This window comes from Lygodium microphyllum, chromosome 19, assembly GCF_053477565.2.
Source record: "Lygodium microphyllum isolate KBCC chromosome 19, Lygodium_microphyllum_v1.1.10, whole genome shotgun sequence".
Lineage (NCBI taxonomy): Eukaryota > Viridiplantae > Streptophyta > Polypodiopsida > Schizaeales > Lygodiaceae > Lygodium > Lygodium microphyllum.
The window spans coordinates 27733829-27860058 of NC_141153.1; the positions used below are offsets into that span (position 1 = coordinate 27733829).

At 40.8% G+C, this 126230-nt stretch overlaps 1 protein-coding gene, 1 long non-coding RNA gene and 1 pseudogene across 6 annotated transcripts; 2 read left to right on the plus strand and 1 right to left on the minus strand.

Annotated features, from left to right (window-relative positions):
- Nucleotides 1-13894: 13894 nt before the first annotated feature.
- LOC148019680 (kinetochore protein) lies at nt 13895-86138 on the plus strand. Of its 5 annotated transcripts, XM_087699811.1 has the most exons (16): nt 13895-14041; nt 14138-14177; nt 14259-14341; nt 29607-29649; nt 39990-40069; nt 40157-40294; nt 40375-40525; nt 40904-41160; nt 41250-41363; nt 46167-46309; nt 46401-46498; nt 46724-46815; nt 77697-77777; nt 79146-79273; nt 85824-85906; nt 85996-86138. In XM_087699811.1, the coding sequence occupies exons 1-15, from the start codon at nt 14015-14017 to the stop codon at nt 85888-85890; spliced, it is 1542 nt and encodes a 513-aa protein (XP_087555937.1). In that variant the 5' UTR covers nt 13895-14014; the 3' UTR covers nt 85891-85906; nt 85996-86138. The 5 variants fall into 5 exon arrangements, 4 of the variants coding, with proteins under 4 accessions (XP_087555937.1, XP_087555934.1, XP_087555935.1 ...); XM_087699808.1 differs by having other exon boundaries at nt 13898-14177; XM_087699809.1 differs by lacking the exon at nt 77697-77777 and having other exon boundaries at nt 13904-14177.
- On the plus strand, nt 29666-31464 carry LOC148019681 (uncharacterized). Its single transcript, XR_015694861.1, has 3 exons — nt 29666-30019; nt 30096-30218; nt 30667-31464. It is a non-coding gene; the product is annotated as an uncharacterized LOC148019681 (long non-coding RNA).
- Nucleotides 51628-56139, minus strand: LOC148019682 (uncharacterized; annotated as a pseudogene).
- Nucleotides 86139-126230: the final 40092 nt, after the last annotated feature.

Genomic DNA, 126230 nt, shown 5'->3' on the forward strand with positions numbered 1-126230 from the left:
TAGTTGGTGAGCCTAGAACTCTTCATACAAGTCTGTACGATGGATAGAAGCCAAACGACCCACCCTCGTCACGCTCCATGTCCTGAACAACAAACAAGAGCTCCACGAGATCTTAGAGCACCTGATAGACAAATTAGCTGCCCGGTAACCCAATTGCAAATCAAACCACTCAAGGATCTCCTGGATGAATCCAAGTGGCAAAAAATATAAGATCTTAGTGAACATCCTAACCAAAGTAGTCTCTGCCTCGCATAACAACTAGGACAACAATCTTATGGCAACCTTATGGGCCTATTGAACAGCCTATAAAATAGTCATAGGACAGACTCCCTTCAAGTTAACCTACGAGACTGAGGGCATTCTACCTATAGAGTTCTTTGCCCCGAGCTTAGCCATCCAAGAGAGATGCAATGGAAAGGAGGCATGGATTGAGTACCTAATCAAGCTAGAATGCTTTATCAGAGACTCACCTTCTAGCCACCCATGCACTAATTTGTGAAAAGGCATGATGCAAGAGCTGGTTTGAAAAGCATGTCAAGTAGTGAGAATTTGAGCAGGGTGACTTAGTGTCGTTGTACTCATTAAAAGGTCATAAATAAATGATGAAGTTTAGGGGATTAGGGCATTTTCGAGTCCGCACTATCAATCGAACCAACAATGTAGAGCTCGAGATCCTAGATAGAGAGGGCATAGGCTTCTTCAATGGTAATTGTATAAAGAAGTACCACCCCCCCCCCCCCCCCCCACACATCCAATGCACGAGCCTCCCATGCTAGAGTCCCCTGTGAAGGTTCGAGTTGCCACAATAATGGAATTGGTGAGGAGGATGAAGAGCCAATAGCACCTCCCATGCTAGAGTCCCCTGTGAAGGTTTGAGTTGCCACAATAATGGAATTGGTGAGGAGGATGAAGAGCCAATAGCACCTGCTGACCTAAGCATAACGGTCAAGCATACTCATACTTTTCTAGGTGTTGCGGAATACAAAAGATGCTGGTAAGGAATCAATGTTAGGATGCTCATTTAAAAAGGAAGCACATTGTAATGTCGACTATGAGTCTCAGCATATTCACCTTGCTATTGGCAATGTATGAATAGTCACGGCTTTCACCAAGGGCAGCGCGGCTCCATCAAAGCCAGTAAAGCCACTAATAGAGAAACCCACCACAAGCCTAAGGAGAGGGGTCGTGACTTGTCACAACCCACCAAGCCACACTACCAGCATACCCTAAACCACAATTCAATTGGGTGCCTAAACATCAAGGACTACCACCTACAAGCATGCAAACATGACCTTGCAAGCCTAAGAACTCATGCTCAAAACCTAAAAGGCAAAGAAGAAACTATAGGCACCAACAAACGGACAAGCCACGATGGGTCCCCAAGACCTTATTGCAAGTGCAAGGCTATTACAAGGGCAATGCCTGGATATGGGTGCCTAAAGCCAAGATGGCTGACAGCTCTATTCAAATACCACCCTCAAACTTGACCACACAAAGCCCCATAGCATATATGGCACTAAAGCCGCAAAAGACTTAAGCGGCGAAGCCCATAAAGCCCAACATCGTTAAGCCTGCAGAGCCTCAATGAGTCTATCAACAGAAACTATAGCTTGTTGACTCTAAACCAACTCAACCTAGAACTGCTAGTGCCCCTAAAGCCTCACAAACATCTAGCAACACAACGTTAGAATCAGAAACCACATTAGCACACAAGAGGCTAAATCGCACACTTAGGAGTAGCAGCAACTATAGACGCCAATTGTTGAGCTGTCGAGTCCAGTACCCCAGCCTCCTGTGGGACTTAAACCCTCCTATGAATGAAAATCAATTCTTACCTTGGCCTCAGACTTAGCTGAAAATATGAGGAATGACTTGGTTGTTTGCCTTCAGTGCCTTGGATGCCATATTTACCACACTTGCTAAAAGCTATGACCGATTAGACATAGGTCTTTTAGATGAGCCTTTAGCAATGGAGGTACGCATGCTGCCTTGCTCATGGGAAGAATTAGAATTTGTGTTTCTTAAGGCTCCCCAAGTAGCTAAGGAACTCATTGCCACCAAGATTTCCTACGCAAACAAGCACACAAGAAATGACTCATTATGTCTTCCAAGAAGGGCATGGTCCTTGCTAGCCAGGAAATTGAGGAGTTGAAATAGCTTGCTGACAACGATTCCTCTTTCTTGCAAAAATGGTATGCTATTCAACTTCAATGGGAGCAAGAGGGCTATCAAATCATGACCAACACTGAGCAAAGACGTGTAATCAAGACCTTGGAATACGACTCAACTTACATAGCCCCAACCTCCTATAGAGTGTTGACCACCATTCGCAACCGACCCCTAGAAGAGTACATCACAACTCACCCCTACTTAGACCACATTTTGACACAAGAGGAGTTACACATTGCCGGCAAAATAGAATCGGTGATTTCCTAAAGGATGTCCTCACCTACATCACTCATGTAGGCATCCAGTCTTTTGAAATGGACCACTATGCTAATATGGAGTACAACTCGAACTTCTACGCTTGGCTCATGTGAAAGTGAAGCACCATAAATAAGCCCTTCAAATCCTAGGAAAGATTCTTCTCATCTCCTAGGGGAAAGGGGGTAAGTTATGGAACATAAAAACAAACCCTAAACCTCAATCAACCTTCAAAAGCAGAAAAGAATGGATAAAAATCAACTTATGAGTGAGGAAAAGTGTCATAATTTTTTTGTGGAATGCATGAACTGTTTAAAGGAAATTTGTCCTTCTCTACTTAAGTATTTCAGTTTCCATAAGCACATGTCTTTCCCAAAAAGTATCTGAAGAATATTGATGGTGAGCTATGGCTTCATGATAGGCACCTAGAATGGCAGGACAAGAGAAAACCAGCAAGTTGCCATTCTTGGAGGGGCAGAGCAGGCAAAGTATGGCCTCTTAGTGGAGACGAGAGCCTACAACCAATTCAAGTTCAAGCACGTCCTAGATTTGGAAGACATAGTCATGGAGGAGTAGGCCATAAGACAAATTGTGAAGCAGTGCAAGCTATAGAAGTATGTGGTGGAGAAGGTTGGCTAGGCCATGGACTACGAAAAGTGCATGGAGTTTCTCCGTACCTTCAACAAGAATCGGGACACAGTGATTCTGTAACAAGGAGAGGCCACCCGCCAAAAGTAGAAGTCGAGTTGGAGCTGGTGGAGAGTGTTGGGCCTAGCCAACAAGGTTGAAAGATAGCCGAAAAGGGACGTGTATAGCATGCTCTACGAATGGACAAGGTAGTGATCCACACCAACGATGGCATTAGCTTAATTGATATCCCCAACCCCAAAGTCTAACTACAAGCCAAAATGGTGTATGCCTTGTTCTCTAGCCAAAGGTACAATGCATTGATGAGTAGAATCAATGTGCCAATGTTGGAAAGCATCGTAGTCAAGTCCTTCAATGAGGTGAACTTGAACGGCTTCGTGTGGAAGACCTTCAAAACTTCCAACCAAGGCACTAGCTATGTGTAGAAGACCTGTGGGTGGAGAATCCTTGGTTTCCAAGGCAAGGAAGAAGTTGTCTTCAAAGGCCTCGACCGTTGGGTTTGGAGGGGTACTGACGGTCATCATCAAAGAGGCATTGGGGGAAGCACAAGAAGACAAGGGAGTTGGCGAAACATTAGACAAGTCCGCTCTCCTCCAAGAATAAGAACAATCTGGTGGACTGACAAAAAAGAAGAGCAAGAAGCACAATCTAGCCATGGAGGGGCCAAGAAGTCAAAGAAAAAGACTCCATAGGAGAAGGTTGAAGAAGAGAGCAAGAAGAAAGAGAGAGCAAACCTATAAAGAGCTCAAAGAGAGTCCAAAAATGCCAAAGAAAAAAGAAAGAGAAAATAAAATGAGGATTCAAAAAAGATAAAAGAGGAATCGAAGAGGGCTAAAGAGGAGAGAAAGAGGAAAGGAAATGAAGAAGCCGAGGAGCTCAAGAGGAGAGAAGAAGAAGACATAGCCTTGGCCATCCACCTATCAATGGAGTAGCCCTCTAGAGAGAAGCTAGCTGCCATGAACCCTCATGGAGAAGAATGCCAGGGACAAGCTCCCAGGCACCCAAAAGCATGTCACCCCCAGTAACAAAGGGAAAAGGAAAGGGTCTAATTAACCCCATCCCACCTGTCCTAATGCCCACCACCCCAGTCTCTGTGCCCACCCAAGGCACTTCTACCATAGTAGATGCCGGAAACCTTATAGCCTAGGTGCAGTTTTTTAGTCAATAAAGAGATAATTCAGGGTGGAAGTGGAGGGACCCCAGTGATTGGAATAAAAAGACCGGTAACTGCGGATGCGCAATCTAGACAAGATCCCAAAAGATAGAAGATAGAAGCATCCACAACGACTACTCCTATAGCACTACCATCCTCTACAAACTATGATGACTACGTCATCAAGGAACTCCTTTCACAGCTAGAAAGAGCAAAAGAGGAAAAGAAGGGGGCCTAGAGTTGAACTAGAAGGCGAAAAGGATACGTTAGCAGCTTTCTAGCTTGAGAAAACCCGCCAAGTAGCTAGGTATCAATGCAAAATAAGTGAGCTAAAGGCAAAGCTTAGGGCTAAGGAGGAGCAAGAGGACAACTGGTGAAGAAATTTTAAAGATGAAAATCAAGAGATGATGGGGCTTCAAAGGGAGTAGAAGCTTCTAATCCTACAACAAGAAGAGCTGCAAGGACAGATGAAGAGGGTCCAAGATGCCACGGAGGAGCTCGCAGCCAAATAAGAAGAGAGAGCCAAAAGGTACTAGGAAAACATGGACAAGAAGAGCATAACAACATCCTTATTACGTGATTTACTGCATTCCTTGCTATTAGATTTGCCTTTCTACTATGATATGCCTCTAGTATGCAAAGCACTGGAAGACTTACTAGATGCATTGTTTTGTCGATTCATTTCTTCTATGACTAGAGCACTCTCTACATCAGCATACAAAAGCATAGCATTAGAATTGCACATATAGCAGTCTTGAAGGTATCCCAGCTCTCTCGAAGAGTGGAAAGCAAGAACGTAGCTTTGAACTCATCATCAATATTGAACTTCAAAGTGGCAAGCTGGCTGAAAATGGAATTAAACTCACTAAGGTGAGTAGACATTGCAATACCCTCTTTCATATGCAAATGCATGAATTTCTTTAACCAGTAGACTTTACTTGCAGCATTCTTCTAGGCATACAATTCTTCATGTCGCTTCCAAATGTCATAAGTAGAATCCAACCCTTCAATGTTAAACAGTGCGGCATCAGAAATCGATAGGTCAATGGTCAAGTGTGCAAGCTCATTTAGCTCATCCCAGTCATCCTGCTCTACATCAGCTAGTTTTGTTCCCTTTACTTTAATTGGCTTTGCTTGCCTCTTCTGCAACAAAATATTATAGCACTGCTTTTTCTTAACTGCAAAGTTTTGTGCTCCTTCAAGCTTCTTGATATGCATAAGATTATTATCACTATTGCTAGCCATGATTCATAGCCAAACAACTGTATTACAGTAAATGGCAATGGAAGCTCCAAAATCCACTTAGTAGTATGCTAGGAATATCCCCAAGTATGTAGCAGCAGTAACATACATGAGTCCATTGCCCAAAATTCCTCAAAAGCATTCAATGATAGTAAACATACCAATTTCTTGACAAAAAACAAAGTGCAGTCTTGAAATTCCTGACAATACAAGTGGTTGTCCTGCAATTTAGCAGTGCAATCCCTGACATTCATGAAAAAGCTGTCTTGAAAATTTAGAACTGAAATAACCTCTCAGACTAACTGAGATTGAGCTCTAAAGATCATGCAAAGCTGCTCAAAACATCACCATAATGTTCTTGCATAAAAACATATCAAATTTCCTGACAGTGAGGTATGTTGTCCTGAATATGCAGGAAACTATCCTAAATGTACAGTAATAGACCTATAGGTAAAGTTGATCCAAAAATGAGCTTTAATCACTACTCAAAAGCATTTGAGAATCAAATCCAAGCATGTAACATCAACCATAAGCATGAATACATGGTTTAGAATGCTCGAGACCAAGTCTAGAAGCAAGACATAATGCATACACAGTCAAAATGTCATTTAGTCCGTTATTCTAGGAGCCAAATATGTCCACAAAATGAGCCAAATCCTTGCCAAGATTAGCTCAAAATGGCCTCAAGAAAATGCCACATGGTTCCCAAAGCATCCAGCATCAAGATATATCCAAATAGCCATCATATGAGCATCAATCTCAAGAGAGTAGGTGCTACCCTATTTATTACAGATTTTAATGCTGTGTATTTTAGACCTGAAGCTGAATGTATATCAATCCCAAGTGTAATACTACACTTCAATGCTCAATGCTAAGCATTAGATACAAATTCTGGAGCACAACCATGATGCCAAATGAAGAGGAGTAGCTATTATAGGTCCTAAACATGCTGAAAACCAGATATGCATACCCACGATGATGGCGCCTTCAACCCTGAAGAGATTGGAATGCTCATCCAAGTGTTGAAGATGATGGGGAGGGTCCCCAAGTGGCCAACTATGCCTGCCAACAAGCTCAAATGAAGAGGGAAGCTTCAAGCTTCAAGAAGAATCTTCAAACCTTGTTGCCCTACCTGTAGACTCTTCATAGTGAACTGTTCTTCAACTTCAAGCTCCATGCCAAGCTCCTGATTGCCTAAACCAAGCTTTGATACCACTTTGTTGAGTTAGTTGCAATGGAGCTTGTGTGTAGAGATGCATGTTGAGAGACAAAAGAGACAAAGACACGTGATTTGTGGTACTGAAGAGTGTACCTCAATAATGATTTTAGATAAGTACATGTACTATGTACAACCTAGCCCTTACGTGTGGACACAGGCACTGCCCTTTGTCCCAACAAGAAGATTGTTTCCCAGTGGATTGGAATGTAGAACTTATAGTATGGAAGCAGAAGGAGACCAGCCGAAAGCACTTCAACTTTATTTTTTGATTCCCCACTGCATTAAGGTGAGTCCTATCAACAAAGGTGGTGGAAGAGGTGATTAAAGTTGGAAGAAGGCTAAGGGACAAGTGGGTTGCTCTGAAAGAGAGAAGAACCCTACCTTATGGGGAACGGAGGCTCATGATGACTAGTGGGAGAATAAGGTCATGGAAGTGCCCAGAACAGTGAAGGGCTATGAGTGCCAGCCAAGATGGAGTAGACGCATCTAGGACATCAACATGGATGCCTAGATGTCGTTCTGCAACACCTTACCCTTCGAGTGGAATAACCCCACTTAGATGCCATATCCTAGAAGGGTAGGGGTGGACTTCAATCCAGGTATCCATGGCTGATATGGCTTCCCAAATATTTATAATGTTAATGCCACCAAGCCTGAAGAAGTGCTCACCTTTTCTAAGCAAGACATGTATGCCTCCATTGACCACTTCCTCACTAAGTTCAGCTCTTGCTTGGACCTCACCTTCTTGAGACCACTTGTAATTACCTTAGGCTCCTTAGAATATTATTAAGGCAAGACCCTACTCCATAAGAATATCGCCTCCAACTACTCTTTTTTTATCTCAATGCTAGCATAGATAGTTATGCAATGGCTAAGCTAACATTGCGTGCTACCCTCCTGCCATCATTTTACATAGCCCTCTTAGAGGATATGAACGACAATCGTTTCACTAGTTACAACCATCCCTTCCTATCCACCACTCCTCTTAACGTTCAAATGAGCCTAAAAGGATACATCCAAGGTAAACAACTTCTTAGAAAATCCATTAAGCCTCCAATTTCTCCCTCACATGACAACGATGACGAAGACTAGCTTCTTGTCACCATTTATTTATATCATTTTTAAAGAAGAAAAAGAAAGATGGCAAAAGAAAGAGTAGAGAGAAAAGGAAAGGACAAGAACAAGAAAACAGAGAAGAAAATCCCAAGAAAAAGTAGTAAACTCATGAGTGTCACAGTCACAGCACCTAAGGGTCCTCAAGTTAGGCGTGTCCAGTGGCCTCCATTGACCGGCTCCACCCCTAATCCCCTAGCTCCGCTCTATCCTAATCCCCTGGCCCTTTTTTTATTCTCCACTTCACGTTTAGGACACATCAAGAGTAGGACATACCTAGGGAGGTCTCCCTCGCCTATGGTTAGACCTGTCTTCCTAAGCTACACCCATCACACCTCCCTTATGCACAAACTAGGTCCTCAAGTGTGAGACAATACCCAAGCTTGACCCAACTCCCAATTCCACTAGCTCAAGCACAATGCAGCACATGGTAAGGTAGCCACACCCCCCAGGTAGTGCACCTTCTTCTCTTTTCAGGTAAATACAAATGCTGCAAACCACCAACTTTGGAGGCCCCGGCATCCACTCAATTCACTCTCAGCCTCCATTACCTCAACCATTTAATCAGCTTTCCCCTAGACTAATCCCCACAAGGCCTCATCACCATCAACTCACAAGACCACCCTTTCAGATCACCGAACCCTCATCAACACAATCGTGCAAGTGCCATGGGATTGTGGCACTCATCTAGGAGGGGGATAATGTTAACCTCAATGCAAGACAGGAGAAAGAATATTCAAAAATATGGAATAGTGCAAAAATGGCAGCCATGCAAAGAAATAAAAGAGAAAATGCCAAAAGCACAAGGGCAACCGCAAAGGTCAAGTTGAAGACAAAGGTGCATTTTATAATTCAAAGGCACTACTAAAACTTTGTAAAAGAGCGCTAGGCTCCCTCCTACGCGAATTGCAAAACATAGATGGGCATAGGTGAAGGGATAAGGTAACTAGAAGGGAATAATACAAGAGGACCTTGGCAAGATACCCGATCATGTAAAAAAGGGGATGGGTGCCCAAGGGATTTAGGGCTTGTATATAAACTCAAAAAGTGAATGAGAAGCTCATTCTTTGGTGTGTGGCTAAAGTGGTCTCTTCTTCTCTTCTTCTCTTCTTCTCTCCTTCTTGCTCTCCTTCTTGCTTGCTTGTGTGTGCTTGAAAGAGGGAGTGTGAGAGGTGAGGGACCATGGTGGAGAAGCTCTCCATCTTCTCCTCTCTTCCTCTTCTCTTCTCTTCTCTTCTCTTCTCTTCTCTTCTCTTCTCTCACATGTGGCTATGGAGGATGGAGCTTGAAGGAGGCTTGAGCTTGCATCTCGAATCGTGGAGCTGCTGGCTTGCTTGAGGGAGGAGGCTACTCATTCAGGCATCAAGCTAAGCTCACTATACCCACATGGGATTAAAGGCACATCGGCTAGGTGAGAGATAGCCATAAGTGGTCCGTGAGTCTTGGCGGATGCGTCTGAGCCCACACTCCAATTTGGAACTCGTATATGCTTCCTAAGATGCCCATATACCTATGTTTTGTTGCCGAATACTTGGGGCATCATATATCATTGGTTTGAGATACTATTGGAATTATTTGAGCACTCCTTTAGCTTAGTTTTCTACAAAATTAGTAACAATCCTATGAGCACTCATGACATTTTTTAAACTGTCTACAAGAAACCATAAGGGAATCATTGATGTACATTACAAAGACCCTAAAGGTTGAGATTAGACAAATACAAGAGAATAAGAAAGGACTGATCTAGAAGGTAGTCTCAGATCTAAATTAGGTGATTCTAGAGAGAGACCGATTGAGGAATATGAGATAGTAACAAGCCACCTCATGTCTGCTCAATAGGGTAGTACTTCAAAGCCCTAAGAACTATTGTGGAGTCATAATAAGAATACGACTTAGAGATCTTGAGAAAGAAACTAGCTACAATTGAAGGAACTATCTTCAATACAATTTTGGCACCATAGTATCCAAGTTTGAAATAGAACATACCAAAGAAGATCCCAATAAAACTTACAAAAATGTAGGGTGCACTAAATAGGAAATTAAAGAAGCTTCACTATAGCAACAACATCATAAGGACCAACTAGTTCTAGTGACAAACCATAAGAGCTATGATATGAAGAGGTAGGAGAGGCACTAGAACCACCAAGAACGGCTTCTCCATCACCAATCTCTTTGATGATCAGTGGGATATAGATCGGAGGATAGGTCCCAAGAGTAGAGTGAAGAACACATTGGAAGGAAGCCCACAATAGAATTACTACAACTAGACCCATTAGTAGTCAATTGCAAAACATGTAGATCTTCAACCTAACAATTGCAAAACATCCACCCCTTCATAGATTACATCCTCAAGTGTGGAACACATCTATGAGATTTCGCTCTATTTAGTGTAAGACACTCTTTCAATCCTATTGCACAAGCATGCACCACTAGCGCCTGTAGGATCTACTTTTTGCAAATTGAAGGTTGGAGCACAAGAGGATCCACATTAGAATTGAAGGTTGGAGCACAAGAGGATCTACTTTTTGCAAATTGAAGGTTGGAGCACAAGAGGATCCACATTCGAATTGCAAGGCCATCAGGGTCTCTTTTGCTAGAGGACTATAATAAGAAAGGCAAGTTTGATGAGTATACTACAACCTCTTGAACTTTTTCTGCTTTCATGGTTTCATGGGATTGGGAGAAGAGGGCATAGACATTTTGGAGCTATAGTACAATCTGGCAATATGGGAGATAAGATTAAACCATAACAATAGGAAAGCTCTTGAAACAATAAGAGTCTGACCATCATGTGAAAGGTCAATATCATTTTAGACATGTATGCTATTTTAGATCCAAACCTCTAGGGAGACTAAAACCAAAACTAATAAACAAGCATATAGAGATGGCATAAAAAATGTCAAAATGGACTAATCAGAGTATGGCATCATGCTTTCTATAACTTGATGATATAATGCCCCCACTAATAGGAGTTTTTTTGACTAAGCTAACATGGGAGCACTACCTAACAACTAATAAATCTTTATAAAATGTAGGTGACAGGAAGAAAAAGATCACATGTTTAGCCATTGCTCGATAATAATCACTGAGCTTATGTAGCTCATATCACAATCGTCGATTGAACTTGCTATGCTGATCTTCTCATATCACACTACCATTTGCCAAAAGAGCTTAGAGGATGTATGGGACCTTGAGAAGAAAGTGGAAGGTAAAAGCCCATTTGAAAGAAAATGATACATAATTAGAGCTTTAATCACACACTTCAAAAAATACAAAATTGTACATGCTACAAATTGAAGAAAAAGGAGCTAGTCAAATATAGTCAAAGTCAAAGGACAAGGGAGTCAATGGAGGCCAACTAGTCAAAGTGAAGTGGACTTAAAGTACAAGATTGTGAGACCATCAAAGCTACTTTTGATGGATTAAACTATGACATGGAAAGTAAGTTTGGTGAGTCTACTACACCTTTGAGACCTCTTTGTTCTTTTGTATTCATGGGTTTGAAGGGAGAGAACATGGTTGGTTCAAAGTAGAGTATGAGCTAGCTATATGATAGGCACCTTGAGTTGCATGAGAGTGGAAGCATTTGGAAGAATAAGAGTTCCACTAATATCTCGTTGTTGAGTTTGTAGAGCCCAACAAACCCATTGAGTAATTTGCATAAGTTCATTGCATGCTCATCACAAAGGCATTATGATATTTGGATCTATATGCCATCTAGTCCTTGGGACTTAACAACCTTGTGCTCCCCATGCACATTTTAACCCCTCTTTCATACATGGCCTTTCCAAAAGCAACATCTCTTCCCTGCCTTCCTTTCCTACTATCTCCAACTCTTCCTAACCTTCCCTTTCTTGTATCAACATATTCCCTCCACCATGTGATATGCCCCCTTCATGTAAAGTCACATTTCTACCTCCTATTAGGACTTTGTCTTGTCCTCTCCCAAAAGCTTTCCTAATCTCTTCCACAACTTAGCCCTATTAACTGATACATTAGGGACATAGATTGAAACTACTATTCAAACTTCACCCTCTAACCCGATTCTTGTTGCCATACAACTCCCATTGTCATCTTTCCAAATCTTGCTACTCCCTAATCACCAATAACATTGCTCTTGTATCCCTCCCACAATAATATGCATAGATTTTGTAACCTAAAAACCTTAATGCTTAAGCCTCCTCACTTCTAATCTTGACCTCCTATAGTGCCACAATGTTTGGCCTCCTCTTCCCAATTAGAGTGCAACATATACATTTTATACTATTCAACCCTAGTCCTTTCATATTCTATGCAATGATTGTTAAGTTGTTCATACTCCTCATGTTTCTAATATCCAAAGTTAGCGTCTTCAAACACTTCATCCTCTCCATTAAGAGCTACAAAAAAATTGTGATATGCCAATGGAAGTCTAGGGAGTGTTTTGAGCAAGGTCTTTTACTTTCCCTTTCTATTCTTTTGCTATGCCACCTTCTTCTTAGGATTTTGATTTCCTTTATGATGAGGACTAATATCCTCTTTTGAGTCCTTAAAAAGATTACTATTGTTCTTCTCATGCTTGTTATCCTTGGCAAGGCATCCCACTTCTTTCCTTTTTTTCCTAATCTTTTTAAGCCTCCTTCTCTTTTGACCTTTGCTTGAGTGCATCATCTTGCATCACAATCTTCTCCTCCTCCTCCTTTTGCAAATCATAATGTTACACCTTTGGTTATTGCTTGTCTTGCGCTTTAGTCCTCTTTTGATGGTCTATCGTGAAGTGCCCCCCCTCCTTACACAAAGAATATGTGTTTGGAAAATGTGAGAATGTGACTTCAATGACTAGCTCGATGCCATTCACATCAAAGACTTCCAACACCTCATTACATCATTCTTGTGGTGCTAGAGTATACAAGCCTACCTTTCTAACTTGAGAACACCAAAGGTTGAGGTGACCATTGACACATAGAGAACATTCCCCATAGTCTTTGCCAAACTAGTAACTTCCCTGCGAAGCCACATAGTAAGCTTAGGGAAAGACATCCACAGCTGACATTCATGCTAAAGAGCTCCTTTAGGTAAAAAGCTTGAGGTCCATGGTACAATGCATACCAAGTTACCCTTATAATTGATAGCTAGGCTAAGAATCCACTCCCTTTTAGATTGAGAGACAACCAAAACAAAAAAATGAAGATTTCTCCAAAAGTTTGTAGTGCAACAAATATGTTTTTGATCTAAAGGTATGCTAAAAGCACATAGAGAACTGCTCCTCTATTGGAGGCCTACCCATTAAAGTACATATAAAAAGCAAACTCCACATACCTTTTCTTGATCCTTGGTAAGGAGAAAGTCATCAATGCTTACATGACTCTTTTGTATCCATGGATTGTTGCCTTTTTCCTCTCATTGAACTTGCTTTGGTCCTCACAAAACAACTTGTCCACTCCATCGAGATCCACATTTGTGCAACACATTGACATAGTATATATCCATTGTTTCTCCCCACTTTTATGCCTTATCTTCATTGCCCCCCTCACCTCTCTAGCCATTAGGAGGTTGCTTGTCATGGGCACTAGGTTCCCTCTTACACATATGCAAACAAGGGAATTTGCCAGTTCCCATTGCACTAATGAGGAAATGAATGCTACTTCAGTTGGGTTTAGACTAGGCACCTAGACATCTTCCTTATTGGTGTATCCACACAATCTTTTATGAATATATGAGTGGACAAGTTGGCTCAACATTGACCACTAGTGGGTTTACATGGTTCACAAAGAATGGTTACAAGTGGGAGCTCGTTCAAATCCTACCAAGGTTATTTTAGATATCAGTGTTGAGGCCTTTTGTGTAGCATCCTATGGTTGGAGATATGAAGCACATGTTGGACATGATTCCAATCAATAGGCTTTTGCAATAGCAATGAAATACCCTTACACCAAAAATTTTGCAAGTGGCTATCCATGTAGGTGGATAGATGGGTATTTCATTGCTATTGCAAAGGTATGTCCACATAGTCTTGTGTGAATACATAAACCGATAGGTCCGCTCGATACCACATTCTTGATAACTAGTTGGTTTACATAGTGCATAAAAAATGGTTATGAGGGTGGATGCTCGTTCAAATCATACATGGCTCATTGGATTTCGAAGGCCCATAAAGCACCATAAAGCATGCAAGTTTACATGATGTGTCCTTGTTTTGGAAGTCATTCGTGAGCCATCACCTTGTTGTGACATCCATGAATGCTTGGGCTAACCCGTTCGCTGTGAGTTTCGACTTCCACCGGCCTGTTTTGTGGATCGAGCTCAAGTTAATGTCGCCTGATGTTGTTTCCCCCCATCTGTCGTATTATGCTGGACAGGATAAACGCTCAGAGGTTTGCGGCGATGAAGTGTCAGACGGTACTTCCATATAGTCGTCTTAATACGTTTCTATGCCATTTGATGGCTACTCATTTCTCTGCTATCCTCATGTATCAATAGGAGAAGATAGCTGCGCAGATCAAGTTGTCTATCAAGAAGAGTACCTGAAGAACTTGCTTGGACTATACAACAGACCTGATAAGGTACAAGAAGAGGCCTCTATGGCAATGCAAATTTTGTTGAATCGGAAGCAGATTGTCCATATAGAATTCCTCTGGCGCTTGGATACATTGGTCAATCCAAGTGAAAAGCAATTGTGTTTCCTTTCCAGAAATTGTATTACAAGTGAGATCTAAGGCAGATAGGCATGGGACACGTTGCCTTGTCATGCGATGACAGGCTATAATGACTTTTAGAGGGCGACATTCACCAACTTCACATGCGGTGCCTCCTTTGAGGATTTGAGCTCTAGCACCATAAGTGAGAACACTATGGCTAACAGAGAGTGCAAAAGATATAGGAACAACACAATTAACAAACTTATGCTCAAAGACAGCAGTAAAATAATGCACTTAATGTACAAGTGAGGTAATGAATACAATCAATGCTGAAGGAGTCGAAGGGGCCAATTGCAATTCTGCTGGGTGAAGGTGGAGGCTTGAAGTAGAGGCCAATGAAACCACTCGAGCTTCTATGGCTCAGGGTCCATGGCTGTGGGGTACTGAAGGAGTTGATCATTTGACGGATCAGCAGGAGTGTATCGAACTCAAAATGGGAAACCAGCTGACACTTGGGCGTTGCAATGCCTTATAAGGCTGCAGTTAGGGTTCTGACCAGCTGTCCAGCAGTAGGAAATTGCAAAATGCAGCAATCTAGAGCTAAAGAATGACATGGCAGGAGGCAAACCCTCCGCAGATAGCAGCACCAGCACCAGTAGCATGGCTGAGAGAAATAATAATATATGCCAAAATCAAATCTAGAAAGGAAGATGCTCCATCTTGCTTGTTGTGGATTCAACACATGAAAACCCATGAAGTACTCTAGATTTTTATGGTTGTGATTTAAGGGGTGCTCCTTCCAGAAGATGCCTCCATGTTTCAAAGAGTCAATAATAGTTAGAAGTTACTTATAATGAATTTTATAATTTATTTTAGTTATTGAGAATTTTGTAGAATGAAAGGCTACTAGATGTACTTGACCATTATCACCAATATGAGAAAGAATATCACTAAGAGTAAATTTGATGTATTAGTCTCCAAAAAGAAAGGCATAGATAGATTTGGATGTATCAATATGGGGGTTGTAGTGAAGGCTTGCTTAAGTGTTTGGAAAGTCCTTTTTATATCAAAGTTTTACATCAATTTATCATTTCTAGTTAATTGTGTGAGGGACATTGTGATCTTAGATTAATCTTTAATCAAGGTTTGATAAGAGTTTACAAATCCCAAGAAACATTGTACATCTCAAATTGATTTTAGTATTTTCTATTCACGGATAGTCTTCACCTTTTTTAATTTATAGAGTTTCTATTTGGATATATTATGTATTCAAGAAATTTTACCTCTGGTTGGTGAAAAGGAAACTTTTCCAATTTAGTATACAAGCCCTTTTCTTATAGCTTATCCAAACTATCCTTTGGTTGGTGGAAAGAACACTTTTTCATTTTAGCATACAAGTCCTTTTCTTATAGCATATAAGTCATTTTCTTATAGCTTATTAATAACTATCTGTACATGATGCTTGTGTTTCTCTTGATTCTTGGAAAATATTAGAATATCATCTAAATATATTACCATAGATGTTATCTAGGTACTTGCAAAATAGTTCATTTATTAAATGTTAGAAGATTGTTGGAGCATTTGTGAGACCAAATGGCATGACAACATACTCAAAGTGGCTAAACCTTGTGCGAAAAGCAGTCTTTCACTCATTGCCTTCCCTTATCTTGACGAGGTTATAAGCTCTACGAAGATCAATATTTGTGAATAGCTTTGCTCTTTCAAGTCACTCCAAGAGTTTTAGGATTAAGGAAAGTGGATAATAATTTTTGATGGTTATCTTGTTGAATCTTTGTAGCCGACACATACAGAGAGAGCCATTATTCTTCTTAACAAATAATATTGGAGCACTTGCCACCCAGTTACTTTGAGAGTTGTATGAAATGCTTGGTTAGATTTTCATCAATATATTTTCGTAACTTTGTCAATTCATCTTGGGATAGCTTATGAATTGAGCCAAAGGGTGGTTATGCTTTTTCTGGTAGCTTGATGCCACAATCATAAGGCTGGTGCTTGGAAAGTATAAATGCAATTTTTTTTTTGAACATATGTTAATAATCACCATATTGGAGTGGGAGACCTTGCATACTTTTGTTGATCCATGGCTCGTTTGGCAATGCATATATTAGAAAACTAGGATTTTTCTTTGGTGCTCTCATAAATACTTTGGCCCCAATGTAAATTGGTCTTGCATACTCTTTCTTAATAAATTGTGTTTATCTTGGCTCAACTTTTTGAGTTCTCTTATCATTATTGGTATTGTGCAGCTTGAGCTAGGTGTAAAGAAATACTCGAGCATAGAAGATAAACACAAAGTGCACAATGATAGAACAATAGAACTTGAAGTTGAAGAGAAATGAGAGTAAACGAAGAATGAATGAATGAATGATAGCTGTAAACACATTATGCAAGAGTGAATACAAAACCTTGAACCTTCGTGTCTTAGAATCAACTAGAGCAAAGATGAACTAGAGAGTGTGTCGTACTTTGAGCAGATTCTGAATTGCAGCACACATCCTGTAAATGACTGGAAACGACAATGCAGCCTGCTCTGTCCCCAAAACACAGGGCTGAACCTGATGTGGACTTATCTAATGAAGTGTGCAGCAGTTCTCAGACAGGCAGCAGCTCTTGGAGGTAGTGTAGAAGCAGGGTGGCAGGTATAGGTAACAAACACAGAGTGCTGTGATTCAGCAAATCTGATGTTGTCAGCATTGTACCACAGGGGCTGAACAGTATACGCAGCCTTTGCGGCAGTCCCCAGGCTCAAGGCTGCTTTGAACAGGCTAAAACAGGCTGAGATCATCAAACACAGCAGTGTGGTGAGGTTGGACAGGGTGCCTGGCCGATAGACAGCACCGTAAACTGATGTATCCACTGGATGAGGGGTGTAGTAGATAGTAGTGAGCAAGGAGCCAATAATCTATAAAACAGGGGTAGAGCAAGTGGCTGGGCAGCCTCCTATTTATAGATGTGGATCCTCACAAAAGTTTGGGTGTTTGCTTATGGGACACAAAAACTTTTGCAATTTTGAGCTTTGGGGCTGTTTTAAAGAGCTAATTAAGGTCTTATTGGTAATTTATCTTGTTCGGCGAGTAATTGACCTTTTTTAGCTTAATACTAGGGAAGGCCAATAATGATTGGATTGCTTGGGAAATATATGACATTGAATGCTATATTTGTAACAAAGTTTCTTGATGTTACTTTTGTAGGATGAGTTTTGTATTTGACATCTCTTGAAGCAAGGAAAGGGCCACTTATAACTTCTTCAGGAACTTGGTTAGATTTCTCTATGATTGTGATACCATGTTGTCTTGCAAACTTCTCATCCATAAAACCTGTAGAGGCTTTAGAGTCCAAAAGTGCTTTAACATCTAGTTGCCAATGTGGTGTATAGATTCTCACAGATAATATAATATTTAAGAGTTAGTACATAAAGAGGGGCCTTCAAAGAACTCTTGATTTTCATCTAGCTGTATAGCCTCATTTTGGCTAGACATTCATGTTTTTCGAAGATGAGCGCACTATAGAGCTTCGTACTTGTAGCATCTTGTTAGAATAATATTGAGTAATATTTGGAGGGTATATTCTCCGCAATACAAACGTAATCCATGAGAGTGTTGTCATTGCTTCTCTCGAACTAAAAATGGCTTGAATTAGGTTGAATAAATTCACATAGGTTCGATACTAGTTTCTTAGTTCCCTTGGGTGGTTTGATTTATTGTTATTATTATAGCCTCTAAACTTAATGAAGCTTCATGATACTTTTCTTCGCGTCTCTCAAATAGTTGATTGTCACATTCTATTGTCTAAGAAATGAAGTCACTTAATGTGTGAACCTTTAGTATAGTTAATATGAGATCCTTCATATCATCATTCAGTCCCTAATAAAATTGGTTGATAAACTCATGCCAAGTCAAATCCTAAGTGAGTTGCTGGAATTTAGATGTATAAACTAATGCAACTTGAGATTTTTGATGTAGATTTTTAAATTTGGTCTCAACAACTCTAGCTCTATCAGTATCTCGAAAGATAGCAGAGAACTCTTGAACAAAGGCTTTAAAATCATGAAGTAATGGAGATTTCTTCTCAAGCAAGGGTGCAAACCAAGAGAGAGTTGTGCTTAAGAGGAGTATGCCGATAAGTATCACTTGAGAAGTACCGTTAGGATAATACTTAGGTTGCAGAAGAATGAACAATCACACTTGTTATAGAAAATCTTTAAACTTTGATTTGGTCTCATGAAATTTTTTGGGTCCGCTAAACTTTAGCTCATCTTATAGCTTGGAGAGTGGCTACAAGATATCAAATAGCTTTTGTGATGTAGACTTGCCTCCTGGAGTCCTTAATGTTGATTTTGAAGGTATTGAATGGCTAACCCTAAAACCTAGGGTTTCTTTTCTTGTAATTGTGAATTACTCTAATGGAGTTTTTGGATTTGTTTTTTAATATTTTGCAAGGTGGTGATGATATCTCCCATCATTGTATCCATCATGACTAGGTAAGATCAAAGTGTGAAATCTTGCCAAATTACTTGAAGGTAATAAAAGCTTGGCAATAGCAAGGATTATTACTTCACAACTTACAAGAGAATAACTTGAAGAAGAAGAAGAAGAAAAACTTGACTCTTTATTGCAAGAGGATAAAGTACATTAGTATATTTTTTGTATGATGTTTACAACAAGGCTAGATTCATGATAGAAGACAAGATCTTGATACTGGAGAGGACTTGATCTTGTAGGAGCCTCACAATTGGGGTTGGTAGGATTGAAGGGCTTGTAGCCGAGGATTCTATTCTCTTGCCTATTTATAGGTTGCCTCTGTCACTCCTTCTTTACGGCTAATTCATTCAGTTCGTCACCTCTTCTCTCCAGTCTCTCTACTACCCTCACATCCCTTCAGGAGGACATTGCGGTTCGTGGTTCGTGGTTGTCTTCATCATCTTCCTTGTGCTATGGCACCCTTGTTCCCTTGTATCACATTCACTCCATGATTCAGATCTTTATCATGCCATTCATCAGAGTTTTTTCTCTCTTCTCTTCTCTTCTCAGTGTTTGCCAAGTTCACTCCGTCGTCCTCCTCGCAAACCCTGCTATCTCACTGGTATGTCGCCTTTTGACATGGTATTAGAGCTGGATTTGCTTAAATAGTGGCAAAGATCCCCCACTCCAGTGAAGGCAAAGACTGGTGGCGGGTTCGGTATCCACTTTTCTTCTTCTTTTGCTGCATCAATACCCTAATTGGCGGCTGCTCCCTCCTGCGTTTGCTATTTTTCAACTTGCGTTTAGGGCTATTGCTGCCGCCTCCACTTTCCCTTTGCTGTGTTTACTGCAGGCAGCTCGTCTGCTGCACCTGGCGGATTAGCACTTGTTCTCTGCTTCTGGTGGCTTAGCCAGATTGCTCGCGGCTCCTCCCTGCTGTGCTGGTGGCTCAGCCATACTGTTGGTGGCTCCTCCTTGCTGTTGGCGGTCAGCCAGACTGCTGGCGGCTCAGCAGATTACTGGCGGCTAAGCCAGACTGCTAGTAGCTGTTCTCTGTTGCTGACGGCTCAGCCATATTGCTGGTGGTGATATTCTGTAGCTGGCGGCTCCTTCTTGACAGCTAGCAGCTCCTCCCTGCAGCTGGCAACTCACTTCCAGCCCTTCCACTGCTCTCCCAACCCTTGAGGCGGACATTGCAATTCATGGTTCGTGGCTGATCTCTTTCTTCTTTAGCAAGGCACACTGATACCCATGGCTTCTTTACCAACAGATGACCAATCTACTGGGTGTTTCTATTGTGGCATCACCGGACACACCACCGATGCTTGTTGACTTCGACCTTTGCTTCCCACCCCTCCGGAGTATATGCATCTCCCACCTGGCACTTCCTGTGCCACCTCTCCTTTCTGGGCCACAGAGATCGTTTTGCATTGGCTATTAGAGTACTATGCTCAAGGCAATAAGACGCATCCGATGCCCACTAAGTCCTTTCGAGCACATGGAGGATCGATTGGTGCTACAACCTCGTGGAGATCGTTGCAATGCCAGTGGCAGTCTTCTCCCACCTATTTTTGGATACAGTGGCTACCATGGCCTGTGGTTCTGCAATCTACTCCATCGAGAGACAGTGATTATTTGATCCCGTCTCCTCGTCTGTTTGCTCCTTCAAGAGACAATGGTTGCTCGACTCCTTCCTCTTCTTCGGCTTCCTGGTCCGCTCCATTGAGAAACAACGACTGTTGCCCTGCTCAGTCTGAGCCCCACCCTTAACCCTCGTCTACTGAGGTTCAAGAGGCCACCCCTGTTTCACCACCCCAGATACCTTCTTTGGCACGACCGCTCCTTCAAGAGACAATGGTTGCTCGACTCCTTTCTCTTCTTCGGCTTCCCGGCCCGCTCCATTGAGAAGCAGCGAGACTGTTGCTCACTCATTGCTCAGTCTGAGCCCCACCCTTAACCCTTGTCTACTGAGGTTCAAGAGGCCACCTCTGTTTCACCACCCAGATACCTTCTTTGGCACGACCGGCAGCACTTTCTTCATTTTCAGATACTTTGGAGTCCGTGATCCATGAGTTTTTGGATTCCCTATCTACCTCAGAGGGGGATTTGGAGGGGGATGATCTTTCTTATGCCCTCCGAGGGGACATCTACGTCTTCTGCAACTTTAGAGGGGGCTCATATTCCTCCAGTTTCAAAGGGGGTCCCTACCCACGGCTCAATCCTTTGCACACCCTAGTGGAGGCCTTTTATCTTCTTCTTCTACCCTTGGATGGGGTGGCTTCCTTCCAACGGTTATCTCATCTATTAAGACCTAGGATCTCGAGAATCTACCCAGATCGAGGCCTTGGAGGTTCAGCCTTGACTTGATGACGAGGCCTTCGTATTCCTTCGTGCATGGATGCACGGAGCTAGTGGCTTCTCTCCTGAGGTTGAGTTTCGGGTTCTCCAGTTCTCTCTGTTGGAAATCTTGGATGTTAGGGATCCTCTATATCTTCTTTCTCCTCTTCTTCTTGCCTTGGTCACTTGGTCAACATGGAGCCAACTCTCGAGATCGAGTACAGGCATATCCTTATGGTTCTCGGTACCACACAAAGTCCGACATTCCTCTTAGCATTGCATGTTTTCATCATCTTTGTACTAGGGCGCTTGGGCAAGTGAACAATTTTTCCACGAGGGACACTGTCCAAGTGGCACCTGTTGCATGACCATTCTTCAGTATGTAGCATTCCATCTCTACCTCTCTTTTTTTCTTCCCCTTTTTGGGCCTGAGAGGGGGTGTTGAGAAACATGTAGTTCGCGTTCTACGTTTTGCATTTATGGTTTCGCATATTGCGTTTTGCGTTTAGGGTTTTGCGTTTTGTGTTTAGGGTTTCACAGTAGATAGTCCCAAAAACGGGCTGGAAGCCCACAGTGGGGCGCCACCCTAGACAGCTGATGCCCTCCCTTTGGGCGCCACCCTAGACAGTCTCGTGCCTATTTATAGGCTCTCTGTCACTCATTCTTTACGGTTGATTCATTCAGTCCGTCAACTTTTCTCTCTAACCTCTTCACTACCCTCATACCCCTTCAGGAGGACATTGCGGTTCGTGGTTCCTGGCTGTCTTCATCATCTTCCTTGTGCTACGGCACCCTTGTTCCCTTGTATCACATTCACTCCATGATTCAGATCTTCATCATTCCATTCATCAGAGTTTCTTCTCTTTTCTCTTCTCTTCTTAGTGTTTGCCAAGTTCATTCCGTGTTCCTCCATGCAAACCCTACTGTCTCACTAGTATATCATCTTTTCGCGTTCTGCATTTTGCGTTTAGGGTTTCACGTTTTGCGTTTAGGGTTTCACAATAGACAACCCCAACAAGGGGCTGGGCGCCCACAGTGGGGTGCCACCCTAGATAGTTGATGCCCTCCCTCTGGGTGCCACCCTAGACAATCTCTTGTCTATTTATAGGTTGCCTCTGTCACTCATTCTTTACGGCTGATTCATTCAGTCTCTGTCACCTCTTCTCTCCAGCCTCTCCACTATCCTCACACCTCTTCAGGAGGACATTGCGGTTCGTGGTTCATGGCTGTCTTCATCATCTTCCTTGTGCTACGGCACCCTTGTTCCCTTGTATCACATTCACTCCATGATTCAGATCTTCATCATTCCATTCATTAGAGTTTCTTCTCTCTTCTCTTCTCTTCTTAGTGTTTGCCGAGTTCACTCTGCGTTCCTCCCCGCAAACCCTACTGTCTCGCTGGTACATTGTCTTTTGACAATAAGCATATGATAACTAAGCATGATGACATCATTGACGACATAAGCATTATTATTATACACAATGGGCTTCTTTGTAGTTACAAGGGAGGTTACTATCTCAATTTGATAGCAAGCAAGAGGCTTTTGCCACTTTAAAGAGAGGTGACATTGTGGCAAGAAGGGGCATTTTGGGATGGGATGCCTTGGGGAAAATAAAAAGTTGGGCTTGGGCTAGTATAGTCCCTTTTATTTCCAGTTTTAGACTTGAGAGGGGGTGTTGAGCTAAAAATGCATTACATGTTGATTACCACTTAAAATAGCCTCAAAATAAGCTTAATGAATAAAATTACTAAAACTTTTGTAAAAAGGAATGTGTTCCTAGAGAATGTTTGTGTCCCATAAGCCAAATCCTAATTTGGGAGAAGCTAGCCATCTATAAATACACAAGTTGCCTACCATTGAGTTTTAATATTGATATTTGCAGTTGTAGGTGCTATATCTCTACTGTCCACTCCCCCTTTGCGGGGGACATCTCAGTCGGAGCTGTCCATCACTATTGTCTACCATTTGGTGCATGCTGTCCAGTCTTCTATTGCTGTTTGGGATTGTTTTCCAGTCTTCCAGCTTGCTATCCAGCTAGGCGACTGCAGTCTGCAACTTTCCCAATTGCCGCTTATTTCCACGTAGATAGTTCTGCAGTGTTTGCTGCACTATATGGTCAACCTGATCTATGTTTTGGAGTTTTGGGGGGAGCCACCTAACTTGACATATCATCATCCACATTTGTGTTTGCTGCTTTTGGAGTAGCGTGAAAAAAGTCGCACTTGGATAATTTTGCTGATAGTTGCTCTCATCTTAAGAGATGTAAGATAATATACAAGTGGTTTGTATGCTCCTCCAACGACTCACCACTTTCTAAGATACAGACGAAACAAATCATTCATTATTTGCTGAAAAGTTGTGAGCGCATTAGTTAATCCAAAAGACATGACCAAAAATTGATAGTGTCCATATTGCATTCGAAGCATAGTTTTGGGGATATCCTCCGAAAGTATTTGTATTTGATGGTATCGGACCTAAGATCAACCTTGGTGAAATATTGCACACCACAAAGTTGATCTATAAGATCATCCGTTTGAGGAAATAGATATTTGTTCTTGACAATCACCTTATCAAGGCTTTTGTAATTAACACAAAAGCACATCGTACCATCCATCTTTTTTACGAGAAGGATAGATACGTCCCATGGAGATTTACTAGGTTCAATATGATCCTTAGCTAGGTAGTCGTGAAGTTGCTTAGCTATCTCGTTCTCCTCTTTTGAGCTAAATCTATAAGGTTGCCGAGAGATGTGATGGCTATTGTGCAACATCTTCATTCTATGGTCTAATGTATTGCGAGATAGCGGAACTTTGTCCGGTAATTCGGATGGAAAACATTGGTGTACTTATGTAGAATCAGATCCAAATATTTACTTACATGTTAATTACATCAATATTATTATTGAAAGAGATCGAATTATATTGTAACATAGCCGATTGTAAATTTTTAATAAAATAAACATAAGTAATACTATCTAGATTATAAAAACATTTACTAAATTTCAAAGTTGATATTATATATATATTAGTTTCGGTGATCTTGAAGTGTGAGCAACCCTTTATCACATGATAGCAATCATCAAGTTCAAAAGATAGTACATGAGTTTATAGTTATTGTATAAAGATGAACATCTATCAAAGAATCATGGCATACCAAGAATGATATTGACATGGTCAAATCTCATTAATCGAAAGTCCAAGACCTTATACTAGTATTGGATGGAAAGATCTAGACTCGGGACGATGCAATCCCAACAACGATCCATAGTGGCTTCCTGCGTTTAATGGACATGATATGCTCGGTCAGCAAGTACCATGCGGAGCTGAAGTTTTTGCATCATTCGAGAAGGGAAACAAACCATTATTGAATAAAAGTATAACTTTTTGGTCATTAACACAACTAGTGAACTTTAAGAGGTCATGTGGGCCAAACATAGTTTTATTTATGGAATAACCATTACAACTACTCACATTAACAAAGCAATCTTTTGGTAAAATTTTGAAAAAATACTTGGAGCTTCTATAGTATATATCGAAGCCTTTGAAGTAGACTTTGCCTTTTTGTTCTGATGTCATCTCTATTACTATCTTCACATCACTCTTTGCGACGTTTGACTGATGGGGCTGCTTGTCGGAAGAATGGAGTGACCCCTCATCTCATGTGAGTTATTAAAAGCTTTGAATCGGTAATTCATAGCTCCTTAAATAGACGTGCAAATACACAAAAAATTTGCTGCATTTTGATGTCAAGTTGCCCAAATGGAGGAGAAATGTAAATGCACTGAACAACGTAGTATGCTCAATAATTATAATCTTTTTTAATTTTCGAGACTTAATATTTTAAGAAATGGAGAAAAACAAATACTTTTCATTTATCCAAAAAAATATAGCCATTGAAACGTAAAAATAATGGTGACAAAATTGAGGGTTGAAGATGGGCAATCTTTCCAAAGGAATGTATTTTTGCCCAAGCCAAGTTCTTTAGGGAGGAGCTAAATTACAATCAACTAGAGAGTGAGGAGAAGTAGTTCTTACTCTCATAAGATCATGTAAAGATATATATGCACACATGCATCACTTAGCATACAATAAAAACAATTGTTTTTTTTACAAGATGAGAATAGAAAGAGGTAAAATCAGCCTTTTTTTTATTGATGAATAGTAATTTATCAATATGGCTTGCTTCTTGTTTTTGAAATGGAAGAAGAGCTTGAGAATGAGGGATTGCAATGAATTTATAGGTTTGCTGTCCTATTTAAGAGCAGTGAAAGAAGAGAAAATATGGAGGTATTCGATGATGGAGGAGTGGAGGATTATGATGTAGATGGATGGGGCTAACTTTAGACTATCTTCAGCTATTTACAAGAGTTTTCAACCAAGAAAATTGGTGTAGAATGATGAAAACTAAGCTCTCTTTATAGGAGAAGGAAAGAGCTACTGTAAAAAGGGAATGTGAAGTGGCACAAGATAAGTGTCTAGTCACATGTCATGAGGTGTGACAAGTGATAGGACTCTTGGAAGCTTGTGTGACAAGTGTTCTGATACTTATCTATTCTCTATGGCTTATCTTTTTTGGATTGAGTACTCTCAAGAATAGAAACAATCAAATTTAGCAAACACTACTAGAACATAAAACTTTCTACTTTTAGAATGTTATCCCTATTTTTTAGGACTACATTTTGGGGCCAATCCGAGGCTCCTAAAATTTAGGAAACTCCTAAAATTTAGGGATCACTTGAGCATGGATTTCATGTGAAGACTCTTTACGAGTATACTATGAAAACAATGTTGAAATCTTTATATGAGTTTTCTATTTAAAGATATGTACATTTTAAGCTTTGAGTCTACACATGCATATTGTACAAACATTTCATGATTATGCCATCTCATTGATTGTAATGCCTTGTTTTGTTGGATCTAGTCTACATGTCCAAGCATTAATCCTTCCTGCGTGCAAGTCTCACTCTAATATCCTTGAATTCTAGTCGCAGGTGTCCGATTGGGTAAAATAGGTGAAAGTGTGCACTATCTTTTCTTTAACCCACTGCATGGGTCCACTATGACTACTCATTAGTGGCTAGCTCTAATATCTAGTAAGTGCAAAGGAAACAAATTTAATAAATAATCAAATTTATAAAATCATAAGATGCATAGTCATCTCCTACTGCTCAACTCATTCCTAGTTTTCAAGATATTGAGGTTTGAGATTCCTTGTATCATTCTTCATTCTTTTGTATACTCTTTCCTTCATTTTCGTTCATTATTGTATTTTGGCATATTGTACCCTTTGTGTCTACTTTGTTTCCCTTAATATTTTCTTACTCCATGCGAGTTGCTATGCTTACTTAACAGTCACTTTCTTTACTTTGTTCCTAGGATGTCTCTAAGAATGAAAATCATTCATAAGGGATGAAGTGTTACATCCTTGGACATCTTGGATGGACGCTTGCAACATTTACATTGACCATTGACCATTTAGTCACTCGAGTCACTAGAGTTTACATGTCCTAAAAGATAGATAGTGTTGTGCTATATGAGCTTAATGTGGGACCATTGGATACACCCTTATTGTTTTCAAGGGACTTCACTCACTAAGTCAATGACTAACTCTCACCTAGTCTAGTCACATACACAAGACACAATGAACTAACCTACCATTGTATCATTCTTCATTCTTTTGTATACTCTTTCCTTCATTTTCGTTCATTATTGTATTTTGGCATATTGTACCCTTTGTGTCTACTTTGTTTCCCTTAATATTTTCTTACTACATGCGAGTTGCTATGCTTACTTAAGAGTCACTTTCTTTACTTTGTTCCTAGGATGTCTCTAAGAATGAAAATCATTCATAAGGGATGAAGTGTTACATCCTTGGACATCTTGGATGGACGCTTGCAACATTTACATTGACCGTTGACCATTTAGTCACTCGAGTCACTAGAGTTTACATGTCCTAAAAGATAGATAGTGTTGTGCTATATGAGCTTAATGTGGGACCATTGGATACACCCTTATTGTTTTCAAGGGACTTCACTCACTAAGTCAATGACTAACTCTCACCTAGTCTAGTCACATACACAAGACACAATGAACTAACCTACCACTTGTTGAATGATAGATTGATTCAAGGAAGCTGTAGTGAGAACGCTTACCAAACTTACCATGTTGTAGTCATATATCTCATTAAGCGTTGCTCCATGATCCACGTGCATTACTCCTTGCTCATGTACTTGCTGCCATTGTTGCCCATGCAAAGAGAGGAGTCATTGTAGGTAAGCTTGAGGAGAAGAAGAGAAGTAGAAAGCTACTCGCCATACATCCCTCACTCCCTCACACCTCAACTACGCATACTCTCGCACATACAAAACTCACGAAGATGGGATGGAGAAGAAGATAGAAAGAGAGGAGAGCTTCACTCCTTGTCCCTCACTCCGTCACTCTCTCACATACTCCCTTTCCTTCACTCTCTCTCAATAGGCAACAAAGTAGTAAGATAATGCAAGCTTGAGTTTGCATACACATGAATAGCTTGCACTATTCTTTTTCATCCTTTTTATACATGATTTTAGGGTTTCTACCCCTCTTGGACATCCATTGCACTTTTGTGGCCACATGACTGGTCTATCCTCATTTGCATGCCTTCCCTAAGGTCTAAGAGTCTTCTTAGGTTGAAATTAGATAGAGCACCTTTCTCTTTTCTTGGGAGTCTACCAATTATAATACAGGTTGCACGGGAGCAAGCTTGGCTCTTGGATTTATATTGCAAAAAAGTAATGCAACTAATGGAACTGCTTCATGATTTACAAAACAATAGTGCAACTGCTTTGTTGCACATTGTAGAACACAAAAATATAATCCATTCCAATTGATGCCAACCTATTGCTCTTTTGCATGATTGGTATCCTGTTACTTTTTATGGGCAATAAATGGCTAGAGGGTCTTAGGGTAAATGCACTTAGGCACGGTGCACTTTAGGGTAATGGCACTCAACCTCTATAAATGGAAATGAGGCCTCATTTGTGCACTTCTATTGTCTGAGCATCAGGTTTTGAGACCCTAGGTTTAGGTGGCTCTTCCCGCACACTAGTATTGTTGTGGTTGGTTGTATGGGAGAGTCGAGACCAACTCTTGTACTAGAGGTTTGGTTCATTTGTTGCTGGTTCCTAGGCTCGAGGGTGAGTCCAGTTAGCTCCATGGTTGTGAGCTGAACTTAATGTGCATTCTCTATGTCCTCTCTTTATGTTTTCAGGGCTTGTGTTGTGTCATGTCTGCAGGCTGGAGATCTACTTGGGAGTTACACTTGCCACTAGTCAATAACACCCAGGCTGCTGCTCATCAATGCAAACCTCAAGTGCTGAATGCTATCTCAATCAGATGGCATATGGCAGGTACCAGTGAGAGGCATGAGCAGGATCATGACAATGGGTGAGGTGTCAAGCTCGCAACAATGCCAAGCTTGCCACATATGTCAATAACACACACCTCACCTTAGAGCAACATGTGCTGCTTACTAACTTGCCAGTTTGAACATTTGTAAGTCATGCAAAATACAGAAATAGGGAACTTGGAAGACATGCGAGCACTTGCATGCCTACCATTTTCTAGATGCACAAGTTGCATAACATGTGTGTAGTGGCCGTCCTGAGCATAATTCTGATCTTGAGAATACAAATTCAACAAGGCTCAAAAACCATGCAAATAGCAAAGGGCCGAAGCCCAAAATACAATTGGAAACCCATGTTTACAAGTCAAACATAAATGCTGTTAAGATAAAAAATGCACTTTCTCAAGCTATAGATTATGCACAATGAGAGAGGGCCAATATAGAAATAAAACATGTGGACGCATGAATGCATGCTTTTCTCTTCAATCATTTTGAACCCGGTTATAAAAACTGAGAGGTTAATATTTTGATAACATGTTTGAAGTGTGTGGGCTCAAAACAGGTTGGGAGAGAGCGCGTGTGTTTACAACATCACATCACAAGGGCATGCACTTAGTGAGAAGCCACCAATTTATACTTGTAGGCACCAAAGAATGTAGCACTAGCCAAGAATGAGAGTCAATGATTGAATCAATATATGGGCCAATTAGGGTGGCTACAGGCTACTAGTTTAGTAGACTCGAGAGGAAGCACCTCCCTGAAGAAACCCCAAAAACACTTCATAAGTAGTGTATGCACCCCAAATTCACATTGTAGAGTAGCATATGTGTTTCATACAGTTCTTGCACCTTAGATGGTGTGCTATTCACTCAATTTTGTTAAGTGATTTAAGTACATTTCAGGATAGTATATGGTTATTAGAAACTGTAGGTAATCTCTTGATGTATGTTTTAGGGACACTCATATTCTGATTTATGTACTTTCACAGATCAAACAGCGAGCTCCTTTACAAGTTGAGCAGTTAGAATCAGGCAATACCTCTCACCGGCTCCTTGATACAAGCCTGCATTAATATCGCTTTTGTTTGATTGCTTGAAATGTGTTGGAAAAAGTTATTGCTACTGAAAAAACCGTGTGTGTTCATGACTTTTATGAGAAACTTGAGAGGAGTGATGCATTCATGTCACTAGCTTAATTGTTGTTCCCTGAAGGTGGTAAGTATTGTGGCACTTGTTGACTCTACTAATTGGAATTATAAACTACAGATGGAAGCCAGAATATTTCTGGTACCAGTACAAATGTTTTACTTTTCACATTACAGAAAATTGTGAAGAGTCTATACTGGAAAGAGAATGTCATGGGATCCAGCTATTAATGCTTGTTACTTGTAGAGCTGTCATGGTATGCTCCGTGCAAACTGGTTAACTTTAAAAGATTCCAGACAGAATTTTTATCTCTTCTCCTGTTGATTGTGCAGGGACTCTGATATTTATCAGCAGATTTATGGATGATCTCTACTTTTTTCAACTAGGAATCAGAAAATTCTGAAGATATGCATGAGGGTTTGAACTTGAAGATGTACTTAGCACTCTTGGGGCTTGTATCCATCTGTGATCTTACTAGTATTATGTTCAGTGTTTGACAGGTTTAATCATTATCCATCATTAGGTTAGATTCTTAGAAATTTGCAGATTATCCTTAGGATCCCTAGGCTAATGAAGCTACAATATTTTAGGTTAAGTTAGGCTTGCCTTTTTAGGTAGTCTAGCTAGATATCTAGGCTACCATAGCTAAGCCTTACCTTAGCATTATTTTCTTTGTCTTCTGTTGTATGCTTCATCACTTGCTTTTTATTTACTTCCACTGCACATACACTCACTTAGATATATTTTTAGTGTTATCAAAGTACCAAAAGCATCTCAATATGAAACAACTAGTGTAGGATAAGTGTGGGTGGTGTGGATGGGTTCCTCAAAGCAGTATGCTCGCTCTACACTTGCCATAGTGTCTTTGAAATACCTTAAAAATTGCCTCTGGAAATGCTCTAGAATTGCTGCGGACAATGATTCATGCACTCAAGAAAGGTCTAGGATATTGCAACAAAGTCTCGAAAGTGCTACGGAAGAGTTCGAGAACTATTGCAGAAAAGTCAGAGAAGTGCTGCAGAAAGGGAAGCGGGCCTCAAGAAAGTCTGAAGAGAAGCTTGAACAAAATGTGGAAGTTTGGAGAAAAGGTCTAGAGAGAATTTTGGAGCAGTTTGCAGCAAAATTTCAACAGAGGTCTGAGTAAATCAAGTCCCAAGGAAATGGAAAGGTATAAGATGATGAGCTGGTGAAGGGCAAACAAGAGGAGAAAGAATGCTAAGAAGAGGTGGCAGAGGTCCAAAGAGAAGCCATAGGTCCAGAGAGGAGCCAAGTGAGAACAGAGAGGAGAGAATGCTAGAGAAAGGTGAAGAGAGAATCAAGAGGAGAGAGATTGCCAGAGAGAGGTGATAGGAGAGAAAGTTGGAGAGGAGATAGAGAAGAGAGAGATCGCGAGAGGTGAGGTGGAGTGGAGAATAAAGTGCAATGGAGTAGAAGGAGGTGGAGTAGAGAAGAGAAGAGAAATGAGGAGTACACAGTAGAAAGCAAAATATAAAACACTTCTATTATTCAAAGATGATCCTTTCTACAATAGAGTTGCCCTTTTTATTGAAGAGGAGGGCCGTGCAAAAAATCTTCTTACATATTTCTGTGGAATCTTCTGTCAGATTGACTCTAGAAAGTTTTTGGAAAGTTCTATGGAAAAAAATATTCATAAAAAACAGTAGACTGAAAAAAGTTCCTGGAAACCCCGCAGAGAGATATCACCCGGTTCTAGAGTCCAAAAAAGGACCAAATTGGAGTCAAGTCCAAAGGTGCTTGAGTCTATAATTGGAGTCTGGTCCAAAAAAAGACCCAATCCAGAAAAAGGACCTAGAGAAGTCTCTGGAAAAGTCAAAGTCACCTAAAGTGCCTTAGTCTACAAAGTAAAGTAAACATAACTTGACAAAAGCCTATCCTTATGCTGTATACATAAGTGGTGTACAAGTCAATCAAAAGCCTATTTCTATTAACAAGCCTGTCTCCCTATGCTGTATATATAAGTGGTGTACAAATCAACCAAAAGCCTGTTTCTATCAACAAAAGCTTGTCCCTATGCTGTATATGTAAGTGGTGTATAAATCAGTCAAAAGCTTGTCTCTGTTGCATACGTAAGTGATGTACATGTTGCCAGCTCATTGTCATCAGTGAGCATCACTGAGGTTTATCTCGGAGGGCATAGAAGAAGTCATGGGCATGTTGGAACAAGGCCTGATTTCTAGCATGGTTGGTCTCGAGGGTGCAGGTTGTCAAGTTGTGGATGGATAGGTTGCTGCAGCTGCACAAGCCTTGGAGCAAGGCATGTCATCCTCTAGTGGTTCCCTCAGATCTTCTATCCCTTTCATCGGTGATGCAGCTATGGGTTCCTTGTCCCTTCTTCTAGTTTCAGAGGGGGACTTCTAGGATTGTGAGGAGCTCTTTTAAGGTTTTCCATTTTTTCAGGGCCTACATCTTGCAGTGATTTCTTTCCCTCTTCTCTGAGCCACCCTTCCATGCTACTAAGATGAGGATCCCATACCCTTTTGAAACGTCCCCCTATTTTTTATTTCCTTCTCGCAAATTCTCTCTCTCAGCACTCCCTCTCAATACTAAATTGGAGTGTGACCTTGTGGCTAGTCATCTCTAGACTGCTTATATGCATGTTGCATGTGCATGCGTCATGTTTGTTTGAGCACCACTTGGTTGGGAAAGTCCGCCGTGTTTTTTTTGAATTATCATGGTATTTGAGAAAGGCATGAACCCACTTGTGCATCCGATATGCGAACATTCTCTTACACAATTCGTTCAGTAAGACTATAGCCTCAAGTAGAGAACCCCATAATAAGCCACTTGCTTGTGCTCCATGTCCGCGCACTGTCCCAATATGTGGACATGTCAAACAATGTGCCTCAAGTCCAAGAATGGTGAGAACACAATGATGTGACTAAATGGGCCTTGAATCCTATAGATAGGTGGGATTAGCCTTTCTTCCGTGGATGGGTGGTAATTCCTTGATTACAACTTAGATACAATAGTAACATTTATTACAAAACTGAGATATACAAAATAACTTACAATCTTGGACAATGGACACCTTGTTGGCCCCAAAAGTGATGCTCCTTTCGGTATTTCTTTAACTTAATTGAAGAAAAATTTGATGACAATGGGATTCTCCCAATACCTTTCGGTATTCCAACTCCCCTTGCTGTCCAAAATGACTAGCAAGTCTTCAATCTGATTTGCCTCTTAATTTAGGCAGTTAATTGGCCTTCATCTGCTTTGATGGAGATGGAAAATGCCCCAAATTCACTGATTTTCTGGTCCCTCCACTTGAATTTGAGTAAAAACAAATTTAGCCTCGTTGAATCTAAGTCTTGGAGCTTTCAATTTCTAGCATGCTTCTCGAGGCTACTGCTGAACTCTAATTTCTGTTGTATATTAGGGTTTACAACTGAGAAATCTGAAATTTCTCAGCCTCTGGTAATCTCAATGTTGTAATCTTTGGAGCAAGGCTGTAGAAAGAAAGGCTGGGAGATGAGAGAGAATGCTAAGAAGAGAGACAATTTAGACTTTCTTCACGAAGAACTGAAGAAAATTTGTCATTTACTGCTGCTATCGTGTCTCAACAGCTTGTAGATGCAAAGAATTGAAGAAAATCAGTCATTTACTGTTGCTGCCCTATCTCAACAGGCTGTAGATGCTATCATCTGCTGTTGATTGGCCTTCTCCTGGTCTCGGGCTCGTTAATTTACTCTAACCCCAGTTACACCTCACATGTGTAACATTTACTTAATCATGTGATTAAAAATTAATCAATATGTTAAGTGAGGTTTCAAAAATACATATCCTCATGACAATAGGACAACGACCCCAACCCTGAAGTATTCCTAGTGCATTTGTTCTAGCCTATAGGTCACTTTATGACCCCAATGATCAATGCTATTGGCGTCCTTTTGAATGTCCAATGATATAACGCTTCTCTTCTTATAAGTGATTGTTGTCCTCAGGAAGGGTGGACGGTTTAAAGTCAAATTCTTGTTCTTGATTCATTATGAAGATGATCTTGTATTTATTCTTCATATCTTTAAAGGGGTAACCACTCCATGTCTTGCCATCTACACAAAACAAAAGATATATGATTTAGTACACTCAAACTCATAGAAGATTGGCAAGAGGGGACAATAACCACTCCATGTCTTGCCATCTACACAAAACAAAAGATATATGATTTAGTACACTCAAACTCATAGAAGATTGGCAAGAGGGGACAATGAGGTGACTTGTTGCATGAAATTCAAGTGGATGGGGGAGAACTTGTTGAGGAATAAGATGCCTTGATGGTGGGTGAGCCAGTGATGGTGGACTCTGCGAGGAGATGTATGTATTAAGCCAATATAATTTTTAGATCATCCCCTTCCTTGATGGAGAACTCTTAAAGATCACGATGAAGAGTGATGTGTTAGGTATGGATGTTAGTTGCATAGTGGTCGGTGAGATGACTTCAGTGGTCTAGTGCAAAGGGAAACTATTGTAATTGAGAGTGAAATTTAGGTGAAAGCCCTTGGATCAACTCGAGATTAGCTGTAGCATGACAAGCCTCTCGATTAGGCCAGGCAAGTCGAGAATTAGGTATAGAATCTAGACCAATAGCTGGTTCCTAGAGGCCATGGAACTCTAGCACTTGCTATATGTGGTTTGACCAAGTCATGAAGTTTGACCCATCGATTGTGTCCAAAAGTATCCAGCATGCAAAGGGGAAACATGCATAGTGGATCCAACTGTGGCGTAAAGTGGTTGACTATACAATTGTGCGAGTAGCTTGAGGGTAAGAGATGTGAAGAAAATTGTGGAGTAGCTACTTGGGTTTGCACTGAGGAAACACAAAGTGTATGACCACGATAGAAACATAACGATACAAACACAGATGTGCAAAACTCAAATCCTAAAAGCAAAACTCAAAATTGAAACATAGAAACAAACACAAGCAGAAGGAGAGAGAAAGAGAACAACTTTGAAGTGAATGAAACATAAATGAATAAGAGTGTACAGTGAGCCTAAGGGCAGAGCAGTAGTGTCGAAGAGTGACGTCCACCCGAAGAAGGATCCCAAGTACTATGATCACTAGTTAGAGTATTGGAGTGAGGAAAACTATCAAACACAGATCCCAATGGAGGTTGGAGAAGTTGGTGATAGCAGAGATGATGATGGAGAAGGTAGGTGGCAACTAGAAGCGGTAGCCAAAAATTGCATATGCAAGTGTGGAGCAGCCATTTGAGGAAGTACACTTGTCACCTAAGCAGGTTGAGGGCAAACACAAGTAGAAACAAAGTGTCTAGGGGGGTTGGCGATGGCAATGGGGGTCCAAACGCAGCAAATGGATGGTCACCACGCAACAGGTGGCAGCATGGAAGAAGTTGCTAGCTAGCTGGAGGGGTAGATGGAGTGATGGTTGCAGTTGCAAAGGTTGGACCACCATGTGGTGGGAGACTAATGGCCGAAATTTGCACACAAGGGTGAGAAACCTGCACCGAAGATTAAATGGGGATAGTCTATCTATTTATAGACATGGATGGACTCTTCCAAATTAGGGTTTCACAATTACTCTCTCGAATCATGTCCCTTTTAGGGTTTTTTGTTAAATAAGCATGTTTTGGGCTGTTTAAGAGACTAATCAGCATGTAATGCATTTTTTAAGCTCAACACCCCCTCTCAAGCCCAAAATAGGGTTAGAAAGGAAGGTCAATCCAGTTTTGTCCAAGGTGTCCCATCCCAAGGCAGCTAGAGCATCAAATAAAGGGGGCACAACGGCTATCCAATGATCTACCAAGACTACAGATGCGATGGTTATTTTACGAAGGGAGTCCAAGTAGTCACCCTAGAGAGGACAGGGCATCGGATAGGGCACGATGGCTACCCAATGACCTATCAAGATTACAGAGGCGATGGTTATCTTACCAAGGGAGTTCAAGGAGTCACCCTAGAGAGGACAGGGCATCGGACAAAGAATGCTCGTCGACTATCTAGTGGCCTACCAAGTCTTGCAAAGGCAGACGTAACCACAACAAATGTTTTTTTTTTTTTGGGTTGTTTTTTGAGAGATGGCTTGTGGTCAATTAAGGAACTGTACCATACGGGGGAATGAGAAGGGATGGTTAGGTTCAACCCATCACAAATAGACAAGCTATCCATCCACTTGAGGGTGTCGATGATGAAGGAAGGGTGATGAAGTAATGGTGGTGTGGTGTACAAACCATCGGTGGAAACAACTTAGGATCCATCTAGTGGTGCTTTGCACAAGGAGTATGCTACATGTTGCAGTTGCCACTTGGACAGTGCCACTCTTGGAAAAATTGTTCACTTGCCCAAGCGCCCTTTGCAAAGATGATGAAATTATGCAATGCAAAAGGAGGAGGTACAACAAGGGGGGAAAAGCCGATACCGAAGACAACTGTTGAGACCCGTATAATACCAAGAAGGGTCGCAATCCCCTCTCAACCTTGGATGATGATGCCGAAGGAGGAAGAGAAGCTGGATGTTGGTCTTTGTATGGTGCTGAGAACCATGAAGTTAGGAAGCATCCCAACTGGAAGAACAAGATAGAAGTCATTGCCATGATAACATCAAGAGAGATGCTGCACGATCCGCGTCTCAAGAGAGGAAGCCTTCATATTGGTAGAAGAGCAAAACTCTTAGGATGATGAAACCATGAATGGAACAACGCATATCCCAAGTCTCCAACCCAGGTAGGACTAGTACAAACCTACATGTTAGCCCTGCACTAAAAACAAAACCCTGCAAAAGAGAGGAGGATCTACAAGCATAGAGGTCAATAGTAAGATGCTCCGGAAACAAAACAAAACTAAAAGAAAAAGCTATTAAAATGAACAATGCAATGATGTGAATGTGTGTGTGTGTGTGTGTGTGTATGTGAGTAAATGCAGTGGAAGTCTTAAGAATGAAAATCTAAGGACAAAATCCTATGGGCCTGACTCAATAGCCTAAAGATCAAAGAGTGCGAAGATGGAGCTAATCTAAGGGTGTGTCCATCATCGCGTATGCCCACTAGCAGGTCTTTGCCAATGAAATGCCCGACGAGGTAGTGAGGTAGTCCTAGATAGAGGTGGATGTGAAGTGGATGCGTAAAGTGCAATGGGATCGGTACTCGCAAGCCAATTAGACAACTCCTTAGGAGTAGAGAAGAATGGCTTCTGAGGTTGTCTGTGTGCCATATGTCCAGCAGCAACAAAGGAACAAATGGGGTAGTAGCGGGAGGCGTAGCCCCATTGGGTTGTCTAGTAGGAGTGGAGGTAGTTGCAGTGGTTTGTTGAGGTTTCTTAGGAGAAAGATCCTGGGAACCTTGGTACAACACTCCTCGTCCATAGGGCTCGATCTTTGGCAGTGTGTGCAAAGCCTATTTTTCTTAGGGAGTTGTTGCTAAATGGATTTTGTTTCTTTGGTTCTGTTTGAAGAAGAGGAGTCACCCTTGGGTTAACTTGCCTTCGCATCTTGTGAGTTCTTGCTACTACTGGTTTTACCTTGCGAAGAAGATGTAACCAGTCTCCTCTTGGAATAAGTATGTATGGAGATTTCTTGTGGACTTGGTCATGCAACCTTGTGTAATGCAAGAAGTATCACTCAAACTCGTTGAAGTTCGGCAATCTAGGTAGTGGGATAATGTGTTGGATAAAATGGAAGTATTTTTCGGGCATCTTGTTCAAGAAGAACATGAGCTGATGACTTCGGGGAGCTAGTAGTGGCAAACTCTGTGAGTAACTTCCGATATTCAGCCAACTTGACTTTTAGATCTTTCCCTTTCTCAGTGGAAAACTCCTGAAGCTCAAAATTGAGATTGATACGTTGAGTGGGATCTCCTGTGTAGAGCGGTCAATGAGATGACTCCAATGCTTAGATGAGAGGAGGAAATGCTCTAACTGAGAGTGGGACTTAGGAAGCAACTTGTGCATTAACTTAGCATTGGTTGTAGCATTGTGGGCTTTCCATTGATGGATGTGATTAGGGTGAGCCAATTGAGGGTCACTCGGCATAGGTTCTAGACCAACGACAAGGTCCTAAAGTCCCTAAGATTCAAGTACTTGCTGCATGAAGTTTGACCAAGTGGTAAAATTCAACCTATTAAAACGAATCTTATCCGTGAAGGCATTTTTGGTTGTTGCAACAGGAGTGGTAGTGCTAGGAGATGGATAAGGTATGTAATGAGGGTAGGATGGATAGGGTGGGGGTGTGGAGTACACTTGGGAGTTAATCCTAGAGTGCCCACCATGCATGCGGGAAGTGTGTGCAGTGGATCCGAATGTGGGCATGGACTGACTAGGCATGGTCATGGTACCTGCATGAGGAGCCCATGGTGGAGGGATAGGGACACATGGAGTAGAGGATGGGAATTCTTGCATAGGGGTGATCCATGGAAAGTGTGATGATGCACCATAAGCAGAGTATGTAAAATCCCTACGTTTGAGAGGTCAAAGGATGTGTATGATCGAGGGTAGTGAGGGGGATGCCCATCACAGCCATCCTAGTGGGAAATGATGCGCTCTTTTGTAGAAAGGTGGAGGGAACTATGTTAAAAGGTGGCATGCCTTGTAATGAAGCCCCATGGTGCAAAGTGGCTTGAGGGTAAGTGGATGGTATAGCGTTAAAGGGTGCCATTCCTTGTAAAATGCATTGTGATGTGAAGTGGTAGGAAAGTATGAGTATGGAATGGAGAAGGAGAATGTGCTAGGAGCGGAAATGGAGATTCCAACTCCTAGTGTGGGGGATGTGGATGTGGAGTGTAATCCAAGGTTTTGGAATGAAGAAGAGAGGAAATCGAGGTGTGGGCTATAAGAGGGTGGGATGGAAGGGATTTGAGAAGAGTGGCTTACATGCTCAAATGAAACAGAAGATGTAGACATACCTGATGAAGGATGTTTGCTTGGAGAGCCCCCTCTATTGAAGTTTAGGATAGAGTTGTAGTGTTGAAGAGTGATGTCAATCGGAGAAGGATGCCAAGTATTGTGATTGCTAGTCGGAGTGAGGACCACTGTCAATGCAGATACCAGTAGATGTTGGAGAAGTTAGCGACAGTAGACATGATGGTGGAGAAGACAAGCGGCAGCCAGAAGTTGCAAACACCATAGTGGAGGGGGTGCAAGTGGCAGCCGGAAACTGCAAATGCAAGTGTGGAGTAGTTGCCTGATGAAGTAGACTTGTTGCCTGGGCAGTTGGAGGGCAAACGCAAGCAAAAATAGTGTCTGAGAGCTGGCAATGGCAGTGGAGGTCCAAACACAGCAAATGGATGGTCATCAGGCAGCATGGAAGAAGTTGCCAACCAACTAGAGGGGCAGATGGAGTGATGGCAGTAGTCATGAAGGCTGCATTGCCACATGGTGGGAATTTGATGGCCCACATTTGCACACAAGGGGTGAGAAACCTACACTGAAGAGATGAAGACTGAATGGGGGCAGTGTGTCTATTTATAGATGTGGATGGACCCTCCCAAATTAGGGTTTCACAGAAACTCCCTTGGACAATGCCCCGTTTCAGGGCTTTTCTTTAAATGAGCATGTTTTGGGGCTGTTTAAGAGGCTAATCAGCATGTAATGCATTTTTTTAGCTTAACAAGAGGATGACACAACATAGGCACTAGATGGATATCCCTATGTTTGAGTGGCGAGGGATTGATTGGTAGAGTAAATGAGTGGTATTCTCAACATAGTAGCACTAGGGTTCAAAATGGCACATGCATGTGGGTAAATGGTTGGTGCATAGCGCACGGGTGGCATTCTTGGCAACGAAGCACAAGGCTTTGAGATGTACATAGGAATATGGGGTTTGGATCTCCGCAGTAATTTACAGTTGGTTCCTGCATAATAGGAGCAACAGAGAGGTTTTGGCTGCAAGAAATTTAAATGATTATACAAACCTCCCACTGAGCATGGGCTGAGATAAGGCATTGGATTGTTAGTCATCCCAAAAGTGCTTTGTACCCCCACAGTTAAGTGGTGGCCATCCTAAGCATCTGGTTGCCACAACTGAAATACACCTCCCTTCAGCGTGACTTTAGGTGAGTTGATGGTAGCTTGTGCTGAAGTGAATGGAGGACTATGTTGAGGAGCTGGGCCTCAAGGAATGATACTTTCTTTGAATATATTCGGGAAACCATGGGCTTTTGGAGATCCCATCAAAACAAAACTTGTTATAATTTTACAACGTGAAGACATAATAGGCTGCACATTTCTTTTTCAGTTCTTATTATGTCTTGCATTTCACAGATGAACAGCTCCAAATAGATGATGTCCTTCCAGTGCTGCCAGCAACCAGGCAAGAGGAAGTGATTTGGAATGCTCTCGAGGTGATTTTTATAATTGCAAATGTCAGTTAACCTTACCACAACAAAGATATGTGTGTTTTAACAAGTGTGATGTATACTTTCAATCAGGCATCTGAACCATATGTGCGAGGAAAAGCTCAGCTCTCTGGTTTTGCATTTGACTCTGATGTGGAAGATGATTCCTTTAAACAAGGTGTAGAAGTTTCTAAGACAGCCTCCTCAATAGCACAGGCAGAACCTTTAGATGTATGCAGTCTCTTTTAATCAATATTTATATTTCATCTCTTATGTATAGTAGTTGTGCTCCTAATACTAACTTTTGACAGTATAGCAAGGAAGAAGCTGGGCAACTCCAGACAAAATTGGGCAGGCCTACAGACACTTGGAATCACATAATTCTAGAAAAAAATGATTTTGATGTTGAAAATCATGTGGATATTCCTGCAACCAGAACAAGGAACGATAAATCCCAGAAAGGTAAAAGAAGTAGCTGGGTTTTGAGCCTGTATGGGCTAAGAAACAATTTGCAAAGCTTGTCATTGTCTAGTCTTTCCCTGGATGGGCTAGCTGCTAAGAGACTACATGTAAATCCCGGCCATCGTCCAGTCCTTTTCATTGTCTAGTCTTTCCCTGGATGGGCTAGCTGCTAAGAGACTACATGTAAATCCTGGCCATCGTCCAGTCCTTTTCATTCCATAACTGGTACATTGGATACTGACCAGTAAAGTTTATGTTTATTGGTACATTGGATACTGACCAGTAAAGTTAATGTTTATCGTTACCCTCTTAAAGTGCAATGGATATGTCATGTCTGTATTAGATATTCCTCAATGCTTGTTACTTGTTATGGTTCAGGTTTTTCTAAGAAGAAGTTTCGCTTCAATTTCAAGGCAGCCCAGCCTTCCAGAGCTCATTTCAAGTTGCAACAGGCAACAGATGAAAAACAAAAGGAGACATTGGCAGAGCAGCTTCAGAAGCTTGCCGAGTCAGATGCCGCAACATTGAACTTGCAAAATACAGTAAATCCTAGGAATGACAGCACCAAAATGTCACTAGGAGAGCAGCTTCTTGAACTTGCCCAGCAAAATTCACGTGGTCTCTCTAAAAGAAAGGTACTGCTTTTGGATGTTTGTCTGCAGTTATATATGGAAACTTAAGTTATGTAAGCTGCTTATGGAAAAAAATCATGCCAACGTGATAGCAAGCAAAAACAGTTTCCGCCTACAGAAGGAACGTGGTTAAGTTACAGAATGGGATGGTTGATGAGGAGGACATTCTGGATAAACAACAAGACCTAAATACTACAGATGGGAGGGTATGATTTATGAGACCATGTATACCTATACTATTGTGCCAGTTGCTAAATATATTTGAGATTGAGATGTAGTTTTTTAAAGAATTCAAGGCCATCCAATTGTGTAGAAGCTATTTATGGAGATTGATGGCAAAGAGGCTTTCTCCTTTACTGTTCATAGAGATTATGTCAGAATCAATATGGTTTAGTTCATACATCTAATCTATGGTAATGTGCAATATCTGTATGGCAATGGAGTGTGCTCAAACTTTAAGTGCTTCATCGCAAATTCAGGAAAGGCATATGATATAGTGCACCGGGATTATTTTGTAAAGGTTATTGAGGTCTAGGATTTGACCTAGGTGTGTTAACATATTATAGTGACATGAGACAGGCTTTGGAGAAGGGGATAGGACAGGAATTGCCATCCTTATCACCATAAGAGGGGGTCTACCATGGGGTGTGGGAGCTAGGTAAGGTCTATGGTACATGGGTTGTACAATGGCAGCAGTGCTAAAAGGAATTGTTGGAAAAGGTCATTTTGAATGTTGGGTTTGTGTCAGATTGTCTCCCTACACTTTTGTTTTAGGAGGGAACTTTGATTTGCTGTATAGACATGCCTATCTCATCTAACACAATAAAGCTCGTGCAATGAGTACTCTTGAGCTCTCAACAGCACTTTTTTGACATGCTATAGTTGCATACTATTATGATGTATGTTCCAAGCCTAGACACAAATAGAGTGCCCTAGTAGTACAAAGTTGGTTACAATGTTTGCTCTAAACTATCTCAGCTGTATGCATGCTCATCAGCAATGCAGTTTGGCCATGTTGCTGTTAGTAGTCTAATCAGCTCATGAGTGAGTTTGGGATGTGCCATGTATTATTGAGTTATTTAGGTGTTTTTTAGTGGTCATGGTGTTGATTATTTTAGCATTTTATGTGGTCGACCAGCATTAAATGCTGGCCAACCTGATGACTTTCTTGACACTATTTTGTCCTATTTATTCAGGCTCCTCCTCCACATTCATTCATTCATTACTTGCAAATCTAGTGCATGTCCTGTGGAGAGAGGGAGCCGATGCGAGTGCACACGCAGCCAATGACTCACTATTGTATGTGACTGTCTTGTGTTTGGTATATGGATTCCATCTCCCAAGCACATCTTTGAGTTCTTTGTAGTGTTCTTGCGTTTTTCTCTTTCCTCTCTCTTCTGTCTCCTGTTCAACAGTTTATTTCAGCATTCTTTCATGCTTCCATTGCCGCATCCACTTTTGACATAGTATCAGATTGTAGGATCTATGATCTTGCTGCTGTTTTCTGCTGATTTCAAGTCTTCCTTTGCTGATTGCTGATCTTCTCCTGCCCTTTGCTGACTAGGTAACCTGTATTTGCTGCAAATCGTCCTGTTCGTAACCTTTACAGTCTGCATTTACTGCATTAAATGCTTCTACAGCCTGCGTTTTGACTGTTAGCATATGCATTTTCAGTTTGATCAGCTTTTGCGACCTTGGGCAGCTCCTGATTGGCATGCGACTGCTCGTTACTCCTTAGAAAACCTGCGTTTTCAGGATTTGCTGTTGGTACAGTACTAGATGACCATTTATTGGCTGTTTTCTTACAGATTTTTTTGATTTCAACTTCGTTTTTGTGATTAGCTTGTCCACACTACGTGTGAACTCCGTTTAGTGTAGTCTGTGCTATTGGTTTGGTTGTACTCTCTCTCTATCGCTCCTCTTCTTTCCTTTATTTTCTCTTCTTATCCTCTCTAGATGGTGATTACCTAACATGGAGTGCTTTTATGAAAGCATGTTTTATGCAGAAGCGGTTATGGTATGTTGTTTTTGGAGCTTTTGAGCGTCTTGAGCGCCCCCCACTCCTTTTCCAGTTGATTTTGACGAGGACAACTATGAAGAAGTCGTGCTCACATGGGATACCAATGATGAACGTGAACATTCTGCTCTTCTTTGTTGTCTCTCTAAAGAAGTTCTTCAAGTGGTCACCTCTTGTAGGACTGCTTCAACAATATGGGTGAAGCCTCAGATGTTATATGAGGCTCCCTCGACTATGCGTGTAGGTGCCATTTATGGATAGCTCTAGTAGATGAAGTTTGAGCCAAAAGGATACTATCCAGTCATTCTTGCTTCATGTTATATAGATACAGGATCAACTTCCTCATATGCAGCCTGCCCTTTCAAACGCTCATCTTGTGGGGATTGTTCTCTACAAGCTCCCTCTAGAGTTTGATGGAGTGGCCAATGCTCTGTTGGCCTACACGTCATCGACACCAGTGAGCTTTACCCATATGTCCTCAATGTTGCTTGAGCGTGAGGCATCTTTGCGGTTATAGGGGAGGCTTCCATCCTAGTATGCTAGCTCCAGCGAGGCCTTTGCAGCTTCAGAGAGGGGTGATAGGTGTCAGGAAGAAGAAGTCGAAGGCCCAGGGCTTCACTGTGCTAAGAAGAGACATTTGTGCAAGGATTGCAAGTAGTTAGTAGCTTTGAGGAGGAAGAAGAAGAAGAAAAGAAGAAGAAGAAGAAGCATGATACAGACTCATTTGCCAAGCTATCCGCCTTTTCCGACTCTAGCTCAAATCCTCCAACCCAAGCCAAGGCCAAGGCATGGAAAGGGTCATCTTCTTCAGATCGTGGGAAGGGCTTGGCAGCCCCTCTTGCTTTCTAGTGCAAGTGATGTGGTCATCTCTGCCGAATCTCCAATGCCGTAGAGGGAATGTGAGAGGGTGGTGAGGTGGGGCTAGTGAGCCTCATCTATACATCTATATAAGTGTACAGGTTCCAAAGAGGGACTTCCTTGATCCATTGACCAAAAGTTTGGCAGGTTTTGAAATCTTGGAGCTAATATTGACTTCTAGGTTCATGATGCGCTGATACTTCACAGAGAGCGAGATTGGCTCCTAGTTTGAGCTCACATGACGAAACACTTTGGCGGTCTTAGCCAAAGGTGGGGAATCCATGTTCAGATATGATCAAAGGCATTTTTGACAGGATGCTTATGTATGCTATTGTGAGGCATTGTTGTGACAGACACTAAGAGGTGCTATGACTCTTCTCTATTTTCAAGTTTTGGTACAATTGACCTAAAAAATCAGGTTCTCTCTGAGGCACCTTGGAGGTGGCTTGATCATCCCTTGCTTGGGTATCCATGGTCCTATTTTGGTGGTCTTTGTTGTATGAACTATGATGAGTCATTATCACTGTATCCTTGTATTGTATCAGATCACCCATGATCTAAGAGAGGGTGTTAGCAGTCTAGTTAGCTCATGAGTAAGCTTGGGATATGTGCCAGGCATTATTGAGTGATTTGGGTATTTTTTAGTGGTCATGATGGTGATTATTTTAGCATTTTACGCTGGTCAACTAGCATTAAATGTTGGCTGACCTAATGAATTTCTTGGCACTATTCTATCCTATTTATTCATGCTCCTCCTTCACATCCATTCATTCATCACTTGTAGATCTGGTGCATGCCCTGTGGAGAGAGAGAGCTAGTGTGAGTGCCCATGTAGCTAGTGACTCATTGTTGTATGCGACTATCTTGTGTTTGGTATATGGATTGCATTTCCCGAGCATATCTTTGAGTTCTTCTTTGTTAATATTCATGAGGATGAGGCCATGGATGTCTTACTAAATCTATCCAAGGATAAAAGCCATGGATGGGATGGTCTCATGAATGAATTCTTTCAGACTTATGCTACTTGCTTGGCAAAGCCTTTGACAACCATGTGCCAAGAGGTTTGGGCCACTGGAATTATGTCTACATGTTGGAGGGAGGGCTTTTATAAAATTGATCCACAATGTCCCCTTGCCTTCAATGCTCAAATAAAGGCTGAGCAGCAGTGTGTGGGTGGCGGAGTGGTGCTATGGTGGTGGCGGCAGGTAGTGGTAGTGGCGGCGCTGAGAGAGCTACATTGGTGGCAAAGATGGGCAGAATGCGGATTGGGGGCAGCTGTGCTCTGGGCAGGATTGGGGTGCAGGGACTAGAGCGTGTAGGCAGTGTTGCAGAGACAGTGTTGACAACTGGGGTGGTAGTGTTCTGGGCAGGGTGGCATTGACAGCACACAGTTGAAGTTGTACAGCAGGTGGGTTGCATAGGGAGCTGTGCGGTCAGGTGGCGTGCATAGTGGAGCAGCAGCTGGCTGAGCTCCTCCTCCAGCAGTTGGAGAGTCTCAGCTCCTCCTCGACGTATGAAGCCAAGATGGCAAGGGAACCTTGCTATGATACTAAATGTGAGAGCAAGCTGGAAGCTGTGGAGGAGAGAGAGAAACAAGAGTAGATAGTGAACAGTACAAAGTGTGAGCTAAACGAGAGTGCACTTGCTTGCTAATTTGATAAACATTGATGAAAGTACAACTAAGGTTTAGGTCTAAGCTTGACCTGACCAACTAACTAGAGTTATGTTTATTTAATCCAGAGCCTAGTGTCACTACTTTAATATCCTAAGACACTAGGTGTACACAATTTCTTAGGATGTAAGGGTTCTCTTTACCATCCTGCAAATTATGTAGCTCTATTTGTCAATATATCCATGTCTATTTGCAGATGGTGAAGGGGAAAGTATCAATTATAGAACTTACACAATCTTGTTTTCACAGTTACCTTATTTGCCCTACTGTTATCATTACTGTTATCTTTATGGTCACATTCCCAGCGATAATGTAGGGGGCCGAATTCCTCTTTTATCTAAGAATGTGAGACACACACCATTATTTTGTCTTTCTTAACATTTGGAACAATTTGTCTTGGTATCCTTCAACTTTGGCTATCTAGGTGACAGAAGTTGTTGACAAAGATGTCTTGTGTTTCAGGATCACATGTTATTCAAGGAGAGTCCAATCAGTGCTGGAGCACGTAGTGCAAGTATAAATGATCAATTGCAAATAGCACTGCTGGCTGCTGGTGATGAGAGAAATCAGGAGATATACAGATCTGATAAAATTAAGAGCTCCATGTGAGGCTGTTTGAGCTAAGTTTGTGTCACAAACTTTGATCTGCCTGCTATTGAACAGTTTCATATGTAGTGTATTTGCTGGTCTCTGTAGAGCTGGATTTGCAGCACGACTACAGAAAATTCTAGAGCGTGAGAAGGATGATCGAAATCACTTTCTCAAGATGCTGCAGATGAATCATGAATTACAAGGTTATTGAGATGATCATTTTGGAAAAGTTTTAGATTGCAAACATTAGATATTTCCACATACATACTGCAAACTTTTAAATACATTAATTCAAAGCTCAAGTACATGTTTTGAGATGTTTCGCTTCTCTCTGATGATGAAGCAATTGATTTATGGTGTGCGTGTTTCATAACTTCTTATTCTTGAGTCTTCCTTGCATCATTCTTACTAGTATTCTTATGTTGCAGATAACAGTAGTTGCTTGGAAGTTCAGATTCTTACCAAATCTTTAGAAGCTCGCCTTGCTGCTTGCTTATGCCAAGTTGTGAAATTGCCCAAGGTACGAGGTAGTACAACTTTCTTAGTTGAATGCCTTCTACTTTGCTATAACTATTGGTTTTGCGACTTGTGTTCATGCTTGTGTTCATGGTATTGTCTGATGGTGTCCCAGGGAGAGTCAAAGAGAATGAGAGAGAGATGGGTAGCCTTTGTGCAAGTTTGGGAGTTAGTCCCTTTCTCTGTAATAGAGGAGTGATCAAGTGGTTGTACAAATTCTCAATATGCTACTTTTTAGCATGTCATTGAGCTGGTAGTGAACTGTCTAATGTCATATTAATAGAAATGAGAGAGTGATGCACTGAGAGAGACTCGAGACACAGGATCTAAACTTATCTAACAACCACAAGAGACTGTGTTCACGTGCTTAGTGCCAAAGAGCTTAGGTAACCTTTACACTGAACAAAGGTATAAAACAAATTGTCAAGATCTAAAACCATATGTCATCTCTTGTGTGAGAGTTTTCTATTGGTTGACTTTTAGTTTACTTGGTTTAGGAATCTCGCTATAACCTTCTAGTTTGAGAGATGCAAACATTTTAAATTCTTGGAACCCTTTAGGGTCACAAAACACCCATGGATATACTTCTTTGATTTGTAAGAGAGGATAAAAAAACTCTCACACGTCTTATAATTACAATTATCTCATTTGGGCTAGTGTAGCCTTTTGGACTCCCCTAAAAGGTCTACATTCTTATGCAATATGCAAGATAAGGATTCTCATAGGCATGCCCATGTGGGATCCACAAAGTGGACATGAGAGTATGAAACCCGTCTTTTAGGCTCATTCAATACCTAGTGTTGAGATATTGAGCTTCACATGAGTTGGCATTTGCTACATGTCTTGGTAATGTGGCGGCTCTTCCATCTTGTTTGATTTGCCTTGGAATATAGCCTTAGAAGGCTCTTGAGACTAGTAGAGTTGCAGTCTCTGATTGCAGTGAAACTTGGTGAGCATGAAGAGCAGTGTATATAGTGCATTTAGGCCCTTTAGGGCTTTCTTGCAATGATTTTTGTCATCTGAGGTCGTTTAGGCTTTCATTTTGGCCTTGCAAGTTGGTTGAAAGCAATTTTTGAGTATATGTAAATTTGGTTGTGGCTGCCATTTACACAAACAGAGGTTACAAATTTTGAATCTGTAAGGTTTCAGGTGTTTGCTAGGTTGCAAACACAAAGCGATCTATATACAGATTGAAGATTGCAATTATCATTATGTAGTCAGTGAAGAAGGCTATACATTTTGGTTATATTGCACTTAATATTGACTTGGTTGTAGATTGCAATTTTTGCAAGGTTGCTTGTCTTGTCAAAATGTTTGACGATTTTGATCAAATTGTTAGTGAGAAGCTTAATAAGAATAACTATCCTACATGAAAGTTCAAGATGATAAATTTCTTGAAGAGTAGAGGTGTTTGGAATTATGTTGAGGAGACATGGCAGTGGCCCTTGAAGTTCCTCGACGAAATGCTATTGTAGAACAGACATAGAGTAAAGTGATGTATTGGCTATTTTTGAGTGCTATAGATAGTATGATGGACTATTTACAGGAATTTGGAACCTCCGCTATTGCTTGGAAGGATCTAGCAAGGTTGTTTGAGGTAAACACAAAGGCCAGAAAGCTGCAGCTCAAGTCAAAGATAAATCAAGTTAACAGAGATAATCTGTCCATCAATGACTATGCATTAAAGATCAAGAGTATTGTGAAAGCTCTTGGATCTATCAATGTAGCAGTTGATGATGATGATATTGTGCAAGCATGTCTAGATGGACTTGGAGATGAGTACAAGAGCTTTAGGTGATTTTTGAATGCCAAGGATGATATCCCCGACTTTATAGGTTTGATTTCTATGTGTTGATACTTAAGGAGAGAACCTTGGCTTCGATTCTGCTTCTTATACTAAGTGCAAATTTAAATAGGTGTTTTACTCTACTAGCAAAGGTATAGGTCATGGCCAAGGCCAAGGTGGTGGTAATGGTTAAAGTTTTGCTGCACAACAAAATAGGGGAGAATAATCTCAAGGAAGGGGGAGCCAAAGAGGGTGGGTTGTAGGTTTTAACCGATAGTAGAATTTTGGTGATAGTAGGGAATGTTGTCATTGTGGTGAGAAAGACCACTAATAGTTGTTTCAAACATAAATATGAAATATGAAATTAGAAATGGAAAAAAACAAGGTAATTATGCTTTGAATTGCAAAAACAATGACGACAAAAGTGAGTAGCTCTTTGCCACATAGCATTTTGTGAATATACTATGATTGTGCATTTTGTGAATATACTGTGATTGTTGATGGTTCGTCTAAGAATGATATATGGTATGTAGATTCAAGTGCCGCTAACTACATGATTTCTCATATAAAGTGGTTTAGAGAGATGCATAATCCAGAGACTGAAACCGGCCTGTTCACTGGAAAGGGCGGTAGTGTACAACCAAAATATATAAATGCTTTCACCCAATTCACAGTCGCCCACTTTACCTGAACTTAAAGACACAGAATCAAGAAGAAATACAGGAAGCTAGAATGCTCCTGTTGTGACATAGACACCTTGTTGGCCCCTAAGTTAGGCGCCCCGTGCGGTATTTCTTTATTTTTAAAAAGAGGGAAAATACAATGGGCTGTCTTTCACCAATTCTGGGTGAAATTTGGCAGCATAACAGTACAATTACTGACCCAAAACAAGCTGACCAGGAGGGAAAACTCTGCCCAAGTCTGAATCTTCTGGTTGGAGTGCAGAATTGACCATTTCAGCCTGCTGTATTTACTGGTTCAGACCTGTTCTGAAACCTGTTTACAACTCATACTGTTAATTGACCATTTCAGCCTGCTGTATTTACTGGTTCAGACCTGTTCTGACACCTGTTTTCAGCTCATATTGTTCCCTGCACTGTCCTGCATCATCTGGGCCAAGTGCCCCTTGATTCTGACATCAATTGGGCTCTGAAATAACCTTTGAACAGTCCAGAATCAGAACTGATTTAATGCTGTTTCAGACACTTGCTTGGTGAGGTTACCACCCTCACTTGTTCCTGCTTGTGGGCAGCAAACAACTGCTCCTGTTCCTGGAGAAAAGAGGCTCTTGCCTCATGCAAAAACAGCATATTCCACACAGCTGTACCTGAATCAGAAGAAAGGCCCTTGATTTTGCAGCATAACCATACTGTCAGGGAGAGAGAAAGAGAGAGTAGAGAGCAGGCTCAGCCCTTTGTGCATCATAGTCAAGGTAGATAGGCAAGCTCTCCATCCTTCTTCATCAGCCACTGTTTCAGTTCTTCAAATGAGCCCTTCGAGACCCAAAAAACTGCACGCCAGCCCTCTTTAAAGAAGTAAGTGCACACATTTGTGCCAAGTGGCAGCACTGTAAGATATTTTCTGTTCTAGCCTTCCGGTCTAAAATTCTCTATCCTCTGTTCAAAATTTGACCTCGGCACAGACCAGAGGATTTATCCTTGTGCAAAAACGAAGATAATGACGCGAACAGATTCTGAGGTCTAAAAATAGTAACTCCCTAAATTTTAGGAGTTGCTTCCATTGCATCCCCACTAGTCTTCTGACCATCTTTGCAGACTATGGCTACATCCAAATCTGTAATGTAGCTCAACTGAAAGTGAATTTCCACTGATGACCCCACATGGACTAATCTCTTGTAGATTTGTCCATCTTCACTTTGAACTAGTCTCTTCCAGGCTAGTTCTTCAGCACACTTGTCCATATACACTTTCACAAGTCTCTTCCAGGCTTGTCAATCTACAGTGCCATCAGTCTCTTCCAGACTTGTACTGGACCTTAACTGTCCCAGTCTTGACTCACTAGACATTCCTATCCGTTTCACATACTGGCCATGCAACTCAGGCGTTTAGATTTCAAGAGGGATCCTTCCAAAAAGAAAAACCAAATAAAATATGTAATAAAGAAATCAACAAAAAGGTAATAGTTGTCACAATCTGGTGACATACCTCCCTCTCGAAATTGCAAACGTCCTTGTTTGCATGAATGTCATACATGCTTCCAGCTAACCGAGTGAACTTACACTTGGCAGTACATGTACAACACATACATGCCATCAGTTAACATTGTGTACTGAACACACTGTTAACACATGTATGTTCTAATTGTGAAACATGGCAGACTATCATTATGTGACTCCACATCACTGTTTCCAGATATAGTGGCCGGTACACCACAATGATATCCCCATACCATAGTGGCAGATTCTCATTTGATGACTCCACATCACCCTGACTAGAGATCTAGTGGCTGGTACATCAAAATGATATCCCCACTGAGTCAATTCACAGAATACATGCCCGATCGAGTAACCATTGTTACAACATGTATTCAATTCAATAGAAGTAAACTAAGCAATTGTCACTTCGACAATCTATTTCAGCTTAGAGATACAAGGGGTCAAGGTAGGTTGCAAGCGAAATGCTTCAAGGTAAAGTTCCAACACATTAGGTGACTCTGCAAGTTCACCTTCGTCCATCTACTTAGCATCTATAGCTGGATAGTTCTTGAACTTAACCAAATACCTTCTAGCAACTTTGCCTTTCACTTTCCTTTCCTTGTGTGCCAATACCTGTTTTGGAACAAGAATTTCATCAAGTTCCTCAACTTCGGGCTGTTCCTCAGCTGGCATATCTTCTGGCACATCACCCACATACGGTCTAAGAAGACTTACATGGAAAGCATTATGAATCTTTCAATTGTCAGGCAATTTCAGCCTATAGCTGACATCACTAATCTTCTCTGTTACTTGAAAAGGCCCATAGTATCGCATACTAAGCTTAGTGAAAAGACTTTCCTTGCCTTTCCGCTTCTTTAACGTGCCTTTTCAAACTGCAACAGTATCCAATCACCAAGTGAAAATATCAATTCACGACGGTGATGATCAACAGCTTTCTTTTGCTTTGCCTGAGTCCTTTCAAGAGCATGCTTAACTTTCCGATACATTTCATTCATACTCTGCACATACTGATCTGCCTGAAAGATCTTATCCTTTGTATGCAAAATGGGAGGAATCTTTTTACCACCTTCAACAATTTCAAAAGGGGCTTTGCCTGTTGACGAATGCACAGTATTATTGTATGCATACTCGACCAAAGGCAAATATTGCTCCCACTTTGACTTGTGCTGTGACACATAGCACTTAAGTAGATCCAAGACAGTAGAATTTGCCTCTTCTGACTGTCCATCAGTCTGTGGATGAAATGACGATGAGAACTTAAGCGTTGTGCCCATGTTCTTAAATATGCCTCTCCAGAATAGACTTGTCATCCGTGGATCATGGTCACTGACAATAGACTGTGGCATATCATGATACTTGAAGACATTGCACATAAACAAACGTGCCATCTGATCTGGTTTTATCTTCTTCCTGATAGGAATGAAATGAGCCTGTTTGCTAAACCTGCAAATAATAGTCCATATCCCATCATTTCCTGTTTGTGTCCTTGGAAGATCAAAGATAAAATCCATAGCTATGCTTTCCCATGGTTTATCTGGAATAGGCAATGGCTGTAAAAGCCCTGGTGCTTTTTGCCTGTCAAACTTGACCTTCTGGCAAATCAAACACTGCCGCACAAAAGCATCCACGTCTCTTCTCAAAGTAGGCCAATAAAAGAATGTCTCTACTGCTTTGACTGTTGCATCAATACCACGATGCCCTGCATACGGTGGAGAATGACTCTCTGTCATAACTTTCCGTCTCAATGGCATAGTCACACATAGTCTACCATGCATCAACATGAAACCATCCTTGAGAAGATAATGCTCATGATGTTGTCCATTGACAAGCTGATCAAAGATTCTTGCAAAATCTTCATCATCAGCATAGTGTTCCTTCATATCATCAAGCTCATGATGATAAGGAATTGACACAGCTGAAATTTGTGGCTTCCTTGACAAAGCATCAGCCACAACATTCTTTTTGCCTTCCACATGCACAATCTGAAAATGGAACATTGACAAAAAGTTTGCCCAACGCATATGCTTTTTTGACAGCTTAGTCTGAGTTAAGAAATAACGCAATGTCTGATGATCTGTCTGGACAACAAAATCTGCCCCAAGTAGGTAGTGTTTCCAACAAGAAAGCGCATGAATCACAGCCAGCAATTCTTTCTCATAGACCTGCATAGTCTTCTCTGGCCCTCGCAAGATTCTGCTTTCATAAGCCACTACCCGGCCATCTTGCATTAGCACTGCACCAATGCTATTGCCACAGGCATCACACTGGACAATAAATGACTTTCTAAGATCTGGCAGAATGATCACTGGACTAGAAGTCATATTTTCTTTAAGAAGATTAAAAGCTGAAATCTCTTTCTGTGTCCACTGGAAAGAGACTCCTTTCCTCTGTAAAGCATGTAAAGGTGAAGCAATCTTTGCAAAATTGCGAATGAACCTCCTGTAGTAAGAACACAAACCCAAGAAGCTTCTAACATCATGGACAGTCTTCAAATCTGGCCATGTTCTAATTGCTTCAACCTTAGCAGGATCCATTCGGACACCATCCTTTGACACTATGTGCCCCAGGAACTGGATTTCTTCCAGGAAGAACTCACTCTTCTTGCCATTGATAAGCAACCTATTACTGCAAAGCTCATCAAAGACTGCTTTCAAGTGTTCTCTATGCTCCTGTTCATTCTTTGAAAAGACAATCATATCATCAAAGAATGTACCAACAAACTGTCTGTATGGACGAAAAATTCTGTCCATCATTCGATTAAATGTAGCAGGAGCATTAGTAAGTCCAAATGGCATTACCAGGAACTCGTAGAGACCAAACGTGGTTCTAAATGCAGTCTTATGCACATCCTCTTGCTTAATCCTGATCTGATGGTATCCACTCTTCAAATCTATCCTGCTGAAAATTGATGCTCCTTCCAAATGGTCAAGGATGTCGTCAATCCTTGGAATGGGGAACATGTTCTTGATGGTACTCTTGTTCAACGCTCGATAATCTATACACATGCGCCAAGAGCCATCCTTCTTTTGCACTAAAAGCACTGGTGAGCAAAAAGGAGATGAACTTGGCTGAATCAGCCCTTTTTCTAAGAGCTCATTCACTTGGCTCAATATCTCTTTCTGTTGGGCTGCACTAACCCTATACGGAGGTCTATTTGGTGGGCTATTGCCTGGCACCAAATCTATCGCATGATCCTCAGACCTCTCTGGTGGCAACTGTGATGGTAATGAGTCAAAAAAACAATCACTGAACTGAGACAAGAAAGCAGACCTGTCTCTATCTAACATAGAAAAATTTGACTCACCATTATCCTTGACATCATGTGCAAAAATCAAGTACGCAGAAAGATGATTCTTTATTACAGATGTAATGGCAGAAGCCGATATAACAGGTACAGACTCTCCTTTAAGCTTAACATCAAGCACATGAGTCTTTTCCCTATGTTCCAAAGTCAGTGTCTTGTTAAAGGCATCCATCACACCATGCTTTCTGAACATCCATGGCATTCCTAACAAGACATCACAGCCTTCAAGTGGCATGATATAAAATTCTTTTGCATCAACATAAGATTGTATATGAAGACGCAGCTTCCTAAGAATGGGTGTCACAGACTCTGAGTGGCCAGGACATGCCAACCCTGCCTTTGCTGTGTAGCCCATCTCATCTGCTTTGATGCCCAAAGTAGAAGCCAACTCTGGTGAGATAAAGTTTGCCTTAGCTCCAGGATCAAAGAAAATAAGTACATGCTGATCCCTAACTTTACCCCAAGCTCTGCAAAGCTCATTAGCATCCGAGTGTGGCTTGTCTCCCAGCATATCTGGCACTAAACCTGCTGAAGGTTTGGGCTTCTTTCCTTTCCTGTCCTCTTTATCATCATCAGCTGATCTCTTATTCTTGTCCGGACAGTTAGACGCAATATGACCAGTCTGCTCACAGATAAAGCACTTCCTCTCAGCCATTAAAACCTTTCTCTCTTCAAGAGACTTGCGCACAAAAGGTTTCTTTTGGTCCTTTGACTGCTGTCTAAAGGACTTGGCTGGCTTCTTCTTGAACTGCCAAGATTTACCTGTGCTCTGAGAAATCTGAGAAACCTGTTTACCAAATGGCCTCTTTGCTGAAAATTTTTCAGATTTGTCCTGTTTAATGCTGCCCCAAAAACCACTTGACTGTCCCAACAATAATGCATTTCCTATGGTGGCATTCTCAATTAACTGAGTCAAAGTGGTGACCTTTGTCTTTGTACAATAATTCCGAAGTTCCTTGGGCAGCCCGCAGCAATATTTCTCTATCTGCTCGGTCAATGGCACAACCCTGTAAGAAGTGATTGGAAGCAAAGCCTCCCAAAACTTCTTGTTATAATCTTCCAGATCCCTGCATTTAGATGCATCCAAATTGTGCCAAGCTGACATAACATCAATCTCAAATTCATTGGTCAACCAAGCAGAAGCAAATACTTGCTTAAAATAAGTCCAAGTGGTAGCAGCCTGTCCTTGCATCAACAGTGTACTCCACCACTGACTAGCATTGTCCTTAAGAAAAGTGGCAGCTTTCCGAACCTTAGAAGGCTCTGTAAAGTTCCCTCCTGCAAATGCGGCATCAAACTACTGTAAGAAAGAGAGAGCCTTAGTCCTATCTTCAAATCCTCGGAAGATATCAAACTGTACGGCTGCACCACCTTCCTTGTATGGCTTTGGCTTCTCATGAGCCATCAAAGGGTCCGTAGGATATGCCTGTAACATAGGAACACTAACAGGTGGCATAGGAGTTGCCGTACCACTGACTACAGGGCTTGTAGACGCAATACTTGCTTGCTGATTTTGATAACCAGCCATACCAAAAGTGCCCTGTGGCATGCCAAAACTGCCCTGAACACCCTGAAATCCAAGTTGCATGCCTATATTACCATACATGGGGTTTGGCATAAAACCATGTGTACCCCCAAACACTGTTCCTGGTACATACATTTGGTTTCCAGGCACATAACCAACCATACTCTGAAATACAGATCCACCTCCAAAGTACCCAGGATGTACAGAGGTCGGTGGGAAAACCTGTGGTAAAGCCTGAAAACTGTTTCCCTGTCCATTTAAACCAACATTTGGCTGCTGTAAAGTGGCGAGCTGAACTGGCAATGCCTGTGTAACTAGTGTTTCCGCCACCTGTTCCTGGACAGTCGGAACCAAACTTGGAGTCTCCATTGACTCCGCAAGCTGCCTTGGTGTTTCCACTAAATCTGCAGCATGCTTACCCTTATCCTGGACCTCTACTGGATCCGAAAACTTTGCAGATTGCCCAACTTGCTGTAAAGGAAGGGAAGGCTGCAAAAATGCCACAAACCTTGGATTTTGCATCACTTGAGTAAACATACTCACGGCAGCAACTAACTGAGTCTTGAAAATGTCTTCATCCATAGAAGAAGCCGTAAGAACTTGTGGCTCAACCATAACAGGAGGAGTAACAAACTGTGGAGGTCTAGAAGACTCTCCCACCTCATGAACAACAGGGATCTCCTATGATGAAGACGCTTCCTCTGTGGTGTCTTCCATTCTATCAGCCATAATGCACAATTTCTGTGTCTTACACCCAAACAAACCCTGGCTCACTCTTTAGGGAAAAAGTGATTCGATCCCGGCAATGGAACTATGCAACCGGCCTGTTCACTGGAAAGGGCGGTAGTGTACAACCAAGATATATAAATGCTCTCACCCAATTCACAGTCGCCCACTTTACCTGAACTTAAAGACACAGAATCAAGAAGAAATACAGGAAGCTAGAATGCTCCTGTTGTGACATAGACACCCTGTTGGCCCCTAAGTTAGGCGCCCCTTGCGGTATTTCTTTATTTTTAAAAAGAGGGAAAATACAATGGGCTGTCTTTCACCAATTCTGGGTGAAATTTGGCAGCATAACAGTACAATTACTGACCCAAAACAAGCTGACCGGGAGGGAAAACTCTGCCCAAGTCTGAATCTTCTGGTTGGAGTGCAGAATTGACCATTTCAGCCTGCTGTATTTACTGGTTCAGACCTGTTCTGAAACCTGTTTACAACTCATACTGTTAATTGACCATTTCAGCCTGCTGTATTTACTGGTTCAGTCAGACCTGTTCTGACACCTGTTTTCAGCTCATATTGTTCCCTGCACTGTCCTGCATCATCTGGGCCAAGTGCCCCTTGATTCTGACATCAATTGGGCTCTGAAATAACCTCTGAACAGTCCAGAATCAGAACTGATTTAATGCTGTTTCAGACACTTGCTTGGTGAGATTACCACCCTCACCTGTTCTTGCTTGTGGGCAGCAAACAACTGCTCCTGTTCCTGGAGAAAAGAGGCTCTTGCCTCATGCAAAAACAGCATATTCCACACAGCTGTACCTGAATCAGAAGAAAGGCCCTTGATTTTGCAGCATAACCATACTGTCAGGGAGAGAGAAAGAGAGAGTAGAGAGCAGGCTCAGCCCTTAGTGCATCATAGTCAAGGTAGATAGGCAAGCTCTCCATCCTTCTTCATCAGCCACTGTTCCACTTCTTCAAATGAGCCCCTTGAGACCCAAAAAACTGCACGCCAGCCCTCTTTAAAGAAGTAAGTGCACACATTTGTGCCAAGTGGCAGCACTGTAAGATATTTTCCGTTCTAGCCTTCCGGTCTAAAATTCTCCATCCTCTGTTCAAAATTTGACCTCGGCACAGACCAGAGGATTAATCCTCGTGCAAAAACGAAGATAATGACGCGAACATATTCTGAGGTCTAAAAATAGTAACTCCCTAAATTTTAGGAGTTGCTTCCATTGCATCCCCACTAGTCTTCTGACCATCTTTGCAGACTATGGCTACATCCAAATCTGTAATGTAGCTCAACTGAAAGTGAATTTCCACTGATGACTCCACATGGACTAATCTCTTGTAGATTTGTCCATCTTCACTTTGAACTAGTCTCTTCCAGGCTAGTTCTTCAGCACACTTGTCCATATATACTTTCACAAGTCTCTTCCAGGCTTGTCAATCTACAGTGCCATCAGTCTCTTCCAGACTTGTACTGGACCTTAACTGTCCCAGTCTTGACTCACTAGACATTTCTATCCGTTTCACATACTGGCCATGCAACTCAGGCGTTTAGATTTCAAGAGGGATCCTTCCAAAAAGAAAAACCAAATAAAATATGTAATAAAGAAATCAACAAAAAGGTAATAGTTGTCACAATCTGGTGATAGAGTCTCCAGGTTATGTGGAAACAGGGATGATACAGTCCATCCAATTACTCACATTGGAAATGTTCCCTTGAGTATGTAAAATGGTAAAACAAAGTTCTTAGCTGATGTGCTGCATGTATCAAACATTACTAAGAATCTGGTTTTTATTGGTCAAATGGTGAAACAGGGACTACATGTTTCGTCCACATGTGATGGTTCTTATGTAGAGAACCTTGAAAATGGTTATATGATTGCAAAAGGTAAGCGTGCTAACATATTGTTTATTCTTGTTGTACATGTGTTTGAAATGGGTGTTGCTATGTTTGCACGAGGTTCAAGTATTGTACTGACATTGAAATTTGGCATAAGCGGATTGGTCATGTAAATGTGCAACGTTCGAAAAATATGTAGTCAAAACAGATTGTGAATAGCTTACCAAAGGCTAGAGTTGATAGGATGCGTAAAGTATGTGTAGCATGTTAATTTGGAAAGTAGACAAGGTATGCATCTCTACATGAAAAGTATGTATGTAAGAAGCCACTTGAGTTATATTCTAATGTGTGGGGTCCTCTAAAGACCTCAACTATGAGTAGTTGTAAGTATTATGTCTTCTTTATTGATGATTATACTTGAAAAGTATGGATCTATTTTATGTGTGAGAAAAGTGAGGTGTTCACTCACTTTAAAAGCTTTAAAGCTTTCGTTGAGAAGGAGATAGGGTCGCATATTAATGGCTAAGGTCCGATGGAGGGAGAGAGTAATTCTCCAATTGGAGGGTACAAAAAATTAGAAATCTCATTGGAGGGTCGCATATTAATGCCTAAGGTCCGATGGAGGGAGAGAGTAATTCTCCAATGAGATTTATAAATTTTTGTAAAAAAATTGTATTTAGAGGCAATTTACGTGTAGGTACACTTTGCAGCAAAATGGAGTATTGAGGGGAAAGATAGGCATATTGTAAAGATGGCTCGAGCATTGATGTCTGAAAGTTTGTGGCTACTGTATAGGGTATGACACTTGGGGAAAAAAATATAGGTAAAAAGCCAAATTTGTCTCATTTGAAAGTATTTGGATATGTATTGTCTATGTGCACATTCTTGATAAGTTTCGCAATAAATTGGATTCCAAAGCAGAAAAATGTGTGTTTGTGGGATATTCTCTTGAACTGAAGGGATACAGATACTATAACCTTGTTACACATGAGTTGAGAGTTAGCAGGATATTATCTTTGCAAATACAGCAAATGCACCCGTTTTCCAGCAGAGCCAATGTATGATAACTTGACTCCCAAAGGGGTAGCAAAAGACTAGGATGAGGGTGGAAAAGGAGTGAAGTTTGAGTTATTCAATGGTGCACAAGATAGGCTAAAAGCCTTGACTTCTATTTTGCAGTTTAGTGCAGCCTATTTGGGGGGAAACTTCACCGAATCCTCTAAGATTCACAAGGCAACCACTTTTTCGAAGGGGAATGCATTGTCGTGGTGGTTTACGCTCTTAATGCAAGGTAGATCACCATCAACATGGGTACAATTCAAGCAAATGATTGCATCGAATTGGTTGACAAGTACATTTGAGGTGGACATCATGACAACTTGGAATAAATTGATGCAACGTAATGTAAGCCCTTGGAATAGTATAATAAGAAGTTTAAAAATGCCTTGTTGCTAGTAACTTTTTATTCTCTAATTCCTCTTCATGAGCAAGTGGAAAAGTATGTATGTGGGTTGCCTAAGGGAATTAGAGATTTTTGCATTAAATCCATGGTATATTAGCATGTCTCAACTCATAGTAGAAATTGCTGCTACAACTGATGCGTTGCTGTGTGGGAAAGATTCGGGCTTCCAAGAAAGTGGAGAGAAGCCGAATAAGAAGTTGTTAAAGATTGAGAAAAGGGAAAGATTTGAAAATTAGCTTGAAAAGAGGTTAAAACAGCAAGGGAAGGGCTGGAAATCAATGGCACAATGTAGGGAATTAAGGGGTGCAAATAAATGCATTGTTTGTGAATAGGAGAGGCACATGGCTAAGGATTGTCCCGATAGGCAACAAGCTGGAAAATAAAAAAATCAAGGAGATCCCAAGGGTAAGAAGCTCAAAACATTAGATCGATTGATGTCAGACGTTGTTAGTGATCAGCCCAATGATGATGCTACTAAGTTAAACAGAGTATGGAGTAAAATTAGAGATTAGCATGTTTTGATTTTCTTTGATAATGAAGCATGAGCCAGTTTTATCTCTATAGGTATGCCAACTTGTTTAGGCATTAGAGAGGATGAGATGGGACCCATGGGAGAAGTTGGTATGGAATGCAAGGGCCATGTAAAGCCTGTCACAATGCTCATTGGAAAGCTTCATTTACACATTCAACGATATGTGGATAGTGAAGAGTTTTTTATTGCTCCACTTGAGGATTGTGATATCTTGCTTGGTATGCCTTGGTGCCATCGTGTGCATACAATGATTGATTCACATGGTAAAGTGGTCACTATTCAGCACAAGGGTAAAACCCATACTTTGGATAGTTCAAAGGGAAATTTGTTTCTGTTGTATCGGTTATTGCTATTTCCAAAGTAACAAAAAATCACCTTTCAGCGTACTTGGCTTTTACTAAGGATAAGATTAATAATGAAAATGTTGGAAACATGTTAAAGTTAGAGAAGAATCACATTTCATTTCCGAAAATATATGTTGATTGCTTCTCTTAGTCACTTCTAGGGCAGTTACTGCCTAAAAGCCCAGAAGATCATGACATAGATCTTATCCTTGGGAGTAGCCCACCTAATAAGCCACCTTATAAAGTAGTGTAGTCTAGCAAGAAGAGATAACGAGTCAAGTAAATGAGCTATTGGAAAAAGGGTGATTTAGTCCAACTCATCTCTCTTTTGTTCTCTAGTGCTTTGGGTGTAGAAAAAGGGCAGCTTATGACTTATGTGCATTGACTATTATGCTTTGAATAAAATCACGATAAAGAATTGGTTTCCGATCCCTCGGATCGATGAGGTTATGGATAGATTGCAAGGGGCAACCATATTCAACTGTATAGATTTGAAAGTGGATATCATCAAACACCGGAGGATGTGTCTAAGATAACTTTCATGACATCTTTTGGATTGTATGATTTTCTTGTCATGCCTTTTGGACTTACGAATGCTTCTGCCACTTTTAATTAGATGATGGATTGCATCTTCAAGCCATATAGGGGATTCATGGCGTATGTGCATTGACTATTGTACTTTGAATAAAATCACGATAAAGAATTGGTTTCCGATCCCTCAGATCGATGATGTTATGGATTGCAAGGGGCAGCCATATTCAGTTGTATAGATTTGAAAAGTGGATATCATCGGATATGCATCAGACCGGAGGATGTGCCTAAGACAGCTTTCAGGGCATCTTTTGGTTTGTATGAGTTTCTTATTATGCCTTTTGGACTTATGAATGCTTTTACTACTTTTAATTGGATAATGGATCGCATTTTCAAGCCATATAGAGAATTTGTGGACACCTTGGATAACATGATTGTCTACTCAAAGAATAAGGTAGAACATAGAAAGCATTTGGACATTGTGTTCAATGAGTTGCATAAGCATAGACTGGTTATTAATGATAGGAAAAATGAAGTTTTCTTGCACAAGATTCACTTTTTGGGACACAATGTGTCGGCTGATGGTATTCATATGGACCATGCAAAGATTGAGGCAATACATTCAAGGCCACCTTTGAGGAATGTACATGAGATCCGTAGCTTTTAAAATCTATGCTCCTATTCTAGGAAGTACGTATCCAATTTTACTGAAATTGTATCTTCACTACATGCTTGGCAGAAGAAGGGTATGCCTTTTAAGTGGATAACAACAGAAATTTCAGCGTTTGAAAAGTTAAAGGAAAAGATGCCTTCAAATCATGCGTTTGTGTTGCTAAATCTAAGGAAGTCACTTGTTGTTCAGTGTGATGCATGTGGGAACAACATAGGGGCTGTTTTAATGCAAGATGGCTGAGTTGTGGCATATGAGAGTTGTGTTCTCCATGGTGCAGAGAGGAATTTGCAGGTCTATGAGAAAGAATTGCTTGTTGTAATTCATGCACTTTTGATATGGAAATACTATCTTTTAGGGGCTGATTTCATAGTGCAAACAGACCATCAGACATAGTACTATTTCTTGACTCAGACTAAGTTTTCTAAGAAGCACATGAGATGGGCCAACTTCTTATCTATGTTTCACTTGCATAGATGGGAAAAAGTATGTAGTGGCTGATGCATTGCTACATTAAGCCTCAGATTTTGGTTGTCACTATGGCATATTACACTAAGTTGGATGCCATGAAAGATTAGTATGCTGCTGATTTAGATTTTCTGAATGTATATGATTAGCTATACAATGACGATAGGTATGAGCACTTTGTGCTTAGGGATGGTTTTCTAATGATGCATGGATGATTGTGTTACAAAGTAGTTGAGGCCTAAAGTGATCATTGAGAGTCATGCTCCTTATGTAGGACATAAGAGGGGTTGATGCTACAGTTAGAGTAGTGGAGCGTTTTTTTTTATTGGCTTTCTTTGAGACATGATATTGAGCAGTTTGTTAGAACATGCATCCTATGTCAGAAAGTGAGGTATAATAGGCAAAAGATGGGGGGTTTATTGCAGCTCTTGCCTATTTCATATAAGCCTTAGTTGAGCATTGCTGTAGACTTTATCTTTGAGCTTCTTAGAACACGGCAAATGATGGGATATGGATAATTATTTGCTCAGTAAGCAAGCCCATTTCATTTTAGTGAGGAAGAAGATAAAGACTAATCATATGGCACGCTTATTTTTGCAGCATGTATTTAAGTATCATGGTATGCCAGAGTAAATTATTAATGATTGAGACCCTCCGATGATCAGTTTGTTTTGGAAGGGGCTGTTTGAAAATATAGGTACCATGCTGAAATTTTCTTTGCAAACGGATGGTCAATCAAAAGAGGCAATACGGCTTGATCTCTTGGGATGCTATGTATCTGAGCATAAGTCACAATGGGAGTAGTATTTGCCTTTGGTAGAGTTTGCATACAATAATACAGTGCATAGTTCCAATGGCAAAGCTCCATTTGAAGGTGTGGAAGGTGGCAAGAAAGTGCTCTCTATTTTGCACACAAAGGATAAGATCTTTGAGGCCGATTGATATGTAGAAAACATGGAGGTTAAGCATGCTCTTCAGAGATCTCAAGATAAGCAAAAGAAGCCAGTTGGTTGCCATAGGTGTGTTTTGCAATTTGCAAAGGGTGATTATGTGTTGTTTCTATATTTTGAAAAGGCAAGACTGAAAAAGATGAAAGATAAGAGAGAGGTTGTATCCAAAACTGAGTATGAGATACTATGGGCCCTTTCAAGTGTTAGAGAGGATCAACAATGTTGCATATAGGCTGAAATTGCCTCCATAGCAGTGGATACACAATGCCTTTCATGTGAGCTTATTGAGGCCTTTTCATGGTGATGTGCCTAAGGATGTATTTGCTGAAATTCAGCGAGAGGTTGAGGAGCTAGATGAGATTTTGGTACCCGAGTAGACTTTGGTATATAAAGAGAGAAAGATTAGAGGTAAAGTTTTCAAAAGGTATTTGGTGAAGTTTTAGAACTATTCACCAATGGATGCTAAGTGGATGGAAGAGGATGGCTTGGCAAACCATCCTCGATTGTTGCAGCTTTACCTCGAGGCTTTTCAATTACAGCCGAGGCTCAATTAGGTTCAATAGAGTAGGGGTCCAGATCATTCTTAATGCTTAAGGGAAAGGTAGCACGTCCACCCTTCAATGATGGACAACACTAGTGTATAGTTGATCTTGGATGTATTTAGCATGCATCCAAGATACTGTGTTGATAGTATGTTTGCCATGAGCTCACTATTCAATATGCTAGTCACTGTAGTTGGTATACAGATTGGTATGGTTTTCATTGTAGCTTTGAAACTATACATTTGCATCAGTCTAAGATCATCAAAGATTAACTATCGATTGTTGGTTTTCAGTGAGACGATTATCAGTTTTTAGAGGTATTCAGTTGGTTTTGTGAACACAACATGTTTTATGAATGCCATGGATAGCTTAGCCATGGTTTGTGATCAGTTTATGCTTTGCTATGGTTTTTTGGCAAGAATAGTCAAGATATGCTAATGGAAAATGCATTCTATGGGTTTCTATTAGTAGTATTTGAATCTTTACGAGTCTTATGTTTTATGTTTATTGGCTGGAATTTTTTAGCAAGTCTTTGGTATTAGCATGGTTAGGCAAGAGTAGCGAATGCTGTTTTTACTATGATGCCTTTTGAGAAATTCTAGTGTAGTATGTTTTGCTTTGGCACATTACAATGCAATTGAGGATGATTGCAAGGATTTCAAGGGGTGGTTTGGGCACATATGAGGTGCAAGTTAATTATTTTACAATGTGGGACCTAGGACCTTGAGATATCAATGGGTACCAAAGGCAAAAGTTGTTATAGGTTATGCTTGGCAGGTACTAGGTGGTACCCGACACTAGATTTTGGCCTAGACCAATTTATTGGCTACTAATGCTAGTGGTGACATTAGAGACTAGGCATTAATTAATTAATTAATTAATTAATGCTGGCCTAAGGGCTAATAATTGCTCAAGGATACTTGGAAGACAAAGTAGTCCAGCAATTTAATTATTGACTGGTGAAATTAATTTTTTTGAGCACTAGAATAATTATTAAATTAGTTTTTAAAATTAATATTTTGAAAATTAATTTAATAAGTTGGATAATGCTAGAAAATGGGATCAAAACTTAGAAGGTTGCCACTTGGCAAAACTTACTCATGCAAGTGGAAAAAACGTTTTGAGGGCCGGTGGAAGCTTATTCCAGCCATTGTGAGAGAGGAGGAGGTTGTTAGGGAGCAAGGAGATGCTACTGATATGATTTGCAGCGACGAGGGACCAATTCTACAATAAATGACAGCTGTTTGGAGCCCTCTAGGTGCAGGTGATAGCAGCCCAAGGTCCTTTTGGTGTAGGTGACAACATATAGGAGGGGGCAATAACCTTTCTGATGGTCCTAAGTTTTAGGAGATAGTTTCCAAGGCTGTTTAAGCAAGGCAATAACAGTTTTTCAGCCTTTCTTACGATGAAACTCTGAAATTTCTCTTTCTACAACATTTTCTCTCATCTTGCAGCTCTCTCTCAAGTTATCACAACAAAATTGAGCCATTTGAGTCATTAGAGGTGGAGATATTGGAAAATATCTGCTATAAACCCTAATTTACAATAGAAATTAGGGTTCAATAGCCACCTTAGGATGTGTGCTTAGAATTGAGGGCCTAAGACTTGAATTTCAGTAGCTAAAATTAAAAAATTTTAGGGAGATTCAAGAGGTCAGCTAGCCAATGTCAATTTGGGGCTAAATTTGTCTCTCAAGGAGCAGAGTGACGGCTAATTTGCCAAGCAAACTAAGGGACAAATTGATTTAAAGGCTTGATGGTCAGTTTTGACAGCAAGAGGCACTTGGATTAGCGGAGGGAATCTATCCATTTGTAGTAAAAGTTAAAAGAAACACCTCAAGGGGCTCTAGTTTTTGGACCAACAGGTTGTTCATTGTCCAAGACCAAAGTGGTAAATGTGCATTTCAATTTATATGAATTAATTACTTGTTATAATTAGTGTTAAATGAGCTTAGTACCACCCAATGCAAGGAGGAAGGTTGGTTTCAGAACTCTAGTGGTGACTATTCGAGATCAATGGATGTTGTTTGTGATCTCCACTAGAAGGGGCTCATGAATATAAATGTTCCACTTCCAAGTGCACAATACATAAACAGAATGCATGTGCAAAGGGAGTATGCAAGTACACATATGATCATACAACAAGGTCTACTCGAGCAAGGCCCTTCCAAGGGTATCATACAACGAGTGCCCTTTTACAAAAAGTATGAATCATGCGTGCACAAACAGGAGTGAAAGTCAATGAAAAATATACACAAATGATAAATCAAACCTTGAAAGTGCAATGGAGACGAGGTAATACTCCTCCTACCAAGCCAATGCCCATGTTGATACTGATGGTGAAAGAAGAGGTGATACTTACCCCCCCTCCCCTCCCCCCCCCTCCCCCGCCCCCAACTTGATACCAAGGCGGGAGGACCTATACCAATGCTATTGTGTAAGCATTGGAGTGCTGCTTTGTTGACCATCTTCGTGAGGAGATTAGCATGATTTTGTGTAGATGGAACAAATTGAAGCCAAATAGTCTCCAACTCAATTTACTACTTGGAGATGTGGAAGTGCACCCCCACATGCCTTGCCTTGGGCAATATAACTAGATCTCGTGCAATGGTGATGGCACTTTAGTTGTCGATGAAGATGGGGTTTAGGAAGTTAAGAATGAAAGTGCATCTCAGTGCGGAGGGACCAAAGCTAGATGGCCTCATGGCTAACATCATAGAGAGCTCTATACTTTGCTTTCTTGGAGCAAGCCATAACAACGGACTACCTACAATTGTATTAAGAAACAAGAGCTGATAGGAGAGAGAACATGTAGCCACCATGGTACTTTGGGTATCTTGGTCTCGAGCCCAACCGAATCTGTGAAGCTGGCTAGGGTTAGGGTTTCCCCTTCCCCTCAGGACCATTCACACTCAGCTACCCTTATCCCCTTTAGCATAAGGAGAGTTCGCATGCTTACACTCAGCTACCCTTATCCCCCCTCAATGCCAAGTGGCATTGGATAAAGCATGATAGGATGCGCCCCCTTAATCCCACTGAGATGCCTTCATAAGTCAGGCTACAAAAGATGGTTATAGGTAGAGAGTTTACAAGACTCAAAAGAGTCGATCTTCCGTTGATTAGGAGGCAAAGTTAGCCTCCAATTCCTTAGGTGGTTCTAGACCGCTGGGACACTTACTGGTAATATGCCTAGTCTTTTTGCATTTGTTGCATTTCTTTTTTTTTGGGTACTTCTTCTAGCAATTACTTACAATATGCCATTTTTTATGACAGAAAGAGCACTTTGTAGAAATTGTATGAACTAAGACTTGCTCATGAAAAGTAGATGCTGAAGTGCCCTCCTTATGGTTCCTCTTCTCTTCATCTAGGCATGACTGGATGGCACCTTCCAAGCTGGGATTCGGGATGTTTGTTAATGTTGTTACAAGAGTAGGAAAAACCTTTTTGACAGCCTTCAAAAGGATAGCAATAGCATCAGGTTCTACTACTGGTGCTTGTATGGAAGCTAGTTGGGCCATAGGCCCCTTCATATGAAAGATAATTTTTCCAAGATCCTCCCCTTCATTATATTCTAGGCTGAAAAATTCAATTTTAAGAAAAGTTGTGATTTTTTTCCACGAGCACCATAGAGTTTTTCCAACTCATTCCATTTGGCCTTGGTAGTAGAGTGCTGAATTACATGGTGTATTAAAGATTCATCAAGGTGGAGCATGATGATAGCCTGAGCTCATTGATCATCCTCGACATCATTTGGGTTGGAAGGCTTAACAGGTTTGGTCCCCATGATGAGAGGCTAGTAACCCCTTTCCATCATCTTAGATTTGATAAGCACTTGCCAGGGATGGAAATCTTTTCCATTAAACTTGCGGATTTGAGGCCTAACATCGGCATAAGCCATGGCCTTAATAGGAAGGTCTTACCGATTGTTCTAGGCAATGACAGTGTCTAGTCCTTTACAAATGGCCAAGTACGAACCAACTGCAAAAAATGATAGCCTCCCAAGTGAGTAAACTTTTAAAATTGTAAGGATGAAAAGGGTTGGAAATCATACATATGTAGTATCTCAAGATAAGATTTTGGCTGTCATTTCCTTCGGACAACCCTTGATTTAAGTTTTACTGTCTTCTTGGGTTTCAATGAGGTGAACTTTGGACCTTTGGCTCCTCCCCACCTTGTGGTTTAGTGAATGAATATTTGGTTTAGCAAGGTCGATTAATAACTTCGACACTTGGTGAAGAGTCCAAGGAGATTTCAATTACATCCATGTTCATGTTTCATCATAAGGCAGTAGCACTATTATCACTAAATGCCTTTTCAGTGCTTAGAAGCACTCATCTCAAGATTAAGGCCACTTGAGATGTTTAGGTATTTACCTTGTCAAGCTTAGTGAGATACTTGATTGATTACTGGTGTTGAGAATCAGCTTCTCAGTGAGCTTATGATGTCTCCCGAGTGTTGGAGCTGTTCAGAGATCAGGAACACACTTTATAGCATATGCTTCAGTGATTAAAATCACTGTTATGATTTCCAAATTGAAAATAGTGAGAATAGGAAAGCTTGAAGCTTCCTGGCTATGGCTTCCAGGAAACCCACAGTTAGGGCTTTGGTCACAGCAGCCATTAGGAGTGGAATGAGGTCAAACCCTCTTATGAGGGAGATGGCCCACTAGGGGGGATTAGAAAGCCCTATGGTAGCCGGAGTGATTGCGCCGCCTGATGATCACGCCAGGCTCTGAAACGTCATGTTGCCCAGACTGCGTCGCTTTTTGAGAACTTAGCAATGTTGCCCTCTTCATCGCCCAATGTTCGCTTTTGATGCGCCATGCTGGAGCGCCCTGAGCTAGGGGTGAAGTCTCTGGAAGAAATCAAGAGCTAATATTGCCTCCTTTGCCCACACTAGCTCCTCCAAGGTCAGGGGGTCAAGTTGTGGCTATGGAGATCAAGAGATAAGATGAAGAAGATGAAGGCTCATGTGCTCTTAGTGATGGGTGATGCTAAAGGAAGTCGAAGAGATCACAGATGGCTTTGATACCATGTGGAAAATCAGAGTGAAGGAGCATTGAGATGTGCATAAGAGGGAGAGAAGAGCTCAAAAGTACAAGAACAAGTCTTGCTTATTAAGTTGCTCATGAAAGTACAACTTGGGTCACTCTCACTCATTAGTTGATGTAGACCCATGGGTTGTTTATATAGCCCCAGTTGGCTAGGGTTAGGGTTTCCCCTTCCCTTGAGGTACATTCACACTTAGCCACCCTTATCCCCTCCAACATAAGGAGAGTTCACATGCTTACACTCTCAACATGTTATTGCAGCTCCTCTTGGCAAATCTGTGTAATGTGCCAAGAATGCATCTTACCCTATTAGAGGTGTTGTGGAGATCCTCTTGAAAGCCATTGATGGCTCTACTCTCCGTTTACAGGATGCATTATATGTGCTAGGGATAAAGAAGAATTTGTTGTCCATTTCTTCTTTAGCAAAGTGTGGTAGGCAGGTCACATTTGATGATGGCAAATGCATGGTCAGGGAGAAGGAATTCTTGACTTTGGTATTGGCTGGCACATTATGTCATGGACTCTATGAGTTAGATGCTTATTCGATTGATTAGTCACTCTATTTAGCATCTACTCTTACTCTTGCTATATCATAGGTAGAGCTAGGTGCTTGGGCCATGTAGACCTCCTCTTCTAGAACACCATTCAAAAAAGTGCATTTTACATCCATTTGATATAGTTGCCACTTATAATGGGTGGCCAACCTTAGGAGGAGGCAGATGGACATCAAGTGGGTTGTAGGGGTAAAAGTCTCTTCGAAATCAATATCTTCTTTTTGATGGAAACTTTACACCACTAAGCAAGTCTTGTACTTGTTCAAAGTACCATTTGCCTTGTACTTAAACATGGAAAATCAACTTCTTGCCAATCACCTTCTTGTGATGAGGAGGGTCAACAAGAGTTCAAGTCCCATTTCAGTTGATACTCTCTAGTTCGTGCTCCCTGGCTAAATGCTAGTTAGGATCATTGAGAGCCTCCTCCCACATCTTAGATTCACTATGCGTGAGGTAATTAGCTGCCGTGAAAATTGATTGCAAGCCTTGCAGACGGTCTGGGATTGGGGGAGCATTAGAAGGAAGTATGCTAGGTCTGTTGGTACCAGCGAGGCAACGGGTCTCTTGGAGATTGTTTAGAAGTAGATAACTCTCCAATGGGATCAAGAGTAGGAAGGATTTGGGCTCACTAGGCACTGGAGAGAGGGTGTCTCATCATTAGCAGATGTAAGAGAATTTAGGACATCCCTCTCATCAAGGGTGATATCTCGGCTAGTGTAGATCTTGTTTGTGCAGGGATCAAATGCTTGGTAAGCCTTTGCCTCTGTAGAGTAACCCACAAAAATGAGCATCTTTGATCTAAGTGAGAGCTTTGACTGGTTGTCATCTGGAGAGTGTGTGTAAGCACAAACTCAAAAACAAGTAGGTGGGCAAGAGAAGGCTTTTTGTGGTAAAAAGCCGCGAATGGGGGTTTGGTGAGGTACAGTTGTAATAGTCTGAGGAGGTACATCAAAGTGTTAATTGCCTCAAACCACACTTGTTTTGGAAGCTCTGCAGTAGAATGAGCCATGTTCATGACTTTCCTAGCATATCGTTCCATCACTCCGTTCAATGAGGGAAAGTTGGTAGACAACAACTCTAGTCTGTCATTGAATTCCGTGTTGCTGTAGAAACTGAGTGAATTCATTGGAAATGAACGCATGCCCGCAAATAGATTGGACTGTTCCTGTTTGGATGCCCATTTGATTAGTGATAGGCTGCATCCACATAGCAAATAATCAAAAGCCTTTGATTTCTGCTATATAAAATAGACCCACTAGCATGAATAATCATCCACAAACTGCATATAGTACTGCACACTAGTCAAAGATGGTGTGGGTGATTCGCCACTAAGGTCAAAATGAACCAACCAAAGTATGCCTTCAATGAGGTGCTGAGCTTGCTGTAGGAACTGGGTTTGATTTTGCTTGCCCAACTGACACAATCTATAGATATCCTTAGCTAATTTCATGTGATGAATGCTGTCAATAAGCTTATCTCGTAATAACTCATAACCAGTATCATATGAGATGTGTCCAAGAGGATAGTGCCATACACACTTCGAATTTAAGGGGCTCCAAGTCATGATTGTGTAGTTGATGGAACTCAGAGTTCTCAAAAGTGTGCGTGGACAAGAACTCAATCATATAATAGAGGTGATCTGTACGAGCAGTGCCACGAGCCACAAACCAACCCATAGACTTATCAATGAGCTTAATGCTGTCCTTAGTGAAAAAGATGGCTTGTCCTAGCTGGCAAAGCTGAATAAGCGAGAGGAGACTGACCCCAAGCTACTTGACAAAGTAAACCTTGTCAACCATGGATTGATTAGGGCCTTCATTGATTAGTGTCAAAAAGAATAGAATCAATGCTGTGAATTTTGGTCTTAAAAGTTATTAGCACATCTGAAAGATCCACCCCAAGGTTTTTGTGAGATGTAGCACCACTATCGACAATCTACCAAACCAGATGGCTACAGGGGAGAGTGGGGTGAGGCTCAACTGACTGCTTTTGCAGCTCAGTAATTTGGACCAAGCCAGAATCCCTTGCGCTCTCCACGGAGGTTGGATGGGCTTGAGGACCAAAGTCCATTGTAGGTCTAGCTGACTAGTCAGGAGTGTAAAAGGGTGCTGACTGAGGGGGGATTGTTTGGGCTACATTACTAGCAAGGCCAACATTCTACCACTGGTTGTTAACGGGTACCTTGATTTTTGGCATTGAGGTACATTGTTTCGCCCTCTCTGCCTTTGCGTAGTAAAAGTATGTTTAGAAGTGCTAGGGTTTCCCTTTCGTCTTGGCACGACAATCCTCATCCACATGGCCTGCCTTCTAGCAATGACTATGGATGTGGGTTTTCTTAGGCACATTGTGCCACCCCTTCTTGGGGTTTGTTGGACAGGAATTATTTTGCAGATTCTCACCGTTCCCTTTAGACTTATATCCATTACCTAATTTTCCTTTACAAAGCATAAGAGCTGGTATTCAAGTCATAAAAGGAAGGCATACGAGATAATGGAATCATGTAATGAAAGAAAGTAAAGTGCTCTAGAGAGGATACAAAGAAAGATGAAATCTCTACTTTGACAACTCAGTTGGCAGAAACTCAGTCCCAAGTTGTTATTGTAACAGAGAAGAGGGATAGGTTACAGAAGGAGGTTCAAGAGATGAAGGCTGTCATAGCTACCCAAACAGAGAAGCTTAAATCCGCTACAACTGTCCTAGACCAGAGCAATGCTCAGATTCAACAACTTAAGGATCAGTTGGCTCAGTCTCGCTCTTCTTCACATAGTCCTGTGCAGCCAGTTCCTTCTTTGGCCCTTGCAGACTTAGCAATTCTTCAAAGACAAGCCAGCAACAAGTGTGAACACACTAAAATCTGATCTAAAAGTGCAATGCACACAAAAGAAAGGCTAAAAATAGTCAAACCTCCTTTCTCTCTACCAAAGTATGATGGAGCTCACAATCAAGAGATGATAGCATGAATAAATCCCCATCCCCATCCCCGCGCGATCTTGGAGTGTGTCTGAAGACCCAACATCTTCATATGGTGAAGCATGGAAGCCTGAGATGCGCTTCTGAAGAGATCTTCTGCATTGCTCTCCGTGGGATAGTAAACCACCGCTAGCTCGGAATCCATGATCCACTCTCGAATATAATGGTATTGAAGTCTCAACTTCGATGTGATTCATGTGGGCATAAAAAACAAGGTTCTTTGCTAGAGCTAGGGGACTTTGGCTATCCACACATAGCTGTATTGATCCTATTTTTGGAAAGCCAATCTCCGCCAACATCCAATGGAGCCAAAGTGCCTCTTGTGTGGTAGAGTAGAGAGCAGGATACTCAAGCCTCCGAAGAAGATAACACCATGGTAGGTTGCTTCTTAATGCTCCACGAGATGCTTCTTGATCCAAGGGAGAAAGCAAAACTTGTAGTGGAGTGTTGAGAGTCGATATCTCCAGCCCAATCTGAGTCACTCCATCCAACTAGTGTGGCTCCTTCTTTGTACATGATTCCATACGATCTTGTCCCCTATGGATAGTACAATTGTGTGAAGTGACTCTCCAATGAGCTTGCATAGGAGTCTTAATGAAAGAAGATACTAGTATCACAACAAAATAAATGTTTAGCATCGTATGAATGAGCCAAGATCAAGAGGCCAACAAGGCACATGTATCGAGGGGCATTTGGAAGGGGATCTCATATAGAAATAAACTTGGACTCAGGGTCCATAGGGCATGATATGGGCTTACATTGCTATATCAGACTTTGAAAGTAGCTTAGAGATGTGTCTATGTAGTGAGATGAAAATGTCATGTGCTAATCAGTAGATCTCAAGAACAAGAAAAAATAAAGCATCCCTAAATTGTTCATGTTAAACTCTTGGCGAAATATCTTTCACATTCGATCCACTTGAGTTGCTCCTTGTAATGATCAGATAATCCATGTAGAGGATGACAAAGATAAATGACTCATTCTCAACGTGATAGTAAAGGATGGTAGTCGCTTTAAAGAAAGAAGTGATTAATACTCTGGTACCAAGTCCTAGGAGCTTGCTTCAGGCCATAGAGGGCCTTTTGCCAATGGTAGACATGGTCCTTCTTTTCCATCTGGAATAAGCTGCATCTTACCCCACTCAGCAATAGACACAGAAGAGCTGTCTCCAATGAGAATCTGCCCACTCGAAGGGCACACATAAGCTTGGAGGTTGATCTACATATATCTCCTCCTCAAGAATGCCATTTTAGAATGCAGACTTCGCATCCATTTGAAAAACAAGACAATGGTGATGAGTTGCGAGAGCCAAGATAGCCTGAATAGTAGACATACAGGCTTTGGTGCAAATATATCTAAATAATCCAATCTTGCCCTTTGTGTGATTTATGAAACCCCTGGCAACAAGCCTAGCTTTGTGCTTGTCCACGGTGCCATCAGCAAGGTACTTGGTCTTATAGACCCACTTCACACCCTTTTGCTTTACTAGAAACTGAATCAAATCTGAAGTCTCATTAAATTTGAAGTTTGATTTCTCTCAATATAGTTGAGCTCCTCCTACATACCATAGTGCCGAACATCTTGTGCTAGAACCTTCTCAATGGTGGTAGGTTCTTGATCTTGTGGGATCCAAGACAAAAGGGCATAGTTCACAAAGAGTGGACTATCCTTCTTGGCTTGAAGTCACAGTGATCTATGTCGGCCCTTCGGTGTCTCAAGAAAGTGAGAAACTCTTGAATCTTGCATAAGCTGTTTGAACCATTGGGGGGATGACAATGGGATGATCTTGCTACAAAGGAGACCTAATGGTCGTTGGAACTTGCAAAAAACTTGTCTAGCTAAGGAACCCCCACATTGGGTAAAGATGCTTTCCCCTCATTAGGGAAAGGAAGCTCCCTCTTTGGTGTTTCGTTACCCCCTAATGAAACTTGAGGAGATAGGTTAGGATTAGGAATACTCAGAGGAGGAGGTAGCCAACAAAGGTGGGGGAGTCAAAGGAGTGGGAGGAGTCAGAGACGAAGAAATGGTGTTGAGAGGTATCTTGGAAGGGAGTGGGGAGCCAATGGTGGAGGAGGGGGCTCCAAGAAGAAATTCTTGTTGTAGAAGCACCATCAATGGAGGATTGGAGGCCACAGCCTCTCAAAGATCACATCTCGACTCACTTCAATCCTTCTTTCTTTGGGTCATAGAACCTGTATCTCTTGGTCATTGTATTGTAATAAACAAAGATGAATTTCTCTCAACATGCTCTTGTGCTTCTTGTCCACATGGGCATATGCATTGCATCTAAAGATGCAAAAGTGTAGGACTGAAGGTATCTTGCCAAAGAGTGTGGTAGGGAGTCTTGTCCTTTAGGGCAGATCTTGGCGATATGTTGCGGATATGAACCACAATAGATACTGCCTCACCCCAAAGGGTATGAGCAACACCTAATGGGCCATCTCTAGCATGGTTTGATTCAGGCAGTCAACACCAACTCAAGCAAAGTAGGTGCTCTCTTGGAGGTAACCTGTAGATGACGTTGCCAGTGCTGCAAGCTCATCTTGCAACTCCTCCATCTTGTTGTTGTGGTCCTTCATGGAAGGAGTGTCATCAATTGATAACATTTGGAGCTTCTTTTTTGTGGTAATATGGTGTGGCAAAGGTATTCAATTGAATAGAGAAGAAAACTTTGTCCAAACCTTTACTGCTCTTTGAAGTTTGCGAACATGAATAAGATCGGGGTCAAGAGTTGAGTCGATCCCAAGGAGTAGCTTGATCAATAGTGGAACTAATGTAGGGATCCTCCACTGGATGGGGTATTGGGGTAGTAACAAAGGTCCACAGATCAAAGGTGTCCAATATACACTCTAGTTTGCAAGACCAAAGGGAGTAGTTGGTGTCATCAAGTCGATCCTCCTTGGGCAAAGTTGGAGGCACAAGCACTTGAATAGAGGGTGCTAATGGCCAAACAGGATACACGAGTAGTAGTCTATGTAGAAACAAAGAGGGAAAGGGAACTAGGTTGCTTTGATCTTCTAGACTGGTTAGAGTGCCAATCCGTATTGGATTAGGGAACTGATCTTTGGTCATCTTCATGGTGATCTTTGTGATCTTCATGATCTTGATGGTTATTGTGAGGATCAGACCAACGAGAGTGTTGCTTTCCTAAGGATGGGTGTCTTCATCATCAGACCATTGAAACTAGTGATTCATCTTTGTTCCAAAACTTACAAAACACAAAACAAACTGCGGTGTTTTGATGCCGGGCTGCCTGAATGGAGGAGAAATCAGCTAAACTCTTGCAAAACAAGTCGTAGATGCCCTACACACTTTGTAGAAGGCGAGAACAATGCCAGAAATCTTCATTCTTTGCAGCAAAATCTGCACCAAATAGCAAGTAGATTGTGGTCTCCTCTTTGTAGAACCTCTTGGTCCTCTCTTTTGGCGATGATATTGTGTGAGTGTGCAATGAAAGAAGAACATGAGCATATGTCTCCCGATGAACATTTTCTCCAAGGGATGGTGGCATAGAGAGCTGGGGGGTAGGTTCGAGTGCCATACTAGAGGGTGGGTCAAGAATATGTTAATTGACAAAACTGACTGACTATCTTTGAGATTGGTAGTGCGCTAGATGCAAGATCAAGAGTCCATGACTTTGAGTCCATAGTCATATATGGACTTTGATTCAAAGGAATCTCCATCAAAAAACTCTTAGATCCACTTGACACAATAGCCCATAGGCATGTATGGACTTTGATTCAAAGGGATCTCCATAGAAAAACTCTTACATCCACTTGACACAATAGCTAGGGCTTGGCGCAAATGTGGAAATCTTGAAATTGGAGCACCTAATGGTGGATTGTAACTTGCATTCACAAGGGTTGAGGGTCCGCTTGATGAGATGTTAAAAACTTGGCTCCTAGTCATGCCCAAGGAAACTGGATGGACAATAAAGGTAAAGACTGTCAGCGACATGGCCAGGGGCAAAGTATGATGGAATTGAAGTTCGTGTGTGTGTTTCACCCATAGTCTTGGTAGGGTATCCCTAGATAATAGGATGAGGAGGGATGGGAAGATTCATGTATGTGTGTACGCAAGCATTTGTGGTGTGAATTGAGATGCATCATTCAACAAAGACACTAGAATTAGTAACTTGGGAATCAAGGGAAATACTTGTTCTACGATAGGTACCTTGTTGTAGTTCACATAGTTTTGTACACATTAGTTGAATCAAGATGAAAGAGATGATATGTAAAAGAAACATGACAATTTGCTTGGACTTGAATGGCCATAGGATGTTCCTCTTGGTCCATGGTGGTGCGTTCTCTCACGGAAGAAGACTTTGGATTTTTCTCAATCTAAGCTTGATGTTAGCTGATGCCACTGCAGTCGAAGAAGATGAAAACATAGTTGTAGCAGTCCTTGTTAAGTGGGTAGCAGCAAATGCAGCCTTTGGAGGTGAAAACATAGTTGTTTGGATGATCTCAGAAGTACACAATAGCATGAATAGGTGAAGGCGAAAGCATAGGTAACATGTTGTCTAGATGATGTCACCCAAGGTAGTTAGTATAGCAGCAAAATGCAGCTGTTCTAATGTTGGAAATGTCAAACGGTCAGCTGGAAATAGGTCGCTAGCAGCCAGGAGAGGTGGTGGTAACTAGGCGGTAGGTAGTAGGTTAGCTTTGGTGGAACAGAAAAATGCAGCTATTTGGAGGGCGGCAACCGGTTTGGTAGCAGGTAGACAATGAGGGCCAGCAGCCAAGGCACAGCTGTCTAGAGGGTGGCAACCGATTTGGTACCAGGTGGAGCAGTTGGCAGCAGGTGGACAATAAGGATGCAACAATTGTAGAATGATGGTTGCATGATGTACAAAGTGGCTGGATAGATCCCTATTTATTGATACATCAGCCAACCGCTTCTCCGAGGTGGCGCCCAGATACCTTTGGGACATTTAATATTTTTGTTTTGAGGATGTTTTAATGAGCTGAAAAAGGGGATCAAAGTTAAACTAACATTTTGTAGCTTAACACAAGGTGGTTGGGTTCTTCTTCTTATTGAGAAGCATGTGAGTTAACCATCCCTTTATTGTACTGAGTACCCACTAAACAAATTTTGTGTATTAACAAAAGAAAGAAAGAAAAAAAACAAAGTAGGGCTCTTGAGGGAAGATATCCATCGCTTTTGTAGTCTTAGTAGGTTCTTGAGTAGCTACCATGCACCCATTGACTGATATTGTTTGTTAGCAAGATTGTCAACTCATGTGTGAGTCTATGCATGCTTGTCAAGGCCGGGCACATTGTCATTATTTTAGGCATTATTGTTGTGATTTATTAGTGGCAATTTATGCATTTTATGCTAGTCGGTCAGCATTTAATGTTGCCCGACCAGCTGCTGTATATGGCCTATCTTATGCTCATTTATAGTGGGGCTCCTCCTCCTCCTAATCAGTCATCATCATCATTCATCAGGTGGACTTCGTGTTGGGGAGAGGAGCCGGTGCCAATGCCCACGCAGCCCACTCACTGTTGTACGCAACTATCTTGTGTTTGGTATATAGATTCCCAAGCACATCTTTGAGTTCTCTTCTTTCGCAATGTTCTTTTGTTTTCTTTCTCTTTTGTCTTGTGTTCAGGAGTTTATTTCAGCACTTGTCCATGCTTCCATTGCTGCACCACTTTTGACAGGTGTCTATAAATAGGAGATCTGTCCAGCCACTCCACATCCCACACAGTTGTTGCCATCGCCTTGCTCGTGTGCCCTCTCCACCCGCTGGCGACTGCTCCACATGCTGCCCCAACCTGCTGCCATGTTATCATTGACTGTTGGTTGCTGTATTTTCTGCACAGCAGGCTGCCCAGCTGCCGCCTAGCTGCCACATCATCATTAATCAGCTGGCTATCAGTTTCCAGCTGCCAATCTATCATTTCTAACACCTCTTGTGGCTGCATTTGCTTGATCAGGCCACCCTGACTGATATCATCATCCTGGGCAGACTGCGGGCTATGTTTGCATCAGATTTGCAGCTGCCTTGCTTCTTGGAGTTCTCCTACAGTTGCATTTTCTTCTCGAGAGGCTATGTTTACTGCTGATTGCTCCTACGGACTGTTACATCTGCATTTTATTCATCTCTGGCTGCGTGGCATCCTCCAACGCTTAAGATTTGGTGGTGTGGTGCTGCGACATCTTCTGGGGGCAGTCTCCATTGACTTCCTCCACTCAGCCTGCTGCTTGAGAGAGAGTGATTTGAGTGTTTCTCCACTCTTTGGATATACATTGTATCATTCAGATCATTGAGTTATTCCCTCACTTTACACTTTGTATTTTGTGTTTTCGAGTTTCTCTCTGGGTTCAATTTTTCGTAAACCCTAGAGTTCTCTCCTAACATTTGGAGCCTTTTTTTCTTTGCCCTTGTTGGGTAAGAAATGGGTTGTGTATGAAGGAAATATTTTTGAAGGTTTTTGTATGTTTCCCATATTGGTAAACAAGTATCAATGAAACTGTGTGTCAAATATGGGAATGATGTTCTTTTCTTCACATAAGAGGAGGTGACCTGTTCTGGCCCTTCAAACCCAACCCCATTGTAAAACCCAAGGTTGGATTGACATCAGACATGTAGTTTAGAAGACAAATGAAACCTACCATGGATAGGTATAATTCCTCCCATTTTTTGTAGGAATCCTAATTTTATGACTTGTCCAAGAAAAATTGAGTGCGTTAGCCCACATCACTCTTTCTGAAAGTAAAACATATGATTTTGTTCCGAGTGAGAAACTTTGCATTTTGTGAAACTTGGTTGAACCTGTCTATCTAGAATGTGCTGAAGAAGACAGACAAAATGGTACATAACAATGACAGTTTTGTTTTAATAAACTATACAGTTACTCATGGTCTTTAATCGTTTGGTGGTGTTGTTACAGGAGTGGCTTGTAAGAAAAGATGGTATGGAGGACACTGCCAAATCCAGATTGACAGTAATCTTTAATATGCAAACTAATGCTTATTTAGAACTAGAAGCTGGAAATACGATTCGCATACACCCTCCTTGGTAAGCTTTGAAACAGTTCTAGAAATGTTGTCATATGTATTAGTCTTAAATATGGGCCACCTTTCAATTGCTGTTCCTGCAACTTGCCTCTCAGAAAACTTCCAGTAACCCCATAACTAGAGTATAATATAATATCAAATATGCTACCACAGTTGAATTTGGTAAACCAAATAAGAAATAAATAGATTGTAAAATCCAAAATAAATCACAGATAGGCAGTTCTCCATGTTATTCAGAGTGAATTAAAAGCATAATTCCTTTGCATCATGAGTACTTTTGCAGGAGCAGAAAATCTTATATTAGTTAGATTCATCTCTTGCATTTCTCTTTACTTCATCCCCAATTTTGTCTAGAATTGAGGTTAATACAAACACTCTTTCTGTTGGACAACTTTCTGCATCATTGCATCCATTGGTTGTACTTGATTGATTATACTATTAGTTTGTTCATTGAGTTATTGTTACGTCTTCTTCTCTTTCAACCCTACTATTTGAGTTAATTCTTAGTCGTGAGTCATCTTATACACTCTAGACACTGTAGTGTTTCCTCACATGGTATTGGGGCTAAGTGTCATGACTCACCATGAATGCTAGATTTTCTAGAGCAACCATAGACTAACTCATGATGACTCAGCCTAAATCATGCAAGCTCTCACCTTTTGACCTACAATCCTTTTTCTGCTTCTACCCTCATCTTTCAAATGATTATTCCATGGCCGTGTGAAGGTGCATCACAATCTGAGCGAGTGGTGAGCTCACAGCTAGGAGAGACTTCAGTGATGTGGAGACCATCAGATATCTAGTGCCATCACAACCAAAATAGGTGCAAAGGTGCATATGTATGATACCTTCTTTGTTCCTCTAACTGGGATATAGGTAGTGAAGGATCTCCTACCACAAAGCAATCAAATGTGCTAGGAGGTCTAGATTCTAGTGCGACCGTTTGAGATGCCAATTTCCTCAATGAAAGCCATAGTAATGTTTACCCAAGGATGTTGCTCCTTACATAATGACTGTAATAGGTCCCTCTGCAAAGCTGTCATATGAAACTTCACCTTCATCAAGGTAGCAACCCCCAAATGCTTTGGTGTGGTAACATATTGCCAAGAGACCCATAGCTGACCTAGGTGATTTTCTTGCTTTTTCCATAGCATGAAATTGATGGGCTATACCAAATCTTCCAATGCTTTTTGTGTCCAAGGACCCAATGGTAAGAAATAGGAGATCATACTTGTCATTACCATCTATGCAACTTTGAAGCACACATGCCATAATAGTAGGGGAACACCGTTCCACCCCCTTGGGAACGTGGAAATGCGTTCCATGCCAAAAAGATGCCAAAGGAATGGGGTAATGCTGCGGGCATAGCAGCTAGAAACGTCACAAACGTTTAGAAATGAAATGTCAGAAACGTGTTTCGCAAGTTTCTTTCAAGAGGGGGTAAAATAAGAAACACAAGTTTTTTTATATAGGGATTTTTAATAGTTTTGACTGGGGAAAGAGTTTCTAAACCTCTATGGAACTCTCTTAAACAAAGAATGGCTAATTAAGCTTGAGTGATAATAGAGTCAATTGAGAATAATACATTATACGTTATATATCCATGATCCATTATTGACTTGTCACTTATGTCAAAGTTAGCCTTTGGACAAGCTATGCTATAGTTTAGAACTCAATCATTATGATACATACATATCATACAAAGAAAATTGAAATTAACATGTAAATAGTCTATCTATAATATGGACTGAGTCAAGTTGCAACATCACGATTCTCATTTCAAAACAAAGTGACAAAATGTCAAAATCGAGAATGAATCATAACATATAATAAATAACTCATAAATGATGCTAAAGTCGTATAATATTCAAATCTCAAGACAAGAATATATACTAGATTGACAAAGTCTAATAGCTAAACAAAATCACAAAAAAATCAGTCTCTCATCTAAAATCTTGAGCCCTCACGAGTCATCACACATCATCATTATCATGTTTGACATTGCCCAATAGTTTTTGTTAAAAAAACCATATTTTGGGTTCCAACTCACCAAAAAAATAAAAATAAATAAAAACACCCACATTTTTTACTCTCAGAAACGTTTCGTACTTTAAGAAATGTTTTGTAAGTTTCAAATTAAAAAAAAAAGTGTTTCTTAGCTGCTATGGCTACGAGGGAATGTCTGTCAAGGGGGAATGGCTAGGGGAATGTGGGGAAATGTGGATGTTGTCATTCCCCAAAGGGGAAAGCTAGGAAAAGTGACAGTTGCTGTCGGGACTGTTGAAAGTCACGCATGAGGTGTCCGGACTGTCAGTAGTGGTGTGCAAACTGTCGGACTATCGGGAGCAAGGCGTTGTGTGCTGCGATTTGCGGGCAATCATTTCAGCCTGTAGGTAAGAGAAAACTGTCCAGTGGACTGTAGTCTCATCTCTCTCTCTCCCTCTCTCCCCATTTCAAAACAGGCTGTAGTAGAAAGTTGAAACTCCTTTCTCTCTCTCTCTCTCTTTGTTTGGCTACAACCTGTAACACAGCACACTCTCTCTCTTTTTAGACTCACACAATACCTCTCTCTAAAACATCTTTCACTTCTCAGCCTTTGCCTAACTAATTACAACTCTCTCTTTCTCTCTCTCTCTCTCTCTCAAAACAAGCTTAGAGCCTCAGATTTTAATGTTTACAACTATCAGCCTCTTCTTTTACTAATTACAGCTCTCTCTCTCTCAAACAACTCTGTTTTTATAGCATTGTCTCTCTCTCTCTCTCTCTTTCTCTCTCTCTCTTTCTCTCTCTCTCAAAACAAGCCAAGTTTCATGGAGGGTCGACTAATGCTTCTGATTCTTGAATTTATAGAAGTCATGGCTTCCTTGGGATCAAAGCATTTATGCAAGAAGTGATCTCAGCCTAGTTGGTGGGACGAGGTTGAGAAAGTGGATCATTATGCATCAAAGGGAGGTGCAAAGAAATGGAAATGCCAAAGGTGTGAGCAATTGAAAATAGGAGGATCCAATCGTGTGAAGCGACACTTATGCCATGTTGACATTGGAGCCCAAATATCTGCCCGAATACCACGCTTGAAATGTGAAGGCAACTTTTGGCAAAGTACCCAAGTGAAGAAGACAAAGCATGTGTAGGGAAAAACAAGCACTTGATACCTTTTTTTTTAGTGGACAAGCTGAAGACATGGGTGATGGAGCCATGCACGAGGGACTTGGAACTTTTGCATCCTCACAATCCCATCATGGAAAATGCAGCAGCCAGACCTTGGGAACAGCTTGATATCCTCATAGAAAGGAGAGGGTTGATGTAGCTGTGGCAAGGTTTTTCTACCATGATCATGTTGCATTCAATGGTATAAGATCTTCCTACTTCCTTGAGATGGTCCAAGAGATTGCAAAGTATGGTCCAACCTATAAGCCTCCATCATATGAGACATTGTGTACCACCTTGTTGCAAAAGGAAAAGGATGCAATGGAATGTGCTTTGGCAACTGTGCAAGAAAGTTGGGTGAAGAATGGTGTCTCTTTGATAGCGGATGGGTGGAGTGATACTTGAAAATGGTCCATCCATGGGATCGTTGCTTATTTTCGAGGAAAGATGCAATTCATGTCCTCACATGATGCTTCAAGCACAAGAAAAAGTGCAAATTAGTCTATGGAGGAATGGGCGAAAGATGTTGAAAAAGTTGGGGTTGAAAATGTAATCTAGTTTATTGCTGATGGTGAGGCAATAAATAGGACAGCATGCATGGGACTTGAGGAGGGAGACCCACACATCACATTCAGCCCATGCTTTGCTCATTGCTTGGATTGATCCCTTCATTCAAAAGGGCAAGGGTATGATCAGTTTCATCCAAAGCCATTAGTTCATTCTTAGTGAGTTTTGCAAGAGATCACCTAAAAAAGATATCTTTAAGTACTGAGAGATACTCTTTGGCTATAACTTTCTCATGATGAAGAGACTTGAGAAGGTAAGCTTACCTTTGAAGCAATTGGTGGTAAGTAATGAGTGGATGTGATGAGCTACTTCTAGATCAAGGGCTGGTATAGCAGGGGAGAACATCATACAAGATCATGCATTTTGGAATGAATTGAAAAGCATCAATATTGTCATGAAGCCAAGCAAATTGCAAATGGATGAGAACCATCCATTGGAAAGGTCTATGAGAGGGCAGATCGCATGATTGAGAATCTAGGATAGCTCGGTTTGGATGATGCAAAGTATCAAGAAGTCTGAGATTTATGTGAGGCAAGATGGAATGCTTATCACTCACCTATGCATGTAGCAGCATATGTACTGGATCTAGAGTTCCAAGGGTGTGGTCAAGAGAAGGATGATGAAGTAATGGAGGGTTGGGATATAGTGCTTTCTAGGTTGGTTCCCATTGATACTAAGACAAGATTGGTGAAAGATCAGCTTGCTTTTTATAGAAACAAGCTGGGAAGGGTTGAATGACTTCATATTTATCAGTGCAAACTTGCGCTTGCTTGCATATGTGGCTTCTCTCAAGGTAGAAAAGTTTATAGCTCTTGATGCAAAAGAGTCCTCCGATGATGAGGATGGGGAGACACCTATGCCTACACATATGGCCGATGATCAAGATGCTCTGGAACTTGCAATGCTGATTTTGATGATGATATGGCTTTCTTAGATAATGTGGATGATAGTTTTTTGGATGGTCTTGCTGCTAGTGGCAACCGTGTATGGTCCAATGGTTAGTTTGAGAGACTTTAAAATTCTAAGCTGCCATATTTTGTCCACTATAGTTGTTACTTGACGCTTCTTAACTCTTTTATGTAGTATGATCCTAGATTATCATCTATTTTGGATCTTATGTGCCATTTCAATGTAACCAGCATTTCATCTATGAAAAAGACTCATGTTTTGCAAATTCTACATGTGTTTTTCAAAGAACTTTTATGAAATATATAAATGAATAGTTTGAAATATATAAATCATGTATATAGTACAAGTTGTTTCTCTTACATTCCCGTCCCCTTGGGACCTCGTGTTCCTGTTCCGATTGCTACTATGGCACATGTAGAGGCTAGCCTTGAGATTTCCAATACATAAACTTGTCACGAATCCTTGAAGACATCCAATCGAGAAATTCTCAAGGGGCCATATCCACTCCAATGGGATATCCCAAGGGTCTAGTGATCTCTCCCCAAGAAACAATCCCACCCTACCAACCCAAGGGATACAAGATTCTCTGTACAACTAATGAGAGTGCACTCTTATGCATTGATGTTGAGGCTCGAGGCTAGACCAAAGGGTCCCCAAATCGTCGTTGCTCTATATAGATTATGGTTTTCAACCTTGAGATCATTATGCAATAGACCATCCTTGAAAGCTTAGCTGCATTGGAAAGAGTGACCAATGATTTCACTTTAGTCACCAACTTATCTAGTAGAGAGAGCATTGGATGAGTCACCAATACAAATAACAAAGGACCAAGGGGGCATCCTTGATGAAGGGGATCAATGAGAGGAATCTTTTCAATCTTCTTTTGCACCAAGCACGTGCAAAGGGATAAATTTCATAGGATGGTGAGGTTGGGCTTGAAGACCATTCAAGATGTTATTTTGGGTAGGTGAGGGTTTGTTTTTTTTGGTGTATTCACCAATACTTCCAAGTTCCTTAAGATTATAGGTTGCTTTGGTCGGCCATGGATGACAGGCTTCAAAGGCACTCTCCCTTGCTTGCTTTTCATCCCTTCCGTAGTTGGATTGGGCCTTTTAACAACTAGAGGATTTTTTGAAACAATCAACTAATTGGATTTACCACAAAATGGATAAGAGATGGATGATTGAGAAAGCTAATAAAGTTTGGTCTGTTCATGACAGTGGAGCTAAGTGGCATGATTGCCTACTTCATTTATGGAAGTCTAAGCTTCCTTACCAAGGGAAAGTTTTTGTATGAAGGCTTTTTATTGGGGGTTTGCCCATTGGCAATGTGTTGCAGGCTTGTAAGATCTTTCGTGGTGGCAGATGTATTTTTTGTACTAGTGATGAGACCCCTGCTCATATTTTATCTCTTGTTCAATCACTAGATAGGTTTGGGACTTCATTTCGAGAGTATGACTTGGTTGACAGGTCAGAGAATGCCCATCCATTCTTGGGTTTGGGCAAGATGCTGTCCATGGCAAGGTTACTATCTCATCATCCTTGCCTCTTTTAGTTCATGCAATGGACTAGTCTTTGGCACATTTGGCAAACTCGCAATGCTTTTATCTTTGATTAGTCTCGAGTATTCATGGTCATGTGGGTCATATACAAGGCTTGCTGTTATGGCAGATTTCGGGTGGCTTCATACTTGGAGAGGTGGCTACTCCATGCATGGATATTGTTCGTTCCACCCTTATTGTGCCCCCTTCATGATCCTTTTGTTCTTGTAGCATGGTGTTTTCGTAGCCTTTTGGCTTCATGAGTATTTGTTGCTTGGGCTTGGTTGGCCTGAAGGCTTGATGTAAACATTTTTATGCATTACTGTAAACTTCTTCTCACACACACACACACACACACACACACAGAGCTTATTTTTTGCTTTTGCAGGCAAGAGGTGTCAAGTGGAAAGGGCTTGTCAACCATACTTTGTACCTACTTTTGCCAACTTATATGAACACATTCTTTGCAAGGTACCCATGATTGCAAAATGATGCAAGATAGTTGCAAATTTAAATCATAGTAGTAAATTCACGACTGGTTTTTTTTCAAATGTTTTCAGTGGCTTATCAAATAGGGAACAAGACTTGAGATGGCAATAATGCAAATCTTCACGAATATATGTATGGTAAAAGGATATATTTTACAAATTTATGTAATACTAGAATGTATTGAATGGCTTTTATAGTTTCTAGTTTCTTTAAATGCTTGTCTAGAGTTGTAAAATGTCTCATCAAGTAGTGATCATTTTGATACACCCCACTAGTACCTTGCAAGAAGAACTTGGACTCATCTTTGTATGGTAAATCTATTCGTCGTAAGTGTATTCTTGGCACTAACACAAGGATACCTCTCTTGGGATATCCCATGGAAAGTTTGGTCTATCTTTTTGACTTGTCTTGTAGTGAAGGTTGCGAGGAATATTTTTGTAATGTATCTTATATGAAGGTTTTCGTGGTAGTTTCAAGTTGAAAGCATCATATATGTAAGTCTATTTGTTTCAAGTTGATCCATAGATAATTGTGTATGAATTCCATGAGATCAAACCTATCGTTTTAGAATGTGCATTTTGTAATCATAATTTTCTACTTGTAGCTTTTGCATGCACTTTAATGTGTTGGATCTTAGATGGGTTCACGAGAAAGATGTAGATGGATACATTGTAATGGTATTACAAGAGCAAAGCATGCTTAAACATATTAATTAATTCTAAAAATAATTATTTGCTAAAGAATGTGAACCAAAACGAAAGGAATGATATAGGTTGTGTTATAGCATTATCACAAGAGAATGCCAACTTGTTGATATAAAAATAGGAGTATTGTTAAAATGATGTAGAATAAAAGGAAAAGCAAATCTATTATTGCTTAGATGAGCATGACCTTATGAAAGTTCAATGTTAAGCAAGCACCAAAGTGGAAGTGCCATGTGAGAAAAAGTGATTTTACAAGGTAACTCGCCTTTTTCCTTCATAGCCACTAAAGCCAATGGTTCTTTCGATCTATATAACAAACTACTTAATCCAAAAAGCTTAAGGTTGTTTGAACAATCCTTCTTATTGTAAGAATATCAAGCAACAAAAGAAAACAATGATAGAAATAATTATTGATTTGGAGTCACATGTGATCTAGTACTATAGACCACAAAAATGGCTTTTTACCAAGTCCTTGTATTGGAAGTTTACTTGAGTGTGGATGTCTCCAAGATAAGTTTGTTGTTTCTATCATTATTTAATATGGCTTGGATTGTATATTGTCCTTGGTTAGTTTTGTTTTGGGTAAAAATAGTAAATAGACTTGTATGTTGTTATACATTAAGATAACTTCAATAAATAGTCAAACGTTCAATATTTTGAACTTGACTAGAGTTCCTTTAAAAGCATACATTGGGAAAGGCATATCATAAAGTTGTACTATTGTCGATAGCTTGAATGTCAAATAATACTAAAACATTCATCATTAGAAATATAAATAATAAATGCATAGATCTTCCAAGATCAAATATGGTAGTTCATTACCTAAAGAGCATGGAATGCATGGCCATCACTTTCTATCCTTGAGTATTATTTCCCTCATCTTTGCACTTCGGCACCCCAAATCCCCATGTCCAATAAAAATGCTAATGGCTATCTTTCTCTTTAAATAAATTGTGAAGTAACAACCAAGAAATGAAATGAGTGTCAATAGGTTCATTTACTGTCGCTTGGACATTATCTTTCTATCTTGCTTCATTTTAAGGAGTTTTTGTCTCTTTCTTTACGTGTATCTTAACCATTCACTTTTTTGAAAATGATACATTAGAGTTTCTACTTTAAGCATTAGATTATAGTTGAAAATTCTAACTGGTCAATGCAGAAGAACAAAGGTCAAATTTGAATATTAACAAATAACTTGCAAAGTTGTAAGTGATGTAGAAACCCTCATCTATAGCAAAAAGTTTGCATATTTAGCTTAGGTAAGAGGCTAAACTCTAGTCTAGGTGGATAGTTAGCCTACTCTAAATTAGAATGTTACTTTAAGGTAAACCTTAAAGATTCAGCTGCTCTCAAATGAACAAGAAAGTTCTATGAAGCTTTGAAGAGTTCAAGCTTGAGAGTTGGTCAAGTACTCATGTTTTTAAATATCTTTACATGTTTTTTGGCTTTCTATATAGTCATGGAATTGATGAGCACCAACTTTAATGTTCCACGCTAGACCCTTGTATCAAAATGAGGATCAACTTGCACTTTACTAAGTAAAGATGGGGTTAACAGGTCTACCAAAAAGTGGAGCCCTTTCTCGTCACATTGGAAAGGTATTCACTTAAGCATGAATATTTTAAATCCCTTCTTTTCATCGTTTTTCTCCTTTCCCACCCTTTCAAAATTTGTAGTTAGTCATGGGTATTATGTCATTTAATTTATGTGTATAGGATGGACATTAGAGATCTTATTAAACTATGATTATATCTTTAACATGGTTATGATAGAGTTCACCAGTATAATGTCATAAGTATTGCTTCATTGAGGGAATGTGCCATGTGGACCATCTAATGACAATGGGTATTCTCTCAACTCCCATACTAAGCGTGCTCTCTCTCTCCATGATGGAGGGTATATATTGTTGACTATATCAATATAAGTCCCCAACACTTGATAATCTCAAGTAATACCATGATTCCTTCAATGTGTCAATTGTGTATCCACTTGTCACTATCACATATGAATGTTCAGAATACTAAACATACATGTAGAACACATATAGTGGGTCATACTTAATTGGGATTACATATATGCAATCCATCCAATTGACTCCTTGTAATTGTCATTCCTTGTCCTAATCTCTTGTTGCATTGATATCCTTCCTTAAATCACGGTCCACGGTGTATTTTTTAGTTTTTAGCTTTGCACAAAATAAAATAGTTTTGGTTTGGACAACAAGCATTTGATTAGGTTATTGATACCTATGGGAAATGTTTACAGTGCTTGGATAATGCATTGATACTTTGGAAAGGCTTTTGGGCTTATTAGAGCTTGATTAGCTTAGTCATTGAAGTGTTTATTGACGTAATAATAGTTTGAGTAGCAAGCATATAATAGTAAGCTTTATGCTTTGAATATCTATTATACATGTGGTATTTCAGATATGCTACATGTCTATGATGATATCTAACATTGATGTTTAAGCTCAAATATTGTTATGACATACTTTTGTACTTCAATTTGAGCTACATTTGATGTACTTGGGCTTTGGTCAATTACATTGAGATTTTGTACTTACTTACAAATATTGAAGCTTCATTGGATATTTATGCTCCCAGTTGTATTTGTGATGCACTCGGGCTTCTCGAATGCTTTGATGTATATGCCTTTAGCTTTGTTGTTCACTTTGTATTTTGGATTTACTTCTAATAAGAGACGCTTGTATTTACTTGGCAAAGCTTGGTTGTTTAAGACAATGTGACTCTTGGTTCATGTATATGCTCTCTTGTATACTATTGGACGCAATTACCTTTGCTTGTGGGTTGATTTGATTTTGTATGCTTTGGACATCTGTAGTTACCTCTGTTAGCAATTTGTTAGTGATGTATACATGCATATTGGTTATGTCTTGAGTGCCATTGCTCTTTGCTCAATCAATTGTGCATTTGATCGATCTCTACAATAACTCGTGAGATCTTCTACATGCATGATGTATATGCTTATGGGATATATGGTTACTAGCACTTTGAGTTCATGATAGTCTTCGTACCAATGGTATATGCTCAGTCACTGCTAGTTGTATTATTTATATCCTGGTTGCTATCAAGATATCCCTAGCAATGGGAGCTTACTTTCTTGGCTATTTTTCCATAGTTTGTTTACATATAGTATTGTCCTTATTTCAATATTTTTGTAATTACAATTTTCAACATTCTTTTGAAGAGTAGACAGTCTGTTTTGTCACTATTTTACTTGCAGTTTGAGGACAGTTCTAGTCTCATTTGTTTTTACATTTTTTTTCAATCTTTTCAATCAAATTTGAGACTATTTGTTGAATCTACAACATCCCATACTCTTGTCATTTGCAAATATTTATAATTATTATAGCAAGGTTATATGGTTGTAAATCTTGGTATACCTATGACTCCATTGGGATTCTATGTGCGCTATTCAATTGGCTAAGAATCTAATCTTCCATGCGAAGACAAAGCACATTGGCATGTGCTATCACTTTTATCAGAAAAGTGGTAGCGGATAAGTCCATTGAGCTCGATTGACAAGAATCTTGCAGATTTGCTCACTAGAAGTCTCTCAACAGAACATTTTGCCTTCCTTAAGAAGATTATAGGCATGAACCGAGGTAACGTCTTTCCTCATCCTATTGTATTCTATGTACATGTTGTACTTTTTCACTTTTTCTTTCACTCCTCACTGAGGCAGGTCCACCTTCAAGTGGGAGATTGTTGAGGGTAAAGATGCATATGCCTAGTCACTCACATTTACTCACTTTAGAATGTACCTGCACATTCTTTATTCTCTTAGTGACTATTAAATAAGGAAAGGCTAGTCACACATTGTGACTGTTGGAGTTTCCATATACGGTGCCTCTCTCTCTTACTCTCATGCTCCATTTGCCATAGCTCTTGTCTTGCTCTTGCTTTCGCTTGTGTGTTTCCACCCGAGCTCTACCTTTCAAGGGGGCAAGTGATGATGTATGGTATGCTGATTTAAGTGCATCTAATAGCCATACTAGATAGTTTAGAGATATGCAAGATTTATAGAGTCTAGGTTATGTAGAGGTAATGATTTGTGTCACTTGATTTCAGACATTGGAAAAGTTTCTTTATCCTTGCAGATGATGGTTAGACAAAGTATTTGTCAGATGTATTACATGTGTCATTTATCACGAATAATTTGGTGTTTGTTGAGAATAAGGACTTTATGTTAGATTTAATATGAAGGACTATTTTATTAAAGACTTTAACAATAAGTTCAAGTTGATTGTAAAAGGAAGAGGAGTTGGCCACATGTTTACTTTGGATGTTTGAATTTTTGCTATAAATATTGCTATATATGCCAAAGATATAGTTGCAGACATTGAAATATGGCATACATATGTTGGGCATGCAAATGTACAAAGGCTAAAATTAATGCAATCCAAAGGGTTGATTATAGGTTTGCATGTATTTAGAATTGCAAAGTTATACAAGGTCATAAGACATAGCAAAAGCATTAAGTAACCTTGAGGGTATGCAAGAAGACAATCAATGTCAAGAAGTTGATATCATTAGGTAGACTCTACCTTGGTATCCACCTCGAAGGCCATCAACATTCTCAAAAAGAAAGTGCAAATGACTCAATGTATATTGTTTCAATGACAATACTTGCTACAACATCAAGGCTCATGCTTCAATCGTTTTAGCTAAACATGCACTTTATGTGCATCATAATGCACTATTGGTGCGAAGAGCCATATCATTCTTATGTTTAAATCTCCTAGAAATAGATAGGAAGACATGTAGCTAGATGACGTTGTAAGCACTAAGCTTCTATTCACTTTTGAGTGGATAGATCCAATTATCCTAAGATGTATGCATAAATCAAAAGAGGACTAGTCAAGAGCCAAAAAGATAGGTTGGGTGCCTAACTTATGGAGGGAATGCTAAACTCAAAATCCTATGTCTAAAAGCTAAAAGTGAATTGAGGAGCTTGTTCTTGTGTATGCAATTTTGTGAGAACGACTCTTGCTTCTTATTATCCTCTTGCTTGCTTATGTGGAGAGAGAGAGAGAGAGAGAGAGAGAGAGAGAGAGAGAGAGAGAGAGAGAGAGAGAGAGAGAGAGAGAGAGAGAGAGTGTGTGTGTGTGTGTGTGTGTGTGTGTGTGTGCGAGGGAGAGCAAGGGACCTCACATAACAACTCATCTTCATTCTCACGTTCTTCTTCTTCTTCTTCTTCTTTTCTCTATCCATGGAGATTGCATTGATTGGCCTAGAGAAAATGGAGTAATATCATTCGCAAAGGTGCATCAGTTGGATCATAGAGTTATCGACAAGCCTTTAAGCCTTGACTACAATACAAATGGAAGAAGGCAAGCTCGCTACACTTTCCATTGATCTATTATTCTTAATTTGGATTCAAAGGAGAGAAAATGGATTGGTGTGAGAGAGACATAGCTAATCCAAAGTGATTCAAAGCTCTTGAACAATTAACAGTTATGTCCAATGTCTTAACATTGAGATCAAAGGATATAATACTAGTGGCATCATCAATGAAAGTAACAAAGGAAGATACTCCACCCAAAGAAATTATAGGTATGAGCCCACATGCATTTATATACTAATTCTAAACATTCATGTCTTTACCAACACTCTTTTTATAAGATATTTTAGTCTGTTTCCCATACATACAATGCTCACATGTCCCAAGATTAGAAAATAAAAAAGAATCCAATCTTGAAACATATCATCATCGGTAGTAAGCAAGAATGCATCCCCAAGTGTAGAGATATATACCACATCACCATTATCACTACTTATGGTGTTGACCTCCTCTATATTTACTTTTTGTTCTCTTCCTTCTTATCATCATCACTCTGATGCTTTTCTTTATTCTTGCTTTCCACTTGAAACAGTCCTTGATGTGACCCTTTTTGTTGTAGTAATAGCGTTGTGTATCTTTTCTCATGCGAGACTTATGCCTTAAGCTCCCCCTATCATGGGATTTGTCCCTTGTCTTGGAAAATCCTCTATTAGTAAGTGTACTAGATTTTTTGAAACTTGCATTATTTTTTTGTTCACCTCTTTTGTAGCAAGTTGCTCTCCACATTAGCACTAGTCAATCCACTAGTAGGTGTCGAGTTATTGATTTGAGTTTTGAAAGTATCACAACTTATTAGACAAGGTGGCATGCAAAAACACAAGTGTCACTAAGTCATGAAATGTAATCTTCTGTGTTGAAAACTAACCAACAATAGTATTAATTGGACACAGAAGTCCCATCCGTCATGCAAAGTTCAATGAGTTTCTCTAGTCAACACACTTGTGATGCAATGATTTTTTTCCTTCTCATAGAGGTTGCATAACTTCTACCAAACTCCATATGCACTATCATTTGTATTCTTTACACTAAAACACACTAACTTAGAGAGAGCAAGCATAATGGCCCAACATGCAAGCTCATCCACCTCATCCCATACACTTGTGTCCATGTCTTCAAGCTTTGAACTAGCCAATTTAATTGGCTTAATCTACCTCATTTGTCCCAATAGATTGTATATATTCTCTTTCCGATACAAGTCATTTGTCCCATCAATTTTCTCAATGTCAAACAGTGGATTCTCTAAAGCAGAAGGAGTCATAGTCACTGCAATGTCCTAAGTAGGAAGCAACAAAGATATTGTCAACCGCACATCCAAGAAGACAAATATGGTTGTAATGTGAGTGCCACTGCAATAACTAAACAATGGCTAATGCAATATTGAAATGGCCAAAATTTGATACCAAAAGGATGTCCATGCACTCCTTAATGCATATGAATTTTCTATAGTTATTTTAGATTTTTTAGCTATTTGTCATGTATGAAATAGTCCTCCAAACAATTGCATATGAACATCCCCTTTTGCCTCCAAAATACAACCTGTTTTAGCACTACATCATGTGAACATAATATAGTTGAACTAGTTTTGGAAAATAACTATTCGTCTCCAAATTGTGTGAAAATAGTACTTGCAAGAAACTCACACATTAATCGGTTCTAGTTTCAATGGAGTTGCAAGTATGAAAAATATCCAACTCCCTACTGTTTACCACTATGAACAAGGTTCCAATGGACCAGTTTCCTTTCAAGCTAGTTCAATTCACTCAAATGTAAAAAGGGGAGAAGTAGCAAAGGTTTGAGCTTTGATGAAATAATTTTAATAGGTATGCCCCAAGAGGGTGCTACTTTGAAAAAATGGCATGAATGGAATAGGTTTTTCAATATGTTGCATGCACCTTCATTCTTGATGAGGTCATTTTCCAACAGTAAACAATTTTACAAGGGCTATCCAAGAAGCCAAAATCAACAATAAGGGATTTTATCTTCTCTATGTCTATACATGAAGCATGCCTTATGCTCAAAAACAACAACAAAGGAGGCCTCCTACTTTCAAGAACAAGTTTTCCCTATGCTTAAGTAGCCCCCTACTTGGATACATTGAACACATGAATCAAAACCTTCTCTTGAACAATCCAAAATCAAACTATTTGATTTATTTCTGGCCACTTGGCCATCCAAAAACTTTCAAATTGGGCTAAGGAATCCCCCAAACTAAGCCTTAATGGCTCCCTTAATTCAAGTACCTATTTGACTTAAATGGAGAGCTTGGTAGTGAGATGTGTACATATTTCAAGATCCCAATATCAAGCATGCTTGCCATGATGAAGCTCAAATCACTACAAGGATATGAAGGTATAGTGATGGTGCTTTCCGACGCAAAATAGCAGCGTCGCTATTAGCATCGCAAATGCGACGCAAATAGCGACACAAATAGCGATGGTGCTCAGACGAACAAAACACGGGCCAAAACTCAAGCGTGTTATTTTGCGCGCATACACGAAAGAGAGAGCGAACATCTTGCATTTGAGAGGGAGAGGGAGCGAAAGAGAGAAAGAGGGAGAAGAAAAGCTTCTCACCGCCGCCGCCGCCGTTTGCGAAGAAGAGGATGAAGTGTACAGAGGGCGAAGAGGAGCCACCGTCGCGAAGAGGAGCCGCCGAATCCATCTTCGAGCCTTTACGGTGAGTGCATTGTTCCTTCTTTGTTTTTGTGTTTTCTCTTTCTCTTTTACTTGTTTTTGTTAAAATTCATGTGTATTGAGAGAGGGAGAGGAAGAGAGGGAAACATTAAACATAATAGGGAAAGAGAGAAAGAGAGGGAGAGGGAGGGAGGGAGAGGGAGAGAAAATGAGAGGGGGAGAGGAAGAGGGAGAGGGAGGGAGAGAAAAGAGAAGGAAACATTAAACATAATAGGAAAAGAGAGAAAGAGAGGGAGAGGGGGAGGGAGGGAGAGGAAATGAGAGAGGGAGAGGAAGAGAGAAAAGGAAAGAAGGAACAAGAGAGAGAAGGAAAAACATTAAACATAATAGGGAAAGGGAGAGGGAGAGGGAGAGGGAGAGGGAGAGAAAATGAGAGAGAGAGAGAGAGGAAGAGAGAAAAGGAAAGAAGGAATGAGAGAGAGAGGAAAAAAACATTAAATATAATAGGGAAAGAGAGAAAGAGAGGGAGAGGGAGAGAGAGGGAGAGGAAATGAGAGAGGGAGAGGAAGAGAGAAAAGGAAATGAGAGAGGGAGAGAAAGAGAGAAAAAACATTAAACATAATAGGGAAAGAGAGAAAGAGAGGGAGGAAATGAGAGAGTGAGAGGAGGAGAGGAAATGAGAGAGGGAGAGGAGAGAGAAAAAAATATTAAATATAATAGGGAAAGAGAGAAAGAGAGGGTGAGGGTGAGGGAGGGAGAGGAAATGAGAGAGGGAGAGGAAGAGAGAAAATGAAAGAAGGAACGAGAGAGAGAGAGAGAAAAAACATTAAACATAATAGGGAAAGAGAGAGAGAGGGAGAGGGAGGGAGAGGAAATGAGAGAGGGAGAGGAAGAGAGAAAAGGAAAGAAAGAACGAGAGGGAGAGGGAGAAAACATTAAACATAATAGGGAAATAGAGAAAGAGAGGGAGAGGAAGAGGGAGAGGGAGAGGGAGAGGAAGAGAGAAAAGGAAAGAAAGAACGAGAGAGAGAGGGAGAAAACATTAAACATAATAGGGAAAGAGAGAAAGAGAGGGAGAGGAAGAGGGAGAGGGAGAGGGAGAGGGAGGGAGAGAGAGAAGGAGGGAGAGGTTGTTGTTTTCTTGTTTGTTGTAATAGTAGTAGTTTTTTTTTCTTGTTTATTGTTATTTAGTTTTCTTGTTTTTTGTTGTTGTAGTAGTAGTAGTTTTTTGTTCTTTTCTTGTTTATTGTTATTGTAGTAGTAGTAGTTGTTGTTTTTTTTTTCTTCTTCTTTTTTTGTTTATTATAGTGGTAGTGGTAGTGGTCGTGGTAGTCGTTGTCGTAGTCATAGTCGTGGTCATAGTTGTAGTCGTGGTTGTAGTAGTAGTAGTGGTTTTCTTGTTTGTTATTGTTGTTGTAGTAGTAGTAGTAGTGATAGTTTTTTTTTCTTTTCTTGTTTATTGTTGTCTAGTTTTCTTATTTGTTGTTGTTGTTATAGTAGTGGTAGTAGTAGTAGTTTTTTCTTCTTTTCTTGTTTATTATAGTGGTAGTGGTAGTCGTGGTCATGGTTGTAGTCGTAGTTGTAGTCGTGGTTGTAGTAGTAGTAGTGGTGGTTTTCTTGTTTGTTGTTATTGTTGTTGTTGTTGTTGTTGTAGTAGTAATAATAGTTTTTTTTATTTTCTTATTTATTGTTGTCTAGTTTTCTTATTTGTTGTTGTTGTTGTAGTAGTGGTAGTAGTAGTAGTAGAGAGAGAGATATGTTTTGTTAAAAAAAATGAGAGAGGGGGAGGAAGAGAAAAAGGAAAAAGGAACGAGAGAGAGGGAATAAACATACAATATAATAAAGAAAGAGAAAAAGAGAGAGAGATGGAAGGAGAGGAGATAATGAATGGATAAAAAACAAAGAGAGAGTAGTGGCGAGGTCCGGTGCAACATCACGAGACGGGAAACACTCCGACATACGTTAATTTGTGGGTGGGTGGGTGGAGACTTTACATACGTTAATTTTTGTTGAGTTACAAGAGAAGAAATCTAAGAAAGAAAAAAAGAATGATAACAAAAATAAATTGTTTGTCGTAACGTAGACAAAATGGAAAACGATGAAGGTCTTGATGTTCAAGATTGCGAGGCGTATATTAATCATCGTGCCCAATGTCCTTGCTCTCAATGTAAGCTGACAATTAGACGAAAACGTCGATTGTCTATAGAACATGTACGATGCTTCGACGAGTTTTAATCTGAGACCATTGATCAGGAAATCTTGGATTTTCGGCAAACAGTAAGAAAAGTTAATATCAATCATGCATTGTACTTGTAAGCTAATTGAATACCATATACAAAAAGATTGGGCGTGGTTGGAAAATTTTCTATCCGGGGAGATGACATCTCATCCCAAGGAGGAGTGCACCCTTTGCAGCCAATTAGAAGAGTTTGTGGGCGTGTGATGGATGGAGTGCCTGAGCCAATCCACCACTTGGAAGGTACTACCCAATCTATACCGTCAATACAAGAGGAGACACAACCTTCGAGACTTACCTACAATCTTGGAGCTTGAGATAGCGGCAATGATCGATGCATTGATTCCCATGGATATCGAGACTTCTGATACGCTTAGAGAGGAAGTATCCATATCATTATATGATGGATGCTGAGTATCTCACCTGAAGACACTGCTTGCATTCCTAAGTGTGCAAGCAAAATACGGGTGGAGCGATGCAAGTGTGACCGAGTTGATCAGGTACCTTGTACGTACGCTTTGTTGATTTCTTTTCGGCACAATCGTTAAAAACATTTGTGCTTTTTCAAGGTGTTTTATGATTATTTTCAGGTTATTGAAGTATCATATATTATCACTTACAAATGCCATGCTTGAGTCTCGTGATGATGCACGACATGTTTTACAAAAGCTTGGACTACAAGAGCATCCATGCATGTATCAACGATTGCATACTGTTTCGAGGAGAATACGAGACTATGGAGACATGTCCAAAGTGTTGTTCTCATAGGTATCGACAGGACTTGCGCGGGCAAACCATCCCTCAAAAAGTTATTAGACACTTTTCGCTTATCCCCCGCATAAACCACATGTTTCATATGTCTAGCATGGCGAGCTTGACAACGTGGCATGCGCAGAATAGGTCCACAGATGGAGTTCAACGAATATAAGCGGATTCACGTGCATGGAGCCACATTGACTCTACCTTTCCAGGCTTTGCCCGAAGCCAAGGAATCTTCAGCTCGGTCTTGCAATGGATGGCGTGAACCCATTCGGACTGCACTCAACTTCTTAGAGTGTGTGGCCTATAGTCCTTATCAACTACAATATCCCTCCATGGCTTTCTACGAAGAAAGGACATCTCATCCTTAGTTTACTCGTCCCCGGCCACTACAAAGTCAAAAATATAGACGTGTATCTTCGTCCATTAATTGATGAGCTTAAGATTTTGTGGGAGGAGAGGATCACCGTGCAAGATATGAGCAAGCGCGATGGTTGATGGTCCGCCAATATTTGAGCCATTCTCATGTGGATGATGCATGACTTTCTGGGATTCGGAGAGTGCTCAGGTAAATAGGCTTCCGTTCTTGTTGGTAATATCTATCATAGCTCGTTCAAGTTTGTATTCACACTGGATAGAGGTGTTGGGACAGGTCTGGTTACCTCAGGTTATCATGCATGTCCATTGTGCGGGCCACAGTTAGACTCTCGAAGGTCACGAACCATGAAGAAGATGGTATATCAAGAACACACCACTTTCTTGCCAAAGGGTTATGAACTCAGGGAAGGTTTTCTTGGACAATCTCCAATACCTATGAATGCCCAAAGCTGGTACGAGCTAAAAATGGTCCATGCGGAGTCACATCCAGCAATGGATCTCACAGAAGGTGATTAAGACGTCCTCTATTGAATCCCCGAGGCGGGGAGCAGTGGAGAGTGTCTGTCTCTTTGAGAAATACCTGCCCACCAGCATGCTCACGATACAAATCCACCTTCTTGTGCATCTTGTAGATGAAGTGGGAATTGCTGGACCTGTCCATACACGATGGATGTTCTTCTTGGAGCGCTTTATGAAAACCCTGAAAGGCTTTGTGCGACAATGAGCTCGGCCAGAAGGTAGCATGACTGAAGGTTGGATGGTGTCTGAGGCACTACTGCATATTTCACAATGGCTACCAACAATGGATCCAGACAACAATATGCTATGGTCGCGCTGAAGGACGATGATAGACTGATCGAAGATGTGGTGGTTGGAAATGGGATAGAAAAAAGAATGGATGTTGCAATGGAGGAGAAAGTGAATTGCTTTTGTATGTTGCACCATGCCTCTATGGAGACGTGGCTCGTCAGGTACCAACAAGCTAGGCAAGATCGAGAGGAAGCACGATCTGAATTTCAACGTAGTACGCGCCATCAACGGATTTGATATCCCGAGGGCATGGAGGAGATGCTGCAGTTTATGTCAACGCGATGGTTGCATGGAGCTTTGACCGCAGCGTCTCGCGAAGTGTCGAAGGTCTCAACCGAGGAGTGGGAATTCTCGAGGGGATATAGTCCAAAGGTGATGACGTGTTTAGGGTTTGTCGTACCTATATTTTATATGCGACAACTAATTGAGTGTTTCAATGTACAGTACAAAATATATAGTGCAGCGTGGTCGTGCGAAGGACATTTCCGCGTGGAGCGTATTGACAAAATGCGCTCCACAACAAACTGTGGTATCATAGCAAGGTTCGAGCAAGAGATCCGATGATGAGCAACGGATCCAAACACGGTTATAGATGAGATGGAGTATTTTGGAAAATTGCAAAGTATTGTTACGGTGGATTATCGTAGCTTCTCCATGATACTATTCGATGTGTAGTGGTTCAAAGTGGTACTTGAAGGAGCTGAAGCAACAGTTCAACGAGGTCCATCTGGATTTCTCAAAATAGATTTCGAAAAAAAATGGACGGATTTGTGCGACACCTTTGTATTGCTGGCCCATTGTGAACAGGTTCATGAACTCATTTGTTTGTTAATTGTATTACAACATGGTACATGTCACAATAGTTAAATCTTTCTCGTACTACGTATTTGTGAATATGTAATCTTCTATCCAAACCCCTGACAACCTCGATGGTGGTATGTTATACCTTCATCTCCCCGAAGTGCAAGAGTATATGATCAAAGCGATGTTTCGAGCATAGATAAGGACAATATGCAAATAGAGGGGTTGATATTGCAAGGGATGGAGGCCACCGAAAGCTTGGAGCATGTAGAGGAGCTAGCATCGGGTAACAATGATGGAAATACAAGAGTCCAAGAATTCTTTGAGAACGAGGTGGACTCATCCTTTTGTGGTGACATGTCTATTGACCTTATAGTTTATACCGAGTTGTGTCAGGAGATTGACATGGGACCATAGGATACTTCATACTTTGAGCATCCACTTGCTCAATTCATTGACGAATCGCTTATAAGGGTACATAAGATATGTATTTTAAGTAAGATCAATTTTTTAAGATTTATATTACCGTGCTTTGTATGATTTAAATTAATTATGCTAACATTATTTTTTGTCTGTATAGATGACCTTTGTGGATACTTAGATCATCAGGATGAGTCGAGGGATGAGCGATGAGAAGTTGCAGGATATCTTCACGCGCATGTCTCTAGATCAGATGGCGAGATTCAGAGACATGGCGGACCAGGAGCTATCTCGGACATCATCAGGCCGCTCTATTAGATCTACTTTGGCACGATCAGATGCTTCAGTTTTGAGCAGACGAGGTCGTGCTCCAGACTTGGGCCAGACGGAGGGAGTGCTTCAGGGTCAAGAGGATGCTGCAAAGATCCGGATGCAGTGAGCCCACGGTCGGCTCGGGATATAGGTGCTACTCCTCACTCTCGTGGCGGTTCCAGAGAGTGTGACTTAGGTGGTTGTTGTGGAGGCACGGACGCGGTGTCTTCGTCTCGTTGTTCTGCTAGAGTTGCATTACCTCTAGGATTTGTCACACCTGTGGAGACGTCTACTCCAGTCACTCCGGCTTTGCTTAATCGTCCGCAGGTGGCACCCCTATGGGTGCTACTTTGATAGATACTACCCCGATCTATACACCAAATGTACAGAGATCTCCTAGATATACCTAGGAGTGTGGTCGTAGGTGGGAGAGGACCCATCCTAGGCATACCCTAGAGGGGTATGCCTACCTTGTAGATGATAGGTCAAGAGCTATCATCATGAATGATGAGGGGAGGAGGATGATGGCTCGCATGAGAGAGTTGTGCCAACAAGTTTTTCAACACAACGTGTTGGATCATTAGAAAAACATACAGGAGGGGAGCAAGGACTACATAGTAGCATCCTTGCATGAGGAGTTTCTGGTACCAGCTGCAGTAGATAGGTTTTCTACGGGCTGGATGATGGAGTGCATGCGTGCATATATGTCACACAGATGATCAGACGCACGCAAGGCACTCAAGAGTGGGGTTGCAAAGCTCGAGTGGCTAGACGTGGACGATTGGCGCCGACTGAGGGAGGAGGCTACAGATTCTCCAGGACGTTGGAGTCAGCAGTGCGAGGTGACGAGGGCATGACTAGAGGCCGGAGTGATCCATCATCTTGGGAGTGGCGGCCACAGGACATATCTGGAGGACTTTGTAAGTTTTTCTTTTTTTTTGCTTGCTTATTTTTTTGCAATATCCTTTGTGTTGACAATCGTGTTTCTAACAGTTAATATTTTGTTTTCTTTGCAACACTCTATTACAAATCGTGATCCGACCGGCCTTGAGACTCGATATACAGAGAGGCACGATCTCACTGCATTGATCGACCGATTGTGTGGACGCAACGGCCCTGTAAGTCACTCATCTTTCTTGTCCGTAGTTACCATGTTTAATTAGAATGCATTATTGTATGGTGGACTTATGTGTAGTTGTTTCTTTTCTTGTAGAGTCCATTCGATGCCCCTTTGCGACAGGATGAGCTTTTAGATGGCGATGATCTATAGCTTGCCATTGGATCCCTAGAGCTCACATACCCTTCTTTTTTGGTCACGTGATCTGTGTAGACATTTTCTATGTAGTAGTGATATCTTGCCATGATTATACCAGTAGCTCTCATTATGTGATCATGTACTCACCAATAACGATGCTTTTTGTGACGACGGGGGCAAATTTCTTTATTTACATTTTCGTCGCTTTTAACGTTGGTATAAGGCCTATATCTTGTAGTAGTGAATCCTCAACCTTACAACAAAGCTTGACTCATCACCTTCCTCACTCCAACACAAGCTTCCACAGATGCCACTCTAATACCACTTGAAGGGAGAGTGATAGTGGGATGCAAAGTCAATGCAATGAGAGTGTAAGTGGGTGAAAGAGAGAGGAAGCACACGATAGGGTTTCTGATTGGTTACAATGTTGCTTATACAAGGGGTATTTGTCCAACATTTGGCCATTGGCCTTTATCCCAACATTACCTATACCACACACTTATGCCTATACTATGCATATGCCTAGGCATGCACCTATTCCTAGCTTATGCATACACCTACACCTATGCCTATGTCTAGTCTTAGCCTATGCCCTAGCATGGCCTATGTATAGCCTACACCTAGCCCTATGCATAGGCTAGCATATGCATAGCCTACACCTATGCCTATATCTAGTATTATTGGCCTAGCCTATGCCATGGTGAAGGCCATGCATAGGCCACATGTAGGTGTAGGCATGGCCAGGCATAGAGTAAGCTAAGGGCAAGCACTAGACCTATCCCTAGCATACACCTATGCCTATGCCTATACTACTCGACCCTATGCTTAGCCTATGCACATCCAATGCCATGCATATGTGTAGCTTATGCTATGTGTATCCTATATCATGCATAGGGTAGGCTAGATGTAGGCTAACCATAAGCATAGGCTAAGCTAGGCATGGTGTAGACTAAGGGAAAAAAGAGGCCTATGCCTAGGCTATGCATACACCTATGCATATAGAATAGCTAAGACTAGCTTAGCCTATGCATGGCCTATGCCATGCCTATGTGTAGCCATACCTATCCCTATGATATATGTATACACATGCATATATGTATCGATATGTATATATGTATGGATGTACATGTGTGTGTATATATGCATATCATGGCATGCATATGCACATAAGTATGCCATGTCATGTGTATGTATATGTATATGCATATATGTATGTCTTACATGCATGTGTCATCCCATGTGTTTGCATATATCATGCAATGTGTACACATAGACACTTGTATATGGATCATGGTATTTCAGATCAAGGGACGCCAACATCCAAGAGGCTGAGTTTGTAAGTATCAAAATATCTTCTTAAGTTTATATGCGCTTAGTGTTATGGTTGATTTTTTCTAATATTATGTTTCCATTTTGTAGTCTAATATTGTGGATTGACCTTCCACTATCCTAAAAATAACTTATAAGCATAATCATAGTAGACTTGATATATGGACCCACTTGTATGAGAATGGCATCATCACCAATCAAATGTGGTGCGATATCACAATGATTAGAATTTTCTACGTCATTCCATTTATCATACACATTGGAACTTGTTTGTTGTTGCTAAATCTTCTTTTTCCCACATTTATAGAGGCAAGGCAATGAGATGCATGCAAAGGAGGGGGCCAAGGGGAGGCAAATAGGAGGATGATGAGGAGGGTACTAACGAGGGATGGAGTGATGATTATACGTCCTCAAAGAGTATATAGTATACAGTACATAGGTTGTTCCATACTACAAGCCACAACAAATGGCTTCAAACTTATGTAAATACTTTGGTTATAATTTTTTGTAATATTTGCTTTAATACAAGCCAAACTTGGTGGCTTCTAGTTCATACAATCATCAATGTACTATAGATATACGTATATATATGATCTTAGTATGGGATCACTTGGAATTTTTTGTACAACCAAGGAGCACTTGATTGCAAAAATGCATATTGTTACGCAATTCTATGCAACTACCTAGTCTATTTTTGACAAGACCATTTACATTTATTGTCACATTTATATATATGATGAAGTTTTAATATATCACATGTAAAAGGGCATTTATGTTTGCTTTTAAATTTTAGTAATATTGCATGTAAAAGCACATTTATACTCACACTTGTTCCATGTTAGATACATGTGATTTTAGACACGTTGTTTGACACATGCATAAACACATTGATAGATATGCCCATAAGTTTTTTCTGCAGTTCATAAAATATATCTATTTGGCCATCTACTAGCCTAATCCCTTTAAGTTCGGTAAAGCTAAGGATTAGTTTATATTGCCAAAACCAAATGAGAACCCCATTAGAAGAACCTAAAAGTGGTCCAACTATTATGAACACATATGAGGCATCAACATATCTACATGCCCTTTTGACTAGATATGATTTAAAGGATAATGTTTATTATGTGAAAGATATGTTTGTAAGGTCAAGACCTTGGCCCTTCATGCATCTTTTTTTTTTGGGGGGGGGGGGGGGGGGGGGTTGCTATATGCTCTTTATGTCTCAATTTTACAAAAAACAACTATTGGTCTATTACATTGCTTCAAGTTTTTCTACTAGAATCTTCTACCATGAACAATCCTATCTTTGAACTATCATACCACAATAAGGGTTATTTCCCTCAATATTTGCAAGAATCTCCATGATTCCCATCCAATTTAGGTGGATCCTATATCCTAAAAGGACCCAAGAAAACATTACACTTTAGGCTTACTACCCCAATCTAGCTTGCAAACCTTCCTCCACAAAGAATAGAGATGCATAGAAACTTTGTCAGAGTAAAGTACACCACATTTCAACCACCCTCCAAGGTATTTTCCACCATTCATATCAAGAATATTTATGCAAATAGGAAGTTGATTGAAGGCTATAAAATCAAGTATGGCATTCATCTCAATCTTCGAATGTGCTTAGTACACACTTATGCTTAAATAGATAGTTAAGGTTGGCTACCCTCCAAAAATCATTGCATCATGTGCATTGATCGAATCATGCATGTTTGAAACACTTTCCATGCATCGAATTCATGAAGAATAGAGATGCCTTCTTAAGCATGTGGCTAGTTAGAGTTAAGTACACCATATTTCAACCACCCTCCTTTAGAAGCATTTTTTCCATTATCCATATGAACAATATTTATGCAAATAGGAAGTTGGTTGAAGGTTGCAAAATCAAGTAGGGCCTTCATCTCAACATTAGAATGTACCCATCACACACTCATGCTTAAATTGACAATTGAGGTTGGCCACCCTCCAAAAGTGTTGCCATGTTTAATGTGTAACTTGTAAAATTACATCACATTTCAACTACCCTGAAATTGGGCTCAAAATGCTTTAATGTTTACTATTGCATAGATAGTGCTACTCCAATGTTTCATCTTCATTAAGACTATGACACCAAGCCCATCACCATCATTAATTTCATGTAACTTTCCTTTTCAAGCTCAATATAACTGACTCTAATGTTCCATGATAATATTCTGAGTTTGTCGATCATGAGCACAAAGAGACTATCATGATTGCAACCCTCCAAGAGGGGCATACATGTTTGTGAAATTCTTTTCTTTAGGCAACCTTTTTGAGATAATTATAAGAGCCATGAGGCTCATTTTTATAATGTATCTTAGCCATTAATTACTTCTCCTTGAGTCTAGAAAGGATGATTTAGTCATTTTTGCACTTGAGTATTAACAACGTTCTTAGGTAGCTTATCCTAGGTAGGGGCCTTAAAACCAACATTCTTTTTTCACATGGTAGTTAGGACTTTAGGCTCCTTTGCATTCTTAGGCTTCTCAAGGTATTGCCTAGTGAAGTGACATGTTTTTGTAGCTCCACCCACCCTCCGAAAGGATTCAAGCCCTTCTTTCCCATACATAGAGAAGGGTAAAATAGAATAGAAATATTCCCAAGAGTCTTTGCAATAGATTTGAGCTCAGCTTTCAATAGAGAATGGATACCATGGAAGCTAGCCTATACAAGGCATTCACGTAGTAAGGCATCACTAATAGAAAAACCCAATTGACCAAGGAATACAATGTATCAAGTTACTTCTATCAGAAATGGAGCACTTCAAAACCTAGCCATTTTCCCTTGAACCACTTGATAAAACTCTCAAACTCTCAAACTCATAATGATTGGTGTTCATCTTACCTTGAAAGGTTGACCTAAACCATTTTGGAAATACATGAGGTCCAACCTATAAACTATAGAACATGTTTAAAGTAGCAAAATTGAGATATCTATCACACATTTTTAAGGCAAGAGATCCACCATCCACCATATCCTTATGACTTTTGTGCAAGCAAGAAAGTCACTGTAGCCTTATTGGTGTGACTTTAAGTAGGTCTATTACAATAGCCTAAAGAATCACCCTTGAATTCACCATAATGCCTTTGGCATAAAAGCCACACACCCCCCTTTTCATCACACACATTTCTTTGTCCAAAAAGATTATGCTACAAATCCTTGAGACTTTATGTAATATATCATGGACAAGGGGGGACTATTTATAAATACCCTCATCTATGAATTCTTTTTTAATAGAACACAATCTTTTTTAATTCAATTTGTAAATAACCCCTTTATATGACACCCTTTTGTATGTAAAAAATATATAAAGAGGATATTTTTAAAATCTCTTATTTTGAACCCACGTGATACACACATATATTCATAAGTGATCCCCCGAAGTAGGAAATGTGCTTAAGTGTACAAGATTTTTGCTACAATAACTAAGCTCACCCTCAGCTAGATTCATAAGTCAAAGTAGAAGCTTTTATGCCATTTCACTATTACTACAATTGCATTAGAACTAATGTGAATGCCACACTTTCATGCTACCTACTTATAGATGAGGGAGAAAAAGAGACTCTTATTTGTTCAAGAGGCTTGATCTGCTAAGTACAATGGCCATCTCTCACCTAGCCTCTTGCACGCTTCATAAATACCAAGATTCGCATGTAGTGAGCTTGTGTGGCCTCCCTTCAAGCTAAAGGATGCTAGAATGTATTATATTGACCCTCACATGCATGTATTCTAGCTAGAAACCACAAATTATGCACAAGAATTTTGGTGAGATATAGGAATGTCTAGCTATTTCTACTCCCATGGATTTGAATTGGAAGGCTACAACCCACACATATTCACCATTGGTGGACGTTGTTTGCAATAGATAGTTGATTGGGTCATTGATTTTGATCCTAGATACTCAGATTGATTTGTACTTTCCAATTGATTTGTTTGTAGGCTTGCAAGGCTCCATGACCTATGCGCATGCTCCTTTTGTCTTCAACCCTCTATGGCCTTTGCACGTGAGAATGAAGCATGAGCTTAGCATGAGAGACTGCTTGAGATAAGGAAGAAGAAGGCTTCACCCATTTGGTCCCACACACACACACACACACACACTCTCTCTCTCTCTCTCTCTCTCTCTCTCTCTCTCTCTCTCTCTCTCTCTCTCTCTCTCTCTCTCTCTCTCTCTCTCTCTCTCTCTCTCTCTCTCTCTCTCTCTCTCTCTCTCTCTCTCTCTCTCTCTCTCTCTCTCTCAACTGATAGAAAGAAGGTGAACTCAAAATATGCATACACATGAATAGCATGTTCTATTTCTCATCCTTTTACATGTAAGTAAGATTCAATCTTAACAAAAGAATAAACTAGACATAAAATTCTAGCTACTAAGTACAACTTGCATGGGAGGGAGCCCAGTTGTCATAAAATAATAGCACCAAGTGTTACAAAAATAATTGTTTTCTCCAAAATTTGTAGACCATATGTTCTTTGTCATTCTTCTCCCTATCTTACTATTTACATTTATCCCCCCTCCTAGATGAGTACTATTCCCATTGCAATTTCACCAATTAGATGGTGCTGTTAGTGGTGAAATGCTCTAGGATGTCTAATGAGGGAAATGGAAGGGACGGATGGAGTGATATGCAAAAGAGATGTGGATGGTGTAGTAAAAGGAACTCAAAGGCATTGAGTTAGTTTAAGATAGTTGTGGGCCACTGATGTTGATGGTTTTCTAGGAGCTTTGTGGTACCTATTTGTCACTTGTGCTCTTCCTAAGGGGTATCTCTAATAACTCCTACAGTGATTGTGTGCTCGTGCATATACAACTGAGAGCTAGGTCAAACTCTAAGTAAACCTAGAATATTGTCCCACAGTTGAGGACCTAATCAATTATAGGAGTGTGGTACAACGCTATCCTCAAGGTGATAGGTCATCCAAGCAAGCTTGGAATGTCCACCCTTTTGATGTTCCCCAAGGTTGTGAGAGCTACTTTGCCACACACTAAGAATGAGCTTCTCATTCACTTTTTGAGTTTATATACAAGCCTTAAATCCTTCGGGCACCCACCCCCTTTTTTACATGATCGGGCATCTTCCCAAGGTTCTATTTTCCTATTCCCTTCTATTTACCTTATTCCTTCACCTATGCCCGTCTAAATTTTACAAATTGCACAAGAGGGAGCCTGGTGCTCTTTTACAAAATTTTAGGGGTGTACTTCATTTAAAAATGTGCCTTCCGTTTTTGGCACCTTTTGCCTTTTTTCCTTATTGTTGAATTCATTGGGTCCTCGTTTCGGAATTTTCTTGGATTTATTTTGCTTTTCTTTTTTCTTGTCCTGTACTGGGTTAACATTAACCCCCCTCCTAGTGCTAGTCCCGTGGCACTTGTGGTTCTTTATTGATGAGGGCTTGGTGAGTTAAAAGGTGGCCGTGTGGGTCCATGATAGGGCCTTGTGGGGATTTTTCATGGAAGAGAAGCTTATCGAATGATTGACGTGGTGGAGACCAAGGGTATGCCAAGTAGTGAAGGATGGGGCCTTTGAGGTCGATGGTTGTTCACCTTCATCTTTACTTGAAAAGAAACGAAAAGTATGCTACTACCTTATCGTGTAGTGTAAACGTGCTCATGCTAGTGGCATTGGGAGCTGGGTCAAACCACATGCAAAATCCTGGGTGTTGTCCCACACTTGAGAACCTAGTTCATGCATAAGGGAGGTGTGATGGGGGTGAAGCTTAGGGAGACATGTCTAACCATACGCGAGTGTGACCACCCTAGGAATGTCCTGCCCTTGATGTGCCCTAATCATGAAGTGAGGAATCAAAAAGGGGCTAGGGGCTTAGGGACGGAGCTAGCCAACCGAGGCCATCGGGCACACCTAACTTGAGGACCCCTAGGTGCAGTGACTGTGGCGCTCATGTAGTGAGTTTCTTGCTTTCTCTTATGATTTTCTTCTCTATTTTCTTACTCTCTTTTTTTTTTGAAAAGTAACAAAGAACTAATCTTCATCATCATGGTCATGGGAAGAAGTTGGGGGCTTAAGGGACTTGTTCAAGAAGGCTTTTCCCGCCATATATCCCTTTATGTTCATTCTAACTTGGAGGGGAGTTGTGGACAAAAATGGGTGGTTGTACCTAGTGAAGCAACTGTTGTTCATGTCCTCTAAGAGTGCCATGCAAAAGGATGGTAAGAGGGCAGCTCACATCATCAACCTAGCCATGGCATAATTTTTTCTCGAAGAAGGTTAGGGTGTCAATCAGCTTGGTGGCATTTACATTGTATATTTTTGGAAAATCATATATGCTGTGGATGTCACGGTTGAAGTCCACCCCTACCCTTCTCAAATATGGCATGTATGTGGGGTTGTTTCTCTTGAAGAGTAGTGTGTTGTGAAATGACATCTAGGTGTCCATGTTGCTATTCTAGATTCTCCTCCACTTTGGTTGGGACTCATACCCTTTCACTATCCTAGGCACCTCCATGACTTTATTTTCCCAGTAATCAGGTGCTTCCATTCCCCACTACATTGGATTCTTCTTCCTCTCTTGGTTCCACCTATTGCTAAGTCTTCCTCCCACTCTTATCACCTCCTCCGCCACTTTGGTGGATAGTACTCTGTAAAGTGTAGAGGGAAATTTGAAGGTGAAGTTGAAGGGTTGGTAGTCGTTCTCTTTCTGCTCCCACACTATGAGCTTCGCATTCCAATTCACTGGGAAACAATCTTCTCGTGTTGGAATGGGTACTTTTGGGGCTACTATGGGTTGGGCTTTTAATATTCTCCTTGCCTGCTTCAACATCCTTATTCTCTTCTTCTTGATTTCTGCTTTCCCCTTAGTAGTGGTGTCCACCTCTTGCTACGTTTTTTGTCATGGAGAGGGAGGTTGCAAGACTAGCACCTTGTCTGGTTACCCCATTTCAAATTCTAGCCCTGCTTCCGGAAGTGGTCTCTGCATTTCATATTCTCTCATGGGCTCTTGTGGTTCTCCTTCCTTTGTTGAGATGGCAAGCTCAACACGTGCGGACATTGATGATGGACCGCATGGCTAGATGGGTCCACACATCTACACCTAGCACGTTGGTGGAACATGTCATCTATCCGCAACTCCAAATAGTTGACATACAAAACAACTTGCAACACCACATCCCCCACATACCAGGCCAAATCTACATCGTCTGAAATCAACAAATCACCTCGTAGATACATGTAAGACAGTAACATGGTATCCGTCGTCACAGAATCTTCAAGCACCATACGGACCACTTCTGTCAGCAAATCAAAATATCAAGCCCCACTCCAACCATCCTCTGGAAGAGGAAGATCCATCGTTGAAAGCTTCATATATAAGGCCAACTTCTGCAACTGATAGTGGACAAAGAAAGAATGGTCCGAAGGAACATACTCCTGAAAGTGCTCAAATGTAGACCATAACAAATCCATCCTGGACTGCAATCTTTCCACTTTATCTTGAAACAATGGATACAATGTGGCATGTCTCTGGAGAACTGCCAAGTCCTACTTAGAGATAGAATGAATAATAGAAACATTCGGGCTTGGAGGAAAGGACCGTGACTGTGCCAATTGGTCTTGCAACTGCTTAATCTGGGAAGCTTGTGATTCCACTGTATTATGAGCAATTTGTAAAGTGGTCAGTTTTGCATCTAAAAGAGTCCGAAACTCTTGAGCTTCTTTGGACATTCTCTCTTTCTCCTTTGAGACTCTAGTGACCTCTGATTGAGTTTCTGTTAACTAAATCTTCAAAGAAGATATTTCTTCTCTCTGGGTCTCAATCATTTGGGTTTGCTCCTCCATCTGCTTAAACAAATCTGCAAGTGTGTCTAACAGAGGCTAACTCTGTGGTTACCTTATGCAACTGGTCTTTGGACTGCATCAGTTCTTCATAAAAAGAAGCATATAGCTGTTGAACACAAGCTGTCACTGAAAGTTCAATCGAACTCCGGATGTCATTACAAAGGAATGGAATAGCATCTCCTGACACTAAACTGTTCAATGAAGGGACTGATATTTCCAAAGAACCCTCTCTATGTGCCCTGAATAAATTATTACACGTAAGGTAGGCATGAAGGTCACTGCCAGATATAGCAGGAATTGTGACTGAAGGAAGAACTAAGGGAGTTTTATTTGCCACACGCTTCAAGCGCTTCCACTGAATGACCAATGGAGGAGGGGAATCAAGATCCTCTATGTCAATAGGTTCTGACTCTTCTAAAGGTGGTGGGGGAGGAACTGGATCAGATGGAGGAGGTGGTAGCACACTCTTCTTAAGGCCTGAGTATGTCAAGAAAGCATATAAGTAGGAACCATAGGTGACATTTATGACATTTCCTCTGGTTACTTTGAAAAAATGTCGGTCCATCTTTGTAAGCAGGTAAGTACTCCACTCAATGGCCACCCCTTTTAACACTATCCTAGAAACTGTGAAGAGTTCCTTGGACAAATAATGAGATGGTGTTTTGGCAGGCATAAACTTGTCTTGGAGGAACTGGCAGACTAACTTCCAAAGAGGATCAGTGATCATGGAAAAAGATCCTCCTAAAGTGTTTATCACTTTCTTGACATCCAGAATCTCTTTGGTCTGCTTCTGTAATAGCTTGAAAATCTCATCATTGGAGAATAATTGTCTGGCTGTAACAAAGGACTCTCCTTTGTAGGGAAGAGATAAAGCCTTCCCTAACCCTCGGGGTGTCAATACCATGGAAGCACCATGAACCAGGCCCGACTTCTTACTGTATGATGCAAGGAACTCATCACACAGGGATGGATCATCTAGAATCAATGGGAATGAAGTAGCCACGAAAGTCGCAATTCTTGCTTTCGCTATAGGCTCAAAAGCTAGTAGGGAAGAATAATCCCTACTGATCAACGGGACATACTGGATAGGAGGAGGAGCGTGAGGCGCCATTCAGATGGAAAACACACACACCACAACACAAACAATCACAAAGAATACCTGTAAAACAATCAAAATAGCTATAAAAAAGAAATGAATCAAAAGAAGTACACACACAGACGTAATTAACCAATTTACCATCCCAAACAACCCACATCCTAGAAAAAATTCGGCATGACCTCTACACATATGCGACCGAAAACTTCATGCGATGCAACAAGCAGGCACCCAAAACCTCGTATCAGGCAAACAAGAAAGAAAAACTTCAAACCGCACCCGTAATCGTAGCACATAAGCAAACCATAATAACATAAAAATCTCATCAGGACGACCTGACCATAACTTTGACCAATAATTTTAGCTAAGAGGACTTTAGGCGCCCATCCCACGAAGCGTGTTTACTAAAAGGAAAAGAAAGTGCAATGAGGGAAAATGGTTTTAATGAAGGATTCATTTTAAGAAATTATTAACAACGGGTGACATTTTATTAGGTGATAAACCTTAATAAGAAAACGACGGTTCTTTCTTAAAATTTTAATTACAATTTATTAGGGTGAAACTATGCTTAAACGAAACCCGGACTACGATTCCCAAACTGGGGTCTCTAAATGCAAATTGATTAATTAAAAATTAATGGTGATGTGGAGTGCCTTTTTGCCAGCGTGTGCTTTTTTATGACGGCTGGTTCATTCTTATTAAAAATTAAGGTGCCTCTTAAGTACACGTAGCGCGTGCAAAGTGAACGGCTGGTTGATTTTTAATTATTAGAAAATTGTATATTTAGCGCAAGTGTGCATGAAAAAGTGTGTGAAATATAATTCATTTTAACAATTAATTATGGTTAAGGAATAATCAAAATAAATAAAACTTTAAAATAAATACATGGTAGGGGTGTGTATGCAATAGATTGAAGGCGCACTGATTGAGTAGTCCCCAAATGCAAGGAATCCAGTAAAAAAAGTAAACCCCACTGACTAGAAAAGATAAAGCACCTTAGTGTTTTTGTGTTATTTTGATTTTCTTATTTATTATTATTATTAAAGTTGTATTTTAGGTGTGTTTGTATTGTGTATAGTGTTTGGTTATGTTTTGTTTGTTTTGTTATTCTTTTTATTTTTTTGTTCTTTTTAATGATTAAAACGGGATACAGAACACATGAATATGTTGTGAAGCATAAGGGTGGGATTTCAGCAATCCAACAAAAGTCAACAAAGTGTTTGAATTTATCCATGATTTTTCAGCTGATTTTTGGAATTTTAAAATGACTTTTCATGAGGTGAAGTATTAAATTTAGAGTTTTGGCTTCAAATAATACTTTGGCCATTTATGGAAGCATTTTCAATTGAGAAATTATTGGAAAAAGGGACAAGGGGGTTTGTGGAATTTTTTAGAATTTTTAAGGAAATATTTCTAAATTTTTGCTACTTTTTAATGAATTTTACTCATTTTGCATGTATTTTTGAAAGAATTTGGAAATTTTGGATTTTATGCAATTTATTTTCTTGAATTCCTACTTTAAAAAAATATTCCAAATGATTTCAGCAATGTGGGAAATTTTTAGGAACTTTTTTGGATTTTAAATGAATTTTTAATGGATTTTTGAAGGTTTTAGGTGTTTTATATGTAATTTTATGTATTTTTATGTATTTTTCGGGTTTGAAAATTAAAAGGCGGTACCCGAGTTGCTTGTGAACAGTGGAGGATGACTGCGTGTGAACGGCTAGCTGCAACACACCACCGCACGAATGAATCGGAAGCGCGTCCTCGCGCGTGATCACCCGCTAGCTACACCCATACACCGAGAGTAGCCGTACAGCAAAAAGGAAGAAAAATTAATAAAACCCAAACTGTACGTCGGATCGAAAAATCGTAAAAAGGAAAAATGGGCCAGGGGACGAGGGAAAGATGATAGAAAAATGCGACACAGGTTTTGGGGCAAAATCAGGTTGTTCACATGGGAAAAACATGAAAAATAAGCCTAAAAATACTTACGTGTATTAATATCAAGAAATCCACGAATCAAACGAAGTGCGGGAAGAAGGAAAAATGTGCAGAATAATGTGTACCACAACTTTATTATGGCAAAAGACAGTTCCGAGCAAAATAGGACACGTTCTCATGGGAAAAACCCCAAAAATGGACCCGAAAATGGACTCAAAAATTAATATGAGAAGAACTGTGCACTAGAATAGAGGAAAATAAAAAGGAAAAATATTTGGAAGAAAGGGATTCACAGGGTTGATGCATCAAAACTTAGGTTGGGGGAAATTGGGAGAGGTTCATATGGAAAAAACACAAAAAACGCACCCAAAAACACTCATAAAAATTAGCTTCACACCACTTTGTGACATAATCCGTACATACTAAGATGTATCTATTCTGCTTCCATCTAGTGGGTGAATCAATGGGACCCACAAAATTAATCCCCCACTTCTCGAACGGCTTTAGGGGAAGAATGGGTTGCAGTGGCATGGCACTTGTTTTGGTGGGCTTCCCCATTCGCTGACAAGCATCACATCTCTTACAGTAATCATATGCATCCTTGTGGAGGGTCAGCCACCACCACCAATATCCTGCTAACAGAGCCTTCTTGGCTGTCGCTTCCCCTGCGAAGTGTCCACCACATGGTTCGTCATGGCATGCTTTCAATACTATGCCGATTTCATCACCTGCAACACATCTTCGCAATACTTCATCTTTGCATCTCTTGTACAATGCACCGCCTAGCAAAGTGTAGGGGGCTGATTCTAACAGAAGCTTTTTCTTCTCATGGCTTGAGATGCCAGGAGGATACTGTTGAGTTGCCAAGGGGTTGGCTATGTCTGCATACTAGGGAGCAATTGTTTCAACTAGAAACAAGGAAGCATCAGGAAGGTCTGGATCATCCTGTTCCTCTTCCTCTGTTTGAGGGATCCGTGATAGATGATCGGCTAGGACATGGGAACGGCCAGGCTTAGTGACTACTTCAAAATCAAACTCTTGGAAGAGGAGCAACCATCTTATCAGTCATCCTTTAACATCTGCTTTGTTCATCAGGAAGGACAGGGCTTCATGATCCATGTAGAACTTAAAATGTGTTGACAGTAGATAGTGTTGAAACTTCTCCAGCGAAAATACCATTGCCAAGCACTCAAGCTCTGTCACTGTATAGTTCTGTTCCCTATCAGTGACCTTTCGGCTTGCATAATAAATAGGTTGATCTAATTTAAAGGGGCCCTTTTGACATAGGACAGCACCTAGCGCTTCGACTGATACATCTGTGTGCACATGGAACTCCATCCATTCAGGAGGTTCTAAAATAGGTGCTTGGATAAGGCACTGTTTTAGGGTATTAAAGGCCTCTTCACAGTCATCACTCCAAAGGAAATCCGCATCTTTCCTTAGGAGCTTGTGGAGAGGGGCTGCCTTGGTTGCAAAATGTGCAATAAATCTTCTGTAGTAGCCCACATGGCCAAGAAATCCTCTCAATTGCTTGAGGTTTGTTGATTCTATCAAGGCAGCAATCTTCTTAATCTTCTCCATGGTCTGTTGCAATCCCTTGTGCAGAGACAATATGGCCCAGAAGAACTCCTAATGAGACGCCAAAGACACATTTGTCAGGGTTGAGAGAAATCACATACTCTCGGCATCTATCAAAACATTGCTCTAGGTGTCCCCACTGCTCTCAAATCAAACTATAGACACAAAAGTCATCAAGATACATCTCAATGAAATCATGCAAATGATTCTGGAAGGCAGCCATCATTACTCGTTGGAAGGTGGCAGGAGCATTACAGAGCCCAAATGGCATCACTCTATAGGCATAGGTCTCCCATTCTGTGGTGAAGGTTGTTTTAGATTGGTCCTCTTCTGCAATTTGGACTTGGTTATATCTGCTGAATCCATCCAAGAGGGAATACAGCTCATGGCCTGGCACTGTGTCCAATAGTTGGTCTGTAAAAGAGGTAGGGAAATGATCCTTCTTCGTCTTCAAATTGAGCTTTCAAAAGTCCACACATATTCGAAGTTTCCCGTTCTTCTTGGGTACTACCACAATGGGCGAAACCCATTCACTGTTAGCCACGGGATAAATGAACTCGGCTTCAAGAAGTTTCAATAATTCAGTCTTCACTAGAGCAGAATAATTAGGATTCATACGCCTTTGTCTTTGCCTTACAGGTTTGACATCAGGCTCTAGGTCAATGTGATGTTGGCATATTGTGGGATCAATCCCCTTTGGATCTTTATATGACCAAGCAAACACGTCTAAGTTCTCCTTTAATAAGTCTCGTAGGACCACTAGTTCTTCTTTTGGAAGATTGAGGCCCACTTTCAGGTGACGTTCAATACCGTCAGCATCCAAGAACATTACTTGTCTTTCACCTTCCACTTCACGGATAAATGTCCCACATATTGCTTCTGGATAGAGGTCTGACTCTTTCAAAAGAGTAGTGTCCTCGTCTGATGTTCCGCTAGAACCACTGTCCTCCTTTTGAACAGATGACTCATTCGTCTGTTGAGGTTGCTGGAAGGGTATCAGAGCTTTGTTTGCTTCTGTGTGAGGGGTGATTTCTTCTAGACTTAGGTATTCATCTTCAGAGGATGCGTCCAGGTATGTCACATAGCACGGACCTTTTAGAGGCCGTGGCTTTGATAGCTCTGGCTTCTATTAGCATGGGGCATCATCATCTTTTCTCTGGACTGAACAGTTAGGGCAACTGGAGCCACTAGTAAACTTAATTTTTATGCTTTTAATCCATTGCTTATACATATTCTACATACTTTGTGGTCCATTGACCAATCCAAATGGAACCATGGTCATTCCATCTAACACCCTGAGATCTTTAGCCTCTGAGGTCTCTGTAGAGATATCAGCAAGATCGTCCTCTATCAGAGGAAATTCTTGTTGAGGGATATCAGCCTCTGAGGTCTCTGTAGGGATATTAGCAAGATCATCCTCTATCAGAGGAAATTCTTCATCTGCACTTTCATAATCTGCTTCATTTTCTTCCTCCTCATTCTCATCCTCTTCCTCTGGAGGCTTTGTCTCTGCTTCTTAGAGGCTCTGTAGCAGAAGAACAAATCTTCTGCCTCTGCATTTGCTTTTGTTTCTGTCACTGCCTCTAACTCTATTTTTGCCTCTGTCTCTGCTCCTACTACTATCTTTGTTCTGTCTCTGTATCTATTACTGCTCTATATCTGCTCTGTCTCTGTTCTGTCTCTGTGACTATCATGTAACAGGGAGAACAGTACATGCATGCTTCTATTTCACTGTCAGAGGTGATTTCAAAAGTTAATTCTAGTTGAGGCAGGAGGTATTCTCCCATGGACAAGGATTTTGCTTCCCATGGTAGTTGGCTTACAGTGCCCATTATTAGGGATTGTGCCTCTGTTTTCTTGAAAAAGATCTGTTTAACAACCTCTTTGTCTCCTGATGTACCATCTGTTATCTCGTTGGAGGAGTCAGTGATGACTTCAATGGATGTGGATCCATTGCCTTTTTGCGATCCATACAACTTTAACACCACTTTGTTGGGTCCTCTGCCTAGGGTTAGGGTTCCTTTGAACTAGTCTGTCCTGGCTCTCGCTTCAAAAAGCCAAGATCTTCCCAATAACAGAGGGTATGAGGTCCCATAAGAATTTGGTTTGACCACCATATATGTTAGCCAATAGTCTCTTCCTGCAAGGGTTGTTTTTACGTATGGGAGGATGCCCAACGGTTTGATTCTGCTTTGGTCTGTCAATCTGATAAGCCACTGTGTAGGTTGAATTCCTTGCAACCCTAAGTCCTTCATTGTCACATCCGTCATTATGTTTACTGATGAACCTCCATCAATCAATGCATCTAAAATAAAGCATCCTTCAATCCATACACTAATCTCTGGGGTTCCAGGATCTAGGAAGGCATTAGCCACATCTACTTCCTTTACAAGCTCCGGGGCCTTATTGGTCTTGCTTGCTGTTGAAGGAGCGATCCTTAATCCACGTCTTCTTGTCAAGATGCTTTTGTTTTTCTTTCAGCAGCTAGGAGACAACATCAGTAAGTGTCGGAACGTTAAGATAGGTTTAAAAGTGTCTAGGTCTTTGACCAAGTCATAATCTTTGATAAGATCCACAGGCTTCTCCAGCTGGTTGGGGAATGGGGCTATATCCATTTTCATCTTTCCTTTTTCTTCTAATAATTGCGGCATCGGAACTTCTTCTTTTTTTGAAAGTGCTTCTGTCTCATCTATCTCCTGGATCTCTGGTCCTATTTCTGGGACTGTCTCTGTAACTCTCTGTGGCACTACAGTGCTCTGTACTGCACTGTTCTGTTCTGTACTACTCTGTCCCTTTGTTGGCAGGTTGAACTTCACAGTCTTGGCAAGAGAGTTATTTTCATTCTGAACAACTCGTTCCTTCTTCTTGGTGCGCGTGATAGTGGCAACTTCCAACTCTACCAAATTGGAGACAGTCTCTTGTACCTTCTGTTGGCTATCAGTGGAATTGGCCTTTACAAGGGCTGGACTTGGACAGTCCTTTGCAGTGTGGTCTTCTCCTTTGCATCAGCTGCATAAGGGCTTGTAATCCACATATCGTCTAGTGTTTGGACAATTTGGGGAGATATGACCATTTTCTCCACACCTATAACATTCCACCTCTGATCTCTAACCACCACCAGACTGTCATCCTCTGTAACTTTGAGAGAGAAACCTCATTGAACCAAAATTAGAACCAAATTCTCTAGGCTTTGGTCCAATATCCTGTGTTGTCATTTTGGATTCTAGCAAGTTGAATCTTGCATTTTCATCCTTCTGTCTTCGTTCATGCATCTCTTTCAGAGAGCAAATATCCTCTATATGGTTCTTCCGCAAACAGTAGGAACAAAAGGCTCCTGGAATGGTTGGTTTTCGGGTACATTCAGTGGCTAAATGTCCTGCTTGATGACACTTTTTGCACCATGTATTAGAGCACATCACATCTCTTCCAACTCCCACAAGAGTGGATATATTAGTGGTATTCACCTTCAGCATCTGTAGCTACTCTGTAATCACATCCATAAGCTCTTTCTTGATACTTACAACAACTGAGTTGGATAAGTAGTCCTTCAGATTTTCACCTCCTAAAGTACTTGTAGTAGGGTTTTGGGAAGCTTCTGTAATTACTGCATACACTGGTTGGGTTGATCTAGAGGGTCCTCTGTTCTGGTTATGATTCAAAGCTCCTGCTGAGACTTGGGATTATTGATTCCAGTTGGTAGGGTTCCACTGTTGTTGAGTCGCCATTGGAGGAACTGTTTGAGGCCACTGTTGTTGTGATTGAACCATCATTTGAGGTATTGTCGTCTGTGGTGACCACAGTGGATTAGGTGCATTATACTGCGGAACTATTTGCATCTAGGGATAGGGGTAGGAAACTGTCCCTGGAACTGCATTTGGTGGGTATACCAGTCCTAGCATAGGAGGAGGTAAGACTCCTCTTCCTGGAGTCATTGACAGCCTTGCTTCAACTTCATCATACAATCTTGCACCTTCCACTGCAGCTTTCAGATTGACTGGTCTTCTCAATTCCACGAACTTGCAAACTTCTGGTTGTAGGCCTCTGAGAAACACTCCTTTTTTAATGCCTTTGTCTAGATGATGGTTAGTCCATCTCTTCAGGATGGATTCCATTCACGAGACATAAGCTTCTACTCTTTCTCCAGGAGGACTGACTTAGGTTCATGAACTCCTCTCGCATCCGCTCTTCAAAACCTTCACGCGTGAATTTAGTGAGGAAGGCCAACTTCAGGTCATCCCATGTGCCAAAAGTTCTTGCTACTTGTCTCTCATATCACTGAAATGCCACGCCCTTGAAAGTGGTGGGGAATATTGCTAACCAATGCTCAGGGGTTCTGGCATTGTTAGCCATGCATCCTACCATGAACTCTGCTACATGAAGATCAGGGTCTTCATTGTACTCTCCCGTAAAAACTGGCAATGGGGCTACATTTGTTGGCCTGTCATCAATATTTCCAGGATGAATCTGACTAGGGAGAGGACCTTGAGTCGCCATCGGGACTTCTGTAAAGAGTGCTTTTAAGGTGTCAAAGGAGGCTTCTGCTGCGAGCTCATTCTCTGCTTTGATTTTTTCCTTCTCTCTTCTCACGTACCTTTGGATTCGTTCTAACGCTTGCCTCTTGATTGTGTCATTCTTCAGGGGGTTGGCTCCAACCAATTGGTCTATACTCAACAGGATAGTATCAAAGAGGGCTTCAGTCTCTGAGGGATTCTCTGGCCAACATCTCTTCTACTTCCTTCTTTTCAACCTCCCTGAATTCGGCTTTCAAACCACTACAGAGGGGGAGATATTCCATTCTGAAAGTATCGAAACTCATTCTTCTTAGGATCATTGTTGTGTCATTATAATAATGCCAACTTTTGAGGGTTTCAACAGTGTATGTTGTGAAAAACACTCTGTCTGCCAACTTCCAGTGGGTTGCTAATTGGACAAACAGAAGATTGTCAGTGCATCAAGCATTCCATGTATCTTGTTGTTGAGCATCCACGAACAAATTCCAACTCTTTTCCTTCTTGTTTTCGTGAACCTCCACAGACCACGACTCCTGAAGCTTCTTCATGATCTCCCACTTAATGATGTCTGGAAACTTCTCAATGAATGCCAAATCTTCCATGGATGGTCATTCTCTCTATTTCTGCTCTTCAGTTTGTTCCCAAACAATTTTCCACCAAGATGTAAGTTTCTACTGCTTCAACAGGAAGAGGAAACAGTCCACCACATAGAGCATGCATCATGAGGTGATATGTTTCCACCATTATGGAATGAACTTCTTATGGAAAATGGCTTTGATAATGAGAACTTCCAATTCTTCAGTGGAAGAAGGTACTTTGTAAACATCCATTGAATTCTCCTCTTCTTGGCAATGCCATTTCCTTCATTTTCAACCTCTTCTGATGCTTGTTGATGGCAAGTTTCCCCGGTTGCGCCCAAAAACATGGAGCCCCAAGAGGAACACCAAGAAAAAGGGGATTCTACTGCAAGAAAATCTATCTTGTAACATCAACAAGCTTTTATTTCATTCTTTTGATCATCAAAACAAAGAAAACAGCAAATCTTCACGCAACATCATAGTAGATATCTCCCACGGATTTGATAGAATCAACCATAATCTTCAACATCTTCACATAATCCTTCAATAAGACAATGAACACAAAAGAATGCACCATCTTTGAATGGAAATAAATTACATAGTATTCATCTTCAATGTCTTCATTGTTCTCTCTCTCAATCTCTCATATACAGTTACACTGTTTTGATAAAATTATCTATCCCTGACTCTCTCTCTCTCTCTCTCTCTCTCTCTCTCTCTCTCTCTCTCTCTCTCTCTCTCTCTCTCTCTCTCTCTCTCTCTCTCTCTCTCTCTCTCTCTCTCTCTCTCTCTCTCTCTCTCTCTCTCTCTCTCTCTCGCTATATATATATATATATCTCAATAGTACATCATATCCTCTACAATACTCTCATAATAACTCTTAATAATCCTTCTTAGGTCGTGGATGTACCTCCCAAGAGGTATGTCTGATGTGAAGAGGCACCAGAGCCACTACACTGTCTCTTCATAGCTCACTACTATCATTGTCACTCAGTCTTCTCTTCAGTCTTCATCAGCTGCTTCTTCCATTTATTTTAGCTCTTTTGAACTTAGATTCATCCTTTCCAAAAGTCAGAAAACTTTTCCAAAGTCACACATACATTCTACAGAACACTTACAGAAGGTCTACAGAATAGTATAGTACAGTACTAGAACAGATACAGGACAGTTACAGAGCAGAGACAGAGGCTCTACAGAAGGTTTACAAAGGGTTACAGAAGGTCATCAGAACCTCATAACTCATACTAAAACCATTCCAAACTATCAAAAACTATTCAATAAGCTTTCAAAAGATTTCAATCTTCATCAATCATCAATCCATGCTTCATACAGAAGAAAATCAGAACAAAACAGAAGCTATACAAAAGGTATACAGAACCAATCAGAACCTCAACAGAACCTATCAGAACATCACAGAGCTTCATATCTCCACTAAAAATCATCATGAACTTCCAAAATATAATCAATATCATCCAAAACACTCTCAAACACTTCCATTATCAACCATACATCACTTTAAATCCATCAAAAATCAATCATTCAGTCCTCAAGAACAACAAAAATCATTCAAAATTTTAGTCTTTTTCCACTCCTAACAGGATGTGTTGCATATGTTCATATTCCAGATGAGCTACGAAAGAAGCTTGATCCAAAGGTATAAAAATGTGTTTTTATTGGATACTCTTTAGAGCAGAAAGGGTATCGCTGTTATAACCCTGTCACAGGTGAGTTCAGAGTGAGTAGGAATGTTATCTTTGATGAGATGGAAAGTTGGTATACACCTGTTGGTGATGTTTTGGTGGATGATGATAATGATCAGGATAGCTATGTGCAGAAAGATAAACAAGAATTACGGAGTCTTAGTGGACCAGAAACATCATCTGATACTACACCTACAGTGAGCCCTTGGTCTGGGAGACTAAGGAGTAGCCCCACATCTTCAGGTGGATCTATAAGTGTTGCAAGGAAGGACAAAGGAAAGATGAAAGTGCTAGATGGTAATGATGCATCTACCAGTCATTTGGGATTTGAAGGAGATTCTAGTGGTTCAAAGAGTTTGGATGATGAGCTTGGTATTCCTTCAGTCTAGGTGTACAGAGAGCTCATAGTAATGTAAAGGCTCCATTGAGTGATCCAGTGGTGCATAGATCTAGCAGGGTCAATTTCCCTGTTAAAAGATTTGGTTTTGAAGGTTATGCAGCTCACCATTATGCTTATATGATGAAACTAGTTGAGGATATTGAGCCCACTTGTTTTGAGGATGATGTTGGTCATGCTCATTGGGATGCAGCAATGGATGAGGAGATGGCTACATTAGAAGCCAATAAGACTTGGGATTTAGTGCCCTTACTTAAGGGTAAGAAAGCTATTGGCTGTAAGTGGGTTTACAAAGTCAAGCGTAATGTAGATGATTCAGTTAGCACGTATAAAGCTAGGCTGGTTGCAAAAGGCTATGCTCAAACATATGGCATAGATTATGAAGAGACATTCAGTCCAGTTGCTAGGATGGCAACTGTTAGATGTGTGATTGCCTCGGCAGCAGCCAAAGGTTGGAGTTTGCAGCAAATGGATGTTAAGAATCCCTTCTTGCATGGTAAGTTGCAAGAAGAAGTATATATGGAGCAGCCAGCAGGTTATGAGGATTTAGAGCATCCCAGATATGTGTGCAGGTTAAAGAAGGTGCTCTATGGGCTGAAGCAAGCACCTAGTGCATGGTCTGACAAGAATGGAGAGTATCTTGTCAATGTTGGATTTTGTAGTTTTTATGCTGATCACTCACTTTAAGTGAGAAAGGGAGATGTAGGTTTGGTCATCATACTCATCTATGTGGATGACTTGATTATTGGTTGAAGGCCCTTGTCTCTACTATGATAGCTCGTACTTTGCTTGTTCATCTTCCAAGAACAAGCAAAGTTTGCTGCTTTTCTCCTGACCTGCCATTGTGGGTTCCTGTCATAATACCACAGCTCACCATTAGTTTTCTTAAGATAATTCCTTGCATGAAGATGAGTAGAGAATGATTGTACGCTTATAGAAACATGAAATGCTTAAATACAGAAAGAGAATATTTCTTCAAAGCAATTTGCAAAATCTAATAAAAATCCATAAAAATGTTCTTAAAGTATGTTTTTCCACCTTACCCCCTCCCCCCTTGGAAATGTGAAGAATCTGTCCTACGATTAAAGAGTGAAGGGTTAAGGGCAGTTAGTGCGTATTCATGGTGCTTAACTTTTGCAAAGAAAAGTGTAAAATTGTGGGTTTATTCCAAGTAGATGTGGCAGTCCATGTCAAAAGGTCGAATGCCGACACATGTTATGTATGTTAGGACATTTGTTAGAAAGTCACCAAAGGCAATCCGACTAGCAATATGAGTTTCTCCTCAGTCATGATGCGGTCTAGGTAGGGATGGTGGGCGAGTTCATGGTCATCTAAAGTTTGATTTCGAGTGATGGCTAAGACTCTGAGAATGAGGTAGGAGCTACGTAAGTTGGATCATACTCTAAGGTCTTGATTGCACATCTTTGCTTGGCATTGGTCATGATGCGGCAGCCCTCTTGTTCCCAATGGAGTCGGAGAGCATACCATTTACACAAGAATGTAGACTCATTGTTGGTTAGGGCTTTTAACACTTCAATTTCATGGGATGTTGGCAAAGATCGTGTGTATGTCATAAGATGTGATGAGTTGTCATTTGTGAGCTTGTATGTGATAGATTTTGTTGTTGATTAACTATTCAGCTACCGCGGGAGCCTTAGTAAATACGAAATTAGATTCCTCCCAGGAGCAAGGTAGCGTACACACTTTAGTTGCTAAAAGCTCTTCTAAAGGACTTAAGTCTAATCAGTCATAGCTTTTAGGAAGCATGGCAAATATAGCATCTAAACATCAAATGCCAAGTCATCCCCAGTATTCTTAGCTAAGTTTGAGGCCAAGGTAAGGATAGGTCACCGCTCGTAAGAGGGTTTAAGGCCTATAGGAGGTTGGGGTTTGACTGGACTTGATAGATCATTAGCATAGTTGATTCCTGCGGCTTTTGTGGATCCAAAGGGGTCAGTTTAGATTCTTGTGCAATAGACATGGTTTGTGATTTTATTGTTGTGCTACTAGATCCTTGTGAGGCTCTTGTCACGCTAGTAGTGCTAGGTTGAGGTGGTTTGGAGGCAGCAAGCTACGTGTTCAATTGTTGATAGACTTGTTGAGGCTTTGCAAGCATAGTGGGTTTGGGCTCTATGGGCTTCAGAGCTTGAGCCTTTTGTGGCTTCAACTCCTTAATTGCTGTGCTATCCTATTTAGACAAGTTCGAGGGTTGCGCTTGAGTAGTGCCCTTGCCACTCTTGGCTTTAGGCATCCATATCTAGGTATAATCCTCATAATAGCCTTGTGCTTGCAATAGGGTTTTGGAAACCCATTGCGGTTTGTTGACTGTGCGTCAATGCCTAAAGTGCCCTTTTTGCCTGCTAAGTCTTGAGTATGAGTTTCTAGCATTGTGGGATCATGTCTGCTCATTTCTAGGTGGCGGTCCTCATTGTTTAGGTACCCATTTGAATTTCGGCTCATTGGCTTTGGGTGCACTCTCACTTGTGTGCTAGTGTTGAAGTTTGGTGGGTTGTGGCAAGTCACGATCCCCCTCCTTAGACTTGGTTGTAGGTTTCTTTATCGGTGGCTTTGCAGGCTTTGGTGTGGCTGCGTTGCCCTTGCTGAAAGTTGTCACTATGTGTACATTGCTGATGGCAACACGAATGTGTTGTGACTTGTAAATCGACATTGCAATGTGTTTACTTCTTAAATGTGCATCCTAACAACGATTCCTTACCAGTATCCTTTGTGTTTGGCAACACATAAAAGACCATGGGTATGCTCTCAGATTTGATAGAGACTATGACTTTGCACTTTCCCAAAAGTGCATATGATTGAACCCAAATGGGCTGAGTTTAGCATTCATGGGTTGTAGCTACAGTTGGCCAATTAGAGTCCAATGACCTTGAGTTAAGATATTAAAATCGGCCCCCTCATCGATCAAGGCATTGAATATATGTGGTTATTGGGCAGTGATCATTATGCGTAGGTAAGTAGGTGCTACTGCTTTCTCATTTTCATTCTCAATCTCTGTGATTGTGGCAACTCGTATGTTCACAAGGGACACTAGCATTGGAGGCTCGTGCGATGGATGCTTGGGAGGGTAGTACTTCTTTATGTGGCTACCGTTGAAGAATCCAATGCCCTTGCCATCTAGGGTCTCAAGCTCTACATTGCCAGTTTGGCTTGATGGGGCGGACTCTGAAAGGCCCTAATCCCCTAAACTTCATCTTTTGTTTATGGCCTTTTTATTGAGTATAACAATAGTAGGTCGCCCTAGTAGAAATCTCATTACTTGACGTGCTTGTTAAACCAGCTCTTATATTATGCCTTTTCGCAAATCAACGTATGAATGGCTAGAAGTCGACATGCGTTCTAGCTCAACTAGGGGTTTTGTCCATGCCTCCTTTCCATCCCATCTCTCTTGGATGGCCACTCTTAGGGTAGGGATAAAAAATTCTATTCGTAGAATGGTTCAGTTCCATAGGTCATCTTAAAGGGAGTCTACCTCACATTCATTTTATAGGCTATTCGATAGGCTCATAAGGCTGCCACCATCAGCTTGTTATTCCAATCGCTATGAGAAGCAGAGACTACCTTGGTTAGGACATTCACTAAGATCTTATTTGTAGATTCAACTTGGCCATTAGCTTGAGGGTAGTAGGGTGAAGATTTCCTATGGATGATCCAGAAGGTAGATAGGAGGTGG

Bases quoted from the DNA above. Each gene is read 5' to 3' on its own strand.
- LOC148019680 (XM_087699808.1), top strand. From the start codon at position 14,015: ATGAATGCTTGGGCTAACCCGTTCGCTGTGAGTTTCGACTTCCACCGG. The intron at 14,178-14,258 runs GTACTTCCATAT...ATGTATCAATAG, and splicing joins CGGCGATGAAGTGTCAGACG to GAGAAGATAGCTGCGCAGAT. The intron at 46,816-77,696 runs GTACGAGGTAGT...ATCATTCATCAG, and splicing joins AAGTTGTGAAATTGCCCAAG to GTGGACTTCGTGTTGGGGAG.